At 41.3% G+C, this 144,179-nt stretch overlaps 3 protein-coding genes across 5 annotated transcripts; 1 reads left to right on the forward strand and 2 right to left on the reverse strand.

The window, feature by feature from the left end:
* The first annotated feature begins 1,445 nt into the window (after window positions 1-1,445).
* Window positions 1,446-39,013, forward strand: PDZK1 (PDZ domain containing 1). 2 transcript variants are annotated; one of them, XM_032419985.1, is made up of 9 exons: window positions 1,446-1,525; window positions 17,404-17,615; window positions 18,305-18,554; window positions 20,258-20,394; window positions 21,229-21,424; window positions 23,782-23,978; window positions 28,137-28,361; window positions 36,938-37,228; window positions 38,790-39,013. In XM_032419985.1, exons 2-9 carry the CDS (start codon window positions 17,406-17,408, stop codon window positions 38,841-38,843), a joined length of 1,560 nt encoding a protein of 519 aa, XP_032275876.1. In that variant the 5' UTR covers window positions 1,446-1,525; window positions 17,404-17,405; the 3' UTR covers window positions 38,844-39,013. The 2 variants fall into 2 exon arrangements, with proteins under 2 accessions (XP_032275876.1, XP_032275884.1); XM_032419993.1 differs by lacking the exons at window positions 1,446-1,525; window positions 20,258-20,394; window positions 21,229-21,424 and having other exon boundaries at window positions 17,406-17,615.
* A 17-nt stretch (window positions 39,014-39,030) lies between these two features.
* LOC116641988 (Golgi pH regulator) lies at window positions 39,031-98,397 on the reverse strand. 2 transcript variants are annotated; one of them, XM_032420005.1, is made up of 14 exons: window positions 98,139-98,397; window positions 88,804-88,863; window positions 87,311-87,414; window positions 84,249-84,355; window positions 83,707-83,808; window positions 76,341-76,461; window positions 75,401-75,481; window positions 60,364-60,473; window positions 57,962-58,050; window positions 56,766-56,858; window positions 43,404-43,499; window positions 41,627-41,716; window positions 40,617-40,682; window positions 39,031-40,489 (listed from the first exon to the last, which is right to left on the reverse strand). In XM_032420005.1, the coding sequence occupies exons 1-14, from the start codon at window positions 98,178-98,180 to the stop codon at window positions 40,283-40,285; spliced, it is 1,368 nt and encodes a 455-aa protein (XP_032275896.1). In that variant the 5' UTR covers window positions 98,181-98,397; the 3' UTR covers window positions 39,031-40,282. The 2 variants fall into 2 exon arrangements, with proteins under 2 accessions (XP_032275896.1, XP_032275902.1); XM_032420011.1 differs by lacking the exons at window positions 84,249-84,355; window positions 87,311-87,414; window positions 88,804-88,863; window positions 98,139-98,397 and adding an exon at window positions 83,893-84,234 and having other exon boundaries at window positions 39,033-40,489.
* Window positions 98,398-110,345: 11,948 nt separating this feature from the next.
* Window positions 110,346-116,523, reverse strand: GJA8 (gap junction protein alpha 8). The gene is made up of 2 exons (XM_032415425.1): window positions 116,467-116,523; window positions 110,346-111,706 (listed from the first exon to the last, which is right to left on the reverse strand). The coding sequence occupies exon 2, from the start codon at window positions 111,693-111,695 to the stop codon at window positions 110,367-110,369; it is 1,329 nt and encodes a 442-aa protein (XP_032271316.1). The 5' UTR covers window positions 111,696-111,706; window positions 116,467-116,523; the 3' UTR covers window positions 110,346-110,366.
* Between the last annotated feature and the right edge of the window lie 27,656 nt (window positions 116,524-144,179).

The raw sequence follows: 144,179 nt of genomic DNA on the forward strand, positions 1-144,179 counted from the left end.
GCAGATCACCTTGGGGAATAAAGGGGCGTTCATTGAATCCCAGAGAAAAGAAGCCTCCATAGGAGGCTACAGCAGCCTTCACATACCTGGAGGGCTGCTATGTGGACTGGAGTGGACTTAGAGTAGCTCCAGAGGGAACTATGAGGATTTATGGGCAGAAGTCAGAGACCTTTTGACTCAATATAAAACAACAACAACAACAACCCTCTAAAAACAACATAATAACAACTATTTGCAGATGACGAAGGTAAGTGAGACTCAGAGTTAGAAATGCATTACTCTAGATCAAACACCCAGGAATTGGCAGAGTCAGCATCTGAACACAGGTATTCTAATCCTGAATCAAGATTTTTCCATTCTCCCCGGCCATTTAGGAAGATACACAGCAGGCCCAGGGGGCATGGCAATCCTGGTGGACATGACCTGATTTGAGTTAGCTGCTCAGATGTTTGTCATTTCTGACCACTTCCCCTCTGGCTTGGGCCATGCCTTTCTTGGGAAAAGCCAAAGCCCAGCCAAGATCAGTAGCCATTCCAGCATGGGTGGAGGAGAGTGAGGTCACCCGTCCTCAGCTTGGGGTTTGCTTTGCCTTACTGCCTAGAGCCAATTCTTGATTTCCAGTGTGGGCTGAGGATCCAGTCAGTCAGAAGCCTAGCTCTGGGTCTACCTGTGTGGGTGCTGCTGATAGGGATGAGCTAGTGCTCTGGGGCGGCTGGGGCCCCTCCCCACTGCCCAGGCAGCCATGCTGGGGAGCTTGTGGAAATGCCTGCCACCTTCCCCTGCTGGGCTTGCCTGAGAGGTTCTGAGTGGCTGGAAGGGGAAAACAAGTGTCGATATGTTGGAGAATAGAGACAGAGCACCCTCAGGTGAGAAAAGGGGGCGAGGAGAGAGCATGTAAGAAGAGGAGGGGAGTCTGGGAAATAAGAGCAGGGCTTTTGCAGGTAGGTAAAAACTCCCAGGGGAGGAAGGAGGGTGCCTGAGGGGCTCTGCTCCATTCTACTGTGGCTTGTTGGCCCGCAGGCCTTCTACTAGGTAGGGGGTCGCGGACATTCCTGCTCCCCAGGGAGGCCTCAGTGCACGAGGATGCTCAGGTGGTGACCCGCAGCCCCGACCCTGGGATGGGGCACAGTGGAGGCTCCTCACACATGGAGTGTTGGTTGGTGTGACCAAGGCATTTGCCAAGGGAGAGAAGTGAGGAAGGCAGAGGTGCCTCCTCCCCCTCCCCTCCCGTCCCCTCCCTCCACTGCCCCTTCCCTTCTCTCCCCCCTCTTCTCTGGGAGGGGCGGGCCAGCGGCAGCGTCCCTCCGGGGGGGTTAGGCGGGCGCCAGCACTGGGCTGCTCAGGGCCCACCGGCCGGCAGGAAGCAGGGCAGAGGTCACTTGAACTCAGACCACAGGTCCCTGTTAAATACATCAGCTTTTAAATCAATCTTTGTTCAAAGTCCAGTGAGTTCCAAGACTAGAGCTCACCAGCAGAGAGAGAATTCCCTGGTGAACGGACCAGCTTTTCTTCTTCCCAGATCCAGGTAAGAGCTCACTGGGTCCCCCTGACTGAGGGCACCAGCCGCCCCGGCCTGAAACACCTTCTTTCTTTTCCCTTCTCCTTTTCCAAGCAGTGGCTGCCTGTCCAGGGCAGAAGGGAGGCTTATGGGGAAGGAGCCAGGGCCCTTTTGTGGTGGTGGTGGGGGTGTATTGTCCATACTCTGAGGTTCTCTCTGCTTGGGATGCCTGACTCTTGCAGCTTAGGGTCTGCTTCACAAAGGAATTGGTAAACCTCGGAAAAAACTTTCCCAGGTTTGCCTGGGGGTTTGGTGTGCAGCCAAAAGGGGGCGTGACAACAGACCTCACAGGTCACCAGGGGGATACTCCTCGGAGCTCCCCACTAGGCAAGGGCTTTGTGTATTAGAGATTTTCTTCTGGAAGCAGCCCTTCAAAGATAAAACCTAACTTAACGTTCCCACTGGATAATAAAAACAGGCATCTCCTCTTTTCATCACGTTATAGCACTAAGACATGAGGAAAAACCAGTGAGTTTCTAGGCTGGCTGAGTTTTAAAGCAACTGCCCCAGGCTCTACCCTTTGGAGTGTATAATTCTTTGGGTCTTGTGTGGGTCTGAAAATCTTTGTTTCTTTAACATTCCAGAGGATTCTGGTGTGCAGCCAGGTTTGGGAACCACTGGCCACTTCCTAAGCAGAAGAGTCTAAGGGACTTAAATGTGACTTCATATACGGGCTCTCCAGCCAAGGAGACCTCTGGGCTGGGCTGCTTCCTTCCTCCTCAGCTGTCCCTGCAGTGTTGCACCGAGGGGCTTGCTCTCAGTCCCATATGCAGAAGTCACAGGAGCTGGGTGTCTAGTCACCTGTAGTCACATGTTTTTCCTGCAGCAAATAACTCAGGGACTTTGAGTTTGTGTGTTATGACTAAGTAAATTGTTCTTATCTTGGACTCTTTTGTATGTTCTCTGCACCATAAACTATGAAGTTGCTGGTAATGATGTCTTGTGTTCATAGACCGCTAGCTAGACATCTGCTCCTCCAGGGGAAAGGACACGGGACTGGGGTGCACAGAGCCCGCGGCACGCTGTGGTTTGCTTGTTAATGACCCACCATTAGACAAGTCAGCCAACTGGAGCTCCAATTCCACCATCTATCAGCGAGGGCCTCTCTTTCCCCAGGGCTGTACTGAAAATAAAATTATAAATAGGACGTGTTTGAGGGGATTAAAAGCACAAATGTAAGGTACGTACATTTCCAGTGTGTGTGTCCAAAGGCTCTGTGGGAAGAAACAGGCTTGCAGTCAGTTGGGGCACCTTGTCCTGGTGTTTTCATCTCAATGAGCCTCTCTAGACTCACCTATAAATCAGGAGTTGGGACTAGATCACGGCTAACGTCCTCTTCAGCCCACCAAGTCTAAGGTGGAGCTCTAAGTATGAGGAACTTACTATCCTGCAGCTTGGAAGGCTGGCTCCTTCTCATCATTTGGGTATGAATCCAAATGTTACCCTCCCAGGAAGGGCTTTCCAAGCCAGCCTCCCCCTCCATCCCACCACCGTGTCTCCTTGTTCATAGCCTTTGTCACCAGAAGTCCTCTCGTGTACTTTGTACTTGTCATCCTTGCCAGACGTCAGGCTTCAGGAGAGCAGGGATCATGTCTTTCGTGTTACCTGCTATAATCCCACCTCTTAGGACGGCACTTGGCATAGAGTAGACGCTTAGATATTTAGCTAAGTGGAAGTTAGTGTGGCAGGGAGTGAGCTGCAAGAATAGAATCAGGGTGTTTTGATAAACTATTCTTAAGGAGCAGGTGCTTAAGAACTCATATTCTCAGATCATCTGAGGTCCTGGGTTGGATCATGTAGGGATGCACATCTCTGGTCACATCTTGGTTAAATGATTTTCATATTTGTTGCATAGGCGTTTGATGAGAGTAGCAAGTTCAACTAGACATGTTTCTTCAGGATCTCAGCAACTCCTGTCCTTGGCATTTTGTGAGGGACTGCCTCACGATTTCTTAATCTCATTGCTAAGTGATGAAGAGCATGGACATTGACACTGGGAAGCTGCACTGCAAGCAGACACATTCTTCTTCTCTGAGACTCTGTGTCCTCCTCCATCAGACGGGCACAATAGCACCTCATTGTAGTGTCCGGAGGACTAGGTGGGAGAATGCACGGAGGGCCTCGCACACTGTCGGTGCTACTGTTATGATGATCTTTTTTTTTTTTTTTAAAGATTTTATTCATTTGAGAGAGACAGAGAGAGCACAAGCAGGGGCAGAGGCAGGGGCAGGGGCAGAGGGAGAGGCAGGGGCAGGGGTAGAGGGAGAGGGAGAGGGAGAAGCAGACACCCCCTGAGCAGGGAGCCCGACCTGGGACTCATCCCAGGACCTGGAGTTCATGACGTGAACCGAAGGCAGACACTTAACCATCTGAGCCACCCAGGCGTCCTTGTTTGATGATCTTCAGACAGCTTTGCAATGGGCATGACCCCGGGGAAGGAAGGGGCCCAGGCAGTGGCAAGGAGTTTTGATAAATAGGAAGGATAGCCGCTAGGCAACTGGATGGCAGCTCTGCAGGGTTTGCTCTTGGTCTGAGGTGGCCTCCAGCTTCTGAGGCTCTAAGCCTCACGTGACATAAACACCGGAGCTCTCCTGTGATCTGTAGGACTGAGCCTAAGGTACTTCCCAGTCTCACCTGAACAGCTTCTCCCTTTCCACATATACCTCTTCTCCGGGCTTTCAGAACCATTCACCATTCCTGAACACACCTGTGCTCTTCCTTTTTCCTGGGCTGCCTTCCTCCTTCCAGTCTAACTACTTGTGCCCCTCACACAGCATACACCTCACGGTTGGGAGGCTGGGGAGATGGTGAAAAGAGCCTAGACTCAAGTGGGTTTGAATCCAGGCTCTGTGGCTTATCCAAATAGCCATGGGAAACCAACTTAACTTTTCAGAATCTTTTTTTTTTTTTTTCCACTTGTGGAATGGACCATTAAGATTAAATGTGAACTCCTGAAAGGTACCTAGGCTGGTGCTTGGCACTTAGTAGAAGCTCAATAAATATGTTTAACAATAGCAAGACATTTTCTTTTAAATATTCCAGCACCTATGCCATTGTTGGGTAATTATGTTTACAACTTTCCCCGATGCTCTACTGGGCTCTGCGAGGGCAGGACAGTGTCTAATCTGGGTAGGGCCTTGGGATCTGTCTGCCCCATGTAGGAACTAAATATAACTTGTAGATTATATAAATGACACTTGAAATTCAGACAATGGAGTGATGCCTTCAAACTGTGGTGGTCAGGAAAGGATTTGTGTTTAACTTAAAATTTGAACTGAGCTTTGAAAATGGGTAGGTTTTAAATTCATTCACTTGGAAGAATGGTTACTTAGGAGCTACTATGAATAAGTAATCAGAGAGGGGAAGGTACTCCAGGCAGAGAAGGTGGCATGAGCAAAGGGCAGGCTGGGTGTGGGTGACCACGCGTAGGCCAGTTGGGTATCTGCTGAGGAGCCTAGAGGAATGAGGTAGGGCTGGATTATGCTGAGCCTCACAGCCTGAGCAAGGAGTCTGGATTCTGCTTCTTGAATGATTCTTTTGTTTTTATTTATTTTTATTATTATTTTTTTTAGAGAGAGAGCAAGCGAGCAGGGGAGGGGCAGAAGGAGAGAGAGAATCTTAAGCAGGCTCCATGCTCAGTGTGGAGCCTGACACGGGGTTCAGTCCCACAACCCTGAGATCATGACTTGAGCCGAAATCAAGAATCACATGCTTAACTGACTGAGCTACCCAAGTGCCCCTTGAATGATTCTTTTAGAACCTGACATGATGAGGGCAAGATCTAAGGCAGTGAGTGGGAGAGCCTGGGGGCAGGAGGACTCTGGAACACACAAAAACAATGAGGGGATAGAAATGCAAGGTCAAAAGATCTTGTAGAACAAGATGCCAGTTTGAAGGGATAGCCCCTGTTCCATCCAACCCTCAGAATGGTTTGGCTATTTTCAGGTTTTATCAGCTTTACCAGCAGCAAAGGTATCCTCTCTGAGGGCGTCTTTGTTCCCACACAATATTGACTCCATCCTTCTCCCAGCTTGCAGAACTCTCAGGTAAGCAAGTCAAGTGTGAAAGACCTTGACCTCCAGCTGAGAGTCCTGCCCTATAGGACAAAGTATCATTCATGGTGCCTGGGGGCTGGGGGTAGTATTGAGCACCAGCGGGCCAAATGAACTTTAAGATAAGCAGATTCATTCCTTATCATCATAAATGAGAAATAAGAATTACTCACTGGGCCTGGGGTCACTCTTTTCCACATAATGCTCGGTGGAATGCACTTCATTAATTTCCCACATGTGAAATCTCTTGCTGGTTAAGACCAAATGGTAACTGTGACAATGGGAAAGTAAAGTTAGCAAATACATATCTTAGGGTCCCGCTTATCCTTCTGTTTTTGACACTAATTCTTTAAAATGAATACACTTGAGTGTTTGAATTTCCACAGGTCTTGCTTTTCCAATGAGGAATCCAGGTGGCCTTAAGTGTATTATCTGCAGCAGAGACATAGGATCTGCTCTAGGTGAAATGTTTCTGAAGAAAGATGAAATTGAATTGCCTTTACCTCCTCCTTGCTGGAGACATCTGGCAATACCAGCTGGGACATGATAGAGTTCCTCTGATGCTGTTGGAAGAACTGCGTGTCTGAGGCTCTGAGGCCGGCCTTGAAGGAAGGCGGACGTGCCAGGGCAGGCGGAGGCCTGGTCAGGGCCGATGGCTGTCGGCGATGCTTGGCCTGTCCACATGCTGACTTAATATCGCACCGTCTCCACCAACGGTGTTTTTCTGACAGAAGTCTGGTGTTCTGTCTGTCTCACTCATTACACAGACGCACGCCAGTGGTGAAGGAACATTCTCCGTGAGGGCGCGACGTGCCGATACGCCTGGCCAGGCTTCCTGGGAATGTTTCCTTCTCCTTGCTGAAGTTCCAGGGGTTTTATAGACCAGCAAGGAGTTCGGTGCAAAGTGAATGCCATTCAGGTTGAATGTTACCCTGGGCTCCCACCCTCTCTTCCCCTCAAGCCTTGATGAAACAGAAATAATTTCTTTATGGTACATCCTAGTTACACAAATAGCCGTCCACAGTCACAATTACCAGGGTTAAACATTATTCACCTGCTGTCTTGCTAAGTTATTGCTGTGTAGTTTTTCATGGCTCGGGTGTTGGTTACATAAGTGCCTTTTGAGGAGCGACTAAATGTTTTCTTTGTGGTCTGGTACTTACTTACTTTGGTTCCCGAGTATTAGGTAAGATAGTGCCGGGTCCATCGTGACTAGCGGTTGTAGGGGACCGTGTTTGAAGAATAATCCTGCTGCATCCTAGACAGAAGACAGTCCCCGGGGCCCCTTCTTTCCTGATGAAGTCATTGCACCTGGCTATCTGTCACGGGTGATAGCACCCTTCTGTTTCTCTGCCTCCAAACAGAACGCAGTTTCTCCTATACCCTTTCTTTAATCTTTTGGAAATTCAGTGATGGATGCTGCCTGGTAGGTGAGCCTGTTCACTTGTTCCTCCCTGGCTACCATGGTCCGTACCTGGAGCAGCTTTCCGTATAGAAGGTCATGCTTCCCTCATTCATCTCCACCCTTGTCTGTTGCTTGGTGCCGGCCCTGCTTACCTCGCGCGCACACCTGTTAGAGCTCGTCTGCTTCCGGCGGTGGCAGCCCCTGGCCCACTTAGTCTGCAAGTTTTGTAAAAGCTCCCTGGAAACTTACACTTCCCTGATATATGGTATTTGGTTCTATTTTTGTAATTCCTTGGCTTTCAGACTTACATGCTACTTCTGGGGTCCAAGAAATCGGAGTTCGTTACGTGAGTTTTATTTCATGAGGAACAAAATCTTCAGGACTGTCTTTCTGACGACGAACCCCCAGCTTTGGGCTGCCATGCAGCAGCTGATGCAGAATCACGGGCCTGATGATCAAGGTGCCCGCTTATCCCCGGCCCATCCCTTCTTGTCTGCTTCAGAGAGAAAGCCCGGAACGCTGCCAGAGTGTTCTCACAGAAAAGGGGTTCGCGTGGCATCGGGGCTCCCACTGGACAGGGAAGACGATGTGCGTGGCTCGCCTTCTGTGCCCCAGATACTGTGCTTAGATGCTTTACATGGTCTAACTTAGGTCCCCTTCACGGTGTCCATATGCATTTCCTATTCCAGAGGTATCTCTGTCTTCAGCTCAAAATTAACGACGTCACCCATGTTCTCACAGCTAGAAAGTGGTGACGCTGGGGTTAAAAACTGGGTTATCCCTAAAACTCTTGTTCTTACTGATATCCTTTACCCAGACTTGAATGATGTGGGAAGAAGGAAATAAAGATACCAATTCCGCTTCACATTAGCTACATACCTAGACATTTCTTTCAGACTTTTCTTGACTAGAAATTACTCTGTTCTACAGATCTTTTAAGATGACTTTTCCCGTGTCGACCCCTTAATTTTTGAAACGACTCCTTCCGCCCCTTCCTCCTTCTCCCCATTCATCCTGCTCAGCCAGCGCCCGACACTCTTCATCTCTCCAGCCCTACCCTCGGGCTCCTCTTACCCGCCAACTCACGTTGGTCTAACATTCCAGCTCTGCGCTCATTGTAAGTATAGCAATCCTCATCTCCGAGCCTTCTGTTTTTTGAACATGTCAAACCCCGACTTAGGATAAAAGTTACCACTTTCTCCTTCTAATCTTGATGGACACTGTGGTGAGAAAAAGCCACAAGAAGCCATCCTGACTGGTCTGCTATCAGTTAATGAGATTGGCCTATCTATCTAATGGGAAAAGAAAAATTAACCTAAGTTGTTTCTTAGAAAATTGTATTCAGTTTGTTGACTCATTGTAGTGAAACAATGCTGTGGCTATTGGAAGTCCTTTTTGGCCAGTGGTTATAAACTGCCAGCCCAGGAGCTCAATTCTGTTGAGTTTACACAGAGTTTCTTAAATATTTGAAATAGCTGTCAGCTTTTTACAGTGGGGACATCTTGCATAAATCTGGGTTTCCAGAGTCTCTTGAGAAATCGGCAGATCCGGCATTCCGGGTTCCTGTCCCCTCCCAGCAGCTGTCTTGGTGCCACACAGCAGGAACTCCACAGGCCTCTCCTGAGCAGCCCCAGCGATTTGTCAGTTTGAGCCCACCGGACATTTTGGTGCATAGCCTCAGAGTTCCCGATTTGTCTTACTCTGCAGGAGAGATCGGAGCTGAGGTAAGTGACCTCCTTTTCCTCTTTTTCTCATTTTTTATTTAACTTCTGCCCTAGTGGAAATATTCCATCCCATCGAGGTGAAATCCATTTCCTGTGCTCCCCGTATCCTCCCTTGATACGCCAACATGCTGCTCATTTTCTTCACAGTCAGAATAAAACCATCAGCCCTGCTTTCCCCTCAAGCTGCTATCCCAGTTCTCTCTGTCATCTGTTTCGAGATGTGTCTATATTCATTGCCTCTGTTCCCGTTCACTATCTTCTCAGGCCCTTCTCCGTCCTTGACTCCCATGTTCTAAGCTTAGTGACATGTTCGGTTTTCATTCGCTTTACCTCTTAACGTCATTTTGCATTGTTAATTACAATCTTGAAATGCTTCTTTTCGTTTTGACTACGCTGTAAAATCTTGGCCTTCTGATTATTCCTTCTCTGCTTCCTCTTCTGATTGCCTGGATATAGGATTACCCCAGGCCTTATCCTGGGCCCTCGTCCCTCCATGTTCCTACTCGGGTGCCTCCCCCAGTCCCTTGTCCCTGAGCTCCAGGCCCACGCTCCCATCTACCTGCAGGATGTTCTGCAAGTCCTCTGATTTAAGCCCATCTCAAACTTTGCCGTCACGTTTGTCACGATGACATCATCTTTTAATGGTATCACTTTTCTGTTAGTCACCAAGGCATGAGCTTGGTTTTCTCTGACGCCTTCCCTTGGCAACAGCCAGTCCAAGTGGAAGGTGCATTCGTCTCCCTGCTGCTATAATCAGAATACCACAGACTGGGCGGTGGAATGTGTGTGGGCCTAAGCAGCAGCAATTTATTTCTTCCCAGTTCTAGAGGCTGGAAGTCCAAGATTAAGATGCCGGCAGGGTTGGTTTCTTTTGAGGCCTCTCTCCTTGGCTTGCGGATGGCCACCTTCTTGCTGTGTGCTCACATGGCCTTTCTCTGGGTGCACGCACTCCTGGTGTCTCTTCATCATCTTACAAGGATTCCTGGATTGCTTCCCCTCCCTGTGACCTTATTTAACCTTCATTATCTCTTTGTAAAGCCCAATCTCCAAATATAGTCACCTTGAGGGTTAAGACTTCAACACAGGAATTTTGGGAGGGACCCTTCAGTCCACACAGAAGGGGAGTCTAGGGCTTAAAGGAGGAGAGCTATCAGAGTTGGGCGGCAGGAAAAACTGAGCTAAGGTCATAAATCCAAGTAACCATGGCCTTTATGGAGCAGCAGAGAGAATGGGAAGACGACTGCAGAAGGAGAGTATACTCGTTGCTCAGAACGGAGAGGAGCCTAAAGCACAGCCGAGTTCAGACTGAGCGGTGGCTTCAGGAGACCGTACCGCGCATGGGCCGCTCAGTGCGGCGGAGGCCCCTCCCCACAGCGCAGGGCCCGCAGCAAGCCGCCTGGGGGCGAGGCCAGCGGAGGCTGGGGACGGGGACAGGGGCCCCTGACAGCGGCCGTACCTCCTGCTCACTGGTCACAGCGAGTGTAAGTAAGTGTTTTGGACATCTGTGTTATGGAAACTGCCCCGTCTGTGGCCACCTCCGCATGGAGAAATCGGAGGGGACGGGATCGAAGAGTCGATAGCATCTGTCCTCGCGGTAGTTGCTCGCCACCGGCCCGTCGGCCCTGTTCTCGCAGCCTCCATCCTAGGGCAGGGCCTTACTGCTTGTGAGGAGGGTTATGACGGCAGCCTCTCACCTGGCCTTCCCACGGGGCATCTTTGCTCCGGTTCATCCCACCTGCGATTCTTGGAGCCCAGCTCCGATCCTGTCATCCCTCTGCTTGTAAGCGTCGAGCTCCTTGGGCTGGCCTTTACAGCCTAATGTGTCACCATGACAGAAGGACATGTTGGCTGTCCCTCAGTCACGTTGAGTTCTTAACTCTTCTTTGACCATACCCGGGAACATTCCCACTTCCACACCTGATGTTTACGTTATTCTCTGTTTAGAATGTTCTCTTCCTACTTCCATACCTGCTGAAATCCTACCTGTCTGTTGTCAAGGTCTACATCAAGTGCTACCTAATCCATGGAGCTTTCCTGAGCTTGTCCCCTGTTGTAGGTCTTATGGCATTTATACTCTGTTCGTAGTGGGAGCTATTTTTGTATTAAAACTTTTCCTTCACCCCTATTCAACTATGCCTTTGAGAATAGAGCTGGTTTTTAACTTTATCCCATCGACCACTTAAGAGTGTTTTGCATTTAAGTGTGAGGCAAACATTGGTGGCATGGACTAATGAAATCAGGTTTGGGGTCCTAGGTCTTTTTGATGTTCAGGAGAAAGTTGAAGGACCTTTGTTCATGATCCTAAATAGACTTCACCCACTCCAATATGCTAACTGAAGAAACTAAGGAGGGGAAGAGGTTGGTAGGGAGCAAGAAACTGTGAGGTAGAGTGGGCAAGCACCACTCTTCCTCAGGGGCTCACGGGATGACTGGTAGCATCACAAGATGACTGGTAGGGCCTCAGACAAGAATGGAACTTGAGACTCCACCTACAGGGTGATGGGGGAGGAGGCATGGCCTCTGCTTTTAAGATGGTTAGATTTAGGGGCCGGGGAGTGGCCCCACACGCTTAATTCATAGAACAAAGAGCACATGGGAACTGTTCAAGGTTGTTTTCATCTGCTTGATTCTGTTTGTCTGGCTCGGACCTGGGACTTGCAGAGGGAGGCACAAGGCCCAGACTAAAGGTGGCCCCACACTCCTATACTGTTGGCCAGGGCATTGGCTATAGTCAGAGCTGGATCCCAAAGACCGCAGAGTGTGGCAAGGGCCTCCCCTAACCTAGCTGCCCCCTTGGTTTCTCATGTTGAGTAAAGGTGAGCTTAAGGGGGCTGTTAATAGTTCACCCAACCTTGACATTCTCTCTGACCCATGAAGGTGTTATCCCAAGACTGAGGAGAGGAAACAGGAGTTAGAAGCAGCAAGGGGTGGTTTTAAGCACTAGTTTCTTAAGCTAGTGGGGATGGTTTTCAAAATGTGCATGTTCAGGTTTCAAGCTGGGAGATTGAGTCAGTAGATCTGAGGTGAGGCGTAAGCATCTGTTTTTATTTTTTATTAGAGAGAGACACAGCGAGAGAGGGAACACAAACAGGGGGAGTGAGAGAGGGAGAAGCAGGCTTCCCGCTGAGCAGGGAGCCCGATGCGGGGCTCGATCCCAGGACCCCGGGATCGTGACCTGAGCCGAAGGCAGACGCCTAACGACTGAGCCACCCAGGCGCCCCTATTTTTACAAATCTCTATAGGTAATTCTGGGGGCCGGTGGGGGCCAAAAAATCAAATCTGTAAGGTGATGGTGAGGGTTCAGTGAGGTTCTCTATCAGGCCTGACACGTAGTGAGTTTTCAAATGGCAGCGTGATTTATTATTGCTGGCGTCACCTGAAGGTCTGTCGATTTCTGCTGTTTCAGTTAAGTATATCTGTTCACTCAGATGAAACCAGATGGCGCCTTTGGGCATAAGTGGACAACTCCCAGGATTGAGGAGATGAATGAAAATCCTACAATTCTTGCTTTATTTACTTTTCTAGGAGCTGTCCTTTCTTTTTCCTCAGAATTTGATCTCTCCTGACTGTGTTTTATCTGATCTTTAGTAACTTCAGGATTCTTTTACCAAATAATACCTGGAAGCTCACAGGTGTTAGACAAACTCTGTTTTGGAATAGGGGATGTTTCAGTGACTTTTGTATTGAGAAATGCTTTGTGTTTTTATCGGGCTCCCACTGACCTTCAGACTTTCAAATATTTTTAGATCATGGATTTTTGATGAGCTGAATGGCTTTAAGATCCCTTCACTCCCACCCCTGTTTCCTATACTGGGTAGGCTTATGAGCATTCGTGCCTATGATAGTTTTTTTGTTTTGTTTTGTTTTTTTTAAGTAGGCTCCATGCCCAGTGTGGAGCCCAGCACAGGGCTTGAACTCACGACCCTGAGATCAAGACCTGAGCTGGGATCAAGAATCAGATGCTCAACCGACTGAGCCACCCCGGCACCCCTTTATGATAGTTTTTAATTAGAAATTTCCACATATGTGGGGTGCCTGGGTTGCTCAGTCGGTTGAGCATCTGACTTCGGCTCAGGTCACGGGATCCCAGGGCCCTGCAATCTCGGGATCGAGCCCCGCCCCGCATCTGGCTCCCTGCTCAGCGGGAGGTCTGCTTCTCCCTCTGCCCCTCATACCACTCATGCTCTCTCTCTCGCACTCTCTCTCTCTCAAATAAATAAATAAAATCTTTTTTTTAAAAAGAAATTTCCACATATAACTATTATCTTAGAACAGAGAATGGTCTATTTTTTTATTTTTATTTTTTCTTGAAGTATAGTTATTGACGCAGTGTTTTTTTGTTTTAAAGATTTTATTTATTTATTTGACAGAGAGAGACACAGCGAGAGAGGGAACACAAGCAGGGGGGGTGGGAGAGGGAGAAGCACGCTTCCCGCCAAGCAGGGAGTCTGACGCGGGACTCGATCCCAGGACCCTGGGATCATGACCTGAGCCGAAGGCAGACACTTAACGACTGAGCCACCCAGGCGCCCCTGTTGACACAGTGTTACATTAGTTCAGGTGTACAACTTAGCGAGTGGACAACTGTGTTGTGCTATGCTCAAGTGTAGCCACCGTCTGTCACCGTACAGTACCATCGACTGTATTCTCTGCGCTGTACCTTTCATCCCCATGACTGCAAGCCTGTCTCTCCCACTCTCTTTCACCCCTTTTGCCCATCCCCCACCCCCTTCATTCTGGCAACTATCGGTTTGTTCTCTGTATTTATGGGTCTGTGTCTGCTTTATTCGTTCCTTTTTTAGATTTCACATACAACTGAAATCATACAGTATTTGTCTTTCTCTGATTTATTTCACTTAGCATTATACCCTCTGGGCCCATTCATGTTATTGCTAATGGCAAGATCTCATTCTTTTTTATGGCTGAGTAATATATATATATATTTATATTTGCTACTGGCCATTCTGACAGGTGTAATATGATACACCTTGTGGTTTTGATTTGCATTTCCCTGATGATTAGTGATGTTGAGCAGCTTTTCATGTATCCCTTTGGGAAATGTTTATTGAGGTCCTCTGCCCAGTTTTAACAATCAGATTGGTTTTTTTTGGCAGAACAGAGAACTTTTTGATGTGCAAGGTGACAGGGCAGGCACACTTCCCTATAAGTCCCACAGGCACCGGGATCAGCTGAATGGAGTCTCACTGCTTCCTTGGCTAGCCCTGCTGAGGAAAGTCCTGCAGCTTCCAGCCCCAAACGCACAAATGGAGGGGAAAATGAGATGACTTCTTAGCCTCAGCCAACAGCTGAACTTTCCTGGCTTTTTGGGTCTTGTTGATGTAGGTCATGCTCCTCTCTGGAATAGCTCCCGGTTCAGACTTCTGCTCTGTGTGCAGGCTGCTGGTGAGGGGTTTGACTAGGGATCAGAGATGGGCCCGTGTCGATGGCTGCCTGGGAGCTGAGAAGCCTTGACCTGCCTTGGGCTCAAAAGAGTCTCTGGGTGCCCCCAGCTATTTCTATCCTGTGGAAAATAGCCCAGTGGCTTCAATTCTTTCTTCTCTGGCCCCATGCAGAAGTCCTAGCCACTCTCCTCTGTCGTCATTGCCTCACCTTCCCGACTTCTAAAGTGTGCCAGACGTTCCTTCTTGACCATGGGCATATTATTCTCTTTCCTGGTAGCAATAATCTAATTCTTTTGGAAGAAGGTAGTCTCTGAAGGTATGATTAATAATTAAGATTGATTAAAAAAAAATCTCTGGCTCTCCGCCCTGACCGCCAGCCAGCACTTTGTTCTCTTTCCCACAGGCAAGCAACTTTGTTGCCAAGAGTTGACTTTCTTGCCAGAACTCAGCAGGGGTTATAGCTTTCTTTCATTTCCAGTATTTTACTTTGGCTATCTGAACTGGGGAATAAAGCCTGCTGAAGATTTAACGGACTCCAGCACTGGATGACTGCTGGTACCGTGTTATAGAAATCCATATGCCTTCTCTAGTTAAATACCTGCCCACCATAGGGGTCTGATCTGGATTTTCTCAGGAAGCAGAAGATGGGGATGGGGGTGAAGAAACCGGAATGAGCGTCCTTAAATACAAAGATCCTTCCTCTTAGGCCCTGTGTTCCAGAGTCCCAGGCATCCTCATCACGGAGCAGTGATAATCTTGCTAAAGTCATGGATCCCAACCCTGACTTAGGGGCCAGAGTAACACCAGATGAACCCAGGTCTGGAGCTAGACCAGAGCCCAGCCCTTTGGCTCCTAGTTGAATTGTCACTTGGCAAAATGGCAAAGGAAACGGTTTTAGGGCTCCAAGGGTCCCATGGAAGTCCCGGCTTTTGGGGCATCGATCTGCTTTTCTCTGTTGCTATGGTTGAAGGTGTTCAGTATTTCATCAGTGTGGCATGGGCACCAGCGTCAGTGGCTGCTTTGTGGGGAGGGGCTGACGTGGGGGCAGGAGGCCGGAGGGGGCTCAGAGCCATTTCTCAGCCAGTGCCTGAGGCTTCAAAGACACAAGTGCAGATCTGAGTGATTGCCGTCTGGTTGGTTGAGAACTTTCACCAAATAAAAAAACAACTTGGGATTTTGCCAAGAAATAGAGCTTTGTCTTTCCTTGTGTGTCTCTTGAGACCTAGGAAGGTGATGCCTCTTACCCCTTCCCTAAACATGGGACTGGTCTGGCTGGCAAGGAGGTTTCACTTTCTATCTTTGCAGACCTTCAGAGAAAGCGATTATGATCCCGTGGCTGACACCCAGGGTGTGAGATGGCTGAATTTTGGGGGTGGGTGCCTTAGAAATGAGCATGCATATGTTGACCACAGACCGTCTCATCTTTTGACGAAAACACAGCATTGAATGGCCTTTATTTTGATTATTAGGACATGTTGCGGATTTTGTGGGCTTTGGTTGAAGTTTCTCTATAATTACCTCCAAATTTCAGAGGGCTTTGGTTTTTTCCAGTTTTTAGTCCTACGAAATTGAAAGTTGAGAGGGATCTAGAGGTGAGTTTGGATATAGATGTGGGTTTGAGCTGGAAAATGGAACTGATACATGCAGGCCAGATGCTCAGCAGAAAGGAAAATAAAGGTTCAGGCAGCCCAGGTGCCTGAATGTGAGGAAGCCCCCCTCTGGTGGTGCCCAGTTCCCCCCAGTACCCTTCTTCCCCGTCTCCTCCCAAAGTGGTGTCTTTCTGGCAGCAGGTCATGCTCCGAGAGCTGCTAATTTCCCCCAGGGGTGGCCGCTGACCACACGATTGTGGCTCCACTTTTCTCTTCTCTGGGGACGCAGTGGGGAGGGCTCAGGCCCTGGGCCCTTGGCGAGAGATCACTTGAAACGGTGTCTATTTGTTTGTTTCCTCGACTGCTTAGTCATTCGTGCCGCTGGGGGCGTGGCTGCCGACTGCTGAGTGGCCAAGCTGTCGGGCAGTGGGAGCCTTTCTGCCCTGTTTGTACTGGGTGTCTCTGTGGGCGTGAAGGCCAGAGATGGCTATCTGGAATCGCTACGTTGTGGCTGCTAGGGGGCCTGGAGGACTTCGCTGTCTCTCCTCCACCGCACCCTCCACGCCCTCGGCGCTCCTCTGTTCCTGTCCCGCCAGGAGGGAAGGGACAGAAGGTTTAGTCTCTGATTTACTGGTAGGGAACTCAGGCCTCTGCCTTGCACCAGCCATTCTGGCTTCCATTCTGATTCTCCTGTGAAAGAAAATGCTTCAGCCAAGAGGGATGGATGACACTGGCAGGAGCCTTCCCCGTAGGAACTGGGTGCCCAAGCCCCAGCCGGTGCTTTTCGCACTTGTCCTTTCTTCTGTGGCCCAGGACCTCGCTCCTGGCAGTGGGGCAAAAGGAAGGGCAGGATGGATGGAAGCAGAAGCTGCTTCAGGCGGGAGAAGTGGGACCCGGCCCCAGGAGTCCTTTCTCTGGGGGGCATCCCTACTCTGCTCTGACGAGAACTTCAGGGTCCTGGTCAACCACTTTTCTATCTCCTCTCCAATAGATCAGGCCAGCTCTGAGGGCTGGTGTCTCAGTTTCCACTTGTTTGACATCTTCCTGATCCGGTCCTACCTCACCTGACTCCCACTAGTCCTTCAGGTCATATAGGAAAGTCATTTTCCCAGGAAGCCATTCTTAACTCTGTCCGTCCCATTCCCTACTCCCAACGCCCTTTGTTATATTCTGCCTTATCACTCTGTTCTTGCCTAGCATATCACTCACTATGTGTTGTTGTAAAAATACATTCTCCCCGATATGAGAGGCAAAGGATAGGTCACAGATTTATCCTCAAGGCCTAGTCCTTGAGGACTAAGGAGGCTCTTCAAATATTTGAATGAAGGTGGGCTTAGATTTTCTTAAAATTTTTAGGTCAGGTATTTAAACCTACTTTCTTTAGATCAGGGGACAAAGAGGAATTTAGTTTTGGAGCTATTGAAACTGAAAAATCTGTGTCCAGGACCCAGCCAAATACATGGGTCTGAAACTCAAGTAAAAAGATCATCCTTGGGAAATAGACTTGGAAATTATTAGCAAGTCCTGGAAGGTGGCCTCCTACACCCCCAGTGTTGCTACAGTCTAGATTTGGCATGGTTAGAAGAACAGGATCATGGGAGAGGGAGGACAAGGGTTCTCTCTCCAAGCAGATTTTCTTTCCCATGGGTTTATCCATTTGTTTTTCATCACAGAAATGGCTTCCACCTTCCATCCACGAGAATGTGAGCTGTCCAAACAAGAAGGGCAAAGCTATGGCTTCTTCCTGCGAATCGAGAAGGACACTGCTGGCCACCTGGTCCGGGTAGTTGAGAAGGGTAGCCCAGCGGAGAAGGCGGGCCTCCAGGATGGAGACCGAGTTCTTAGGATCAATGGTGTCTTTGTGGACAAGGAAGAGCATATGCAGGTGAATGGGACATCTGGGGTTCTTCTTCTAGGATCTCTTTGGCCTCCACATCTCTGCTGATAAGTTTTTGGGGTCAGCGGAGATTTCCCAGCTGCCACTGGCAAGGCAGACCCCTTTATGGCTATACCTTCTGCCCACTAATCAAGTCCCCTCCAATTAACTGGGAACTGTAAAATTATTCCTAGATTGAATAGTGTCAGAGCCAATAGGCATCAGGTTTGCTATATGCCAGGAACTATGCTAGGCAATTTCATATTCATTATTTTGTTGAACCCTCATCACAACCCATGAGGTCACATATCACCATTTCACAGAAGAGGGCTCAAAGGCTCAGAGAACTTCGCTTGCTGATGTGTTCATGCAGTGAACACATGGGAGGGCCTGACCTTACCCCAATTCTGCCTACCTCCTGGTGGATGCTCCTTTCACTACGCCATGCTATTTCCATTAGCCCAGCTAGGATTCGGCCACACTCTGGGTTCCAACACTGCTAGAGCCCCGCCCCCTCCATTCTGTACCTGGATCTTAGGAGGGATGGGGTCTAGATGGCTGGAGCACCACCTGCTGACTTTTTGGGCTTCAGGGGTCAGCATTCAAGAATCTCTAGATCCAGTGAATGAGCCAGATGGTGAGCATCCCCTATGGTGGCTGATAAGGTTCTTGGTTAGTTATCTTTTTTTTCCTCCTAGGTTGTAGATCTGGTCAGAAAGAGTGGGAATTCAGTGACTTTACTAGTCTTGGATGGAGATTCCTATGAGAAAGCAATGAAAAAGCAGGTAGACTTGAAAGAGTTGGGTCAAAGTCAGAAAGAGCCGAGTGTGAATGATAAGAAACTGCCTGCTGTGGTGAACGAAGGAGCACAGACTCGGACTCAGCCACGGCTCTGCTACCTGGTGAAGGAGGGGAACAGTTATGGCTTCTCTCTGAAAACTGTCCAAGGTGAGTCGAGGGTGGAATTTCCAGAAGAAAGATATTGTTATTGGTTACTGACTTCTTTGACAAACTTTTCAGATGCTATGGCTATCCAATTGCAGCTTCTCCCTCCATCCCTCCTTCCCTCCCTGGCCCTTCCCTTGCTTTGACAGTTGTGCAATGAAGGATCAAAACACTGGACCCAGCACAGGGTGGGGAGGGCCACTGGTCACTCTTGTCCCCCAGTGTTTGTTAGGCTGAGCCTTGGAGGCCAGAGGGTTAGAGGGCTGATGCTTCTTTGTTATTCTTTCCTAGCTGCCTTAGGGTGAGGGTGGAAGGGAGAAGGGGGAATAAAAGGCAAGAAAAAAGAGATTCTTTATAAGAGCTACTTTTGAAGAAGGATGATATCTTTACACTTCTGAGTGCCCAGGTGATCATTTATTCAACAAATTCTTGAGCACCTGTTGATGGGCCAGACCCTGTTACAGTTGCCGCAGATGCTACTCTACTAATCATCCCCCCCCAACCCCGTGACATTGAAATAGGACCTTCAGCTGTGGCCTAGCCTCCATGGCTCTAAGGTGCGTCCATCAGCAAGTACTAGAAGCTCTGTTTCTAGAATTTCAGAGATGCAGGCTGGCTTTTGCTCAGTTGGTCATGGTTCTGTGATGGTGTCTCTGGGATTTAGGTTAGAGCCATAGAGGCTATATAAGCCTTTTGGTTCTACCTTGAATGTTGCTCCTCCCATGTTCTTCCTGCTACTGGAGGAGGGCTGGTCATAATTGGGTAAGTAATAAATAGCAGACCAATAGTAAACATAAAATTGTTTCCAAGGCTTATTTAACCTATAGTAAGTGACATAAAGTAGCTGTAAGAGGTATTTCTCAAGTTTGTCCATTATTAAACATAATGGCGCAGGTGGTCAAGGGAAGCTTGGCATTTCTTAGAAGTCCATTATCAGCAAAATGGTGAAAAAATTATCATAATTCAGATTTTATTCATTTGACTCTTGTGCTAATGTACATAATAAATGGTTTAAATTAGCTTTATGAAGAAGATGTTTTCTTGATGACAAATATATAACAAGGTAATGGGAGAAATTTTAAGGCAGCAGTTTATACTGTTATTCCTTACAAATGATTTATTTTGTCATTGTGAAGCTACCCTTTGCCTAGGTTGAAATATTAATATCTTGAAAGAATTGACAGCATTTCTATAAGAAGCACCTAAATCGCATCATCTACTAATCTAGACTGACTGTACATGTGTATACATCCCTGCCCTTCTGTGCCTCTGTCCTCTTAAGCCTGCATGAGCGAGATTTAGTGACTTCATTGGTATGTGATGGTTGGTGATGGTACTAATTAAAGAAGACAGAATGGAACAGATGCCTTCTAATTCCACAAAGGCGAAGAACAGGAGTAAGATACAATGATGCAGCATGGGCATGGCTTGGTGCTTTCTGGTTCAAGAGGCCACTGCCCTCTGAGATTCCTTCCTTGCATTCAGTTGGGCTCAGAAATTCTATTCAGATCAATAGAAACCAACCGAATAATGTCTGTGTCAAGCTTTGTGCTAGGAGCTATAACTTTAATTCTGGGATCAGAAGCCCAAGTCTATTTGAGTTAGCTTTAAAACTGGAAGTTGTAATTTTACGTTATTGGGAGAAAACCCTTTATAGTTGGACTTTCTGTGTAATGGAGTTGTAATGCTTGTCCACACCCTTGCAGGTAAAAAGGGAGTGTACATGACAGATATAACGCCTCAAGGTGTGGCTATGAAAGCTGGTGTCCTGGCTGGTGATCACTTGATTGAAGTGAACGGAGAGAATGTCGAAGATGCCAGCCATGAGGAAGTGGTTGCCAAGGTATAGCCCAGAGGGCTACTTTTCTTACCTTTCACTCTGTTCTTATTGGAAGTGACAGGAAGACACGAATAGTAGTTTATGATGGGAGGAATATAATGATGAGAAGTTAACGAACCCTTTGTATTAAGAGGGAACAGACTCACTAGTGGTGTCAGCAGTGTTAACATAGGGTTTTGGAATAAGGCCTTTGCTAGTTTCAGGTTTTCGGAGAAAAGCATTCTAAAGAATCATTAACTTTAGTTTTTGGATCTTATTTGTACCTGATTGGGAGCCCCCTCTGAATTTATAACAAAGTCGGTTTTACTAAAATGTTTTAATACAAGCTGGCAGATAACCAATGTGGTGAGGGATACAAAGCTACACATGGGGAGTGTTGGAAGACCCGTTACCCCAAATCTTACATCCCAGCACAGTTCCATGACACATGGATAACACTCTGAGGTTTTCCTTTGAGGTCATATGGAACCTTGAAAACTGACCAACTTTATCTTTTCTTGGTAGAATAATTTTTCAAAATAGACCTTAACTTGATTTTCCAAACTCCTTTTCTAGACTTAAGTACCTCACTTAAGTACGCTTCTGGGTTTTCTGAATTCTAGCTCTCACGTGGGTTCAGTTAGCATCTGTGTGGGTGAGGGCATACACAACTGTGGACGTGGAGATAGTGTTAACTCTTATTGATGGTAGGTGGGAGTATCATAGTTTAAACTTGGGCCTTACATTCCATCTTTTCTATCGAATCTAGAGACTGTGTGCCTCTAGGAAGAAACTTCCCTGCTTCCCAGCATTGTTCTTGGAGATGGCTGTCAGTCTTACCTGTGTGTGCTGTTGCAGGTGAAGAAATCCGGAAGCCGAGTCGTGTTCCTGCTGGTGGACAAGGAGACTGACAAGCTCCATGCTGAGCAGAAGATAAAATTCAAGAGAGAAACAGCCAGTTTGAAATTGCTACCCCACCAGCCCCGGGTTGTGGAGATGAAGAAGGGAAGCAATGGCTATGGTTTCTATCTAAGGGCAGGCCCAGAACAGAAAGGTAAGGCATTGGAAGAACAGACCTGGTGGTGTAACCATCTAATTCTTCACCCACTCTGACTCCAGAGTTCTGTTAGGCCCCCGAGTCCCTACCAGCTGCATGAGGGGACAGTGAGAGACTAGAGAGCATGGCTGGGTCATTTTCCATGGGGGCCATCATGGGCATCTCAAGGTTTCCTTAGCAGAATGATAAGGCAGAATTTTGGATCTGGGCAGTAGTATGCTGTAAATTTGCTCTCTGGAAAAAAAAAATGCCCTAATTTGTAGCATTTGTTGATTTTTTTTGTTTATTTTTTTGTGGTGTAAATACTCCAAATATACCTGATTTCAAGCCACGAATGTGCTGTCACAGAATGCAAAGTTGAGAAGTCTTGAACAGAAATGGTTCTCACAAGCTGTTGTGAGCCAACTCCAATACACCACTGGATCTGAGTCAGGGGTGTGGGTCGGGATCTGGGAAACAAATAGAATCCGGAATCTTTCTGATTCCTTATAACTCAACAAGGAAAGAACTAAGGTCCTTATAGGGAAGCTGAATATATAAAGGAATGCAGACTCAGGCAAACTGTTGTTCTAGACATTGCTATTTTCTTTTCATTATGTATATTTATGTTAATTCATCAAATATTAATTTGATTCATATTATATAAAAACATCCTCAGGGCCTTATAGAATATCAAGTGAATCAAACAGGAATTCTTCAGTCAAGGAGCCCACTATTTAGTAGAGGAAATACACACATATGTCCATAACTGAAGGTGGATGGTGAGGGGCACCTTAATGTGGGGTAGAGTAGTATTGGAATTCAAGATTGGAGCAGTTTTTTTTTTTACTAAAAAAGTACTGGAAGGCCTCATGGTAGAGATAGCAGCTGAGCTCAGGCTTTGTAGTGTGAATAAAATTTGGACAAGTAGACGGTATGGGGACAACGAAGGCCATTCCATGAGGATAGGATTGTGTGAACAAAGCAGGGAAACATGGGTGCCATTTGATTGGCATCTAATGCGTGGCACAGAAAACGACGTTAGAAAGGTAGGTTGGAAAGAGATGATGAGGGCCTTCAATGCCAAGTTGAAGAGTTTGGACTTGGCTCTGTAGTTGATGGGGAGTGAAAAATTTTTTCAACAGTGTGAGAGGAAAAAATTAAGCCTACAGCATCTTGGGGCTTTATATATCTCAATTACTCCTAATAATTCTGCAAGAAGAATTTCTGAAATTGAGGGCAGGGAGAAGATACAGTAATTATTATAAGGACAAATAGTTGTGGCTTAACTAGGATCAAATTCAGGTCTTGTTCAGTTCTAAAGCCCTCACTTGTGCCGTTGTACCCAGGAATGACTTGGTCAGACCTTGCATCAAGATGAATCTGAAGGCAGATCTGTAGTGGAGAAGGTAAGGATTAGGGGCAGGGAGAGCAGTTGGTGAGGTGTTGTAGTCGTTAGGTAGAATTTAAGGCAGGAACTAATACCACATGCACTTTGGGTAGAAGAAGTGGGGCCAGAGAAGAGATGTGTCAAATATTAAGGTAGCATCAAATGACCTAGCAGTTGATTAGAATATGGGGAGTGGATACTGAGGAAGAATTGATGCTAAATATCAGTGACTGGGGTGATGGTGCTGCCATGGTCAGGTGACAAGGGGAGGAGCTTTGGGATGTGGGAGATGGGCAGAGATGACTTTTGGTTTGAATGTGTTACATTTGAGGGACCTATGGGCTATCTAGTTGGAGATGCCCAGCAGCTAGCTGGAAAAGTGAAACTGGAGCTTGTTAAAATAGTGGGAGGGACAAAAAAAAGTGTGAGAGATCTAAAGGCATCTGGTGAAGACAGTTCAAGTCAGGAGAGGAAGGGTAAAGGCGCATCCTTGAGGCAAGCACACACAAACACGTTCACAGTTGAATACACCCAATTGCTACTAAAATGCCAGCATGTGTTTCCTAGGCTCTGAGTTCTTTGGTTTTGTTCTTCTTTCTTCTTCCTGACCCATTTTAATGGCTTAGCTTCTTCATAAGATGTATGGGTACATGGATGCTCACTGACTTCCTGGGAACTTGCTGACTCTTAATGCTTAGCATGCTATTTTGTCAAGATTGAGTCTCAGACACTTTGGTAACAACCGGATTCTTTTCTTTAAGATCCTTTCATCAGTAATGGCTGAATTTGTTCCTGGAGTAAGTTGTGGGCAGGGAATGAGGCTGGATAGGGTGCTTATCGTCTTCCTTGGGTGCCAGTGGGAGGGGCAGTCGTATGCAGCGTGCCTTTTAAATTTATGTTATCAGAGCCTTTGGCTTCAGCAGAAATTCGACAGCTTAATTTAGGGGCCTTTCTGATAATTTTATTTAATTTTGGGGGAGGGTAGGTCAAGTCATCAAGGACATAGATTCCGGAAGTCCAGCAGAGGAGGCTGGCTTGAAGAACAATGACCTGTTAGTCGCTGTCAACGGCGAGTCTGTGGAATCCCTGGATCATGACAGTGTGGTAGAAATGATTAGAAAGGGCGGAGATCAGACTTCGCTGCTGGTGGTGGACAAAGAGACGGACAACATGTATAGACTGGTAAATAATTTAAGGCCGCATATTCATGCATTAAGGTTGGGTCCATTCACTCAAGTCCTCACACTGTGGCTAAGTTACCACTTTGATTTTCAAACTGGAAGGGCATAACAATCATCATTAAGGCTGCGCTGAAGTTCAAACTGGTAGTGATAAGAGAATGCCAAGTGATTGGTACATGAGTTTTAAGTCCTTAGATTCAAAATTTTGAAAGAATTTGCAAATGTAACTATAGAATTACTTTTGGTAATCTGAGAAAAATCTATGAACAGTAGCCTAGAAATAGGCAGATGTAGCCCTACCTTTCCCAAATAGGAAACAACCAGATTTTAAAACTATAGACCAATTAATTCCATTAACCCCACATAAAAGCCTAGAAAGGATTATTAAACAGCTTCTAAGCCCTTAGCAAGGAATTAGAAACACAAATTCACCAAGACTAACCTTAGTGTCAAACTAACCATATTTGCTCTCAGCTTTTAATCACAACAGGCGTTATCTGCATGTTTTGTTTTTAAATAATCTTTTAATTTTATCACAAGAACTGAGGTGTTCAGTCTAGCTTAACAGACATTTGGGGGCCTTCTGCCGATACCATCTGCCTCACTACGTGATAGTCACAAAGATGAACAAAGATGGACTTGTTCCAGGTGATATACAATAATGGAAGCATCCAAAGGTGCATAAATAATACAGAGGGAGGAATATGGTAGGGGGTGGTATTAGCCCCTTTTTATAGATTAGCAATTTCTTAGTCTCTCTAAACTTCATTTTTTAAAAAGTCACCCAACTCAGCCTGTATTTGAACCCAAGTTCTTAATTCATTATACCATATACCCTCTCAGCACATTTTGATTAGCAATTTTAAGGTACTGTGTAAAGAAAATTAAAGAGTGAACTGGATGATAGAACAATTAATGGGTTTTTAGCTAGTTGTACAACCATACCTGAAGAATAATCGATACTGGAACAATGTCAGTCTGAATAGATGTCTCCAGTGGTATGCTTCTTATCCTAAGCTAGTTTATTACCACATTTGGATGGAGACATGGAAAACATTTAATATACTTAAGTCATACAGATGGCTTAATGTGTTGATGGGTAATTAATTTACTAGAGATTATAATATTCAAAATATCCAGTCAGGATAGAAAGAAGAATAAAAACTAGTAAGTTTAAGTTTAAACAGGAATAAATTTCAGGTACTAAACTAACTTAAAATGAAATTGTATGAATACCAAATGGTGAGACCTGATTTGAGGACTACAAAAAAAGACCAGAAACCTGATGATACTCTAAGTAGCTGCCCCCACCCCCAAAAAGGCAATTTAAAGTTACCTTAACTGACACTTGGCCTTCGGAGATGACAGTACTACTGTACTGAGTTGTTCAGACCATACTTGAAATGACCAGTAATGTAATCTTGGGCAAGTCACCCTCCCTGTGCTTGCCTTCTTAGTTGTAAGATGGGGATAGCTACTGTGAAGGGTTATATGAGGTAATATTTAGAACATTCAGAATAATGCCTGGCACATAGAAATGTTGTTTGTTAAGTCAACACCGTGTGCAGTTCTGAGAACATGACTATAAGAAGGCCAGTGTCAAGAAAGGTAATCAGGGCAGAGGTTTGGGAAATCACCATGTGAATATTTAGTTTGAATAAGCATAGGCTTTGGGGAAGAAAGGAGAACATCTTCAAGAATTTGAAAGGCTAAATGGTAACTATGTAAGGTGATAGATATGTTAATTACCTTGATTGTGGTGATCACTTCACAATGTGTCTGTGTATCAAATAATACTATGCACCTTGAATATATACAATTTGTCACTTACACTTTAATAAAGCTGGAAAAAACATGAAGGAAACATTGACAAACTTGAAAGTAGAAATAGACAGTTCTACCATAATAGTTGGGAGATTTCAATATCCCATTCTCTATCATGGATAGAGCCACCAGTCAGAAGATAAGGAACCCAAGGACTTGAACAAAAGAAACCAACTAGATCTAACAGAAATACAGAGCACTCTACCCAACAACAGAACACATTCTTCTCAAGGGCACATAGGACATTCTCCAGGATAGACCATATGTTAGACCACAGATTAAGTCACAAGAGCCAAAAGATGGAATCAACCCAAGTGTCCACTGTCAAATGAATGGATTTAAAGATGTAAATATAGTGTGTGTATGTGTGTGTGTGTGTATGTTCTTCATATGTATATATATATGTATATATATATAATATAAACATACATATATATAAAATATACACACATATATAAATATACACATATATACACACATATATATAAAAGAATTCAGAAGGCTATTACATGCAAGAAGTCCTTATTTTTGAGGTGTTCTATGGGGCATAGCTTAATCAAATAGAGAATGTCTAGGGAGCTAGCTTTTGGCTTAAGGACAGCTGAAGCTGCCAGAAACAGGGGGAGCCATTTTTGCCAAGTTGGTGGGAAAGTTTAGGCAGAAGTCAGGAGGTCACTGCTCTGGCTGCTGTAAAGGGGATTCTGGCATCAGTGCTTTTCCAATCCCTCCTGATTTTATGACAATGATTTAACTATAATGTTCTGGTTTAATATGAGAGAACTTTGATCTAAAAAGATGCCTGTCCCCATCTTCTCCCTCCCTCCCCCCAAACCCCCTCTAAAGTAGGTTACATACAGGGGCGGGTGGCTCAGTGGGGGATCTTTGAGATATATCGTTGAATAAAACAAACACCTAAAGCAGTTCCTGGCACATATTAGGCACGCAAATAACTGAAAGTGAATAAAAACTCATTGACTGTTTAATGTTACTGTACTTACCTTCAAGATCAGCTGCTACTATCACATACAGTTGATGTGCCTGTTGGGTAGTGATGTCAGAGGTATTTTTGTATGTAATGAGTCACTGATACTTTCCACATTTTTTTAAAAGATTTTATTTATTTATTTGTCAGAGAGAGAGGGCACAAGCAGGGGGAGTGGCAGGCAGAGGGAGAAGCAGGCTCCCTGCTGAGCAAGGAGCCCGATGCAAGACTCGATCCCAGGACCCTGGGATCACGATCTGAGCCAAAGGCAGATGCTTAACTGACTGAGCCACCCAGGCGTCCCAACTTTCCACATTTTAAAGGCAGAGAGAAATGTGGGACATTTGCAAGTATATCACTGAAAGTTCTGAAATTTAGTTGAACCGGGTAAGTAGGAGTTCTTAGCTGGTGTTACTCTTATTTAGAAAGGAAGATGTGGTCTTGTGGTTAGTGAGAGAGATGATAACCAGAGGACCCCAATCTAATTTTAACCAGGCTGCTGAATAGTACAATTTGGGGCAGAGTGCACACTGTACTCACTTTCAATTGCTTGATTTTCTACTCATGGCCTAACAAATGTCCTGGATACTTGTGGGCAGCAATTTAACTGCTGATCCAGGATCTTACCATACCCAAATCTACCCTTTTAATTCTCAATTAAAACCCACAGTCTACTAAGCTTTTAATTCTTTTAAAAAATCAGTCATATGTTTCCTGTTCTATGTCTCTTTTGTATTCAAGACCATCACTCCCTTCTTCGCATGGATGGTCTGAGAGTGGAGATGGATTAGAAGTATTTAAAGATGGTGAGGAGTTTGGCATAACAGGAGTGTCAGCTAATGATTACAACAAACAATAGTAAAATGAGTACAACAAATTACTCTGTGTACTTCAGATGGTAATAAAAATAGTGTTTTGTTTCACTTTCTCTGATGTGTTTAGGGAGCTCTGAAGACCATCTCACTGAGGAGGAAGGGCTAGATGAACCTATTATGCATGAGCTATAGGGCACGTCACTCGATGTGTGTCATCTCCCACAGGGACACTGCCTACAGTTGGTCAGTGACAGTCAAAAGAAACTAGCATTTTTGTTAGTTATTTTTGCATCTTTGTACAACATCCTATACTGCTTTTATTTTATGTATATGCACATTTGTTTACTCCATAGCCAAGCTCAATCTTTCTTTATAACTTTTCTGGTTGCGGTAGTATAGAAATTTTACTGCCCGCAACCAGATGTGTCTGCCAGGCTTGTGGAACATGCATGACCCCTTGTAAATTAAGCTAGCACATTTAATAACGTGTAACTACTCATACTTACAATTAATGGTTTTTTCCCTTTATTTTCAAAAGGCTCATTTTTCTCCATTTCTCTACTATCAAAGTCAAGAACTGCCTAATGGTTCTGTCAAGGAGACTCCAGCTCCTACACCTGCTCCTCTAGAGGTTTCGAGTCCAGATACTACAGAGGAAGTAGGAGATCATAAGCCTAAGCTCTGCCGGCTGGTTAAAGGGGAAAACGGCTATGGCTTTCACTTAAATGCGATTCAGGGTCGGCCAGGCTCCTTCATCAAAGAGGTATGGTCATCTGGTTCTAGCAGCCCCATGAACACAGCCAGAGTGTCTCCCACTCATTGATGGCTTAGTAAAAAGGTTACATTGAAAAGCCTGCACTGAGGGTCTCACTTGGGTTTAAATAAATGCTGTCATGGTCCTGTACCCTTTAAGAGAGTGACTAGTACATCCTAAGCTCACATCTTTTGTTTTTCTTAAACACCTAATTGTCTTTAGAGACTTTCAAATCAAATAGAGCGATTCGACATGACTGTAGTGGACAGTCACTGTCAGCTCTGACTGGGAGTGATACCTGTTTACCTTGACACATTTGGCATAATGTCCCTAGCCTGTAGGGACTGACACTGAGAAGACTGTCCCTATGGCTCTCAAGTTAGGAATGCAGAAAGGGAACCTACGAAAGCGAATTAGTGCCTTCAACCCAGAAGACCTACAATATGATATTCAACCACTGTAATGCTACATATTTTTCTTCTGATGATCTTAATGATTTTTTTTAAAAATTGAAGTATAGTTGACATAGAATGTGATATCAGGTGTACAACATAGTGTTTTAACAATTCTATACATTACAAATGCTCTTCATTGGTAAGTGTAGTTACCACTGTCACATACAGTTATTAAATATTATTGACTATATTCCCTAAGCTGTACTTTTAATTCCTGTGATTTACTTATTTTATAACTGGAAGTTTGTACTTCTTATCCCCTTTGCCTATTTTGCCCATATCCCCCATCTACCTCTGTTTTGGCAACCACCAGTTTTTTCTCTGGATTTGAGTCTATTTCTGTTTGTTTTGTTTCTTGGATTCTATATATAAGTGAAATCATAAGGTATGTGTCTTTTACAGTCCGACTTATTTCACTTAGCATAATACTATCTAAGCCCATCCATGTTGTTGTGAATGGTAAGATTTCATTCTTTTTTATGGTTGAGTAATATTCCATTGTGTGACACACGCACACACATTTCTTTATCCATTCATCTATCCGTGGGCACTTAGGTGGCTTCCATAATCTTGGCTATTATAAATAATGCTGCTGTAAACATAGGGGTGCACAGATCTTCTCAAATTGGTGTTTTTGTTTTCTTTGGGAAAATACTCAAAAGTGGAATCAATGGGTCTCATGGTTTTTCTATCTTAAATTTTTTGAGGAATCTCTATACTGTTTTCCATGGTGGCTGCACTGATTTACAGTCCCACCCTCAGCACACTGGGGCTTATTCCCTTTTCTCCACATCCTTGCCAGTACTTGTTATTTCCTATCTTTTTGGTACTAGCCATTCTGACAGGTGTGAGGTGGTTTTGATTTACATTTTCCTGATTAATAATGTTGAGCGTCTTGGGGCGCCTGGGTGGCTCAGTTGGTTAAGTGTCTGCCTTTGGCTCAGGTCATGATCCTGGAGTCCTAGGATCGGGCCCTGCATCAGGCTCCCAGCTCAGCAGGGAGTCTGCTTCTCCCTCTGCCCCTTACCCTGCTTGTGTTCTCGCTCTCTCTCTCTCGGTCTCTCTCAAATAAATAAATGAAAATCTTAAAAAAAAATGTTTAGCATCTTTTCTCATGTGTCTCTTGGCCATGTGTATGTCTTTTTTGGGAAAATGCCTATTCAGGTCTTCTGCCCATTTCTTAATTGGATATTTTGTTGTTATTTGTTGTACGAGTTTTTATATATTTTGGATATCAACCCCTCATCAGATATATCATTTGCAAATATCTTCTCCATTCAGTAGGTTGCCCTTTCATTTTGTTGATGCTTTCCTCTGCTGTGCAAGAGCTTTTTAGTTTGACATAGTCTGAACAGTTTTTTTTGCTTTTATTTCCCTTGCCTGAGGAGACAGATCTAGAAAAATGTTGCTAAAGCCGATGGCAGAGTAATTATTGCCTGTGTTTTCTTCTAGGAGTTTTATGGTTTCAGGTCTCATATTTAGGTCTTTAATCCATTTTGAGTTTATTTTTGTATGTGGTGTTAAGAAAGTGGTCCAGTTTCATTCTTTTGCATGTAGCTTTCCAGTTTTCCCAGCACAATGTATTGAAGACACTGTCTTTTCCCCACTCTATATTCTTACCTCCTTTGTTGTAGATTAATTGACCGTATAAGTGTGGGTTTATTTCTGGGCTCTCTATTCTGTTCCATTGATCTATGTGTCTACTTTTATGCCAGTACTACACAGTTTTGATTACTGTAGATTTGTGGTATACCTTGAAATCTAGGAATGTGAGACCCCAGCTTTGTTCTTCTTAAGATTGCTTTACCTATGCGGGATCTTTGTGGTTCCATACACATTTTTAAGATCTTTTGTTCAGTTTTGTGAAAACCACTATTGGAATTTTGATAGGAATTGCATGGAATCTGTAGATTGCTTTGGGTAGTATGGACATTTTAACACTATTAATTCTTCCAACCTATGAGCATGGACTATCTTTCCATTTGTGTGTGCCATCTTCAATTTCTTTCATTAACATACAGTTTTCAGAGTACAGGCCTTTCAAACCTCCTTCTTAACCTTCATTAAGTTTATTCCTAGATATTTATTCTCTTTGAAGCAATTGTAAATGGGATTTCTTTCCTTCCTTCCTTCCTTCCTCCCTCCCTCTCTCTCCTCTTTCTCTCTCTCTTTTCTCCCTTCCTTCCTTTCTCTCTCTGTCTTTCTTTCTTTTTCTTTCTTTCCCAGTGTGGGGCTCAAACTCACAACCCAGAGATCAATAGTTGAATGCTCTTCTGAGCCAGCCAGGTGCCCCAAAGTGGAATTGTTTTCTAAATTTCTCTGCTACTTTGTTATTAGTGTACACCAACACAACAGATTTCTATATATTACATTTGTATCCTGCAACTTTATTGAATTCATTTACTCTAATAGTTTTTGGTGGAGTCTTCAGGGTTTTCTATATGTAGTATCATGTCAAATAGTGACAGTTTTCCTTTTCCTTACCAATTTAGATGTCCTTTATTTCTTTTCCAATTTTTTAAAAAAGATTTACTTATTTGCGAGAGAGGGAGAGAGAGAGAGAGATGGTGGGAAGGGGCAGAGGAAGAGAGAATCCCAAGCAGACTCTCCACTAGCGTGGAGCCCGATGTGGGCCTCAATCCCATAACCCCGAGATCACGACCTGAGCGGAAACCAAGAGGCAGATGCTTGACCGAATGAGCCACCCAGGTGCCCCTCCTTTTCCAATTTTTGTAGCTAGAACGTCCAGTACCACATCAAATAAAGGTGGTAAGAATGGACATCCTTGTCTTCCTCCTGATCTTAGAGGAAAAGCTTTCAGCTTCTCACCATCGAGTATGATGTTAACTGAAGGCTTGTCATATAGGGTCTTAATTATGTTGAGGTATGTTCCCTCTAAACTCACTTTGTTGAGTTTTTATCATGTTGAATTTTGTCTAATGTTTTTTCTGCATTTATTGAGGTGGTCATTAGATTTTTAACTCTCATTTTGTTAATGTGGTGTATCATATCGATTTGTGGATATTGAACCATTCTTGCATCCCTGGGATAAATCCCACTTGAATATGGTTAATGATCCTTTTACTATGTTGTAGAATTTGGTTAGTTAGTATTTTGAGGAATTTTGCATCTATGTTCATTAGGCATATTGATGCGTAATTTTTTTTTTTTTTGGTGGTGTGTTTGTCTGGTTTTGTTATCAAAAACTGGCCTTGTAGAATGTTGGCTCTGTAGAATGAATTTGGAAGCTTTCCTTCCTCTTCTATTTTTTGGAATACTTTGAGAAGGATAGGTATTAACTCTTCTTTAAATGTTTGGTAGAATTCACCTGTGAAGCCATCTGGTCCTAGACTTCTGTTTGTTGAGAGTTTTTGATTCCTGATTCAATTTGGTTACCAGTCTGCTCAGATTTTCTATTTTTTCCTGACTGAGAAGATTCTGTTTCCAGGAATGTATGTATTTCTTCTGGGTTGTCCAATCTATTTTTATTGAAGTATAGTTGACACGTTACATTAGTTTTAGGTGTACAACATAGTGATTTGACAACTCTATATGTTATGCTGTGCTCAACCACAAGCGTAGGTACCATCTGTCAGCATACATTATTATAGTATCATTGACCATATTCCCTATGCCGTACCTTTTACCTCATGATTTATTCACTCCATATTCCAGCATTTTTGTGTATGGTGTGAGAAAGTGGTCATTCTCTTGCATGTAGCTGTCCAGTTTTCATAGCACCATTTATTGAAGGGACTGTCTGTTCCCCACTGTATATTCTTGCCTCCTTTGTTGATTAATTGACCATATAAGTGTGGGATCATTTCTGGGTTCTCTATTCTGTTCTATTGATCTATGTGTCTATTTTTTGTGCCAGTACTACACTGTTTTGATTACTGTAGCTTTGTAGTATATCTTGAAATCTGGGATTGTGATATACCAAATTTTCTTCTCCTGTCTCAAGATTGCTTTGGCTATTTGGCATTCTTCTGTGGTTTCATACGAATTAGTATTATTTGTTCTAGTTCTGTGAAAAATGTTGTTGGTATTTTGATAGGAATTGCATTGAATCTATAGATTGCTTTGGGTAGTATGAACATTTTAACAATGTTTGTTCTTCCAATCTATGAGCATGAAATGTCTTTCCATTTGTTTGTGTCATCTTCGGTTTCTTTCATCAATGTCTTTTAAGTTTTCTGAGTACAGGCCTTATACCTTCTTTGTTAAGTTTATTCCTAGGTATTTTATTCTTTTTGGTGCAATTGTATATAGAATTGTTTCCTAAATTCTTTTTCTGCTACTTTATTAGTGTATAGCAACACAACTGATTTCTGTGTATTAATTTTATATCTTGCAACTTTACTGAATTCATTTATTCTAATAGTTTTTTGGTGGAGTCTGTTGGGTTTTCTATGTATGGTATGCCATCTGCAAATAATAACAATTTTACTTTTTCCTTATCAATTTGGATGCCTTTTATTTATTGTCTGATTCTTGCAGCTAGGTCTTCCAGTGTTATGCTGGATAAAAATGGCAAGAGGGAAGGCTGTCCAATTTATTGGCTTCTAATTTTTCATAATCATTTCTTATAATCCTTTGTATTTCTATAGTGTTGGTTGTAACTTCTTTCATTTCTCATTTTGAGTCCTCTTTTTTTCTTGATGAATCTGCCTAAAGGTATATACTTTTGTTTATATTTCAGAGAACCAGCTCTTGATTTCATTGATCTTTTCTATTTTTTTTTTATCTGTTTCCACTCAGATATTTCCTTTCTTCTACTAACTTTGGGCTTTGTTCTTTTTCTAGCTCTTTTAGGTATAAGGTTAAATTGAAATGTTCTTGTTTCTTGAGGTAGGGCAGTATATCTATAAGCTTCTTAGAACTGCTTTTACTGCATCCCAAAGACTGAATTGTGTTTTCATTTGTCTCCATGTATTTTTTGATTTCCTTCTTGATTTCTTGGTTGACCCATTCATTGTTTAGTAGTATGTTATTTGTGTTCTTTTTAGATTTTTTCTTGTGATTTCTAGTTTCATACTGTTGTGGTTGGAAAAGATACAGGATATGATTTCAATCATAAATTTATTGAGACCCGTTTTGTGGCCTGAAGCAAGATCCTGGGGAATGTTCAATGTGTACTTGAAAACAATGTATATTTAGCTATTTATTTTTATTTTGTATTTATCTATTTTTGGATGGAATGTTCTGTATGTACTTGTGAAGTCTATCTGATCTAATGTGTTGTTCAAAGTCACCATTTCCTCATTAATTTCTGTCTGGATGATATATCCATTGATGTAAGTGGAGTGTTAAAGCCACCTGTGATTATTGTATTACTGTCAGTTTCTCCCTTTTGTCTATTAATAATTCATGTATTCTGGTGCTCCTATGTTGGGTGCATAGATATTTACGATTGTTATGTTGGATTGTTCCCTTTATCATTAGGTAGTGCCTTCGTCTCTAGCTAGTGTCTTTGTTTTAAAGTCTATTTTATCTAATGTAAGCATTGCTACCTTGGCTTTACTTTTGGCTTCCATTTGCATGGTATGTTTTCTAGCCCATCCCTTTTAGCCTGTGTCTTTAGGCCTGAGGTGAGTCTCTTATAGGCAGCATATAAATGGGTCTTGTTTTTATATCCATTCAGTTACCCACTGTCTTTTGATTGGAGCATTTAGACCATTTACATTTAAAGTAATTATTGATAGGTATGTACCTATGACATTTTGTTAATTGTTTTCTGGCTGTTTTTGTAGTTCTATTCCTTTCTTCTTTTGCTCTCTTCCCTTGTGACTCCTTTCTTTAGTGTTATGCCTGGATTCCTTTCTAATTTTTTTGGTATCTATTACAGGTTTTTGTTTATGGTTACCATGAAGTTCCCATAGAACATCCGAAATATATACAGTGTATATTAAGTTGATGATCACTTAAATTCAAATCCTTTTTTTTTTTTTTTTTAAAGAGAGAGAGTGAGGGCACGAATGAGTGTTGGGGAGGGAGGGCAGAGGGAAAGAGAGAATCTTAAGCAGGATCCACGCCCTGTGTGGAACCCGATGGAGGGGGCTTGATCTCACAACCCTGAGATCATGACCTAAGCTGAAATCAAGAGTCAGATGCTTAACTGCCTGAGACACCCAGGCATCCCAAATTTAAATACATTCTAAAGCACTACATTTTTATTCCTTCCCCTCCACACTTAGTGCATGTCTTATTTTATATCTTTTTATTTTGTAAATCTTTTTTTTAAAGATATAATTGGTTTTACTACTTTTGTGTTTCAACCTTAAGTGACTAAGCTACTACCTTTATTATATGTTTGCTTTTATTGGTGAAATTTTTCCTTTCATAATTTTCTTCTAGTTATGGCCTTTTCTTTCCAGCCTGGAGAGGCCCTTCAACATTTCTTATAAGGCTGATTTAGGGGTTGTGACTTCTCTCTCCTTCAATTCTGAAAATAATCTTGCTGGGTAGAACATTCTTGCATATAGGTTTTTTTCCTTTCAGCCCTTTGCAGGCCAGAGGGAGAGTGGGATTATATATATAATTTCAAAGTTTCTACTGAAAAATCAGCTGATAGCCTTTATGAGATTTCCCTCGTATGTAGCTAGTTGCATTTCTCTTGCTGCTTTTTATCTTTAATCTTTGACATTTTAATTATTATGGGTCTTGTTGTTCCTCCTTGGGTTCATCTTGCTTGGGGTTCTCCTGGACGTCTGTCTCCTTCTCCAGGTTAGGGAAGTTTTCAGTTATTTCAGTTATTATTTCTTCAAATAAGCTTTCCGTCCTTTTCTCTCTTCTCCTTCTGGGATCCTTATATCACAAATGTTACCACACTCTGATGTTGTCCCAGAGACTCTTTAACCTTATTTCAATTAAAATTTTTTTTCTTCTTGTTATTCAGCTTGGGTGCTTACCTGTCTTTCCAGATCACTGATCTGTTCTATATCATCTGTTGATTCCCTCTAGGGTATTTTAAAATTTCAGTTACTATAAAAACCAATTAGAGATAAAGAATATATTTTCTATTTCTTTAAGTTCTCACTGAATTCATTTAATTTTCTCTCATCTGGTGAGCATCTTTAGGACCATTACTCTGAACTCTTTCTCAGGTTGATTGCTTATCTCCATTTTGTTCAGTTCTTAAGTTTTATCTTATTCTTTCATTTGGAGCATATTCCTGTCTCATTTTGTTTCACTTTTGGTGTTTGTCTCTATGAATTAGACAAAACAGCTACCTCTCCCTGTCTTAAAGGAGTGATCTTGTGTAGAAATGTCCCCAGTGTAGACTGCATGTACCTAGTGGCTTTGGGTGGAGCCAGCTCTGGTGGCATGGCTGAAGCAGGCATTGGCTGGGGTGATCTTGGGGTGCCTATGCCATGACTACTTTGGTGAGACAGCTGAGGGGGTCCTGGTGTGTGCCAGACAGTGCCCACCTGGAGCTGGTGTGGGCTAGGGTCCCTGGGTTTGCTGAGGTGGCAGGATGGCTAGAACACCTGGACCCTGGGCCTGTCTTGCACTATCAAGCTGGAGAGGGAATGTCAACAGTGGTACTTGCTAGATGCAGGACCCTGAGAGTTTCAGCAGTTTCCCTACCATTTGCTGGATGCTCTATGGTTAGTAAATTGGTTCCCTTCAAAGTCTAGCTGCTCTTTAAACTGCTATTTTTTTCCTGTGCCCCAGGTCTGGGGAATCTGTGCAGACTCCTCAGTGCTATCCCTCCCTACTGCAGTTTGTAGTGGCAAGGGTGGGGGGTCTCATCATTACTGTGTCTCCATCTCCTGCTGTTCTCTATGTGGTCTCTCCTTTTTTTGTGCAGACGCTGCTCAATCAGCCCTCAGGTCTTCAGGAGGAATTGCTCTTTATGTAGGTGTAGATTTGGTGTCTGTGGGAGGAGGTGAGTTCAGAGTCTTCTTGTGCTGTCATCTTGGAGCCCTCTTCCCATGGTACTCATTTGAGTACGGTTGTTGGAACTTTCTGAAGCAGAAAAGCATTAGAGCACCTTTCTTCTGTACCTCAGGGAGAAAGAATATGATTAAGAACACATTTTCAGACTCCTCTCTCCTCCGAAGGGAAGCTAATCTAACATTCCTTTATCCGTGTCTGGAAGTGATAATTCAGACCTTCTTTTTATAGGTACTGAAGGGCAGCCCTGCCGAGCTGGCAGGGCTGGAGGATGAAGATATCATCATCGAAGTGAATGGAGTGAACGTGGTGGATGAACCCTATGAGAAGGTGGTAGACAGAATCCAGAGCAGTGGGGAGAATGTCACACTCTTAGTCTGTGGAAAGAAGGCCTATGATTATTTCCAGGCTAAGAAAATCCCTATTGTTTCCTCCATGGCTGATCCACTGGATGCCCCCACTGATTCCAAAGAAGAGACACTGGCAGAACCAGAGCACGACTCACACACGGCAAAAGAACGAGTGAGTGGTGATAGACTTCTTTTAGTGATCTAACCTATCAGGGTATGATAAAGTCCTTAATAAGCACACTTCAGGTCTCTGTTTACCGCAGATTTCCTAGAATACTAGAAAATTACAAAGGTAACAAGCAAGTCAAATTATTTTGGTGGAGAAGTGGTAGGAGGACAAGCTGCTTTTTCATGGCATGGAGTTGACGGTAACTGTCAAATCAAGAAATAAAAGTTTATCAAAATTATAATGGAACCACCAGAAGAACCTGAATCAGACTACGTACAAATTCTGGTTCTGCCACTTAACAGCCTTGGGCAAATGGATTTATTCGCTCTCTGCTTCACTTTCCCCACCTGTAAACCAAGGATAATTTGTAGGATTATTATTAACTAAGACTATTTTTAAAAATTACTGATTCTTTTATTTAAAATCAATTAACATATAGTATATTATTAGTTTCAGAGGTAGAGTTTAGTGATTCATCAGTTGCATATAACACCCAGTGCTCATTACATTGAGTGCCTTCCCTAATGTGCATCACCCAGTTACCCCATCCCCCTACCCACCTCCCCTCCAGCAACCCGCAGTTTGTTTCCTATTAACTAAAACTATCAAAGTGCTTCAAACAGTGCCTGGTTAATAATGCTAAGCATAAAATGAATGGTGGTGGTTAGAGACATTGTTTTTAAGATAATTGGCAGGTATTTGTGTTTTATTAATAGGGAGGAATAAGCATTACTCTATATTTGGATTAAAATCCTCAATAAGTCTTTTATATTTTTGTCCAAGTTCACAGAGGAAATGTATGGCAAAGCCAAGACTCTAAAAGTTTTATATCATTCTTCTTTCCATTACATTTAATTCTACTCCATTTACATTAATTTTACAGATTGGTCATATAAATTAAATACTGTTTGTTAATGAAGACACACGTAGTTTGGGGTGCTATAATAAAAGACCATAGACTGGGCGGCTTATAAACAACACACATTTATTTCTCACAATTCTGAAGGACAGATTTGGTGTCTGGGGAAGGCCCTCTTATAGGCTGTAGTCGGCCAATTTCCTGCTATGTCCTCACATGGTAGAAGGGGATAGGGAGCTCGGGGTGGGGATGGGGGGCTCTTTCATAAGGCCTTAATCCCAATCACGAGGGCTCTGCCCTCATGACCTAATCACCTCCCAAAGGTTCCTACCTCCTAATATCACCTGACCTTAGGATTAGTATTTCAGTATATGAATTTTGGGGAAATACAAACATTCAGACCACAGCACACACAATAGCCACTGACCTTGCATTCTTGATTGCTTAGCAAAGAAAGCATCTACTTGTCTTTAAAAAATTTTATATTTCTATAGCAAGTCAATTATAGGCGTATGCTAGCTTTATAGAAAAGATCTACAGATATTAAGAAATTTGTTAGTGTCAAACGGCAGGCTGGAAACAAAGCCAACTGTACAATTCAGGTTACCTGGCTTCTAGTGAGTGACTCTACTCCCTGCCTGAAGTCATGCAGCTGCTGACATTCACACTCTCGCACTTACGGACCTTTTGTTCTCTTTTGCGCAGGCGTACAGTACAGCCTCACATTCTTCTTCCAATTCTGAAGATACAGAGATGTGATGAGAGCAACTAACGGCGTTGGCTGACAGCTGTTTCTGGGTGTTGAGTAGGGATCCTTTCCCGAAGAATGAGCTGCTACCCATTCACTGTCTCTGGTAGAGAGGAATTCCTCTGGCAACCAGTTCATCATGGGGGACTGTCTTCTGTTGTCATTTGCCTTGGGGGTGACTACTGCAATAGATGGCTTCTTTATGGTCAACTTAAGGCAGGAACCACATTCTTTTCACGTGATTTCTTTCAAGCTTCAACTTCACTACATTTCTCTATGACGATATCTCTTAATTTTATAGGCTCCTTGAGCATTAAAGATGATTCGTAAATCTGTATATGTGAGAGCTGCTATAAAGTATCTGAGCAGATGAGCCTATTAAAATTATGCTTTTGTAAGAATGTTGTGGTTGCTAAAATAGATGCCATTAAGAATGCCTTTAGAGTATACTTGAATCTTCCCGGCTAGCTGATAAAACCTCAAGAGTGCTTTTGTTTTTGGTAAACTTGCTTTTATGCTGTAACCTTCATTTTGCCTCTAGAAACCCAAAACAATAAAATTCAGAATAAGATCTTAGAGACTTACTGGTGATAAAACTCAGGATTTCCTTAAATTGCATTTCTCAATGTTCTATAACCTTTCCAGCATTTTCCTTTCACAGATGGAGAAAGTAGGGGCTAGCATAGGAAAAGGACTTATTCTAGTTAACAGTTATTCATTGTTTTACCACACAGCATGAGGGGCAGATGGAAAGAAAAAAATGAGACATCATCACCAAATTGAATGTACAGTAATTCACTCTCAAATAATACTAACTTAAAAGGAAATCAATAAAGATGATATACCTGAACGCTCTTGGCAGAATCTATTTCAGTAGCACACCGTCCTGTCCCCAGACAAGAAGAGAGAACCTGTTGGTTATTTTAATGGGGCAGGGGTTGGCAGGAGGATGCCAACTCGTGTTAGATTGCACAAGCACACTACACCAAGCTGTCCTTGAGAAAATGAAGCTAAGGCCAAAGGGTTGCAATCTGATTTTAATGACAGTCAATCTTAAGGGAAAGCCATAACCTCCTCCATGTGAGCCTTGAGCAGAAATTCCGGGTGTTCGGCCCAGCTCCCTGAGACTTCCCCTTACCTGCAGAGTTCCAGTGTATTCCCCCCACCTAGTTTCTTGGCTCTTTTCCACCCCCTTTCCCACCAGCCTCAAACCCACATGGGATGCTCTCAGCTGAGTGTTAGCTTAAGTTTACTTCACGCTCCCATGTTCTAGCTAATGCTACTCATGATCACAGTATCCACAGAGGAGGGAGGCATACGCTGAAGGCAGAATATGCTACCTCAGCATTTTGATTGTTTAAAAAACATGAGGCCCTGGTCCCCTCCATTTTTTCTCTTATATCCAAATTCTGACACCACTGGCCTGCAGCAGTCTGTAACAGGCGTGAGTTCAAGGTGCCATATGCTTCTCTGGTGCCTGTTTGTGAGCCAAATAGAGGAACAGGATGCTGGAGAGAGCACTGACCAGGAAGATCACGTCAAACCAACGGTGATAGAAGTTGAACTGTAGCTCTCCAAGCACTTCGGTGATTATGGTGCGGTATTCTAGAGGCATGCTCATTCGAATCAGTAGCACGGAGGAGACAAAGTACATGCCCTGTAAGTTAATCCAGAAGTCACTTGGAATGTGGTGAAGGACCAAAGGGAATTGTTACAATATTTAGAAGTATAAACACTTCTGGCAGTTTACAGTTGTAAGCATAAAACTAGGTCATTACACTTACCATTATCTGTGCTAATAGCAGGACAATGACGTTGGAGGACTTACTGCTGGAGATGGCATAAAAGAACTGTCAAGAAAGGGAGAAGAACTTATGCAGTGCTGCTGGATTCTTGTGTCAAGAACATTAAGGAGCCTACTTAACATTTAGTGAAAAGTGTTTCTTCCCCATAGCAATCCAGCAGAGAACAACAGATATGATTAACGCTGTGAAGAAGAGAAACAGACTGATAGCAAAGGATCCAGCTATGGTGTCCCCAGAGGGAGAGCTGGTGGTTTTAAGAACTAATTACATTAGGACATGAAAGGATTCCAATCGCTAGCAAATTTTTCAGAAACTATGTGATACACAGGACTTTCATATATCACTGTAAAACGTTAGACCAGATTACTCCAGGCCACCCCAAGCCCTTGTAATTACTACTAGCCTCCTGAGCTCTTTCCAAAATTGTGCTAGATGCCTGGAGTGCCCTTCTCTTCTTCTCTCCTCCTAACCTCTTCACTCCTTTCATTCAAACAACTCTTGGATCTTGGGCTCCCCACACCTCTTCTCCAAGAGAAAACCTACCTTCTGCCTCCATAAAGCCTTCCGACGTTGATCAGAAAATAGTAAAACATTCTACTTGTCCTACTTACATGTCCTCCTTATAAGTGACTCTCAAAGTTACTCTAACCTCAAATACCTATCTTGTTCATCCATTCCAAGTATCTCTGGAGCTCCTACCATGTGCCAGTTTCTACTCCTAGATGCTGGTGCCACATCAGCGAACAAAACAGACTGTGAACTCATTCTATGACCTTTGTTAAATGTACTCATCTGATTGGCGTATGATGTAAACCCATCATCATCAGTTTATTGAGCAGTTTCAATTTTAAAAAATTTTATTGTAGGTCTTTTAAATATTTGTGACTGTTTAAGTTCTCCGAAGGCAGAAATCTTAATTAGGTAAAATTATCTCATGGTGCCACGTGAAATGCCGCAAATCATAATTTAAACTCAGTGCTACAACATACCTTTGTAAGAGTGATCAGTAATCCTCTGATAGATGTGACGATGATTATTCCAACCAGAATGAAGGAAATGTGCTGAGACCAGAACTTTACCTGCCACCATAAAAGGAAGGAAAAGTATGTGTGAAATCTCTGTTGAGAGACATGTGAAGGCTATTCTTCTGATGCATTCTGATCTCTTATGTGACTGAGAGGGAACTTCATTAGGCCCTACCTGATTTAGAAAAATTTTTAGGGAGGGAGGAAAATGAGTAAGGGGCAACTACACCTAGGAAGACTGCAGTGGATAGCTTAATAAGCAGACTTAATCAAAACTTAGGACGGAAGCAAGCAAGTGCAGTGGTGATGAAAATAACAGTAGTCAGAGAAACACAGATGGAACCAATGACGCAGCTTTGGTGTGTTAAGTGAAAAGCACAAATTGAAATTAAATAGCAGCTAAATTATTTTTAACATCTGTGAATGATAGTCCCCTGATCACCCAAAACTTAAAGAAATTTTTCTTTTTATAATAAAAGAATATGTAAATATTCTCAGCTATGGTCTAGGAAATAGTTGCCCTTCACTTGAATTACATGATGTTCCTTTTTTCTCCTCTTGGTTTGCTTCATAGTGGAAGGCAGCTTTGGGACCCTGTGCTTGATTCAGGTCTGAAAAGTATCTGTGGGGGAACTGCTATTACTAACATCTAAAAGATGTTATTCAGAATTCTGAAACGTGGAGTATACAGATGGATTAGAGATGAAATACAGAGACACCACAGCAACTAGCCTCAGAAAGCACTGAGAAGGAAGAACACTTCTAATAATTGAGCCTAGTAAAAATTTTAAAAGAGGAAAAGAGAACACATATCAGCAACAGTGAAGCCTATTTTGTGGTATAATTTATAAACTACTTGGAGGAAAGATACCATGCTCCCTCACATGAAAAAGTTTACACTATTGATCTATCATCAAAAACCGTGTGCTTTGAGTTGTTCATCAAGGACTGGAGCTCAATTTGCTCTGGTTTGCTTTCATTTTATCTAGCTACTAGGAGCACGTCCAGCTAAGGCAGATGGCTGCAGGGAGCATGCAGTCTGTCACTAGAATCACAGCACAGCTAAATAGCCCTCAGAGGGACTAAAAACGTGAGTCTTACTATCATATCAAAGTGCTAATCAGCTGGAATCAATGGCCATTTATAAATATATATATATACACATATATATATATATACATACATTTGGAAAATATATTCTTCTATAAATAAAGACATTAAACTTAAATTGGGACAAGAGTGTGTTTAATGATAGTGGTATTATAAAACAGGTAGAAAGAAGATTAAAACTGCACAGGTTACAGTTACCATCTTTAGCTCAAAGTCCACATTAATTAATTGGTAGCTTTTTACGGCAGACATAATTTCACTTCTAACATGGAACACTAATTAGTAGTTAATTTTCTACTAGAGGAACCAAAGGTGAGTTTTGGATTTGACGATCTCATGTATCACAGAGAGAAGTATCCAGTATTTGGTGGGGAGAAACTGGGGAGGGGGAGCTGGCTACAGAAAAGCAGCGGAGGAACTACAGAAATAATCAGCATCTAAGACAGTAATAAGTACCAGCCATCACTTCTGGTTTTATGTCCTTTACAAATCTGCCATATGAGTATGTCAAAACAGAGGAGAGTGGGAAGAACAAAGGCAGAATTAAGTAAGGAATTAAAATCTTAACAATTGTAATTTATAGCAGATAAAATAGAAATGTATGAAACCAGGATCTTGATACAACTCTTACATCAAATTGGATCCCCAGATAATTCACAGTGATCTCGATGCCTCTTGTGACAGGATCAGTTTTCCCAACTCGGTCAAAAACGATATTGATGGTTGCCTGCAAAGACATGGAACTTTATATTACAGCATCTCAATAATCACTATTTCAAAAAGTGACTCAAAATAATGAATCAGTGTAACATATCTTACAGGTGGATGTTCCTAAAAATGCAATTCTACTCTCAATCTAAATCATATATAAGACATTTATTTTGGCTATTCACATACAGGCAAACAAAAGTCCTTATCTACCCTATCTTTCTTTTCTGTAAAGAATAGAAGGAAAAAAGGCTATGGCATATACACCTTAATTTCACAGCAGTTAGAAAGGTAACATTCTGGTGGATAAAGTTTGAGTAAGAGAATCAAGAATTCCAGGGTTATTCACTCTATTTTCTGAATGCTTGAAGAGCAATCACTAAAATAATGAAAAGAGTTACAGCTAACAAGTCAACAAGAGATCAGACAGAATTATGAAAAATACCCAATTAATCCAAAAGAAGGCAGAAAAAAAGGAAAAATGGAAAAAAAGAACAGATGGGACAAATAAAAAAACATGTAACAACACTGCTGTTTAAAATCCAACCATATTAATAATTACATTAAATGTAAACAGTCTGACAACAGTCTGGCAAACTCTGACACTGTGATGATAGAGCCACAGATGATATGCAGATGAATGCGCTTGGCTGTGTTCAAATAAAACTTTATTTACAATGGTAGGTGGTGGCTGGATTTGGCCTACGAGCTGCAGATGGCTGAATCCTGGTCTAAACATGCCAATTAAATGGCAGAGACTTAAGACTGGATAAAAAAGCAAGACCCAACTATACGTTGCTTACAAAAAAACCCACTTTAAATATAAAGATACAAATCGGTTAAAAGTAAAAGAATGGAAAAAGATACATCATGCTAACACTAATCAAGAGAAAACTGGAAGGTCTATATTAATATCAAAGTAGATTTCATAGTAAAAAATATTGCCAGGGATTAAAGGGTCATTTCAGAATGATAAAAGGATCATTTCAACAAGGGGTACACAATGACCCTGAAGATGTATGGACCAAATAATAGAGCTTTAAAATACATGAAGCAGGGGTGTCAGGAAGATGGTAGAGTAGGAGGATCCTGAGCTCATCCTGTCTCACAAACACACCAAGATAATAGCTACCTCTGTGTAACTCTGAAAACAACATGAAAACTGGCAGAACAGACCTTCCACAGTTAACTGTTGAGAGGAGGCCACATTGAAAAGGGTAGGAGGGGCTGAGACACACCTGGGAACCAAACCTCCTGTGAGACTAACCACAAACAGGAGGGACACCACAAGCACAGAGAAGCAGAGAGGATCAGACCCCACACAAGGCACCCCAGGCAGTGGGACGATGAGTTCCCAGTAACATCTGGCTTTGAAAACCAGTGGGGATAAACTTTGGGAGCTTTTAAAATCAGCAGGGCTTAAGTCCAGGTACTTTAAAAATTAGCAGGCCTTAACTCTGGGAGAGCCAGAGGGCAATCAGAAACTAAGTCCCAGCCCTTAAAGAGCTAGAATAAATAACTTGGCCTGAGAGCACAGAAACAGCAGTTTGAAAAGTGCTTGGGTATATGTGAAGGATATTCATTACCAATCTCAACATGTGCTGGAGGGTCAGGGAGACTTCTCTTCAGGAGACTTCCAGAACAAAAGTGCTGGTGGGCACCATTTCTCTTCTCCTCCCCCACCTAGATAGCCAGACACTTGTGGGAACTACCACTAATACTCTCTACCTATCTTGCTAGCGCCCTGCCCCGACTTTCACCTGGGGACCTGCCTGCCTCAGCAGGTGGTCCTTCAAAACAACTCCTGCCCCACCACACCCTGCAAGCAGCCTGAGCAGGGACCCACGCCACTCCAAAAGCAGCCCTGGAGAGAGAGAGATAACCCTACACATCAGTGTGCCCACAGTTCCAACAGCTGAGCCTCTTAGTTGGCTGCGCAGGGACTAAACCTTGCCCAGTGTGCCCACAGCAAGCAAAGCAGGTCATTGCAGCCAACTAAGGCAAATGCAACTCAGCCACAACAGTAGGGTGCATGTTGCCCACATAGGAGACACCCTTGGAGCACCTGGTTCTGGTGCCTGGAGGCACTGCACTACAGGGCACCACAGAACCTTTTCTTTCAAGACCACCACAGAACCCCATTACTTTCAAGACCAGGAGTCATAGCTGATCCCAATACAGAGAAACAAACGGAGAGCTAGACAGAATAAGGAGATAGAGGAATATGTCCCAAATGAAAGAAGAGGACAAAATCACAGCAGCAGATCTAATGAAATGGAGATAAGCAATATGCCTGGATAAAGAATTCAAAGTAATGGTCATAAAGATACTCACTGGACTTGAGAAAACAATGGATGAATTCAATGAGAACTTCAACAACGATATAAAAAGGAACCAGTCAGAGATGAAGAATTCAATAACTGAAATTAAAAAAAAAAAAAAACAAACAAACACACTAGAGGCAGTCAACAGTAGACTGGAGGATGCAGAATGGATCAGCAATCTGGAAGACAGGGTAATGGAAAGCAACCAAGCTGAACAGCAAAAAGAAAATAATAATAATAATAAAGGAGAACATGTTAAGGGAACTCAGCAACACCATCAAGTGTAATAACATTCACATTATAGGCATCCCAGAAGGAGAAGAGAGAGAGAAGGGGGCAGAAAATTTATTTGAAGAAAGAATAACTGAAAACTTCTCTAATCTGGGGAAGGAAACAGGTATCCAAATCCAGGAAGCACAGAGAGCCCCGAACAAGATTAACCCAAAGAGGTCCACACCAAGATATGTAAAATTAAAATGGCAGAAAGTAATGATAAAGAATTTTAAAGATTTATTTTGAGAGAGAGAGAGCACGTGTGCACACAAGTCGGGGGGGCAAAGGGAGAGGGAGAGAAAACTCAAGCAGACTCCCCAATGAGTTGGGGAGCTCAATGTGGGGCTCGATCTCATGACCCTGAGATCATGACCTGAGCTGAAATCAAGAGTTGGATGCTTAGCTGACTAAGCCACCCAGGTGCCTCTAAGGAGAGAATTTTAAAAGCAGCAAGAGAAAAAAAAGTTACTACGAGGGAAACCCTATAAAGTTTTTAGCTGAGTTTTCACCAGAAACTTCATAGGCCAGAAGAGAGTGGCATTATATATTCAAAGTATTGAAAGGAAGACCTGCAACCAAGCATACTTTACAAGGCAAAGTTATCATTCAGAATAAAAAAAGAGACAAAAAGTTTCCCAGACAAAAGTTCAAGGATTTAATCACCACTAAACCAGCCCTACAAGAAATGTAAAAGGAAATTATTTGAGTGGAAAGAAAAGGCCATAATCATAAGAAAGTTATGAAAGGAAAAATTTTCACAGGTAAAAGCAAACACATAATACATGTAGTAGAATCACGTATAAAGCCAGTCTGGAGCAAAAGTAGTAAAATCATTTATATCTACAAAAACCAGCCAAGAAATACACAAAATAAAAAGACGTAAAATACAATATCATATACATAAAATGTGGAGGGGGAGTAAAAATGGAGTACTTTTAAAATGTTTTTGAATTTAAGCTTGAACCTAAGTTCAGCCATCAACTTAATACAGACTGTTATACACCTAAGATAAAATATATAAGCCTAATGGCAACCACAAATCAGAAACCTATAATAGGTACACAAAAAATAAAGAGAAAGGAATCCAAACATAAGACTACCACATGGGAAGAGAGAAACAGAAGGAAAAGAGAAAAACCACAAAAACAACCAGAAAATAATGAACAAAATGGCAGTAAGTACATAACTATCAATAATTACTTTAAATGTAAATCGTCTAAATGCACCAATTGAAAGACAAAAGGTGATTGAATGGATAAAAAAAACAAGACCCATCTATATGCTCCTTTAAGAGACTAACTGCAGACCTAAAGACACATACAGACTGAAAATGAAGGGCTATAAAAAAATACACCATGCAAAAGGCAGGAGAAAAGCCGGGATAGCAATACTTAATATCAGATAAAGTAGACTTTAAACTTAATATCAGATAAAGTAGACTTTAAAACAAAGGCTAGAGACAAAGGAGGGCACTACATAATGATAAAGGGATCAATCTAACAAGAGGATGTAACAACTATAAATATCCTAACAAGAGGATGTAACAACTATAAATATCTATGCCCTCAACATAGGAGCACCTAAATACATAAAGCAATAATTAACAGACATAAAGGGAGAAGTTGACAGTAATACAATAATAATAGGTGACTGTAACATTCCACTTGTATCAGTGTAGATCATTCAGACAGAAATCAATAACGAAACAGTGGATTTGAACAACACATTAGACCAGATGGACTTAACAGATATATACTGAACATTCCATCCAAAAACCACTGAATACATTCTTTTCAAGTACATGTTGAACATTCCCCAGAATAGATCACAACTTAGGCCACAAAACAAGTCTCAATAAATTTAAGAAGACTGAAATCATATCATGCATCTTTTCCAACCACAATGGTATGACACTAAAAATCAATCACAAGAAAAAAATCTAAAAAGAATACCAATGCATGGAAGCTAAATAACATGCTACTAAACAATGAATGGGTCAACCAAGAAATCAAGGAGGAAATAAAAAAATACATGGAGACAAATGAAAATACAATGGTTCAGTTTTTGAGATGCAGTAAAAGCCATTCTAAAAGGGAATTTCATAGCAACAAAGGCCTAACTCAAGAAACAAGAAAAATCTCAAGTAAACAACCTAACCGTACACCTAAAAGAGCTAAGAAAGACCAAAGCCCAAAGCTAGCAAAGGGAAGGAAGTAATAAAGATTAGAGCCAAAATAAATGAAAGAGAGAGAGAAAAAATGAAAAGATCAATGAAACCAGAATCTGTTTCTTTGAAAAAATTAACAAAATTGGTATATCTGTGGCCAGACTCATCAAGAAAAAGACTCAAATACAATCAGAAATAAAGGAGGAGAAATAACAATTGACAGCACAGAAATACAAAGGATTATAAGAGACTATTATGAAAAATTGTATGCCAACAAATTGGACAACCTAGAAGAAACAGATTCTTAGAAACATAATCTTCTAAAACTGAATCAGGAAGAAATTGAAAATCTGACCAGAGCAATTACTAGTAATGAAATGGAATCAGTAATAAAAAAAACTCCCCCAAAACAGAAGTCCAGATTCAGATGGCTTCACAGGTAAATTCTACCAAATATTTAACAAAGAGTTAATACCAAAGAGGTGAAAGACCTATACTCTGAAAACTGTAAAACAGTGATGAAAGAAACTGAAGATGAATCAAACAAATGGAAAGATATTCCATGCTTGTACACCTTAAACTAATGTAACATTGTGTGTCAAGTCTACCAAAATAAAGATAGAAGAGTTAATACCTATTCTTCTCAAACGATTTTTAAAAAAAGATTTACTGAGAATCATGGAACACATCAAAAACTAATGAAGTACTGTATGGTGACTAACATAAAAAAAAAAGAGAAAAAAGATACACTGATTTTTTTTAGAGAGAGGGGGATGGGGAGGGATGGAAGGAGAGGAAGAGGGAAAGAATCCCAAGCAGACTCCACAGTGAGCACGGAGCCTGATGCAGGGCTCGATCTCACGACCCATGAGATCACGACCTGAGCCAAAACCAAGTCGGATGCTCAACCAACTGAGCCACCCAGGCACCCCTTTTCTCAGATGATTAAAAAAAAAAAAAATAGAAGAAGGAAACTTCCAAATTCATTCTACAAGGCCAACATTTCCCTGATACCAAAACCAGAGACACTACAAAAAAAGAAAACTATAAGCCAATATTTCTGATGTACATGGATGCAAAATTCCTTAACAAAATTTAGCAAACTGAAAAAAAAATTTTGCAAACTCAATTCAACAATACATTAAAAAAATTATTCACCATGATCAAGTAGAATTTATTCCAGGAATACCAGGGTGATTCAATATTCTCAAACCAAACATGATAAACCACATCAACAAAATAAAGTATAAAAACCATATGCTTGTTTCAAAAGATGCAGAAAAAGCATTTGACAAAGTACAACATCCATTCACGATAAAGTGGATTTAGAGGGAACAAAGTGGGTTTAGAGGAACACATGTCAGCATAATAAAGGCCATATATGAAAAATGTTCATTGGTGAAAATGAGCATCATACTCATTGGTGAAAAACTGAGAGCTTTTCCTCTAAGATCAGGAAGAAGACAAGGATGTCCACTCTCACCACTTTTATTCAACATAATACTGGAAGTCCTAGTTGCAGCAGTCAGACAAGAAAAAAAAGGCATTCAGAATGATAAGGAAGTTAAACTGGCTATTTGCAGATAAAATGATAATATAGAAAAACCTAGAAACTCCACCAAAACATTAGAACTGATAAATGAATTCAGTAAAGTTGTAGGATACAAAACTAGTATACAGAAATCAGTTGCATTTCTATATACTAATAACTAAGTACCAGAAATTAAGAAAACAATCCCATTTACAACTGCACCAAAAAGATTATCTAAGAATAAACTTAACCTAGGAGGTGAATGACCTATTACCCTGAAAACTATTAAAATATTGATGAAAGAAATTGAAGGCAACACAAACACATGGAAAGATAATCTGTGCTCATGGATTAGAAGAATTAATATTGTTAAAATGTCCATACCACCCAAAGCAGTCTACAGATTCCATGCAATCCCCATCTAAATATGAACAGCATTTTTCACAGAACTAGAATGAATAATCCTAAAATTTGTATGGAACCACAAAAGACCCCAAATAGCCAAAACAATCTTGAAAAGAACAAAGCTGGAGGTCTCACAGTCCTGGGGTTCAAGATATACCACAAAGCTGTAGTAACCAAAACAGTACGGTACTGGTACAAAAACAGACATATAGATCAATGGAACAGAATAGAACAATATCATATGATCCAGTAATCCCACTACTGGGTACTTACTGAAAGAATATGAAAACACTAATTTGAAAAGCTATATGCACCCCTATGTTTACAGCAGCATTATTTACAATAGCTGAGATACAGAGGCAACCCAAGTGTCCACTGATAGTTGAATGGATAAAAAGATGTGGAGCATATATGCAATGAAACATTATTCAGCCATAAAAAGAATGTGATCTTGCCATTTCCAACAATCCTACAGGGTACTATGCTAAGTGAAATAAGTCAGACAAGGAAAGACAAATGACACATGATTGCACTTATAAGCAGAATCTTAAAAACAAATGAACAAAGAAACAACCAATCAGACTCTTAAATACAGAGAACAAACCGGTGGTTGCCAAAAGGGAGGTGAGTGAAGGGATGGGTGAAATGGATAAAGGGGATTAAGAGGCACAAACTTTCAGTCATGGAGATGAAATGTACAGCACAGAGAATAGTCAATATTACAACATTGTATGGTGACAGATGGTGACTACACTTATAGTGAGCACTCTGTAATCTATAGAATTGTTGAATCACTATGTTGTACATCCAAAATTAATATTCTGTGTTAATTATAATTGGGTAAAAAAAATACAGAAGCAAAAACTGATAGAACTAAAAAAAGACAAATCCACAACAATGGTTTGAAATTTCATCAAATCCCGCCCCCCCCCCAAAGAAACTGATAAGATAGTCAGAAAATTAGCAAGGATATAGAAAACTTTAACAATACTATCAACTAACTTGACCTAATCGACATTTATACAACACTCCAGCCAACAGGAGCAGAAAACAAGTCTCAATAAATTTGAAGAGATTTAAGTCATACTAACTATGTTTTCAGATCACATGGAATTAAATTAGAAATCAATTACAGAAGGATATTCACAAGATCCCCCAAATATTTAATAACATACTTCTGAATAACCCATGAGTCAAAGAAGAAAAATTAGAAATATTTTGAACTGAATGAAGTAAAAATACAACACATCAGAAATGTATTTTGTGAGATGCTTAGCAAGAAATTTATAGCACTAAAACACATATTAAAAGTTTTGAATCAATGATCTTAGCTTGCACTTTACAAAATTAGAAAAAGAACCAAAATAAGCAGAAGAGAAATTATAAGAATCAGAGCAGAAATTGATAAAATAGAACACAGAGAAACAATACAGATAATTAATCCAAAAGCTGGTTCTTTGAAAAGTTCAATAAAATTGATGAACCTTGATCCAGACTGATCAGAAAAAAGACACAAATTACCAATATCAAGAATTAGATATCACTTCATAGCCACTAGAATGACTCTAATAAAAAGATAAATAAGTGTTGGTGAGGATGTGGAGAAATGACAACTGTTACACCGCTGGTGCAAATGTAAACTGGTGCAGCTGCTTGGGAAAACAGCCCGGCGTATTGGCAGTTCACCAAAAGGTTCAACATAGAGGTAGCATATGACCCAGCAATTTTACTTTCACAGGCATGTACCTAAGGGAAATGAAAACATATACCCACATCAAAATTTATCCATAAATGCTCACAACGGCATCATTTATAATGGCCAAAAAGTTGAAACAACCCAATGTTTCTCAACTGATGGATAGATAAATAAAATGTGGCATATCCATATCGTGGAATGAATATTATTCATCCATAAAAAGGAATGAAGTATTGATAGAGGCTACAATATAGATGAACCTTAAAAACTTTTACTAAGAAGCTAATCACAAAAGACCACACGTTGTATGATTCAATGTACATGAAATATCCAGAATAGAAAATCTATAGAGACATAAAATAGATTAGTGCCTGCCTAAGTCTAGAGAAGAAATAAGGAATGACTGCTAATGGGTATGGAATTTCTTCTGGGGTGATTGTATTGATGTGTGCACAACTCTGTGAATATATTAAAAACCATCAAACTGTACATGAAATGGGTGAATTTTTCGGTATGTGAATATCTCAATAAAGGTGTTATATAAAGAGGAGAGGGGTGACATCATTACAGATTTTATAGATAGTAAAAGGATAATAAGGGAATATTAAGAGCAATTTTATGCTAATAAATCTGACAACTTTAATAAAAATGGACGAATTCCTTTAAAGACAGAAACTATAAAAGCTCACTCAAGAAATATACAACCTGAACAAACCTTATTATCTATTAAAGAAATTAAATCTGTGTAGCTAAACGATTTTCCTGCAAAGAAGACTCTAGATGCCTTCACTGGTGAATTCCATCAAATGTTTAAGAAAGAAATGATAATAACTCCATATAAACTCTTCCACTAATTGGAAGAGGAAGGAATTCTTCTCAACCTCTAAGGTCAGCATTACTCTGACACCAAAGCCAAAGACATTACAAGAAAACTATACTCTGATATTTCTCATAAACATCGATGCAAAAACTCTTAGGAAAATGTTAGCAAATTAAATCCAACAACATACACCATGGCCAAGTAAGGTTTATTACAGGAATTCAAGGCCAGTTTAATATTAAAAAATTAATCAATGTAACTCACTATACCAGTCGACTAAAAAGGAAAAGTCATATGCTCCTCTCAATAGATGCAGAAACAGCATTTGACAAAATCAAACACACTTTCATGATCAAAAACATTCAATAAACTATGAGTAGAAGTAACTTCCTCAACCTGCTAAAGGGCATCTAGGAAAAGCCAACAGCTAATACCATATTTAACAAGATCAGGATGACTGCTCTTACCACTTCTGTTTAATTTTGTACAGGAGGTTTTGATCAGTGCAATAAGGCTAAAGAGGAGAAGAAAGAAGAAAGATGGGATAGGACAGAAAAGGAAGGGAAAGGAAGGGAAGAAATAAAAGGCATCCAGATAGGAAACAAAGAAGCAAAACTGTCTTCATTTGCAGAGATCTGATTGTCTATGTAGAAAAAAATCCTATGAAATCTATAAAAATAGAATATGGGGATTTAGCAAGGTTGTGAAAATAGATCAACAGACAAGAACCAGTTGTGTATCTATATACTAGAAACAGAAACTGAAATTATAAAAACAGTCCCATTTATAATAGCACCGAAAATATTAAATACTTGAGATAAAGCTGATGAAAGATGTAAAAGATCTGTACACTAAAACCTAAACATTGCTGAGTGAAACTAAAGAAGATCTAAATAAATGAAGAGTTACACTGTGTTTATCAATTGGAAGACTCAATATTAAGATGTCATTTCTCTTCAAATTGATCTGAAGATTCAGACATTCTAATACATATTTCAGCAGATATTTTTGTATTCAGCAGCATTAAAAAGCTGATTCTAAAATTCATATGGAAATGTAAAGGACACAGGATAGCCAAAACAAGTTTAAAGAAAGAACAAAGAGTACTTAAACGATTTGATTTCAAGACTTATTTCAAGACAGAGTGCTATTGGCATAAATAAAGGCAGACATACATATCAATTGGAAAGAACAGAGTACAGGCACAGACCCAACCGTATGTGGTCAATTAGGTTTTGACAAAATTGCAAAGTCAATTGAATGAGAAAGGATAATCTTTTCAACAAACAGTGCTAGAACAAGTGGATATCTACATGAAAAAAATGAACTTGGATCCACATTCCAACATCGTCTGAGAAAATTAACTCCAGATGGATCATATACCTAAATGTAAAAATCTCAAACTATAAAATTTATAGAATAAAAGATGAAAAAAATCTTTGTGACCTTGGGTTAGGCAAAGATTTCTTAGGTACAACACCAAAAGCATAACCTATAGTAGAAAACAAAAGATAAAGTGGACTTCATCAAAATTAAAAAATTCAATTCTTTGAAAGACACTATGCAGAGAATGACAAGCTAAGCTAGTGACTGGGAGAGAATATTTGAAAATCACATATTTGATAAAGGGTTTCCAGAATATAGTGAAAAACTTGCAAAACCCAATAAAAAGAAATCCTAATTTAAAAATTGGGCAACAAATTTCAATAGCTGTATCTCCCCTCTCCCCCAAAATATACAGGTGGCAAATCAGCACATGAAAAGTTGTTTAGCACCATTAGGCATTAGAGAAATGCAAATTAAACAATCAATATCACCTCATACCTATTAGAATGTCTAAAATTTAAAAGACTGACTATAAAATGTGAGCAAGGATGTGGAGTAAATGAAACTCTCAAATAATGCAGGTGGGGATGTAAAATAGTACAACCTCTTTGGAAAAGTTTGGCCATTTCTTCAAAAGTTTAACATCCATCTGCCATGTGACCTAGCCATGCTATACCTAAGTGTTTTCTCCCAAGAAGAAAGAGAGTATATGTCCACATACAAACTTGTACACAAATGTTCATAGCAGCTTTATTTGTAATATCCCCAAAACGGAAACAAATACCCATCAGCAGGTGAAAAGATAAACAAATTCTGGTATAATCACACAAAGGAATACTGCTCAGCAATGAGAAGGAATAAACTATTGATCACACGATAACATGAAAGAAACATAATTATGCTGCGTAGAAGCTGTCAGACAGAAAAAGGGTACTTACTCTAAGATTTCATTTATATAAAGTCCTAGAAAATATAAACTAATGTATAATGACAGCAGATTGGTGGTTGACTGGGGATGTATGAGACAGACATTACAAGGGGACACAAGAAAGTTTTTGGAAGCGATGGATGGATATGGTCACTATCTTAAGTGTGGTGATAGTTGTTGTAACAGGTGTATACATCTGTCAAAACTTACCCAACTATATACCCTTTAAATATGTGCAGTTTATTAAATGTCACTTACACCTCAATAAAGCTGTTAAAAAAGGATATGCTCCCCTAAAGTCTACAACTCAGGAAAAACTTTTTAGTAGCTTAGCTAATTGAACATACTATCTTCATTTATCTTCTTCCACTAAATGAATCAAGGTTTAAAAATTGTTCTCTGAATAGGTATTGACATCAATTTATTATAATATTAGATCTACTAAAATCCAGAATCTTCCATTCATCTATATCGACCAAAATTAACAAGCTGATAAAGCTCCTCTTTGTGCAAACACAGCCCCAGTAGGAAAGTCACAGAACCAGAAAGTCCATCAGCCTTTTCTGTAATCACACTGAAATCCATGAATATCTACAGATGAGTCACAAGAAGAATGTACATAAAATGCATATAAATGATGAAGTTTTAGAATATAACTGAGGTTCAGTGGGATGGAGTCCAGAGCTGACGACTAAGAAAGAACTCTTGAGATGTCTTTGGTGCAAAATGGTGGTGTATTAAAGCACAGGGACAGGACCCATGGGCAGAAAGAGCTGCTGCCCTGGGGTTGTGAGGGGTGGGAGTTGGGGGACGTAAGGAAAAGGGAGGTTTCAAAAGGATTTTTGTATGCTAAAGAAGACTCACAGGATACCACAGGCTTTGTCATTGTCAAGTTAAGGTTGTTTTTCCTTCTAGTAAGGCATTAACAGTAAGATAGTTGGGAGCTTCCTGGAGACATTATACTTTGCCCGCTTCAAGTATCTGTCAATGGGCTGCAGATTATAAGGACATTTAATTGTATCTACATTCCCTTCTGGAAGCTAGGCCATTGATAGAAATGCTTTGTTCTTGTAGATTGCTAAGACATTTGTAAACTGAGGGAGACTCCTGTCTTGTAGGATTGTGATCTCTATAAATTTTCCTTTAGGGCAGTCAGGAGTGCCTGAGGACTGTCACATAGATCCCATGGAGGGGGGGTTGTGGGGTGTCAGCTTCTGCTTTGTCTTCAGCTTGCCTTCTGTTCCCTCATCATAAAGAATAGAGCATTAAGAGAGAGCCACAAAAGAATGAGAGCTATAAGCACATAAAATGAATTTATCTCTAGAAATATGTTTTACTTGTAGCACTTACTTTGGATTGAACTTTTTTAGGTAAATACAGATTACTCAAAAGGAGAAGTGGTTTCTGTTCTGAGCTGAAGGTAGGGATTGTGTCACATAGATATACTCAAGGGTAATACAGAAAGCAGTACAAAAATAAGAAACTTTTGTACTCCCTTCTTATAGTTTATAAACTATTATCTTATTAATGATTTCTGAATGAAGAAAAATGCAACCTCTAGGTGACCTAAAAAAGAGAGGGGGAGGAGTCAGGCTCAGGGATGTGAAAGACAGCATTCTCTGTTGACTCAATTGGATTTGGAATTTAGTTCAGTGCCTCAGTCAAACCCACTTTTCTCTCTCTGCCATTAGCGGGGAAAATAACCTAAACCCTGACAGTTAAAACTAATATACTTACCATGAAAATTTTCCAAACACAGTAAATAGAGAAAAGGAAAATAACCTAAACCCTGACAGTTAAAACTAATATACTTACCATGAAAATTTTCCAAACACAGTAAATAGAGAAAAAGTAACCCAGAAAATTAAAGTATTTCCCCTTGAAAGTTTTTGAGTATTCTATTCTCTCCTGAGGGAAAACAAACAACAAAACATGGTTAGTCTCAGCAAAATGTAAACTTATACTCAACCAAAACATTCCAGCCTCTATGAAATTACTGTTATGCCGGAGTGAAAAACCCACACGTGATATTAATCTTAAAATAATACTAGTGGGCAACATTTATTGAATGCTTACTTTAAGCCTGAAATTGGGATAAACACCTTACATACATTATCTATTTTAATTCTTATAACAACTCTTACATGTTCTATTATCTTAATTGTACACATGAGAAAACTGAGACTTAACAGGGGTTAGATAACTTGCCCAAGGTCACACAGCTAGTGAGTAGGGGAATTTCGACTCAGGTCTGTCTTCAAAGCCTATGTTAACCTCTACCCTATATGGCTACTCCTATGAAGTGATCCTTGAAAAGGATAAAAATAGTTTGAATGAGCTTAACTAATAGATTTTGCATATTTAAATTATATTGTATTTTAGGTGTAAATAGGAAAGTTACTTCTCATAGTTAGGTCACTTCTTGATCTGGATCCTTTCTTTTTTTTTTAAGAGAGAGAAAGAGACCTGGGGGAGGGGGCCTTGCAGGGGGAGGGGCAGGGGGACAGGGAGAGAGAGAGAATCTTGAGCAGGCTCTACACCCAGTGCAGAGCCTGACACAGTGCTGAATCTCATGACCCTGAGATCATGACCTGAGCCAAAATCAAGAGTCGGACACTCAACCAACTGAGCCACACAGGTGCCCCTTGATCTGGATCTTTTAAAACATGGCTAGATCATGGCACTGCTCTCACAATATTACTAATTTATAAGGGAATAAAAAACAATCAGAGGAGCTACCATCTTGACCCTGAATCAGAAGTGGTGTGTGCCACCTTCCAAAGTTGAAAAACCTCTCAAATATCCCACTAATTTGTTATTGAGTAAGAATTTTGCTGGGGGTAGGAGCAATGTCATGAAGAATGCAGACTCCTAAAGCTTCATGGCTGATACTGGAGCTATGAGGTCTTTCTTGCACTGCTTGGCCAGAGAGGACACTAAAAAGCTATTTAGTCTTGTTCTTTCTTCAATCATACTGGTAAAAACCACACTTCCGTTTCCTTGCCTTGTACCTTGGTAGCATATAGATCAGCTGTTTCCAGAAAAAGCTGCCTGCTTAGTTCTTCCAAAGCATCCACTTCCTGTTGAATAAGAGTAAGATCTGGCACAAAATGGGCATCAAGGCTTAAATCACAAAGAAGTTTCAAGAAATAGCAATGAAGAAAGCATATGCTTTTGGTTTTTCCTATGGTAGATCCTAGGAACTGCCTATATATTCAATTTCCTGCTTTATGGACAACAGTACTCCTTTAGAGCAATTTTCCCAACCTCCCACACAGGTGTGTAAAAGCTTCTCCATTATCAAACACCTACCACTCAAGTTTCTCACTAGTTCAAGTGGCTCAGACAGATGGTTGTGTTCGTTGTTGCTTTTCTTTGATCTAGTTAAAGTCAAATATAATTTTGAAATCTCAAATAGTTACATAGTAAAACACCTATAATACAGCATAATTTTCCCCTAAATTATCTGAATAAATGTAACATTAGGAAAGGGAACTAACACTACGGAGTTCCAATACAGGCTGGGATTTATAAACATGACTTTTTAGTTCTTTATAGACATTATCTTCTATTATTCTCCTAACAGTCCCATGAGATAGGTATTATTACCCATTTTGCAGATAAGGAAAGCAAAGCTCAGAGAGTCAAGTAAATTACTCAAAATCATGCAGCTAACAGGTGAGGATGCCAAGTCAGATCTGCCTTCCTCCAAGGCCTGTTCTTTCCATTACACTATGCTACTTTCCAAGAACTTACTGAGGTCCTATTATTTTCTCCATTTAGGAGACAGGGGCTCAGAGAAGTGAAATAATCCTGATACTTTTACTGACTTGACTTATTGTCACTAAGATAGCTTAAACCTAAACTTTGGCTTTTATGGACTTTTAAGTAATAAAAATAGTGAAGACAGCCCAAGTTGGAAGATTCACTTTGATCCAAATCCTCCCTACTCTGATTTTTCTCACTACAGGCATACCTCACTCTGTTGTACTCTGCAGATTTTTTTTTTTTTTTTTAAACAAATTGGAGGTTGTGGCAATCCTGTTGGGCAAGTCTACTGGTGCCATTTGCGTCTCTGTGTCACATTTTGGTAATTCTCACCTTATTTCAAACTTTTTCATCATCATTACTATTATTATTATTATTATTATATTTGTTATGGGGATTTGTGATCAGTAAAATTACCACTCACTGAAAGTTCAGATGATGGTTAGCACTTTTTATACTGTTTTTTTTAAAGAATGCTCTTGCACACTCAATAGGATACAGTACAAACATAACTTTTATATGTACTGGGAAACCAAAATATCCATCTGACTCGCTTCGTTGTGATATCTGCTTTTGTGTGATGTTCTGGAGCCAAACCTGTAACAGCTCTGGGGTATGCCTGTAGACTCAAGTTACTGAGTGCCCTTCAGCTCCTTCCTCCAAGTGGCTGCTACTCTCATGGTCCAGGCAGTCAAACAACAGGGTTTAACTAGTTCCATGTCTGCCTCTCCCATGATTAGATAGTCAGCTTCTTGAGGAGAGAGAGTACACTCTGTTCATCATTTTATCCCTTAGGACTCTGCCTGGAAATAGGAGACATGAAATAAATGCTTCTGGATTAAATGAATTCAATGTAATCCTGTTTTTCCTCTCTCGTGGTCATGTCATCCTGCCTTTCTTTGACCTAATTTTTACCTACATTTAACACCAGAAAGATTGCCCCAATTTATAGCAAGCACAGATTACATCCTTTTCCTCGAGTTGAAGCAAAAGGGAATTTGTACTTCCTCAGGCCAGAGAAGGAAGCAGGAATATGCCATCTCACTTCAGGCCCCCCAAGTTTTGACTTAATAGTCTGGTAGCACAAAAAGATTTTGTTACTCAATGTGGGCATCAGTTTAACACTGCAAGGCTGGGCCAAGAACAATCCATTAACCCAATCATCTTGATTCTTTAAACCAAAAGTCACTAAAGATACAGTGCTGCTTAAAATTTGTTTAGAAATACTGATTGCTTTAGAAATAGGCCCTTACCATCCCCTACATATACAAACCATCCATTTTAGGGAGCCACTGTATTTCATGCTGCTTGGTCAGACCCAGGAAATAGAAGAGTGTAGTGGAAAGAACTAAGAGGAGTGCCTATCTTTGCCACAAGCCACAGTGTGACTTAACCGCTCTGGGTCTATTTTCTCATCTGTAAAATGGAAAGAGTGATTTTTAGGACTTCTTCAGCTCAAGGACAATGGTTTTATAATCTTTTAGGGGTGTTGGAAAGATTGACTCTGTATTTCCTAAGCCTAGCCCTGGCCAGCTGGACTCTGATGCAGTCAGGTGCCTTAGGAGAGACCATCCCAATACTACTTTTGTCTTCTGGCCTTGGTCCAGAGTTGAAAAAAAGAATCAAGCAGAGTGATAAAGGATACTTTCACTTCCTGGTGCTGAAGTGGTAACACTTTTTATCATTCCCCAGAATCCTGACGGTTTGTTATGCACCTCCCCCTTCTGGAACATAGTTCTCCGTGTCATCGCCATCCTGAAATGAAAGAAAAGATAAAACCTCAGCAAGGGAGCTTGGACCCTCATGGTCTGTTCTCATCCACCTTCTAGTCTCATAACTACCCCTTTCCTTTGCTGAGCTGTTCAGGAAAGAATGCAAATGCTGGAATCCTGCTTTTCTACTGCTTACAACCGAAGGGAAACTATACACTCCCAAGAAGCAATGTGGCCTAGGCAAAGGAACACAGAATTTGGAGAAGACAGTAAATGTGGAGACTGGCTCTGAGAAGCTGTGAAACTTCAGAGTTTCTATTTACTCATGTCCGATGGGTGTGAAGATCACTGAAATCATATATAAGAACTCTTGTTACCAACTATAAAGCACTACACATATATTAATTATTATTACCATTATCATTTAAGGACAAAATAGTTAACACACCTAAAGGGCCAGGGTCAGGGTAGGAACTAAAAAAATGTTTTTCCTTCCTTTTCAAAAGCAGACAAAAGAACAAAAAATAAACCCAGCAAGATCACAGAAACCTAGCCTCTTCTAAAACATCATTCTCTAACTCCAGCCCCCCCCAACTACTGAGTAAGTCAACAAGAAACTGACTACTATTCCTTCTGCTTGTCCTCTCAGTCTATGGAGAACTCACTGCCTCAGCAACAGATGCTGGCATGTTCCAGCCTACCACAGTGGTGTTAAGAACAGGGCCCTTGGAAGGAAAAGGAAGATCACTTGTACATAAATGGTTACTTGAAGGGTATAATGGGCCAAGGCCTACCAGTCTAAAATAAACCAGGTTAAGTGTAACAGAGATAGAGTAGTAGGACTAAAGAAAATTTGAAAAGAAGATGGAGACTTCTGGGTGACAAGAGATAGAAGTGGTAAGGAGGAAGAAGCGGCATTAATATTTACGGTTGGAACCAACACAAAATGGTACCAGTGGTGCCAAACAGTATTTCTATGGGCTAATTCTTTAAGCCACTGGTTAAAATGATATTAACACTAAGAATATTAGGTGTATGGGGCCATGCTGACTTAACTGTTTCCTCCCTAAATGACCTCTGCCTGGATACTGAGTGAATGAAATATAGCTCCAAGCTTTAGCTGTCTTTTTCTTTAATTACATACGTTCACTGTAACTCAGCGTTGTTGGAAGATGTAATTGACAACCAAGAAGAGGCTCAGACCTAGGGAGATTTTGACTTGGCAAGACTCCTAACCCTTAGTTTTCCCATTTTCATAGGTGGTCATAGGTGGAAAAGCTGGCACAAGTGTATGAAGAAGGAAGAGGTTCTATCTCACTCATTGAAAAGTTCACTTCAGTTTACCATGCTGGATTAAAGGACAGGCCTTGGGGAGAGAGAATACACAGACAGCCATTTCTATTATCCTTAGTTTTCATGTCTCAGTACAACAAACACGATGACTGGCTGTGGAGTGGAACTGGTTGACTGTGTAAAGGTGAGTGACACTGTATCATGGCCCCGTAACAGGCAGAGAGGTGTAACCACTAGAAGAAGTGAAGGTTGTCTGCACACAGCAAGCATGACCTTGTTTTAAACAACTTACTTTCACTTTTACTGATCACTTAGCTCTAAATCAATTTTGCTCTTATCAAGTAAGTTGCAGATGAAAAATAAATGTATATTTTCAAAAGAAACGGTAACAATATCAAACTTCCTGAGATGTGGTAAAAAAGAAAAAAATAGTATGAGGTACTAGAGAAGTCAGTAACTTTTATCTTGAACTTCTTTTTGTCACTATCATCACCACCCCCACTGTGATCATCATCCCTACTGCCTCTTTATAACAACGGTAGTCCAGATCAAGAAATTATCTATTATCAGCTGAATGCCATTAAAAAGCCCACAGTCTGGAAAAACATATGCACGCGGCTGAGGTTTGGTGGTAGCTTACAAGTCAAGAGGCTGGAAAAGGTCTACTGTGGTTTAAATATGCCATTCTACGGTTTTCTGATGGAAACCAGAAAGGTGGGAATTCAGCAATCACTTTTCTTTTTTAATTAAACATTTTGAGGTAATTGTAGATTCACACGTGGTTATAAAAAAATAGAGAGATCCTATGTACCCTTCACCCAGCTCTTTCCAATGGAAACATCTTGCAAATTTATAGTACAGTATCACAACCAGGGTATTGACACTGATAAGAGTCAAGATACAGACATTTCCATCACTACAAGAATCCCTCACGTTGCCCTTGTATAGCCCACTTCCCTCCTCTCACCTCCAACTCCTCTTTAACCACCCAGCAACCACAAATTTGTTTTCCATTTCCATTTTGTCATTTCAAAAATGTTACATAAATAGAATCATATAGTATGTACCCTTTGTGGATTGGCTTTTTTCACTCAGCATAATTTTCTGGAGTGTCTTCCAGGCTGTTTTATTGACAGTTCATTCCTTTTGGTTACTCAGTAGTATTCCGTGGTATGGATGTGCCACACTTTAACCATTCATTCATTAAAGGATATCTGGCTTATTTCCATTTTTGGCTACTATGAATAACACTGCTATAAACATTAGTGTACAAGTTTTGTGTGAACATAAGTCTTCATTCCTTTGGTATAAATGCCCAGGAATGCAATTCACTGGGTAGTGTAGTAGTTGCATGTTTAATTTTTAAAGCAACTGCTAAATGGGATCCAGAATTACTATTACTACATTTTAACCAGCAGTGTGTAAGTGATCCAGTGTCTCTGCATCCTTACTAGAATTTGGTGTCACTTATTTTAGCCATTCTAATACATGGTTATCTTGTGGTTTTAATTGCATTTCTCTAATGGCTTATGATGTTAAAACATCTTTTCATGTACTCAATTGCCATCTGTATATGCTCTACAATGAAACACCTGCATGTCTTTTGGCCATTTTCTTTCTTTTTTTAAAGATTTTTTAAGATTTTTAAGATTTTATTTATTTATTTGACACATAGAGAGAGAAAGGGAGAGAGCAAGCACAAGCAGGGAGAGCTGCAGGCAGGGGAGAAGCAGGCTCCCCGCTGAGCAGGGAGCCCTATGCGGAACTTGATCCCAGGACCCTGGGATCATGACCTGAGCCAAAGGCAGACGCTTAACTGACTGAGCCACCCAGGCATCCCTCTTGCCCACTTTCTTTTCTTTCCTTTTCTTTCTCCTTTCCTTCCTTCCTTCCTCTCTCTCTCTCTCTAGAGAGAGAGAGCACAAGAGGTGGGAGGGTCAGAGGGAGAAGCAGACACCCTGCTGAGCAGGGAGCCCGATGTGGGGCTCCATCCCTGGACTCCAGGATCATGACCTGAGCTACAGCCGCTGAACTGACTGAGCCACCCAGGTGTCCCTTTTGCCCATTTTCTAATTGGACTTTTTTTTTTTTAATTCTAAGTTTTGAAAGTTTATGTATTTTAGTAGTTTTTTTTTTTTTCCAGATACGTAGTTTGCAAATTTTTTCCCAGTCTGTAATTTGTCTTTTCATCCCCTGAGCAATGTCTTTCCCAGAGCAGAAGTTTTGACTTTGGATGAAGTCCAATTTATTAATTTTCCCTTTTATAAAGTACGCTTTTGGTGTCAAGTCTAAGAACTCTGCCTAGCCCTAGATCCCTCCTATGATTTCCTGTTTTTTCCCCCTAAGTTGTAGAGTTTTACGGTTTGAGTTAATTTTTGTGTAAGATGTGAGCTTTATATTGAGATTCATTTTTTAAAAAATCTATGGATGTCAAATTGCTCCAGCATCATTTGTTGAAAAAGCTCCCTTTTCTCCATTGAAGTGTTCTTGCATCTTTGTAAAAAATTAGTGGGCATACTTGTGTTGGTCTGAGTTCTCTACTTTGTTCCATTGATATGTCTATACCTCTGCCAATATCACACAGTCTTGATTAGTATAGCTGTATAATGTTTTGAACAGACTGATTCTTTCCATTTTATTCTTTTTCAAAACTGTTTTAGTTATTCTAGTACTTTTGTCTTTCTATATATCAGAATCATTTTGTGTAGATCTACAAAAAATCTTGTTGGGATATATGTTAAACCTGTGTATCAATGTGGAGAGAATTAACATCTCTACTATTTTGAGCCTTCCAATCTATAAACATGTTATGCCTATTTAGATACTTGGTTTCTTTCATCAGCATTTTATAGTTTTCAGCATGTAAGTCCTGTACACGTTTTGTTAGACTTATATCTTTCATTTTTCTAGTGATTGTAATTGGTATTGTATTGTAATTGATATTGTATCTAATTGCCAGTATAAAGAAATACAATTTATCTCTGTATGTTTATTTTGTACCCTGCAACCTTGTTAAGCAACCATTGGTTTGCATGGTTCCCCTGTATGTAGCATTCTTCTCTTGCTGCTTTCAAGATTTTTTCTTTACCTTCATCTTTTAGCAGTTTGACTATATGAACCTTGGTGTAGTTTTGTGTTTATCGAGTTGGGGTTCTTTAGGCTTTTTGGATCTGTAAATTAACGTTTTCCACCAAATTTGGGAAGTTTCTGGCCATTATTTCTTTAAATACTTTTTTGCTCCTTTCTCACTCTTTAGGACTCCAACTCCATGTGGAACTGTTTGATACTGTTTTATACTGAGACACTGTGCATTTTTTCCAGTCTTTTCTCTCTCTATTCTTCAAACTGAATAATTTCTATTGATCTATCTTCAACTTGATTTTTTTCCACCATCTCAATATCTGCTAAACCGAACTAGTAAAATTTTCATTTCAGTTACTGTACTTTTTAACTTTTGAATTTCTTTTTGTTTTCTTTTAAAAATAAAGTTTCCATTTTATCTGTTCACTAATATTATGCTTACCTTCATTTCTTAGAATATATAATAGCTGCTTTTAAGTCTGTTTGCTAAATCTATTATTTGGGCCCACTTGAAGTTGTGTCCATTGACTGTTTTTTATCTTGAATATGGATTGCATGGCCCCATTTCTTTGTATGTCTAGTAAGTTTTGGCTGAAAACTTAACATTGTATATATTATGTTGCAGTACTTTGAAATCTGTTTTGTTTTTCTGAGGACTTTTGTTGTTGTTGTTCTATTAAGCAGGTAACTTCCCTGGGCTCAAACTGTGAAACTGTCGTACCTAACTATATGCAGCAGCTAACGCCTTCGCTTAGTTTTTCAGCATCCAGAGGCTCTCTTTTTAGCCTGATTCTGATGGTCTCTGCTGAGCCTGAGCAGGTCCGTGGTCAACAAAGAACCTGAACAGATTTTATAGTCAGATTTTAAGGCTTATCCTTTCTCTGGTCCCTTTGTTTCTAGTGATCTCTCAAAATTTCTAAATGCTTTGCCACTCCTCAGTTCTACCTTGTGACACCTCAAGCCAGTAAGAATTTCACTTTCTCTCATTTGAGCTCTGTGCCCATCTTACACATAGTTCAGGCAATGCACTCAACCAAAGGCACAACACACTTGCAAATCACAATAAGAGGTAATTATGTCTTTCAAGGGTAGACCCCCTTCTAGTTTCTCCCTACTTTTCCTCAGGCTCTCTGGTATTTACTCTGCAAATGCATTGTTTAGTGATGAGGCAGGGATTCAGACAGTTTATACTTAGACTCTATTATCTTCGTACTTCTGCATCTCTTTTGCCTCCAAAATTTCACTTCTAAGTTCGAATCAGAATAACTGGAAATTTATCAGTCTGAGTGGGTGCTAGGAGAGCAGGCAGTGGTAAAAGAGCAACTCCAGGCAAGAAAGCCACAAACATGAAGCCATCTGATACTCTGCTCAAAATTTTATGTCTCTGTTCATTTTCCAGTACCTTTGTTCAGTGCCTGAATTTTTTTTTTTTTTATAATTTTTCTAGTTTTTATGGTTTTCTGTAGAAGGAATTAGTTAAATTCTTGGCAGTACCATAGTTTGAGGGCACTTGTGGCTGGTGCTAAAAGTTTACCAGTGAATGTATTTTTTTTCTTTATCCCTACAAATTTTCAAAAGAGAACCTAAAAAAACAAAAACAAAACAAAAAAACCCCCCAAAAACCCAACTGTAGAGTACAGGTTAAGATTTTTTTCTTCATAGTAATAGCTTGCATTAAACTTCTCCATGTTATAATACCCTAGTTTTTGTGTAAGTCACAAACTGAAAAATTATAAATTCAGAATTTATGGGCTGAAAGGAATCCTAGAGACCCTTTAGTCAACCCCATCATTTTATAAGGAAACTAAGACAGTCTAGTATTTGCTCAAGATCACTTAACATGCTTATTATAAAGTGATTGTCTTGTTGAAGTTCTTTTCATTATACCATGGTGTAGTTGCATAGCTGTATTTTCTATCTTCCACAAAACCACAACTTCAAAATTGTATTGTTTGTGAATACAGACTATGTTCCAGCTATATCATAGATTACCAAAATAAAAGCTTTAATATCTAAGTCAACACAAAAACAAAACAATGTAACAGATGACTTAATTCTCTCAACCTGAGAAAAGCTGAAGGCTTTGACCACTAAACCAGCATGTTCATACTAACTAAACTAGGTTTTTGAGGAATGTTTGTCAAATACTATAAACCTCATCTTCTCTTAGTGTTTCAAGTGAGAACACAGTGTGCCTCTTTCCTACAATTTTCAACCATTAACTCTTGTACATAACAAATGTTATTTTTCTTGTATGCCATCTCAATACGGCCCTCTGCTGTTAAATTAAAAAATGGTTTTCTAGCCACTACTCCCCAACTATGAGTGTTTGTGAAAATAGTTTTTCTAGTCTGAATCCCAAGGGTCCCAGTGTTGTCATGTTAGCTGTCTATCTGCCCTGTTAGCTCCACTGCTGTGCTAATCAGGCCAAGTTGGGAGGCTGACTCAGATTCTGAGAGCCGCTCAGACTAATAAGATCTACTGCAGGACCACAAACCATCCCAGATTCTGACTAGACAAAACCTACAGGGATACATGTATGGATCAAGGCCAATTCCTAACCATGGGAAAGGAATTCCTAACCATTATGACAAAATGGCGTAAAAGCACATATCCAAGGAAAAGGTCAACGATGGTGATGTAGGAAGACCCTGAACTTACCTCCTCCATAGACACACCAAATCTACACCTATTTATAGAGCAATTCCTCCTGAAGAATAACTGACGGCTGACTGAACAGCTTCTGCACAACAAAAGATAGACAGACCACATAGAGGACAACAAAACAGATGGAGACTTGGTATTAAAGGGAACTCCCCACCCCCAATGCTGTGAAATGCAGGGTTGGGGAGGGCGGGCAGGGGGAAGGAATAATACCGAAGGATCATGAGCAGATTTGTCTGCCCTGAGGCACAGAAAAGCTGTGGTTTAGGAGAGCAAGTAGAATATAAAGGAACCCGCTCTAGAACCCTACCAGACAGCACAGGAACTGCTGGCACTCCCTTCAGGTGGGCGGGGCTAGCGGGCACCACAGTTTATGTTCCCCCTCCACCTTGCTAGTGTAAACAGGAGCAGGGTCTGGGCACCCTAGTCAGATTACCATCCCAGTGAGCCCCAAGCCCCTAGACCACATCAGCCCCAGCTGTCCCACTAAGGAAGCCCCAAAACCATGCACATTGGGACACCCCGGTCACTACAGCTCCAGCCATCTCACCAGGTGACACAGGTGCAAAGCACCCTGGAACGCTCCAGGCCCACACCAGTTCAGCTCCAGATGGCGTGCTGGGGCCCCCCTGGCTCATGGATGCTTTAGCTCCAGCTCCAGCCACCCTGCCAGGGTACTCACTGTGTGGAGCACCTCAGGAACCCCTGGCCTGTGCCCACTTCAACTCCAGTCGTCCTGCCAGGGCACTCCCTGAGTGAAGCATCCTGGCCTGTGTTAGCCTTGGCTCCAGCCACCCCATCAGGGTGCTTCCTTCATGGAATGCCCTGGGAAACCCTGGCTTGCACTCATTGCAGCTTCAGCTATCTTGCCAGGGTGCCCTCTGCAGAGAGAGGCCCAGGACACCTCCCCCACCACCCCACATGCACTCACTTTAGCTTCAGCTGTCCTGCCAAGGCACTCTCTGTGCAGACAGCCCCAGGACCATCCTGGACCACACGCACTTCAGCTCCAAACATCCCACCAGGGCAGACCCAGAATGGAGTGCTCCAGGACCCCCAGGCCATGCCAGCCACAGCTCCAGCCAGTCAACCAAAATTACCAGTCACACACAGTCTACACAGAGGATGACCATACACAGGAGCATTCCCTCAAGTTTAGGAGAAGCAGCTGTTCCACCAAATTCATAGAACAAGCACAGAAAGCCAGGCAAAATGAGGAGTCAGAGGAACATGCTCCAAACTAAAGAACAAGACAAAATCTCATAAAAAGAATGGATGGAGATAAATGAAATGGAGATAAGCAATATGCCTGATAAAGAGTTTAAGGTAATGATCATAAAGATGCTCACCAGACTGGAAAGAAGGCTAAAAGAATTGAGTGAGAACTTCAACAAAGAGACAGAAAATATAAAAAGAACCAGAGTTGAGGAATACAATAACTGAAATGAAAAATATACTAGAGGGAATTAACCCAGATTAGTGGATGCAGAAGAATGGATTAGTGATCTAGAAGACAGGGTAATGGGAGCCACCTAAGCTGAACAGCAAAATGAAAAAAATTAAAAAATAAGGGCAGGTTAAGGGATTTCTTGGACAACATCAAGCAAATACTCACATTATAGGGGTCCCAGAAGAAGAGAGAGAGAAAGGGGCAGAAAACTTATTTAAAGAAATAGCAGAAAACTTCCCTAACCTGGGGAAGGAAACACATCCTGGCCCAGGAATCAAAGAATTCCAAACAAGATGAACCCAAGGAGGTCCACACCATGACACATTGTAATTAAAATGTCAACTATTAAAGAGACTCTTAAAAGCAGCAAGAAGCAAATAGTTATATACAAGGGACACCCCAAAAGGCTATCACCTGATATTTTTCAGCAGGAACTCTGCAGAACAAAAAGGAATGGTATAATATATTCAAAGTGCTGAAAGGAAAAAAACCTCTACCTGGCAAGGTTATCATTCAGAATAGAAGGAGAGAGTTTCCCAGACATATAAAAATTAAAGGAATTCATTATCACTAAATTGGCCTTAGAAGAAATATTAAAGGGATTTCATTAAGTGAAAAGAAAACCCTAAGTAGAAGAAAAGGATGATATAAAGACATATATATACCTATATAAATCTTTATATCTATATATCTTTAAATCTATATAAAGATGTAAAACATGACAACATACACATAATGGGGGGGAGTAAAAAAAGTTCTTTTAGAATGTGTTTGAACTTAAGTGATCATCAACTTAATATAGACTGCTACATACTTGGGATGTTATATATCAACTTCATGGTAACCACAAAACGAAAATGTATAATAGATGACCAAAAAGTAAAGAGAAATGAAGCCAAACATACACTAAAGAAAGTCATCAATCACAAGAGAAAACAGCAAGGGAACGAACAGAAGAACTATAAAAAACAGCCAGAAAACAATGAACAAAATGGCAATAAGTACATACTTATCAATAATTACTTTAAAATGTAAATGGTCTAAATGCTCCAATCAAAAGACACAGAAGGACTAAATGGGTAAAAAAAAACAAGACCCATCTATGTATGCTACCTACAAGAGGCTCACTTCTGACCCAAAGACACAAACAGACTGAAAGTGAAGGGCTGGAAAACATATACCATGCAAATGAAAGTGGGGACCGGGGGGAAGCCAGGGTAGCAGTACTTATCAAAGCAGACTCTATAACAGAGACTTTAACAAGACACACAGAAGGGCATTATATAATTATAAAGAAATCAATCCAACAAGAGGATATAACAACTGTAAATATCTTTGCACACAACATTGAAGCATCTAAATACATAACACAAATGTTAACAGACATAAATGGGAAAACTGTCAGTAATACAATAACAGTAGAGAACTTTAACACCCCACTTACATCAATGAATAGGATATCCGGGCCAAAATAATCAATAATGAAACAGCATCTCTGAACTAGACCAGATGGACTTAATAGATACATACAGAACATTCCACCCCAAAAGAGCTGAATACACATTCTTTTCAAGTGGACATGGAACATTCTCCAGCACAGATCACATGTGGGCCACAAAACAAGTCTCAATAAATTTAAAAAAGACTGAAATTATATCATGCATCTTTTCTGACTGCAGTGGTATAAACAAGATATCATCACGAGAAAGCAACTGGAAAAAACACAAACACATGGAGGCTAAATATGCTCCTAACCAACCAATAGGTATCAGGGTAATGCTGGTTTCAGAGAATGAATTTCTTTCTCTTCTATTTTTTGGACAGTTTGAGGAGAATAGGTATTAACTCTTCTTGGAATGTTTGGTAGAATTCACCTGTGATTCCATCTGGTCTTAGACTTTTGCTTATTGGGAGTTTACTGATTTACTGACCAATAGGTCAATGAAAAAATCAGAGAGGAAATAAAAAATAGAGACAAATGAAAGCGGAAAAACAATCATCCAAAATCTTTTGGATGCAACAAAAGCAGTTCTAAGAGGGAAATTTATAGCAATACAGGCCTATCTCAAGAAATAAGAAAAATCTCAAACACTTTAACCTTATACCTAAATGAACTAGAAAAAGAACAAAGCCCAAGCTCAGTAGAAGGAAGGAAATAATAAAGACCAGGCAGAAATAAATGAAATAGATTCTAAAAAAAGAAAATAGAAAGATCAATGAACCAAGAGTTGGTTCTTTGAAAAGGTAACAAAACTGATAAACCTTTAGTCAGATTCATCACAGAAAAAAAAAAAGAGAGAGAGACAGGACCCAAATTAATAAAACCGGAAATAAAAGAGAAGAAACAACAACTGACACCACAGAAATACAAAGAATTATAAGAGACTACTACAAAAAAATACATGCCAACAAACTGAACAACCTAGAAGAAATGGATAAATTCCTAGAAACATACAGTCTTCTGAAACCAAATCAGGAAGAAGTAGAAAATGTGAACAGACCAACTACTAGCAACAAAAGTGAATCAGTAAACTCCTAATAAGCAAAAGTCTAAGACCAGATGGAATCACAGGTGAATTCTACCAAACATTCCAAGAAGAGTTAATACCTATTCTCCTCAAACTGTCCAAAAAATAGAAGAGGAAGAAATTCATTCTCTGAAACCAGCATTACCCTGATACCAAAATCAACCAAAGACACTACAAAAAAAGAAAACTACAGGTCAATACCCCTGATGAACATAGATGCAAAAATACTCAACAAAATATTAGCAAACTCAATTCAACACTCTATTAAAAGGATCATTTACCACAATCAAATGGGATTCACTCCAGGGATGCAAGGGCGGTTTAGTATAAATGAAAACAACATGATACATCTCATCAATAAAACAAAGGATAAAAACCATATATTCATCCCAATAGAAAAGCATTTGACAAAATTCAACATTTGATCATAAGAACGCTCAACAAAGTGGGTTCAGAAGGCACATATCTCAACATAAAAAAGGACCTATATGAAAAACCCACAGCTAACCTCATACTCAATGGTGAGAGAGCTTTTCCTCTAAGATCAGGAAGAAAACAAGGATGCCCACTCTTACTACTTTTACTCAACATAGTACTGTAAGTCCTAGCTGCAACAATCTGACAAGAAAAATAAAAGGCATCCAAATCATAGGAGAGAAGTAAAAGTATTTGCAGAAAGAAAAAACAGTCCCATTTACAACTGCACCAAAAATAATAAAATACCTAGGCAGTAAAAGACCTGTACTCTGAAACCTATAAAATACTGATAAAAGACATTGAAGAAGACAAACAAATGGAAAGATATTCCATGTTCATTGATTGGAAGAATTTATAGTATTAAAATGTCCATACCACCCAAAGCAATCTACAGATTCAATGCAATCCCTGTCAAAATACCAACAGCCTTTTTTCACGGAACTAGAACAAATTATACTAAAATCTGTATGGAACCATAAAAGACCCCAAATCAATCTTGAGAAAGAAGAATAAAACTGGAGGTATCACAATCCTGGAGTTCAAGATATACTACAAAGCTATAGTAATCAAAAACAACATGGATCGGGGCGCCTGGGTGGCTCAGTCGTTAAGCGTCTGCCTTCGGCTCAGGTCATGATCCCAGGGTCCTGGGATCGAGCCCCGCATCGGGCTCCCTGCTCCGCGGGAAGCCTGCTCCTCCCTCTCCTACTCCCCCTGCTTGTGTTCCCTCTCTCGCTGTGTCTCTCTCTGTCAAATAAGTAAATAAAATCTTTAAAAAAAAAAAAAAAAAAAAAACATGGATCAACGGAACAGAATAAAAGCACAGAAACAAACTCACACTTATATACTCAATCTGTAACAAAGGAAGAAAGAATATACAAAGGGAAAAGACAGTCTCTTCAATAAACAGTGTTGGGAAAACTTGACAGCTACATGCAAAGAATGCAGCTGGATGACTTTTTCACACTATATGTAAAAATAAACTCAAAATGGATTAAGACCTAAATGTGAGACCTGAAACCATAAAACTCCTAGAAGAAAACACCAGTGGTAATCTCTCGGACATTAACTTTAGAAATATTTTTCTGGATATGTCTCCTCTGTTGAGGGAAACAAAAGCAAGAATAAACTACTGGGACAACATCAAAATAGAAAGCCTTTGCACAGCGAAGGAAACCAATAAAACAAAAAGACAACCTACTGAATGGCAGAAGATATTTGTAATAATATAAAAATATATTATTCAACTCAATATCAAAAAGACAATTTGATTAAAAGTGGGCAGAGGACCTGAACAGACATTTTTCTAAAAAAGACATACAGATGGCTAACAGATACATGAGATGATGCTCAACATCACTAATCAGGTAAATGCAAATCAAAACCACAATGAGGTATCACCTCATGCCAGTCAGAATAGATACAATAAAAAAAGACAAGAATAACAAGTATTGGCAAGGATGTGGAAGAAAAGGAAACCCTCATGTACTGTGGGTGGGAATGTAAACTGGTGTGTTGACTGTGGAAAACAGTATGGAGGGCGCCTGGGTGGCTCAGTTGGTTAAGCGTGCCTTCAGTTCAGGTTATGATCTCAGGGTCCTGAGATCGAGCCACATGGGGCTCTCTGCTCAGCAGGGAGCCTGCTTCTCCCTCTCCTCTGCCCCTCCCCCCTGCTTGTGCACACGCACACGCTCTCTCTCTCAAACAAATAAAATCTTAAAAAAAATGTACATCCACACTTGACATGGGTCCTAACTTTACATTCATCTCTCCATATGAATGAAAGAAATATAGTAAATGGGAGAATAATCACGGGACCCAAAATAGTATTATTCCTTTATAATTATCTTTCAATATTGAATAATGTTGCTTTTACTGTTGTTTTTTAAATCTATGTTCACATTTTCATGTAAAATAAACTGTACAGAATGAATGTGAACAAAATGCAAAGAATAAATGTATATACAACATGTGTATCTACTATCAATACCCTAGTACAGATGTACAGAAAAGGAGACAAATAATGATCTGGTAAATCTGGCCCTCTTTATCATTCTAAAGTCTATTGTTATCTCTTATATTAAGCCTTCTTTGACGTGACTATGGGTCTTACTATAGAAAAATGTTGAAAGACAAAATATGAAATGCAGAAACCTTCATGCAATTTAAAACCTCTATGTCACTGTTTTTATTTGGGTAATAGAACTTTAAAAAAGACAGTAGACTAATGAACTTCATGAAGACAGTAACTTACTATCTTTTTTTAAGATTTTATTTATTTGATACAGAGAGAGAGAGAGAGGGAGCCTGCACAAGACAGAACACAAGGCGGGGGGGGGGGTGCAGAGGGAGAAGCAGGCTCCCTGCCAAGTAGGGGAGCCTGAAGATTCAGGGCTCGATCCCAGAACCCTGGAATCATGACCTGAACCGAAGACAGACGCTTAACCAACTGAGCCACTCAGGCACCCCAGTAACTTGTCTTGTTCCTCATTCTATCTCTATGAGTTCAGCATTTAGTGCAGTACCTAGCATAAACTAGGCTTCCTATAATTATTAAGAGAATGAAAATATATGAATGAATAAATGAAGACAAAGCACTAAAACCTATTGACTGTCCTCCAGAGACTATTAGTAAGTTCAGTAGTATTCCTTAGCTCTGTATGGTTCACCGTTCTAAGAGTTCTACATGTCAACTCATTATTTCCATTTTACAGATGAGGAAATCAAGACATTAATGCCTCTAGCCACACTGTGAATTATGAACCAAGGATTCAAATTCAGACAGTCTGAGTTTACAACCTAGGCTGTAACCCACTGTGATATAGATTTCTAGAAATGCCACTTTATTTATTTATTTATTTTTTAAAGATTTTATTTATTCATTTGACAGAGAGAGTCACAGCGAGAGAGGGAACACAAGCAGGGGGAGGGGGAGAGGGAGAAGCAGGCTTCCTGCTGAGCAGGGAGCCCGATGCGGGGCTTGATCCCAGGACCCTGGGATCATGACCTGAGCCGAAGGCAGATGCTTAATGACTGAGCCACCCAGGCGCCCCTAGAAATGCCACTTTAAAAGCATACATTGTATAACTATGTCTTAAATGATAAAAATGACAACTGCTAGAAGACTTGAAGGATTTTTCAAACTAGTTGGAGAAAAGGAAGTTGAAAAGATTGAAATCAGGCATGCGAAAGTTTATAAAAATGTAGGACAATAGACTTTTAAAGCAACCAATGCAGAATATCTTCTAATGTAAATGTTACACTAACAGTTTATCTCAAGAGAATTTATCTAAAGTCAGGAAATAAGTGGAATTTGAAAATTTCTTTCACGCAAGACTAGATACTAAGTCTTTGATGGTACCTTAATTTATAATAAAAATGAATAAGATGAAATTCCCTGTTAGCCCCAATTCATAGTCACGTTTTCTTGTCGAGAAATTCTAAGAGTACAAGCTTTTTAATGTGGTGATATCTTACCTTTTCTTTTTGCTGATGATCATATCCATGGTTTGAAGCAGTCGCCGTTCCAGGGCTAGGATATCTGCATCAGTCACATTTCTATAATAAGCACAAACTGTTAGCAATGTTTCGGGATCCCATCCTTGGGCATAATAAATATAAGGCAGCTGTAGAAACCCATAAACCTTAGTTGTTACCCAGTAATTCAAGGACCTTTTCCTAGAGAATATTAAAATGACTATAAAAAGCAAAAATGCTTTTGCTGTCATTTTTTATAGCTAAAAGTTTTGCAGTCTCAGGGCAGTGGAAGGTAATTGGCTCTCTTTTAGTCTTTCTTAGCTTTGATACAGTGACATTTATGTTGTACATGTAAGCACTCTTCCAACTTGGCATTGTCTTCTACCATTCTACTTCTAGGAGGAACTGATTTACTCAAGTGGGGATTAGCTCACATTGCTATCCACGAGTAGTGTGCCTTTAAAAAGTATAAGAGGAGTAAAGAGAATTTGACTGAAATAATAATTTTTTAAAAAGATTTATTTATTTTAGGGAGAGAGAGTGAGTGTGTGCATGCCTGTGAGTGGGGGGAGCAGAAGAGGAAGAGGGAGAGGGATGATCTCAATCAAGCAGACTCCCCGCTAAACGCAGAGCTCAATCTCATGACCCTGAGATCATGACCTGAGCCGAAATTAAGAGCTGGATGCTCAACGAACTGAGCCACTCAGGCGCCCCAAAATAACCATTTTAAAAATAAGTGAATGTAGGACAAACAAAGGGCAAACAATATAAGTGATAAGACTTATTATTTGGAGAGATTCCTAGGACAATGCCCATAAGGACAGATGGAAAGAATAAAAAGGCAGTGTCACAGATCTAATATTTAAGTATTGATGATGGCATGATAGGACATACGTATTCATGAAGTAATAGGAAAAAAAAGAGACAAAGTTCTTTTTACCTGAGGAAGTAGGACATGTAAGTGTATGGGCAGTTGACAGCACCAAATCCAGAAAGAAGAGCCATGAGAGTCACACCAATCACACCTACCCGGCTGATGAGCTGTTCTATGGACAAAATCCCTAAAAACATCAAAGCACCTTAATGTCAGGTGATAAAGATAAAATAGCACTGCAAGAGGAAATATAACAGAAAACATCAACCATTACATACAACTTAAATAAGCCAAATTTTAATTATCAATATTAAATTTAAAATTAAATTATCAATATGTAGGTCTTCCATAATAAATGTATAAAAGTCTACTGATTTTCCTCCTATCCCATATGCTTCCAGAATCATCTCTATGGCTGGGCGACGGTAATATTAAAATAATATTTGCAAATAATACTTTTCGACTATTTACTCAAGGTAGTGTGAACTCTAACAAAGCAAAGTACTTTTAGTAAAAGCTTTGGCAAAAAAATATTAGGAAAGTGTGTGAGGGGGTGGGAGGATGGGTTAGCCTGGTGATGGGTATTAGAGAGGGCATGCTCTGCATGGAGCACTGGGTGTTATACACAAACAATGAATCATGGAACACTACATCAAAAACTAATGATGTAATGTATGGTGATCAACATAACAATAAAAAATTTAAAAAAAAGAAATGAAAAATATTAGGAAAGTAAATCTGCTGGAAAAGTATAAATACAAGGTAACACTTTCCACTATATACATCAATATATACAGTTATATATATACATTTCCCCCTTAGGTCATAATAAGCTCTTTAGGTCTTATGAGCTTATGTCTTATTAATTTTTGCCAATAAACACATAAGGCATCTAATAAATGAGCTGAATTTATAACGAATGAGTATTTTAAAGGCAGATATGTGAGTTTTAGATTATCAGTTGTATTCTAATTATCAACTGTTTTCAATTATTTTAGAATGTTGAAAATGAGTATTTAAAATAAATGCTGTTGATATTTGGGATAAATGAGAGAACGCAATGCTGAAGAATAAGCCAGGAAGTCTGGAATCGCAGGATAAAACTAGTTTTGTTTTCACTTCCTATTTCTAGGATGGAATCCACTTCAGCATTATCCACTCTGGCCTAACACCAAAGCTGCCATTCAAGAATTTTGTTAGCTTTGAAACTGAAATTTCCAATATTCCGGCTCTCCTGCTCCTGTGTTTCCCCTACACCATTTTAGAGCTCTTTGTGACCTCTGTTTCTATAGTCTTTCGCTTTCTCCCACCTTCCATTTCCTTCTTCACTGAGCCTGAACTCCAAGCTTGCTTGCTTCAACTTCTCTCATTAGGACTCTGTCCCGACTCTCCTCCTTCTTTAGCGCTGATCCTGAAAACTCCCAATCTTGGATCAGTCTAACACTCCATCTTCCCTGTGCCCATGCCTGAGCTCCTAAAACAGCTAGAATGCATTGGGATATTGGTGCCATTACAGATTTATGGTCTCTAGTCTTAACAGAGCTTACGACACTACTGAGGAATCCTTTTCTTGCCCTTGGTCAGCCATCTCTTCCCACTCCCCTCCGTAGATAAATCTTAAAAAAAAAAAAAAAAGATTATTTATTTTAGGGGTGCCTGGGTGACTCAGTTAAGCATCTGACTTCAGCTCAGGTCATGAACCTGGGGTCCTGGGATTGAGCCCCACTTTGGGTTCCCTGCTCAGTAGGGAGCCTGCTTCTCCCTCGCCCTCTGCAGCTCTCCCTGCTTGTGTGCTCTCTCTCAGGTTGTGATCTTGGGGTCCTGGATCCAGCCCCATGTTGGGTTCCCTGCTCAGCGGGGAGTCTGCTTCTCCTTCCCCCCTCTGCTCTTCTTCCCCCACCCCTGCTCGTGCTCTATCTTTCTCTCAAATAAATAAATTAAATCTTTAAAAATTTTTTTATTTGAGAGAGAGAGAATATGAGTGCAGGGTGGGGAGGGGCAGAAGGAGAGGGAGAGACAGAACCTCAAGCAGACTCCCCGCTGATCTCACAACCCTGAGATCATGACCTGAGCTGAAATCAAGAGTTGGACACTTACCCAACTGAGCCACCAGGTGCCGCCCCATCCCCACCCAGCAGAAAATCTTTAATTCATTTTCCCAATCCTGTTCTCCTTAGCTAATGCCCTAATTACAGAAGTTATTAGACATATACTCCCTTCTACTATATTAACATCTGCAATCATCCTCCCAACTTGTCCCCCTCGAACAAGACAGTATCTAAAGCTAAGACTTCTCTACTTGTGCTTTGATCTTACTTCCTTTCTACTTCCTTCAGAATCTTGTTCCATCACCTGTCCTCTCTTTTACCTTCAATCTTTCCTTCTTTGCTCGTTCTTTTCCTTCAGTTTCAAGTCTCCTTCCTAAGAAAGTCTGTCCTTAGCCTTGAGTTTACCTCTAGTTGCCAATCCTCTATTTCCCCCTTAATAGCCAAACTTTTTGAAAGGAACTTACACTTACTATCACCTCTTCTTCACCTCTACTTATTCTTCAACTGGCTGCAATTCAGCTTTCATCCCATTCTCCTACCTGAAGAAAACTGCTTTCACTAATAATCGTAACGGCAACAGTACAGCAACATTCATCAAGCACCTGTTCTGTACCAGGCACTGTTTGAAGCAGTATTAACTCATTTACCGCTCATGACAGCCCTATGAGGCAGATATTGAAAACCTCATTTTACAGATGAGGAAATAGAAGCACTGAGAGGGTAAGTAACTTAGTCAAGAGTGGCAGAGTTAGGATTCAAACACACGAAGTGCAGCTCCACAGCCTACACTCTAAACCATTACTATAATACGGTCACGAATTTTCTTCTGGTTGCACAATTCAATGACATTTTCCAATCCATGCTTTATTTGATCTTTTAGGACACTGAATCATTGCTATTTAAGAGTCTCATGCTCTACCGACTGAGCTAGCTAGGTGCCTGAATCATTGCTATTTAAAATTATTTATCTCTTTTACTTCTCTAGTTGTTCTTTTCTTGGTCTTTCTCTGCTCAGAATGGCCCAGAATCCCCTTTCATTTCACTCTATATACATTTTCAGTGGGTGATCTTGGCCTATTTCCCCAGGTTCATCTAATGGCGTTTAGCTGATGGTACCTAATTTTTTAGATTCCTGGAGTTATTTCCATAAGGACTAATAAATCCATACCTCTCTCCTAAGTTGCCAACTTGTGTATGCAACTGCTTGCTGAACTTGGATGTGCACAGGCAACTCAAATTCAACACATCCCAAGTTCGAATTATCTTCCTTCTTCTGCATTACCTAGCCTAGAAAATGATATCATCAACTATCTGGTCACCAAAATAGAAAAATCTATACCACTAGTCTCCCTTCTGCCTCTTGCTCCCCCTTGAATATACCAGTCTTTTTTACCTCAGGGCTTTACATGATGTCTCTTCTGCCTTCTTGCTGGGTCTACCTTTGGTCTTGTCCTTTAAATCTCAGCTTAAATACTTCCTCATAAAGGCTGACTCTAACCACTCGCATCTAATTTGACATCCTTATCTGCATTGTCGTCTACCACAGTAACCTGTTTGCTCCTTGATAATGATCATAATTGGCAATTATTTGTTTATATTTTTACTGTTCAGTCCTTCCTGCCAGAGGGTAAGTTTCAGGAGGGCAGAAACCAAGTTTCTTTTGTTCATGGTTGTATCTCCAGCACTTAAAATAAAACTAGGTGTTCAAAAAATATTTGTGGAATGTTATACGAATGACTAAATCCTCATCCAAATTCTGTTGATTCTACTTCCCACATACCTCTTCACATCCTCTTTATAGGAAGGAATCATGTCTTATTGCTCTTTGTTTTTCTTACTGCCTGGCACATGGAAGGTGTTCAGCAAATGTTTATTGACTGTAGGTATACAATTACCCAGTAACAAAAAAAAAAATCGAAGGGATTAATATAGGTTATTAAATATAAAAAACTAGAAAAATGTCCCCTCTATACTTTTATTCCCTTTAAGGTGGTGTCCCTTTATTAAATATCTTTTCCCGGTCTAAAGTACTTTGAAGATACTATCTACGTAATCCTAGCATTTCCATGAAGTAAGGTCAATTGTTCCTTGTTTTCTAGTAATAAGTGGAAAGTCCGATGGATGAAGTGGCATGCAGGAGACCATCTCACTGTTGCCATTTGCTCACACAAATTCCTGTATTTTTATTATTTTTTTGTGTGCTTCACAGACTTTCTTAGCCTCCCTTACTCTTTCCCAAACTAGGGAATGCCTTCCAACCTTCCTCGGTTCAAGCACTGCACAAGGAGTACTTTCACAGACATCTTTTTGTTATAGGTAAGGATTGGGTCTTACAGTCTTTTTGTGGTCTCCACAGTAATTAATCATACTGGTCGTTGGGACAGTCCTAGAAAAGCTCTAAGATGGCAGGGTAAGCCTGGCTGCTTCTCATCCATTGCCTAAACTTTTCTTCCTACTTACTTCTCTTAGTCAAATGAATTAGACACCGGACATAAAACCAAAATGCTTATTTCCTGGAGCACAAAGGAAAGACTAAAACTGAAACTATTTCCTAGGTCTTCCCCCTCAGTGTCTTCTTTAGGATATCTCTACAGAATTTTGAAAAAAGGATGAAGATACAAAAGATGTGATGGTCTTCATCTTCCCTCAGGCCCGGTCTGGCTCCACTGGTCATGTGAACTGACTGCTCACAAGGAGCAAGCGGGAGACAGACACCAGTCTTGTCTTTGGGCTGCATGTGAGCTTGTGCTAGCATTATAAGCAGCCTTGGGGTCCTTTTATAATTCTTGTCCCTCGTTTCTGATACCACAAATTTGTCTCTCTTGGGCTTATTTGAAATAGTTTATGAGAGCTATATTGTCAGGGCCTCTGTAGTCCATATCTTTCCCTATATGGACATGTGCTTGCTAATCATATTAGCAAATTCTAAATTCCTATTCAGAGTGTTACATTTTTAAACTCATCTACTACCTTCGAGAGACTGAAATTGTTTTTTTATTCACTGATTCAATAAACATGCATTAAACATTTATGTGCTAGGTTCCACGCTATAGACACTGGGAATAGACAAGTAAGATGTAGTTTTTGACCCCAGGGTCCTCAGGGAGCTGGCGAGTTAATGAGGAAGTCAGAAAAGGTAGCAAGTAATTATAATCATTATAGGTGACATAAGTACACTGATGTGGGAGCAATTAATATCTTCTAATGATGGGGTGCCTGGGTGGCTCAGTTGGTTAAGCGACTGCCTTCAGTTCGGGTTGTGATCCTAGAGTCCCGGGATCGAGTCCCATATCGGGCTCCCTGCTCAGCGGGGGGTCTGCTTCTCCCTCTGACTCTCTTCTCTCTCGTGCTCTCTGTCTCTCATTCTCTCTCTCTAATAAATAAATAAAATCTTAAAAAAAAAAAAAAATCTTCTAATGATGGCCAGAAAAATCTGGAATTGGCAAGAGCTGAATATCGCAAGAATAGGCATTTTCTAGATAAACAAGAGGTGAAGGAATGTCCTGACTGACAGAATAGCTCTAGAAACTTTAGGTAATTCAGTAGTACTGGACGAGAGACACAGAGAAAGACAGCAGTAGTCAGGCCACGGAAGGTCTTGTACACCATGCTGAGTTTGAATGTTTTTGGTAGCCTAGTGTTTTAACTTTTTTGACCTTCTTAAATGTTATCTGAAATTTCAAAGTAGCTATTTCTAATTTAAAAATAGTTAGGATATTGCATATGTGATTTATTTATTTTTTAAAAGATTTTATTTATTTATATGAGAGAGAGAGAGAGTGCACATGTGAACAAGCAGGAGAGGGAGTGAGGGGCAGTGGGAGAAGTAGACTCCCCGCTGAGCAGGGAGCCCGATGCAGGGCTTGATCCCAGGACCCTGACATCATGACCTGAGCTGAAGGCAGACACTTAACTGACTGAGCCACCCAGGTGACCCTGCATATGCTTTTTAAAATTGTGCATTTTCTCTGATCCTCCTGCAGCATAATCTCATAACCTCCTTCCTCCAGATCCCTGCTACAGGCAAGGAATAGACACAGATGGATTCATGGTAGATTCTAGACACTGGTTTACTCAACATTCATTCCAATGCCTTTCTAGCATGTCTTCTTGTATTACAGAATCTGGAAAGCCAAATATTCTTTCCCAGATTTCCTTGAAACTAAGGTTCTGAATGTACCTAGGTTGTATCAAATTCACATGCCCACGTGAGACCTCAAATGCAGAAGTGAATAACATGGGAGTGTGGACAGCACTTGGGACTGTGGCCACTGAAGCAGTCCTACTATCTGATCCCTGATGTCACAGGTCCCCCGTGGCAGTGACAACTTCAGTGGGGTTTTCTCCAGTTGACTACTGTGTTATGATTGAATGTTACTCTTCACTACACAGCATTTAAGTTTAACAGCCTGCTTTTCTAAAAATTCTATAAACTCCCTGATACCCTGGAATAAATCACTTTCTGCTTTAAATTAGTTAGAGCAGATTCTGTTTTCTGCTATAAGAATCCTGATACAGCAGGAGAGTGAAATGAATGGATGTGTATTTTTTTTAAAACCTCCAGTATCAAAGTGCCAATATATTCATTACAGGTGGCATATATATCTATGTTCATATATATATTTCTGAAGGAGTTCTGAAGGACTTTTAGCTGACAGATTATTGTTCATGGTTTTTATAGCACAGAAATTAGGGCTCTATGATCTGCTCTTGTATTTAAAGATTTTTTTAAAGTTTTTATTTATTTACGTAATCTCTACACCCAACACAGGGCTCGAACTCATGACCCCAAGATTAAGAGCTGCATGCTCTACCAACTGAGCTGGCCAGGTGCCCCTGCTCTTGTATTTAAAATGAACTTTTTTGTGTAAGGAGAGACACTGATTCCTAGAAAGCTTTTCTTTATCTACTAATTTTGAATGTTTTATGTCACTGCTCTTTCCTAAAATACGTATAGTCCCTAAAGACAATATTTATCATTACTTGAGCAGTGGTTATTTATCTTTTCAGTCATTTGACCCCTTTGGGAATCTAATGAAAGCTTGTGGATACTTTTAGCTCCAAATACACATACAAATATTTTCCCATAATTCTACATACAATATCAGGAATTTTAAATTTAAAGACAACTTTCCCCACCCCTTACTCTCTTGAAGTTCATTCACTAACCTAAGGTCAAAAACTCCTGCTCTAAAACCACAGAAGTAGTTTTCAAAGCCAGTATTTGATATTTCCTAGGATGAAGGGAAATTCAGTTTAAAACCAGACTGTTTTTAGAGAAATAACTTGCTATATTTCCCATGATCACAAGTTTTAAAATAGTTGTTTTTCAAAATTAGAAAATGATACAATTATTTCCCCCTCCCCACCACATATACACTCACCATGTTTTGGGCTGAGAATGGGAAATGGATCTCCTAGTTTCCAGAAGAAGTACATGAAGGTCAACCATAGGAGACAGGAGAAGAGCAGACGCTGTTTATGCACTAGGAAGGAGGAGAAAGACTGTAAGGTTAAATAGTTCTATACTAAAGAGCTTGCTCTACTTACAGATATGGAATCACACTGACTAATATTTGGCTGGCTTGTTCACTTGGCAAATGAGTGATGGAATAATACAGTTTTGAAAGAAAGCATCCTAATCACTGTAAGAGGAATTTGGCTGAAATTAAGATGTGGGTTGAGTTAAGGGAGATATTATAGTAGAAACAGAAATACAGCTGTAGCAGCACAAATTACCTAATCATTCAACGTTGATTTTGTGCCGAACTTTTTAAGATGCTGTGTGTGAGGCATCCCCAAACAACAGTCGCTACTGAAAGTAACGTAGAAATGAAGCTCTCCACAGCCTCAATCCCCACAAATCCTCATCTCAATCTATGTGCTGACGCGAGAGGGTAAAATACTCACGTTTACAAATACTCACATAGTCGGATGTTGCTTACAATAAAATAGCCAATGTAAAAAGGCACCATGAAAACCAGGATCAGAAGGATTACACACAGGTTCATTTTCCAGTGAAAATAACGGGAACTGAAATAAATATCAAAGAATATCACTAGGAGGGGATAAAGGCAGCAACTTTCATTCTCTTCAGTCTTCTAAAAGATCTCTTACTCTTTGAACTCAATACCGAATATATCCCACCCAGTAAGTCAAGTAGGCTGTTACTGTCTGGTTCTTTATAGAGATTAAAGAATATATTATAGAGTTCTGAAAAGTATATATGAACATCCTAACTTCCTAAGAATTTTACTTATTCAAATGAGAATGTTAATGCTCTAGTTATATTCATAGGCAGTGTATAATAACATATCAACATATACTATTACTGGTAGAAAATGACTGTTGTTTCATGTACCACTGGGAGTCTCGTAATTAAAAGAAAATAAATGTTAATAGGAATTGCTAAAAATAGTAATGTGCTAGAAAGACTTAAATATTTCTTTTGCATCTTCAATATAAACATTTGATCTGCATGACTACTTTTATTACTGCTTATAAACAATTATATTTTATGAATTGATTAAAATATTTTTAGGACTTTTTTTTTGATGCTTTGCCTTTTATTCCCACGACTTATGCATTCCATAACTAGAAGCCTGTATCTCCCACTCCCCTTCACTCATTTTGCCCAACCCCTAACCGTGGACTTCTTTAAATAACAATTTTATTGAGATATAATTCACCCATTTAAGGTGTACAATTCAATGGTTTTAGTATATTCATAAAGTTGTGCAACTATCACCACAATACATTTTAAACATTTCATCACTCCACAGTGAAACTGTTCCATTAGCTCTCCTTTTCTCTTAACTGCCCCAGCCCTAGGAAACCACCAATCTGCTTTCTGTCTCTATGGATTTGCCTATTCTGGACATTACATGTCATCTTACATCTGGTTTCTTTCACTTAGCATAACGTTTTCAAGGTACTTCATTCCTATTTATGGCTAAATAATATTCATTCAATTGTATGGATATGTCACATTTTGTTTATCCATTCATTAGTTGCTGGACATTTGGACTGTTTCACTTTTAAGCTATTATAAACAGTGGTGCTATGAACATTTGGGGAAAACTTTTGCGTGGACATGTTTCATTTCTCTTTAGGTATGTACCCAGGAGTGGAATTGCTGGGTCATATGATAACTATTTAATTTTTTGAGGACTGCCACTATTTCCCAGAGTGGCTGCACCATTTTACATTCTCCCCAGTAGTACAGGAGGGTTCCTAATTCTCCACAGCCTTGCCCACACTTGTTACTGTCTTTTTGATTATAGCCATCCTGATGGGTGTCAAGTGGTATCTCATCATGGTTTTGATTGCCATTTCCCTGCAAATGGTGATGATGCTGAGCATCTTTTCATGTGCTTATTGGCCATCTGTGACTTATTTGGAGGAATGCCTAGTCAGATACTTTATCCAGTTTTCAATGTGTTGTCTTTTTATTATTGAACTATTAAGAGTTCTTTATATATACTAGATCAACGTCTCTTATCAGGTAAGTAATTTACAAAAATTTTTTCCCATCCTTGGGGAATCTGTTCACTTTCTTGATAGTGTCTTTTGAATTTGCTGATTTTAAACTTACACTTGGGCCTTGTTTCAAAAAGTTAAGTGGTTAAGTGGCTTATGAGGATATATAAAATATAGGATGATGAAATAAACTGTAAGAAAGTAGGAAAAGAAAGGAAAAACATGGGAAAAGATAGGTATAAAAGTAGGCCATGCCTGATGACTATTATGAAAATGCACACCACAGAGTTCTAGAAACTTTGTATCAGTGTATCATAAATTTAGCTTGAAGTTTCTTTTATAAGTGACATTTTATTGGAACACAGCCACACCCATTTGTTTATACATCGCCTATGGCTGCTTTCACTCTCTAACAGCTGAGTAGTTGTGATAGAAACCGTATAAACTACAAAGGCTAAAATGTCTATTATCTGGCCCTTTACAGAATGACTTGCTGACCTCTGGTTAGAGAGCAGTGAAAGTTCCTGGTTGTGATTTATTATTTGTAATTAGCAAGTAAAAGGACACTTGTTTATTCTTGATAGTCATAGGATATGTATCCTGCTCATCCAAAAAAGGTTTGGATTATTAAAGAACTAGTTAAAATAAGAATCAGGACATACTTTGTTTTATCACACTACAAATTATTAATTTATCAAGAGACATTATCAACTCCGATTCTCAAAGGAATCTGAGAATAACGTCTCTCTGTAAGTCTCAAGTATCAGGAGTCTGAAACAAGTTATATATAGCTTAGCTCAGCATTGATTCCTGATTACAGAGTCAAATGCCACTTTACTAAAAGATTTTTCCATGCAGTGATAAAAAACTACAAAAGTCAACATAGAATAGCTGATGTACTCTAAACACAAACAATGGTCTAAAAGAACTCAAGCTTGCAGTTTAACAAGCAAGAAATATTTTGGACAGGCTGTCTAGTAAACAACATGTCTGTTATTTGGAGGGGAATAGGAGTTGCTTTTAAAAAATGCTTTAAACAAGACTAAGTTCAATCTGAATTGACCATACCTGTGAAATCAACAAAGGTAACCTAAATTAGTGAGAGCTGGAGTTCAGACTTCGGAGAAGCCCATACATAACTAACTCTGAGGAATTCTGATCTTTTCAGGTAGAGATTTTTTTTCATTAGCACAACAATGTGAAGGGCCATTAGCAGGATTCAAAGAGTAGCCTGAGAAGAATAAAACTTCTAGGAGTGAAGCCTGGGACCTAGGCTCTCGCAGCCTCATTCCCAATTAGCTCTTCAGAGCTAATGGTCACTTCTTTTTTTTCCTTATTTCACAATCTGTGTCAAACCAGTTACTAGGTGATTGGGACCCATATTTGCTATGATTTTTAGTTACTGAGACTAAACTAACCACATGGTGGATTTTTTCAGCTATGGAATTCAGGTAAGTCTTTCACCTGATCACACAATTCTCTTCATGAGAAGAGCTAATTAGTACTCACCTGCTGTTCAATACTTTTAAGATTTCAAAGATGATGAGCTCAAACATGGTGCAAGAGAACGCAAAAGTCACAGAGAAGATCACCTGTACCACGTACTGACGTACCTATTAAAAGTCAAATAGAGAATACAAGTCATTTCCTTGAGTGAAATATTGGATGAATAATCTGGTCACAAGTCAGAAAACTTAATGAAAAAATTCTCAAGTCACTGGAAACAGGGCTATAATAGCAACTTGCCCGGAGCTTAACAATAGTTGGAAGTAGGTAGTATTTCTAAATCATGGGGCACTATTATCATCATCCTCTTGTGGATGGAGAATTTAAAGCACAAGATGAAGTGACAGGGTGAGAAGTAGCACTTAGAATTCCTGATGCACAGTGACATAAAAAGGATAGATTTATACATATATATAGGTTAGTGCTAAAAGGGTTTCTTCAACACTCTGCAGACCTTTGGACCAGTTCTGGAACTTCCCCTGGGAAGCCTTAAAGTATCAAGCAGAGCAGAATCTCTAGAATCCTGGGCTCTTTCAGACAACAAACCAAACTCCTTGGAGAGGTTTAATGGTGAATATCCTAGAAATGATCTAAAAGTAGTCCACAACCATTGAGCTTATCACTAAATGAGGATTAATTAGGAAATGTCCAGTCTAGGCTGGTGTTTCTATGAACTCATGGCTTAAGAACCAGATCAATCTTAAGATTTTGGTATTAACTTAGGATGACTTAGGTCATTAACACTGAAGGTCAGACACCCAAATGAATGGGAACATTTATGAGACACTGTAAATTAAATTATCTTCCAAAAAATAACTGTCTGCTGTTGTTCTATACACTGATATTACTAAGGCATGTCAGTTTTGCTCCTGGGCTACATAGGACTTGTTTTTTTTTTTTTTAAATCAACTAAGCCTAATCATATTCTCCAATTTAATAATTATATAGTACTCATTTGGCTAAAACTTCCTATCTTGGAAGTGAACATGACCTTTCTTGAACAGAGGCATTTTCCTTGTCCATTTTATTTTTAAAGATCTATTTATTTTAGGGGCGCCTCGGTGGCTCAGTCGTTATGCATCTGCCTTTGGCTCAGGTCATGATCCCAGGGTCCTGGGATTGAGCCCCACATTGGGCTCCCTGCTCAGCAGGAAGCCTGCTTCTCCCTCTCCCACTCCCCCTGCTTGTGTTCCCTCTCTCACTGTCTCTCTGTCAAATAAATAAAATCTTAAAAAAAAAAGATCTATTTATTTTAGAGAGAGAGAGAGCACACTTACACAAGAGGGGAGAAGGGCAGAGGGAGAGGGAGAAACAGAATCTCAAGCAGACTCCACGCTGAGTGCGAAGCCCAACAGGGGGCTTGATTTCCTGACCCTGAGATCATGACTTGAGCTTAAACCAAGAGTCGGATGCTCAATGGACTGGGCCACCCCCTTCTTGCCCATTTTAAAACAATCTAGATACATAGCAGTATAACCAAAATAATCTCTTCTTACCTCATAGTCCTTAAACAGTTGGCGCATGAAGAAAAGCCACCCAAATCCAAAGAAAAGTATCTGGAGGAGAACGATCAAATGTCAATATATATAATCTTTTGAGAAATGCCCAGTACAGACTATTTTAAGATAAAAGGTCTGTTAACCAGACAATTAACTTATTTCAGAGATTAAAGACAAGATCTACTTATTAAAGTCCATAACAATGGGAAAAGATGTTAAAATGCTCTTCAATTTTTGAAATTATCCATGTTTTAGAACATTGTTTATGTTAGGCAAAAATGAAAGTATATATTTTTTCCTGCAGTCTTATGACTATCATTTTAGCTAGAGAAGCTAGCAAACAAAAAAGGAGCCAGTGAAACTTGCTTCTTATATTAGATCCCTGTTTGCAAGTATTTAAAAAAACAAAACTTTATGGGAAAGGAGTTAAAATTTAAAAAAAAAAAAAAAGGAAAGTGGTAGAAAAACTGTTTGTTTTTTTTTTTTTTTTAACGTATTTTCTTTCATGGAGCTTTCTGAGCTTCTCCACAATCCTGCCTAATTTATATAAAGTGGTTTCCATCTCAGTGTAAAGCCAAGAGACTGCAGGATCCCACTTTGTCAGTTTTGGTTCAAGCCGGCATCAGACGGTAGCCACATGACAGCACTGTTCAGTGTTCTAAAAGCTGGTTGTTTGTTTTTTACTGGTGAGCAGAACCTTCTCTATACACACACACGCACACACTCTGACACAACTCCTCTTTTCTTCTTTTTTGTTTTAAACAGTTCTGTTTTGTTTTTAAAGTAATCTCTATATCCTATGCGGGTCTCCAACTCACCACCTGGAGATCAAGAGTCAGATGCTCTACCAAGTTAGCCAACTAGGTGCCCCATAACTCCTCTTTTCTTCTGTTAAGAACTTTAAGAATAAAGTTCTTTTATGCCTTCCCAGGAACTTTAGGAGGAAGCGTAAACTCTTGAGCATGGTTTAGAAGACTCCTTCAGCCTCTTGTTGTGTCCTTCCTGCCCACCAAACTCATATTTTCAGCCACATGGAACTGTCTATGGTTCTTTAGACACAGTATTCTTTCTTTCATACCAAGACCTCTACGGACATTGTCCTCTGATAGGAACTTCTCTCTAATCCCTACAGGTCTTAATTATTACTACCTCTGAAAGGCCTTCTCTGACCTCTCAAAGATATGTTGCTCTTTTTATATAATCCTATTCTATCCTGTATTTCCAAAGTACTTGCCACACAGTTTTGTAATGTCTAATTTAAACACACTTTCATAGATATTAGATTGTAAGCTCTGTGAGGACAAGGATGTCTGAATGTTAATCTGTATTCTCAGCACCCTGCACGATGCCTGGCACATGGCAGGCGTTCCATTAATGTTTGCTGAATAGGTAAATGGTCCACAGTGAAAGAAGGTTTGTTCTTAAGGAACACTCAACCTCAATTTTTACTGATAACTTCTATGTGCTGTGCTAAGTGCTGGGGATACAAAGATGAGTAAGACAGTTGCCACCCTCAAGGAACTTGAAGTATAGTGGTGAAGACACTAAATAATTATACTGTCACATGGGACATGCAATAATAGAAATATATACATAATGTAAAAGAATATGGGAAAAGGGAGATCAAACAGATATGTAGAGAGTTAGGATGGATTTTCTGGAGAATACAGTGCCTTAGCTGAAGGAGATTTTAATTTGGGGTTACAATCTTATATCATGTGCAAATTTGGGGGTTATATGTATTTTTCTAGAGAGAGGTTCTAAGGTATTTATCACACACTCAAAGGTTTCCACCACCCCTAAAATATTAAAGAACTACTCTCTTCAAGGATAAAAGAGCAGCAGGTTGGTAAAAGACAGGTGATGGGGGTAGGAAGACCTGGCTTTCTTTCCAGGTAGCAAAGAACGTGAGTATAGGCACAGAACTAAGAAACTGCATGGTATCTACATGGGAGTATATTAGGAACATACATGGATATATACAACACATGGTTGGGTCTGCTGGAAGCTAAAATTTCGAGAAGGAAGTGGTTAAAAATGAGGCTTAGAGAGGAGGAGCAGGAGACCAACAACTCAGAGGCCCGAAGGCCACCCTACGGAGCTTGCAGTCTGTAGGTGATGAGTCATATTTTAGTAGGGAAAAGACATGGCCAGGTTTGTTCTATATGGAGAATATGGTGGCCATGTAGAAGATGCATCTGAAGGAAACAACACTGCAGAAAGAGAAACTGTACAGGAGGTTGCTGCGGCAGTCCAGATGATAGATGATAAAGGCCTCAATTAAGACACTGGTGGCTGGAGAGGAGGCAAAAGATTTGAGTACTTAGAAGGTTAAATCAGCAGGGAGGAATCAAGTCCTGACTCGTCTGGAATACAAGACGAACAGCGAGGCCACCCAATTTACATAAAGAATATTGGATAAAGATAAAGGTCTGGGAACTAGGCTGGGAGATTAAAAGAGGAGTTCACTTTTAGATGTGCTAAGTGCCTGAGGGCCATCCAGGTCAACACAAGACATTATGAAGGCAGAGCTCAGATACACTCAAGAGTTGAAACCACCAAAGTACGTGAGATCACCCAGGAGTAGTATGTACAGTGAGAAGAGCAATATGGCAAGAAGAAAACAGTAGAGGGTAGGAATGGGAAGAACAGAGCAGGAAGGAGACAGAGAAGGAGAGGACAGAGAATAGACCCAGGAGAGGGTGGTATCCTGAAACCAAGGGAATAGTTTGAAGGAGTGTTAATTGAAGCAGAGGGGCAATAAAACCAGGACTGAAAAATGTTTAAAGGATTTAGTAACTTGGAGGTCAATGCTAACCTTAAGGAAAACAGTGAATACTGAAATGGAGGCAGGAACCAGACCACAGGTGGGCTGAAGGTGAAAAGGGTAAGTCAATAGAGACAATAAACACAAATTAACCTAGGGAGAGCCAAGAATTAGAAATACCAACAGCATTTTTCAACAAAACTAGAATATTACTAAAATTTGTATGGAATCACAAAAGACACTGAATAGCCAAAGCAATCTTGAGAAAGAAAAACAAAGCTAGAGGTATCACACTGCTGGATTTCAAGATATACTACAAAGCTGTAGTAATCTAAACAGTATGGTACTGGTACAAAAACAGACATATAGATCAATGGAACAGAATAGAGAGCCCCGAAATAATCCCTAGTTTACATGGTCAATTAATCTATGACACAGGAGGCAAGAATATACAGTGGGGAAAAGCCAGTCTCTTCAATAAATGGTGCTGGGAAAACTGGGCAACCACATGCCAAAGAATGAAACCGGACCATTTTCTTACACCCTGCACAAAAATAAACTCAAAATGGATTAAAGACCTAAATTGGAGACCTGAGACTATAAAACTAGAAGAAAACACAGGCAGTAATCTCTTTGACATTGGCCTTAGCAACATTTATCTAGATAGGTCTCTTCAGGCAAGGGAAATAAAAGCAAAAATAAACTATTGGGGGGATGCCTGGGTGGGTCAGTTGGTTGAGCATCTGAATCTTGGTTTCCGCTTAGGTCATGATCTCAGGGTCATGGGATCAAGCCCTGTGTTGGGCTCTGTGCTCAGCATGGAGTCAGCTTGAGATTCTTTCTCTCTTCCTCTGCCCCTCCCCTCACTCTCACTCACTCGCTCTCTAAAAATAAATAAATAAAATCTTAAAGAAAAAACAAACAACAAAAACTATTGGGACCATACCAAAAAAAGCTTTTGCACAGCAAAGGAAACCCTCAACAAAACAAAAAGACAACTTACTGAACGGGAGCAGATATTTGCAAATGATATATCCAATAAGGGGCTAATATCCAAAATATATAAGGAATTTATACAACTCAACAACCAAAAGACAAATATTCCAATTGAAAATGGGCAGAAGACCTGAATGAACATTTTTCCAAAGAAGTCATACAGATGGCCAACAGGCTCATGAAAAGATGCTCAACATCACTAATCACCAGGGAAATGCAAATTAAAATCACAATGAGATATCACCTTATACCTGTAAGAATGGCTACTATTAAAAAGACAAGAAATAAAAAGTGATGGCAAAGATGTGGAGGAAAAGGAACCCTTGGGCACTGTTGGTGGGAATGCAAACTGGTGTAGCCACTGTGGAAAACAGTATGGAGGTTCCTCAAAATATTAAAAACAAAAACACTAATTCGCAAAGATATATGCACCCTTATGTTTATTGCAGCATATTTGCAAGAGCCAAGATATAGAAGCAACCCAAGGATCCATAGATAGATGAATGGATGAGGAAGATATGGTGTGTGTGCGTACACACACACAAACGTGCACGTGCACATGATGGAATATTATACAGCCATAAAAAGGATGTGATCTTGACATTTGAGACAACATGGATGGACCTAGGGGGTATTATGCTAAGTGAAATTACATCAGACGAGAAAGACAAATAACATGATTTCACTTATATGTGGAATCTAAAAAACAAAACAAATAAACAAAAACCGGAAACAGACACATAAATGCAGAGAACTGATGGTTGCCAGAGAGGAGGGAGTGGAGGGATGGACAGAATGGGTGAAGGGGAGTGGGAGATACAGGCTTCCAGTTATGGAATGAACGTCACAGGGATAAAGATACAAGCTAGGGAATATAGCCAGTGGTATTGTAATAGCACTGTATGGTGACAGATGGTAGTTACACTAGTGGTGAGCACAGGGTAACTCACAAGACTGGTGGATGACCATGTACTATTTTGTATACCTCAAACTAATGTAACTTTGTGTATCAACTATACTTCAATTAAAAAACAAAACAAAAAAAATTGTTTAAAAAAGAATGAAAAAGAGAAAACATTAGAGAGTAGCCTAGAGAAGGATGTGGGGAAAAGGGAAAGTTTATAGGCCAAGGGGAAGAAAGTAGTAGAGTAAGGGGGTGGTGAACACATATGAGAAGGAACCGATGGGAGACTAGAAGAGGAGCTGTCGTGTCTGGTATTTTTGCTGTGTAACTAATTTGCCATAAGGCAATTTTGCTGTAAAAGAAAAAAATAACTAGTTGACAGTTTGGTTTCATTTCTCCATCCACACAGTACCTCCATTTTTATATTATATAGATCTTAGCCCTCATAATGGTCTATACCGTGGCACAGTTTTGTACCCACATTGACCACAGAACTTTGATCAATCGATCAACGGGCATGTGACAATGCACCAAGAACAAACAACATTGTAGAAGGCTTTCACAGTGCAATGCAAATATCAGTTACAAATATACATCCCAGTATTTGGGAAATGATACTTCTCTTAATGAAGAAGAAATTTTAGGGAAAAAAGAAAAAAATGTGATACCAAATGAGGAGCAATTCAACAAGCAAACAAACAAAAAAATGTATAATGCTATGAATGAAGGACTGAAGACAAGTGCTTAGGTACAATCCACAAAATGAAATCATTTTATTTGCATAGTATTGCCATGAATCTACACTACATATTTTGAATGTATTCAAATGTTTTGTATTTCACAATAAAGTCTTTTTAATTTTGTTATTCATTTTCACATTTCATTGTGTCCTTTTAAATGAAATGTCCCATTTTATTTTTGGTGAGTTTATCTTTTACATAAAGTTGCCTTATGGCCAATTAGTTATGTGGCAAAAATACTTGTGGCAAAGATGCTTACAGGGAAACCAAATTGACAATGTTAAAAATTTACTATGATCAGCAGCAACTAACCTTTATTGACCATTTACTATATTCCAGGAACTCTAAGTACTTAGAACTGTAATCTCATTAAATCATAAAAACCTAAAGTATGTGTGATTATCCTCACTGCAGAGAAAGCTGAGGTTTAGAGAAGTTGATTCATTTATAGTAATTGTCAAAATCAGGATCAAATCTGAAGTCTGTATGGCTGATTCCAAAGCTTGTGCTTTTAAGCACTCTATAATAAGCTGCACTAAGATCAAAGGCACAGGTAGAGAGGATGACCTTAAGAAGGGGTAAAGGGCACTTTATTTGCTGACATGGGAGGAAGGCGGCTGGGAATGGTTGTAGACACACATAACTGCTTAGATTAAGACCCAGGATGTGGAAGGAGATTGTATCTTTTGTCTTCACTTTTATTGATACAGCAGGAGGCAAGGTTATCTGCTAAGAGTTTAAGTGATGAGGATGGGAAAGGGGCCCTTGAGGACAGTGATAAAGATTCAGAGAAATTATGAGGGGAATGGAACAAACAGCTGATCATTTCAAGAAAAATAAATAAAATGAAGTCTGAAATAGTTATTTATTTAATTAATTTTATTTCTTTAAGTAGGCTCCATGCCTAACATGGGGCTCAAACTCACGACCCCAAGATCAAGAGATGCATGCTCTACCGACTGAGCCAGCCAGGCGCCCCACAGACTTCATTTAAAACCTTTCAGTTCATATAAAACAGGAAAAATGAGGAAGAGGGGTTTCTAACATAATTATATCTCTATTTACTTAATATTTACTAGGCTTCCCTGTTATCAGCAGCTGATTTAGATGCTGGGGAATACAGCAGAGAATAAGAATAATCTGGACCTCATGAAGTTTACATCTAACAGACACAAATAATAGTGATGGAGGTTAAGAAGAAAATAAAACAGGAAAATGGGATTGAAGGTGGCTGAAATGGGTGCTACTGTGATAGGGGTAGGGAGTCAGGACAAACCTCTCTAAAGTGACATTTTTACTGATACCAAAATAATGATGAAGTAGCCACATAAATATATGGTCAGAGAACAGTCCACACAAGTGATTCTTTGGGTCTTAGTTCCTCATTTGTAAAGAGCATTAAATATTTAATATTGCATGTGAATGCCTGTGTGAAAGTTAAAGTATTATATAATGTAAAAAAAATCAGAAAGCTACTTTCTTGCTTCAACTTATTATATCAGTGTTAAAAATCTTAGAGGCTACAATGCAAGTTCCTCACCCACATTCTTTTTTAAAAATTGGGTAAAAAAAAAAATGCTACTGAAATATTGTCATTTTTCTTGAGTTGGTAGTAGGGCTAAAAACAAACCTGAATTGTCACAAAAGGCAATTAGCCTTAGAAAAATTAGAAAAGCTTAAGAAAAGTTAGAAAAACAAGAGAATTACGTGTCCAGATTTTTTTGTGTTAATACATTTGAATATTATGCAGCCAATAAAAACAATTATGAAAACTATATAAAGGATGGTAAATTTTAAAAGTTATCTTATTAGAGTATTCCTTGTTTCATATTTTCATATTTTCTAAAATGTTGTAATTAAAGTTTTTCAAGAGACAATGGACAGTGCTCTGTTCCAAAGACAGAAGCATTAGGATGAAGGAATATGAAAACGGGATCAAAGATTTAGTTTCATTTAAACCCTCAAAAGGAACTGTTTCTGTCATTTGCCACTTGAAATATACTCTAAACTACTGGGTAAATGAGGGGGGGGGAATCAATAATTAGATAGTCTGAGCTTCTACAAATAGTAACAGTCGGCCAGCAAATAATTGTGTTTAGTACTTGTACTTAAAGGCGGGGGTGATAAGGCCTGGACAAAACAGGACCTCAGTGCTATGGTGAGCGCTGTGAATTGTGCAAGACTGTTGAATCACAGATCTGTACCTCTGAAACAAATAATACATTATATGTTAAAAAAAAAAAAGAAGAAGAAGAAGATAGCAGGAGGGGAAGAATGAAGGGGGGGAAATCGGAGGGGGAGATGAACCATGAGAGACAATGGACTCTGAAAAACAAACTGAGGGTTCTAGAGGGGAGGGAGTGGGAGGATGGGTTAGCCTGGTGATGGGTATTAAAAAGGGCACGTTCTGCATGGAGCACTGGGTGTTATATGCAAACAATGAATCATGGAACACTACATCAAAAACTAATGATGTAATGTATGGTGATTAACATAACATAATAAAAAAAACAGGACCTCAAAAAATAAATTCATAAATACATAAATATCAGTGCTACAATAAATGCTATGAGGAAAACAGAGTAGCTGAACGAATGAAAGCTGGTAAAAGCAAGTGGCTTCCACCCTACCACCCAGCAATGGCACTACTAGGTATTTATCCAAAGGATAAACACATAGTAATCTGAAGGGGCACATGCACCCAGTGTTTATAGCAGCAATGTCTGCAATAGCCAAACTATGGAAAGAGCCCAGATGTCCATCCACAGATGAATGGATAAAGATGTGGTGTGTGTGTACGTACAGGAATATTACTCAGCCATCAAAAAAATGAAATCTTACCATTTGCAATGACCTGGACGGAATTAGAGGGTATTACGGTAAGCAAAATAAGTCAATCAGAGAAAGACAATTACATGATTTCACTCATATGTGGAATTTAAGAAACAAAATAGAGGATCATAGGGGAAGGGTAGTAAAAATAAAATAAGACGAAATCAGAGAGGGAAACAAACCACAAGAGACTCTTAACTATAGGAAACAAACTGAGGGTTCCTGGAGGGAAGTAACTGGGTGATGGGCATTAAGGAGGGCACTGGTGATGAGCACTGGGTGTTATATGCAACTGATGAATCACTAAACTCTACCTCTGAAACTAATAATACACTATATGTTAATTAATTGAATTTAAATTAAAAAAAGCAAGAGGCTTCCTCGACATAGCTTGCACAGAATAAGGAATTAGTGTTTATTTAGGTTTGTATCCTCAGCGTTTTTATAAAATGGTCGATAAAAGTCCGCGGACTGTGCGAATGAATGAATGTGCCCAATGGGTAAAGGAGGGTCAAGAAAAAGATCCGAAGAGCGTGGGCAGCAGAAAGAGGATTAAAGGATGAGGTGTTGGTACACAAACCAAACCTTAGACTACTTTTAAGGTCTCTGAACTGACCACGACTGATTCCTGCGAACGGGGATTCAGGATTTGACAACTAACCAGAAAGGTCCCCACGTGTCCCCAGGAGCCAGCTCCCATTGGCGAGCTGCGTATTCCGCGCCCGGAACCACTCTCTTCCCCGAGCCATGGGTCAGAGGCGCAGTCCAGAAGCTTCGGGACGCTTTGGAGACCGCTCTTTTCTCGTGGCTCGGGATCTGAGCATTGAGGCCGCGTGATTCCCTCCAAAAGTGGACGAGAGAGTGGGTAGATAGAGGCTGGGTGGGGGCGCGGACGGCCGCAGGACGCCTTCCCACAATGAGGGCTGAGGGAACCGGACTCAGCAAATCTTACCCTCTCCCCGAGCTCTGGGAGGCAGGTCCAGGCGGCGGACGAGGACAGCGAGATCCTGGCCAGCCGGCATCACTGAAACCCCGAGAAGACAATTCACGAAAGAGTGGCTGAGGGGTCCCGGGGTGGGAGGCAATAGCTCACCTGAGAGGTAATCATGATGCTGGAGTCGATCAGGAAACTCATGGCGAAGTGTAAGGAAGGCTCCTGCCTCCAATTTCCACTCCCTGTTGCCACAGCAAGCTCGGGCCACAGGCCCTTTCACACAGGCGGCCTTCGCCCAGGGGCCACCGCCGGGACCGCGGCTAGCCAGCCCGACGCCATTAAGCTGCGCCCCAGTCAGCCAATCCGCGGCAATATCTAGTGCTTCCCGCCCCGGGCTAGGAGTGGGCGGGGCGGACGCGAGGCTCCTGGGAGCAGAGGCCCCGGAGGCGGGGCCAAGGAGAGGACGCTCTGGGGGCGTGGCTTAACTAGAGATGACCTGGCTAAAAGGGGCGAGGTGCAATTAGGTGGTCTGAAAATCCCAAAGCTGATGTAATGCAAGGTAGCATTTCATTTCTGAGGCCGAAGATGGTGGTGCCTGACCATCTTATTTGGTATCTTATTTTAAGTGGTAATTCCATTTTGTAATGGTCATGGCTAATAAGATGAAGTTAATGATTATAATGAGCTAGACTATAATTGAGGCATTGTCTTTTAAATGTTACTACTTATACTTGGCTACACAAACAACTACTTAATTACAGGTGAGGAAGAGTGGAAAGGCAGATGATATTTTTAGCAAATGTAGCTAAACAAGTAAATTTATGATGTGATAACAACAACAACAAAAAGCACACCATCACAAGAGAGTGATAATCTCATTGAACTTGGTGCCCATCAGCCCACACCTGGAGTACTGCACTTTTTGTATCACACTTTAAGAGGCACAGAGATGTATTGTAGCATGCTCGGAGGTGAGCCACTAGATGAGGACCGATGGGAGGAACTGAAGTAAGGAGACTCAGGAACATGATAGCTATCTTTGTGTGAAAGAATGGGTGGAATTGATATGGCCCCTGGAAATATATGTAAGACAAAGGACTGGAAGTTAGATGAAGCTAGATTTAATTCAAAACATGGAATAATTCTTTAAGGGTCTGAAGATGAATTATTTTAGGAAGCAGTCCCTCTCCCTTGGACTCAAATATAGACTGAATCACTACTTCATCCATTCAATACTCATTTCATGAAGGCTTAATGCACTGCTGTGAGGCTTCCTTTTGCACTAGGGCTCTAGCTAGTCCTGTAGTTCCTGTAGTCTCATAGCACTAGAAGCTGGCTCCATCTGAGTGCAATGACCCACTATGGGAGCCACTGTAGTCCATACCGGAAGCACAGCCTTGAGTGCACCTGGCATTGAGGACCTGATTGTTTAGACCACTGCAATCTGAGTAACTGAGACTCACAAATTTATTACACACAAGAGAAGGTGTCTCTCTTTCTTGGAATTAAACTCTGCCATACTAAGCATCCCAAACCACCTGTCAGATATCCAGAAGGCTAGGAAGCCATAGAGGTAGCCCTACTATGGGAGGAATCAAACCAGAGAACTGGCTACCTCTATCAGGGATGCAGGTAGATGCCCACACAGATGCTACATGATGAATTAGAATTTCATCTAACTGAGATTCAAGGCTGTGTGATAGTGCAGAATTCTGGGAGAGCATATCAAGGCAAATAGTTTACCTTGGTGGCTTACTGGGATGCATGGTGGGGATCAGGGTCTCAGTGAACTTGGCATAGCAGAGAAAGGCATGCAGTCCAATGGGCCCAGCCCTGTGCAAATCTTTGAATGGCACCATTCAGGATTTTCCCTACTGTAACACCTGTGTCCAGGTCAAGGACAGGTCTTGGTGACCCAAAGAACTATTACCCCTTGCTTCTGATTGCAGAATTTATCTAGAAACCTTCAGACTAGATTTATGTCCAGTTGACTCACCTCTCAAATCACTGGGAGGGATGGCTGAAGCTGAGAGCCATGAGTTCTTGCTCTTTTGTCCTCACCTTCACTTCTCTTTCCTATTAGAGCTATTACCAATCCCCATGACCAACAATGGCCTCTGAGAGGAAAGGAGGTCTCTCCTCTTAACCCCTCCAGACCAAGTGCACAAACCCTTCCCTTAAATCTCTGTACTCAGGCTGAGTCTAAGGTACAGCATTTAATAATAAAACTTTGCTAGTCATATGTTGTAAGACTATGGCAGTTATTATATCACATAGAATAATATTTATGATGGTGATAATAGCTAATACTTACCAAGTGCTTACTATGTGCCAGATACTATTCTTAGATCTTGACATGTACTAATGCATTAACTCCCTAACTTAGTCCCTGACTTGCCTCTATATGGCAGACACAATTGTTCTGTTTCTTTTGGAAGCATATTGAGCACATTGGTACTCATTGGATTCCAGGACTAGGAGAATGAAGCTTAGACAGAGAAAGGAGTTCCCTCTTCTTCCTATTTCTTTTTTCATCCTAGAATCTTTTTCTTTTCAGGATTTGACATTGAAATATCCATTTTCTTCACAGAAAGCCTCACCCCCTATGGGCAGCATAGGATCTTACTCTATGTTCACAACTGGACAAGAAGGTGAAAACATAACTGTGCATTAGCAGTACACAAACAATATCATGGGCTGTTTTCTTATATTTGTAAATTTGTAGGATTATGTCTTTCTACTTGCAAATCAAAATTTCTATAGATTTTTTTCCCCTGGGACATGATGAATTCCTTCCAATTTATGATTTCAGGTCTTTTTTTTTTTTAATTTTATTTGTTTATTTATTTGAGAGAGAGAGAAACAGCATGAGAAGGGAGAGGGTAAGAGGGAGAAGCAGGCTCCCCGCTGAGCTGGGAGCCCAATGTGGGACTCGATCCCAGGAATCTGGGATCATGACCTGAGCCGAAGGTAGTGGCTCAACCAACTGAGCCACCCAGGCACCCCTGATTTCAGGTCTTTTATCAGACTTTCTAAGGAAGCTTTCTCCCATTAGATCTTTGATGCTTATGGTTCTCTTGTCCTGACTGTCTTTCAGGAGGATCCATATTTATGTGTTGGATTTCTATGGCCTTCTCTCCATGTCTGTTATCTCCTCTGTGATAATTTTCATGCTTTGTTCCTCCTCTTGGCATTCTGGGAGACTTCCTGCAGTCGTGATTCTTTACAGTGCTGATTTGGCTTTATGTGTTGCTAATTTTGTTCTTTATTCTTAAATTCTGCTGTGGCTTTGCTTACTAACTCTGCCAGCTCCTTCTCCAACTCAGTCTACTATCTTATTATCTTCTGTTTCATTTATTGCTTTACAAAGTCCATGTTTTCTTTAAAATTTTTGAGCACACAAAACAGATTTTAAGCTTACTTTTGTTCTTTAAGTAAATATCTTTTGAAATTATGCTATTCTTTTACTTTTGGTGTCCACTGTTTGTTTTCTCCAAGTTGTCAGCTATCTCTTTCTTGTTATTTTCCTTGCCTCTTACTCATCTGTCTCCAGTATATGTGTGGAACCTAACTAGACACAGTAATTAGCTCAACAGGATTTTTAAAAAGTCAAGAAGAAGGGTCTTTGATTACTGGATAAGTGAGTAACTAAAAAATATTTAAAGGGAAGACAATTAGTATGCAATTCAAGAATAATACAGTTTCCTAGAAATTATGGCTTCGGTCTGATACCACCATGAAAAAAAAAGTTGGAGAAAGTTGAAGTTCTGATCTGAGCTACATTAGAGTTGTTCATATTTGTTGTAATGCTGTAAGAATACCCCTTGTCATTGTGTCTGCCTTAAAGACGTGATTGAGGATTTTTGGGTCACATTATATTCTGTGGGTTCAGCTCACTTACGTTTGCTTGATCTCATCCATTTTCTGTTGGTTTTATTAATCTAATTCAATTCTGGAGATGCCTTGATCTTTCTTCCATCTCTAGGTCCAGCCAGCATAGAGATGATAACTGTAGCAAGTGAGAAAGGTAGAAAAATAGACCTGGAAAACCTGGATGAATTAGAAAACCTGAACATTTTTCAGGAAAGCTGAGTGTTAGAGAAAGAGAAGCTGGGGGGGCGAGGCGTGAAAGCCCCTCAAAACTCTGTCCTGGCCCAAGGAGTCATGACCAGGCATTGTCCTTGGCTAAGGGCTTCCCTCATGGTGGCAATTGCACAGCCATCTGGAATTAGCATTATAGTTACCATCTATTCAAATCCTGCTTAATGAAATCATTAAAACAAAGAAAAAGGAGCCATAGTTGATGTCTTTACCTCAAACCCTCCTCCTTGCTAGTTCATTCTTTCCACAGGAGTTGGAACAGTCTGAGGGAAAGTCACCAATAAAATATGATGGAAGTAATGGTATGTGACTTCTAAGGTTCGGTCATAAAAGACCTGGAAGCTTTTGCCTTGATCTCTTGGATAACTTGCTCTAGGGGAAAGCAGCCACCAGCTCAAGAGACCCTCAAGCAGACCCAAGAGCAACTGGACCTGGCAGGGCTAACTTGCGAGTCATGTAACCATGTGAGTGAGTCGGTCCTACCACCCCAACTGCAGGCCCTGTCAATAGCTGACTGCAACCTCATGAGAGATCCCAAGCTACCCCAGAATTCCTGACCCACAGAAACTGTGAGAGATGATAAATGCTCATTGTTGTTTTAAGCCACAAAGTTCTGGAATGATTTGTTACTCAGCAATAGATAGCTAATACATCGATCATCAGAGGTGACATTTTTACTAAATATTTGCATGGCATAGCCTGGAGCTCTAGCTTTGTAGCCTTTGATTTTCATTTCTTCACCATTCACTGTTCAACTGGTAGGCCAAAGAAACAGATTTTAGGTTTTTGTTATAACCACATCTAACCTCAGTTTTTATCAATAGGTAAGGTATTGCTAGATCCTATAACAGATAAATCTTAAGATCTCAGACGACTAACACTATAAAGTTTATTTTTTTATTTAATTCAAAGTTCAAAAGTCCAATTAGAAATTGATAGGGATGGGAAGGCCCTCTGATCTACAATCATTCAAAGACTCTGACTGCCATCTTCAACATATGGCTTCCAGGTTTGCTCTGGGTGATGACATCTAGCAATTCATGTGAAAATCTCCCCACCCCCACCTTCTTTTATTTATGACAAAGCAAGCCTGCTTGCTTCCCAAGCCTGGAACCAATCTCTTCCTCAGAAATATTCCTATGTAGAGTCAGCCTAGAGTACATCCCTTTGGTGATGGGGAGTGCTTGGCCAATTATCTCCTTCCTGCCTTGGGAGATGTCTCAGTACTCATTCATGCATTCACCAAACATTACTATGTTCCAGGCACTCTGCTAAGTACTGAATATTCAGAGTTACATAGGATGAAATCTCTATCCTAAACTTGCCTGCAGTCAGATGAGAGAAAAGGAGGAGATAAAACAATTTGATAGATGCTGTGGTAGAAGTGTACACAAGTATTGAGGGATCACAAAGGAGGGAGCAACTAACTCTGTCTTGAGAAGTTCGTGGAGTTTCACAAAAGAGGAGACAAGTGAGCTGAACGTTTAAGGGTGAGAAGGAGCTGACCATGGAGAAAAAGGCAGTCCAGGGCAGAGTCCTGAAACATCATGGAATTCATTTGTCACCATGGGCCAGGCCTGTCTATACTAGGGACAAGCCAATGGCCCCAGAAGGTTGGGGCACATATAGGTGTGGGTAGATGTCGGAGATGAGGCTGCAAAGATGATACAGCAGTCAAGCCCTTGCAAACAACAGAGATAATTTTGGCTAAGTTAAATGAAACAAACAAGCAAAACTCTGGGATAGTTCAGCAAACTGAAGGAAGGCTAATGACCAGGATCTGGAAAAAGAGGAACCAAGCCTGGCCCAGAAATCTAGATAAGCAGGAACTCATTGTGGGTCTGTTGAGGGGCTTCTGTCAAGATGAAGGTATTCCAACCAAGTTGCAGTCTCTCTGTTACTCCACTCAAGATCTGCATTCCATGGAGAGAAGGTATGATTGGCCCATTTGGGTAAAAAAAAAAAAACCAAAACCAAAAAAATCCCTGACCCTTGACCAGGAGAAGTTGGATAAACATTACTTAGAGTTCTACCAAGCCTATCTCTTAACTGAGGAAGTGTATTTCCCCTAGATAAAATTGAGATGTTATTATAGGAAAAGGGAGAATAGATTCTGGACAAGTAAAAACAGATGTCCTATCTGAGTGGGTTGAAGTCAGTTATAAAGGCTCTGTATGCTGTGTTGAGGAATTTATAATTTATTGGGTATGTAATGAGGAGCTGTTGAGATTCTTCTTTATCGCAGCCATTTGGCTGAGATTCAAGGGCCATTTACATGGTAAATCCCAGGCAGAATTTTTTGGCCAATTTTATTTTGAGTTATCTATTTATTTTGATCTGTAATGAATAACTTTAACTCTTCCTGTAGTTGTCAGAAACATGGAAGAGAACAAATCCTGTTCTTTTGCCTCTTCCCATAAGGCCAAGCAAGTATACTTTTTGATTTTTCCTGATGTTTGTGTAGAGAAAAGGAGGGAACAAAGTGACCAAATCTAACTGATAAGGAGAGTTTTCATGTTCTTTCTGAATCAGAGTCTCCTCTATTCTACCCAGTGGTGAGCTGGAACTGGTTTATACTGGCCCATAAGAATCATTTCCTGGAATTTTGTGAGCCAGTTGTTAAGTACAGTCATTATTTTTTTTTTTTTTTAAAGATTTTATTTATTTGTTTGACAGAGAGAGACATAGTGAGAGAGGGAACACAAGCAGGGGGAGTGGGAGAGGGAGAAGCAGGCTTCCCGCCGAGCAGGGAGCCCGATGCGGGGCTCAATCCCAGGACCCTGGGACCATGACCTGAGCCGAAGGCAGATGCTTAACGACTGAGCCACCCAGGCGCCCCAAGTACAGTCATTATTAACAAACTGCATAAACTTAAAGAAAATATGAAACACAAGGTAATAAATACCCAAAGCTCATTGCTTTTTAATTATTTTACTATTATCTATGCTAATTGGTTATTTATATGTATTGTAAGGTGGAAATATTTTAGAATGTTGTGCTACTCTACATCTCTCCCCAGCTGTGTGTTCAGTGACATTAGGCTGGGAGCCTGAAATAATTGGGCAACGGTAGGAGAATTTACACCAAGGAAATTGGCAAACACTATAAACCAGGAAGGACCTCTTTACCCTGCAGAGAGCAGGTTGTGGAATATTTACCAGAATACCACTGCCCCCTCCCCATACCCTAGTCCTCTTGTTCCCCAACCCCTTAATTCCAAAGGAAGAATAACCAGAAACTAGGGCAGTCTTTTCACAGTCTAGCTTGGTCGACAAGTCAAAAGAAAAAAACAAAGATGGCAAAAAGTCAAGTTAGTTTTATTTGTTTTGCAACAGTCTAACATGTGACTAGTAGCTCTAACATGAGGATGTGGAGGGTTGGAGAATTCAGGACACAATCTCAATAATGCCTCTCTCCCTTGCCAGAGATCTCCCCAGGAAGTTTGTAATGAATGTGCTTCTTAGCTGAGTCTTTACTAATCTTGTCATAGGTGGAAACTTTTGCAGAAAAAGACAATGAAGCCATCTACTTTTCCCTCCAGGAGACTTCATGTATCTTTCCAGAATTCTCTTTGTCTGCCCTAGAGAAACAACTTCCAGAAGCAAGTGGGGCTGGAGCTTACAGTATATCCCACTGATACCTTGGTAGCTGACTTTGGGAGCTACAGGGTCTAGGGCAGTGGAGAGTGACTTGTCTTTTATAAAAATCTTTCTTTCATCTTATCTAACTGTTGAACCTAGAGTTTTGTTTCCTTTTTCTCCTTCCTTCCCAGTTACATATTTAGTTAAAATATGATAGTTACAAGAAGGGAAAGTCTCCCTGACTATTCAGTATCACTTCTAGGCACACACTTACTTTGTTTTACAGATTGTATTTATGCTTAGAGGAGTTTTCCATCCAACCAGGCAAACCTTTTTCATCTAAATTTTGCTAACTTGGGTTGTGTGGTCGTTTGCACACAGTATGCATAGAGGGATCATTCAGGGTCAGGGGAAGGAGAGAAGAAGAGATATGTGGAGTGCGATGGGATATGCTGTGTGGGTGGTATGCTCCTTTTTCACCCCAAGCATGACCTGATGACCCTCCACAGGAACTCATGAAGAGCAACGGCCCACACTAGCCTTACCCCAGGCCTTCCACCCGGCTTAAACCTGAAGAGTTCCTGCACGCAGCTCTTTTAGTGTCCAGGGGCTCACTTCTGCCATGACTCAGAGACGGTCTCAGGGGCTGGTGCATCTCTGCACATGAGCCCTGGGAAGCTGACTATCCGTAGCACCACCTTGAGCAGTGGATTCTTGCATGGCTAAAAATGTGCTTTTTTCATAGTGCCATTCTTAGGAGTTCAGGACTACAGAAATGTTGACCATTTCTGCCCCTCATTTACTTCCTTCCCTTTACATATTAGCTCACTTTTTGTCAGGATCTTAGTCAACAATCTGTGCAGTATTTGAAAGTGGTGGCTGTAATTGCTTCAGTATATATTTTACAGTAAGGACTTCTCACAAATTTGGATAAGGCCTTCCTCCCTTTCCTTTTGTTTCCAAATTAGTGAATTTTTAAAAACACCCACTGATTTCTTCTAGTACACTCAGTGTTCCCTGGATATCAATTCATTGTTCTGTCTTGTGAAGGAGGGGCAAAATTTGTTACCCCCAATTCACCGAGGGAAAATTGTCATATGGAGCAGGTAAGTGATATCGTGGGGTCCTGAGAGTCAACAAGGGGCAGCCAACGCTTCCGACTTGAACTTCATTGATTTTTTGTGGAAGATCTTATCCCCAGGTCACAGTGACCTTTAGGAGCATTTGTCTAATCCTGTGTTGGATGTGTCACCTGTGTGGCAAGTGACATAGTCATGGTGAAAAGCAGATAGGCCTTTTTATAATGCCCCAAATGCTAGGCCTAGGGATTACAGTGCCAGGTTTGAAGTTTCTAACAACTGTGAGTAACTCTGTCCCTCCTGGTCACAGATCTCCCCTGATGGAGGTGTTATAACTGCTATTAAGTGATTGGCCCTTTTCCTCTGGAGGGAGCTGCACTTTGGATACCCAGCTGTCCATCGCTTCTTTTTATCGGTAGATCTATGTGCCCTAAGGGTGTTCATCTAACAAGGGAAGGACTAGGAGTAGGATTTAAAGCTGGACCTAATGGAGCCCGGGGAGGGGGGGGGAGGGGCGGGTATAATCCTGAGTCAGTCATAATTATTTGCCTCAAAACAGATACTGCGGGATCTAGCTGTATAGGGTAAGGGCCTCAACGGACACACAGCTGCCTGTGAATGGAACCTGGGACATTTTTCCAGAGGATGAAAATAATTGCCAATCTGTCCCCCAGTCATTTCTCAAGGTCAAAGAGCCTCAGGTTCCTACTAAACATATGGGGTCCAGATTCTATTTTGAGTCTTCTCTGAGAAAACTGATCTCCAGAGTGTCTATTCCATATTGAAAAACTCTCACTAGGTAACTGCAAGGCAGGTTGAGAGGGTGGGATGGAAACCACCCACCTCCCTTTCTTCCCAGTCTCCCTGCTGCTAGAGGAATCTTTCAGGGAGTGGCAACACTCGGCAGGCTCCAGACTTGGCAGCCAACTCATTACTCCTTACGATACCCCTGGAGGTAGGTTGGTGGCGAATACCATCTCGAGTTTGTAGACAGAAAACCAAGATACAGAGAGGTTAAGGGATGAAAATAACACAGCTACTAAATGGCAGAAATAGAAAAAAAAGTGTCCTGGTCCCTTGATGCCTGTGTCTATTTATCCCCAGATAGTCTTCCTTTTTTATTGGGAAGACTAAGAGGGAAAATGGCAACTTCCATGGTGGCGGGGTAGGTACAGACAGTGAGGCAGATGCTGCTCCATCCGAGGAGATACACGCACTCACAGGCTTCTGTCCTCGCCGAGACAAGGAGACCAGCAGCCTTCCCCTAGGCCCCTGCAACCACTTCCAAACAGCACCAAGCCACTTTCGTCTAGAGCAGGGTGCCCTTCTCTTTTCTTTTTCTCTTTCGGATTAGGTCCTAGTTGAGACAGACACTCTGTTCTGGTGACGATCAAGCTCTTCTCAGGCTCTGAGTTTATATCTTCTTAAAATGAGTCTTTGGGAGTAAAACTGTAGGAGTAACAGTGTGGCCATTGGGATGAGTGCCGTGACACAGTCTCTCAGGTTCTCAGGCCCGGGACTGTGCTACTCGTCTCCCCAGACGGAAGGTCTGGGTGGAACAGTGTTGCTGTCAAGGGGCAGATTCAAGCCATAGCCAGAAAGTCACATGTCTTTGAGTTAAATATACCTCTTCTATTCAACTATCCACTGCCTGATATGTTCTTTCATTGAAAGTTTGTCACTTTGGATTGACCTAGGTAAAATATATTTTAGGCTGTCTTTTAAAATGTGAAATTTCCCAGAGTAATGATCAAACAGTCATACCTTAGGATGAATTGAATTTTTAGACCACTTTGTTTTAGAATGGGGCGCTAAGGAATGGGAATGTTGTCACATGGGGAGGAATAGTTTTGGAGGAGGCTTTGCTCTGGAAAAGCATATCTAGAATGAATATTGTAAAAGGAAGGTGATAACCAGAGAGGGCAGCACAAGGGATTTGCAGGCTTTGGGATGATGCTGGCTGGGGGAAAGATAGCATTAAGGCAGTTTTCTGGGTACTCCTTTTGGGTTCCCTGGTGGTCCCTTGTCCAGATCTCTGCCATGTCATCTTGGTATCTATCCCTCCTTCTATAGCCTTGGCTCTTCAGCCCATGAAGCATAGCTTTGGTTTAGATCAACCATCTTGGTTATCACTTTGTCCCTCAGCTCTGGGACTTTATTGGCTCCAGGTAAAAATTGCTCCCTGTGTGAAATGTGTACTTGTACTTGAGGATTTCCCTGGACTGGACTCTATGTTTGAGGAGTATTGGTTGTGAGGGTAAAGGGTCGGAGAACTTCGAGTTCCCTCTTGTTCCCTTTAGTCTCTATGTCCCTTCCAGGGATGAGGCCTGGTCTGGGACTAGACTTTGGGATTCTGGCTGTTTGAGCTCCCACTTTATAAGAGGCTCTCCCTAGTACCACTGTGATGGTCCTTTTTGTCCACATCTTGTGTCTCAGCAAGGCCTGAGAGCTGACTCTCCTCAAGACAGGCCAGTGGGCAGGTTATCTGCTGGCTCAGACTGGCTTGCTTCCAGCCCCTGATGAAAAGGGATGTGGATTTCAGGGTGAGCACTGATATTGGAAGAGGAGAGGAAAGAAGGGGATCTTCTTTCTTCAGGGAAGAAAACTGTGACCAGACCTCGAGGCCCTTTCAATTAAGGGAGAGGGTGGGAGTCTTGCTCCCGTTCTCTGATGGTGCCCAGGGCAGAATCCCCACCAATTCAAGGGATATAATTGAATTAGAACCCAGGGGCTACAGTGACCCCAAAGAAAGGTCAGTGAGAATACTGGGTATCTCCTGGACTGATGATTTTAACCAAACACTCCAACATGGTGAAATGAGATTTGGGACCCATAGACACAAGTTGAGACCATAAATAATATGATCAATTCCACAGGAAAGCTGGGCTCACTAGTGTAGGCTGACATTGCCAATCGGTGCCTCATAGGTTAAATTTGGCTTGCACACATTTTGTTTGGCCCACATGGCATCTTTAAAATTTAGTTGGCAATATTAAAAATTTCACTGAAAACTTTGGACTTCTGGCTTCTCTGGAAAAATCAGATGGTCAGGTACCACTGCTGGGTAATCAGGGCCTGGTCCTGAGCAGCAGCTGCCCTTTGCCCCCCAATCTTCACAATCCTAGACGTCCCATGGCATTAGAACAGGCCCACCCCACTGGTTGGAAGCACCTGCCTGCATCCTGTAGGATCTGAGCGTGGGCCCCCTGATATATGGTCATGTGGTGTCTGCTGGGGAAGTGCTGGGGTGATGAAAATCGGGCTGAGCTAGTGAGCTTGAGTCATGACTGGCAAAAAGCTACGAGGCAACCACAGTTCTGATTGGAGGGATTTCTATGGAGAAATGGGGATGAAAGCAGAGCTCCCCATTGTAGTTGGGGTAGAGGGGCAGGGCAGTCATTCGAGACTGGGAACTTCGATGGGACAATGGGTTTATCTTGGCGGCCCTTTCATACGGGAAATGTGGTTTCCTAGTTGTACAGCAAGTACCGTGCCCCTGCAGCACCTGTCCAACCAGGGGTGGGTGTGAGGGGAGGCACAGAAGACTCAAATCATGGTGGCATCTTTACGTTTTGGTCTTGCCCTATGTTAGCTCGGGTGTCTCCTTTTCTTTCTTTGGCCCCACTTCATACGGTTAGATCGTCTGACCTGGCCCGGCTGCTGGCTTTGCTCAGCCTGCTCAGCGGTCTGGTGTCATCCCTGGTCAGGTCTGGACCCAGTGAAGGCGACTTCTCCGCCGGCAGCCCTTGCTTTGGTACCTTCTCAGCCTGCAGCTCTTCCTTCTCACCCTCGTTCCCCACCTCGGGAGTCTCCACTTTCTCCCCCTCCAGCACTGTCATGGTCTCCTGCCCCTCAGTGCTCACTCTCTCGGCCTCCTGCCTCTTGTCTCCCGCCTCTGGTTCCGCCCCCTCGTCCACCGGCGGCTCCTGCCCCCCCCCTTCCTGGGCTCCCACCTGAGCGTAGGAAGGCAGTGTCTCTTGGTAAGCTCGGGACAGGTCCCCTAGGGGCCCCGTGCCCGCCTTCTCCTCGAACTGACTGAAAGGCTTGGCAGAAAGTGGGCTGGTCTCCACCATTCCGACCTCAGTCAAAGGGAAATAGTGCGACACGATTTTCTCTTCTTCCAGCAGCTGGTAGCCCTTGGCCTTCTGGATGGAGGAGACGGCAATGGAGTGGAGGGACTTCTCGGGGATCTCCCCCAGGGGCTGCTCCGCGGGCCTCTTGAAGGCAGACCGGATTCTCTTCAGGCCCAGGTGACTCATCTCCAGAATGTTGAGGAAGAGGGACACAGAGGCCACAGACAACATGAACAGGATGAAGATGGTTTTCTCCGTGGGCCGCGACACGAAGCAGTCCACCACGTTGGGGCAGGGCCACCGGCTGCAGCGGTACAGGGGCAGGATCCGGAAGCCGTACAGGAAGTAGTGGCCCACGATGAAGCCCACCTCGAAGAGGGTCTTGAAGATGATGTGGCAGATGTAGGTCCTCAGCAGGGTCCCCTCCAGCCGGAACTTCTTGGTGCCTTTGTGGCTGTTGCTGCCCTTCTTGATGCTGCCCTGCTCCGCGGCCGGCGTCACCCTGTCCCTGTCGCCGCCGTCGCCCGCCGCCTGCTGGCACAGCTCCTCGGCCATGCGCTCCTTGCGCTTCTCCTCCATGCGGACGTGGTGCACGGCGTGGCCCACGTACACCAGCGACGGCGTGGACACGAAGATGATCTGCAGCACCCAGAGGCGGATGTGCGAGATGGGGAAGGCCTCGTCGTAGCAGACGTTCTCGCAACCAGGCTGCTGGGTGTTGCACACGAAGTCCGACTGCTCGTCTCCCCACACGAACTCCGCCGCCGTGCCCAGGATGAGGATCCGGAAGATGAACAGCACAGTGAGCCACACTCTGCCGATGACCGTGGAGTGCTCATTCACCTCCTCCAAGATGTTCCCCAGGAAGCTCCAGTCGCCCATTTCTCACCCACCTGGAGGAGGGAGAAGGCAAGAGCTGAGCGGCCACGGTGCAATCCCCAGTCAGTCTCTCTCTGCTAACGCTCGGGGTACCTCTCTCCTTTCTGAATTCCTGGAACCGTCAGTATGTAAACAGCACCCATCGAGTGCTTCGTCTGTGCGGGCTAGGATGAGGGGACAAGGGCGGCATGAAGAATCTGCTTCCATTCGTTTCCTCATCTGCAAAAGGGGTTTAATGCTAATACCTGTTCTCAGTCACTGTGCCAGTCGTGGTCGGAAAGTATAAGTGAGGCAATACGTGTATAATTCCTTGAATTCCACCCCAAATCAGGGTTCATTGTTGACCGTAGATGGAAACCCATGGTTACGCGGCTTTAAGTCAAGACCACAAGCTAAACTAAGCTTCAGGAGGCATAATGCTGAAGAAAACCCTCTACTGTGGGTGTCTGGGCCCCCAACAGAATTCTCGGATGTGTGAAACTGCCTGTAGCCGTCTTCCTTTGACTGTGTTGAAATGTATAATGATGTGTTTGGAGGGAAGTGGAAGGAAAGAAACGTTTTTGAACATGTACTTTGTGACAGACTTTTGACATTCCATTATTTCATTTAATTTGATCCTACTAGACTGTAGTCTTCATAAGGCTACGGGCCATGCCTGTTTCGTTTACTGCTGCATACTCAGTGCCTGTCACAGAGCCCCGCACCTAGCGAAAGCTCAAAAAGCGTTTAACCAATTCGGTTTGAACACATGAGAAAACTGAAGTTCAGAGAGGTTAAACAAACTGAGATCAGACAGTTAAATAGCAGCAGTTTTGTCTGCCTGGTCCCAAAGGCTGAGTTCTTTCCACTACACCCTGGAGATACACTGCTTTCGATCAGAACTACACAATTCTGCAACTCTTGGACTCTTAATTTATGTTTTTTCTTCTCTAGGTTGACATCTGGAAACCATTCTTAACAGCTTCACAAATGGAGAGCACTATCTTTTTTATATTATTATTATTGCTCTTTTAAATCCAAAGAATGGGGAGAGTGCTTCAGGGAGGAATCATGTTACCGGGTGAGGAAGGTCCACTGAGACACTTTTAGTGTCCCACAGAATGAAAAGGCTTTAGGGTCTGTAACATGTGGCTACTTTAATAGAGCTAAAAATTTGTCGGAAAAAAAATACCATTAAACACGATAGCATATAATGCCCCTAGCAACAGCAATGACTAATGCACATGGGATCGAACTGACGGGGGTGATGTGTGTAAACTGGGACATTCACCCAGTGCAAACCTGTACTAACCTATGAAGGACTATGATCAAAACTTCCACCTTGGGGCACCTGGCTGGCTCAGTCTGAGAAGCGTGGGACTCTTGATCTTGGGGTTGTGGGTTCAAGTCCAACGTTGGGTGTAGAGATTTCTTAAATAACTAAATAAACTTAAAAAAAGAAAAAAAAAACCCTTCCACCTCAACCTGTGACAGATGCTCCTCCAGCCTGAACATTTCTGGAGTTGCAGTGTTTCTTCATCGTGGCTCTTAGACCAGGGCAAGAGCCCATGCTGGAGATGCCGCTCTGGGCTTCTTTCAGCCATGTCTCACCCTACAGAAGCCCACAGGGGCTAAGGAATATGCCCACCACTTTAATGACAGTGATATTTGTTAAACACTTGAATGAGTGATGAAAAGTGATATCTTAAATTAGGCGTGCTTTTCATCGCTAGGAAAGGATAAACAAAGTGGCATCTTAAAGCCTCCTTCCAACCTGTGGTTTGGAGTCTGGCCAGACAGTACGTGGAAGCAGACAATGACTGCAGGCATGAGCAATGCCCAACCTATGCTCTCAGGGTACGCACAACTACCGTCTGCTTTTTGTTGAAGGGCAGAGGGTGTTGCTCCTCTTGGGGCCCCAGAAACTCCCAATTAGGTAGGGCATCCAACAGCAGTTTCTCTCCTCCTGGGAAGGTGAGAGCGTCCGTGGCTCCCCAGTCATGACTCCAGCATTGGGAAGAGTTCCTTGTAGGAATGGGGGACTGAGAGTGGGAGAGGGTCCTCTACTCAGAACCAGCTGTTCAGAATCCCAACCACATGTGTCTAGTTATACTTCTGCTTTTAACATTCCTCCAAGGGCAGTTAAATCTAGTGCTTGCCCTGTAATGAGAGGCAGCCATTTCCATCACCTTCGGTGGGGGGGGGGGGGGGGGGGGGGGGGGGGAGGGAAGATGGGAAACCTCACAATCAGGTAAGCAGCCCAGGCATAAATCCTAGTGGTGTCAGAGCCAGGAAAACCCCAGTTTCTTATCACATGGTTCAATATAACATTCATGTGAAAACAACAATTTATGTAATTTATTCCCGTAAGATCAAGTCTGGCTTTAATGTATTCTACATCTGGGGTTGCTAATGGCTTATCCCCATTGATATATCAACTCGGTTTTGACACTCTTCCTTGTATTGTACTGTATTAGTCCTTTGGGATTTCTGTGTGTATTTCACTCATGTACCTACGTGGATGTGTGCGGCGAGCACACACTCCCAGGACTGCCTGTCTATCAATCTTGTTTCTCCCTTTGAGAATCAAAAGCTCTTGGAGGGCAGGGATCATTTTGCCTTCATCTTCTGTGAACCATCAGGACATAAAACAAAGACCTTCACCGAGTGGGTTCTCTATAAATACCAGTGCATGGGACTAACAGCAATAATTTGAAATCTGAAATTCTCAATCTCTGAGTGCATATAATACCAGCATTAATTAAAGCCTAGGGAACTCCAGTCTTTGCTGCAGTTAGCAGTGAGGAGACTGAGAACTTGCAAAGAAATACTAAATACCAAAAAAAGGATAGTAAATTGATCCAAAACGAGCTGTTTTGAGGGACTGTTTTGTATAAATAAACCAGAAGGCCAGTGATTCTTGACATGTGACTGTCGTGACACATATTCATAAAACATGAAGACCCTCCTGACCGCCCCATCAGTAATTTCCAAACTAAAGCCAAACAGGGCTGTGTCCTTCCACATCCTACCCTGCAATGCTAGGATTGAGTGTGTGTGTGTGAGTGTGTGTGTGTGTGTGTGTGTGTGTTTTAATGTCTAGTTACAAAGTTTTTCATGATAATGGAAGGAGAGAAATTAACTTAGGACAAAATCTTTCCAATTCCATGCTGTTGAAACAGACCAATTATACTTTTAAGAAGAGAAACTTTAGATGTGCTAAGGGAAGGTGCCTTGGGTCCCTGACTTCTATCAGTGAAAATTATACTTAAGGGAAGTCAGATCAGAGTATATCCGAACAAACTTCCACTGGAACAGGGAGTAATCTAAACCAAAGGAAGACTATTTCTGTTCCTCTTCTTCAAAGAGGAACAGATCTTTTACAGATAGAAAATAAACCGATGGAGTTCAAACCTCCACCACCACATCATCCCCCAGAACGTCCCACCAGAGGATTTGGTTTTAAGTAATGATTAAAATGACACCTTATGTTTGGGTATCCCTTGTCTATTTATAACTGATATACTTTTCCATATCTTATTTCAGTCCTCATAACAACCTGTGAATTAGGCCCGTGGTTCTCGGACTTGGACTTCACAGACTAGTAAAATAACAACAGCAGAATAGGGTGACCAACACAGGGCTACCAACTCCTAATTTTGCCAAGCAAGGACATAAAAATAAGAAACGTATTAAATCACTAATTATGACTGCATCATTTCATAAAAGGGGGATTTTCACCATCATTTCATAAAAGGGGAAGTTTCACACCACAGAAAAGACGTAATTTCAGAATTAAAGGCCTTTAAATTGAATACATTTAAGTTGGTAAAAAATTTACTGCTTTGCTTACTACATTATTATTACAGGCTGCTGGAAATTTCCTCTTGGACCAGAACCGACAGGTCCACAGAATGACTGAGAACAAGTGAAGCAGGCATTTTCAGCCTCCATTAACAGATAGGAAGGCGGACCGGGAGGTTAAATGAGTCAGTCTGCCAATGGGTCTCAGCTAGCGAGGACAGAGCAGGGACGTGAGCCCTGGTCTTCCAACCTTAAGCCCAGGGCCATTTCCAGTATAGCATCGTCTTCTCTTGGCCTTGCGAAGAGGCAGAACTCCACACTTACATCCGGGTTAACCAGTTCCCCAAAGGATTAGATGGCCACTTACCACTCCGGTTGGTGAGGGAGTGTAAACGAGCCTCCTTTCATGTTTCTAGAGCAGCCACTTTAAAGAGCAGCTCTCCTAGAGAGCCAACAAAGGCTGCTCCCAGGAAGACTTTTGTGGTCTTTAGCTAGACCTGTTCTTGTGCGCCATGAAATGCTCCAACATTGAAACTGCAGAGCATGAACCTTCCTCTACACCCACAGCACTCAGTAGTTATTACTGTTACACCTATCACGGGGGTCAAGGGAAAAAGTGCAAAACTCTTTCATAAACACCAAATACTTGTTTTAGGTCCCTCGGGATTCCTGGAGGCATGTTAATTCATTCTGAAAAATGAGAAAACCTTAAAAAGTCAAACTGTAGTTAGAATTTGGGCATCTCTCCTCCCCTCCCCCTCCGCCATTCGTACAGTCTTTTCCCTTCCAAACCTCTGCCAACTCTCAGGCCAATTCCAAGAGGGTTTTCAGAATTGGACTCTAAGTCCAGCCATCCCAGCCCAAGACCGAACCTTGGTGACAACGTTTTTCCTTTTGTAGAAACCTGGATATGGCCCTTGGATTAGGCTGGAAAAGAAGCCGGGTTGCAGGGGGGAAGGCTACAAACCAATATAACCCAAGGAAAACTTGCCAATAGGAGTAGGGTCCCCCGGAGAAATATGTGCTCTCTTTCTCTCTTGATGCTCAGCAGCAAAATGGCAACTTTGGGCTCTTTCCTTTGGCGCCTAAAAGCCCACCTCCCACTTCTCTATCCCGCCCCTACTGTGCTGCACGACTGAGCAGATATGACTGGATTGGCCCTGATGGGTAGGTTTTACTGTCCAGCAATATTTTAAGCTCCCAGCCAGACAGCTTTTATGAAGGGAGGGATGTTTGGAAAACAATAGGAGAGAGAGAGAATGGGAGAGCTGTGTTGGGCACAGAGGGGAGGAGGGTGGGGAAAAGCTGATGTGGGAAAGCTTAGATGGGCTTCTGTAGCCTCCAAAAGTGTCTTTTAGCAGCAGACCTGGCCCTCTGCTGCAGAAAACCTTTGGCTTCTCTCCAGAGGGCCTGAGCCTGGGGGTATTTTCCCAGTGCCTTATCATCAGCTTAGAGAATCCTCGGGATGTAGGGACAGTAAGAGGTCACCTATATGCATCCCCCTGCCCCCAGTCAGACTGTGCCAAACATGCCCCCCCCCAAAAAAAGAGTGGTGGGTCCTTTTCAAGGGTTGATCTATCATCCTCTATTGGGGGTTTGTTCTTGTGTCTCAAAGTTTCTTTCTTTGAAAGGAGCCTTAAGACTCCAAAGAATTCTGGTGCCATTTGTCAATATAATAACATTCCCCACCTTGTTTTACTCATAATTACAAATACTTTTGAGAAGCTGCAGAGTCAAGGGGATTATACAGTGTCAGCTAACAGTTTTAGACTCTCATGCCTCCAACTGCGAAATGGGGGTATGAGGTCTGGGTCACCAAGAAGCTCCGGGATGAAATACGTGTGTGGCCTAATGAGGAATGATGTTTGGGAAGCTAGCTTGGAGGGCATGACCACATGCTCTCTGCCTCCCTGAGGCCCACTCTCTTCCCATTGTCTGGGACTGACTGTTGCACTGGTATGAAAAATGGTTGTATTGACCACTTTTTCCAAACCCCAAACTGGGGCATTTTATTATATAAGTTTATGTGTGGAAACAGGGGAGCAAAAATAGTTGAAACTGGGATTGTTTTAGGAAATCTACACTGTATGATTACTGAATGGAAGACAACTATGAGGGTAAACCAGGAAAAAAGAATCTAAGTGCTTGCCTCTTCTCTACCCTCATTTCCTGTCCTTTCTGGTGTCATGGGCATGTTGCATTTTGATGGTGGTGGTTTGAAGGGGGATGCTACCAAAATTGTATGAGTCTCAAATTCCAGTCGTATTACAATGTTCACTAGCTCAAGCCTTATTTACTTTAGAATTCTGATTTCTTTCAGACTTCAAATTTGAAGGAGTAGTCTAATTGGGATAGAACCTTCTAGAGAATCCCTCAGTTAAAAACAACTGGCCAACGCTGTTCCTGAATATCAACGAGGCAAGAAGTCAGAGGAGAGAGGGAAGGAAACCTAATCAGTGTTTCTTTTGAGAGCATTTGGTAAATGTTGATTCCTGAAGCTTGTGCTTTCTCTGAGATATTCCAGAAACCACAAACTGCTCTTCAGATGAATTTCTCTCCTCCAGCGCTTCCCAGGCTAACTTGACTTATGTGGTAGAACAGTCCCATCTCCTGACATCATAGTGTGAGAGATGGTCGTAGAGGATGTGTTCGAGTCTGGAAAAATAAGGAATGTCATCAGACCAACTATAGTCTCTCAGGTTTGGACGGGTCTAGCTTTGTAATTTAGTACTTTCTTTGCTTATTTACTCCCTGGGTGTTGAAGACACTCTGCTAATAGTACCCAATTGATTGAATTATTTTTGTTGTCACATCTTCTGTTTGCAGTCTTTGAAAACATAAGCACTCAATCCCTTATCTCTTGAGGAACATTTTGAAAGAGGTGGGAGAGAGGCTCATCCCAGCCTCATCTGTCGTTAAGAGATGTCCTAACCAGCAATTAGAGTCAGTTTCTCAGGTCTTTCAGTGGGAAGTCTTCTTGTGGTGGCTCTATTGTTTTATTTGATGTAAATAAAGCTCTAGAACATGGGACATAACTACATTCGAATGCAAATGCCACTTTTATGTTCTGTAGTATGGATTATTAGATCACTGACGTTTTGGATAATTTAACGGTGGCATTCTTTTACCAGGGCGTGTTTTGGAAGCAGTGAAGCAGTTATGTGTGGGACGATCATGGGATTTTCAGTGGGAAGACCTGGCTCTGGGTGTGGCCCTTTCACTTTTTATTTGTGAGCAGTTTGCTCAGCCTCTCTGGGTCTCGGTTTTCTCAACTATGGAAGAGAGTTGAAAATGACTGCCTTTCCTGTTTTGTGAAAAGGCCACTGATATAACCCATGCAATGCTGTGAATCCCTGTCCACTTGTTAGTTATGTTCACTGTGACCTCCTCCCCTTCTGAGTCTGGCTGTGTCCTGTGCCCCAGGGTCATGGGTTGGCTTGTTTCTAAGTGGGCCTTGATTATGGTCATAATATGCTTTCCTTCCATGGGGAAAATGTCAGAATTGGAAAAGACCAGAAGAAATTGGGGGCCTCAGTTCTCTCATTTTATAGGTGGGGAAGCCAGTTCGGGGTGGAAATGACATCCTGAGGTCGTGGTGTAGCTCTGAGGCCCAGGCAATTTCCATGGCTCTGGATGCCTCCATGTAGGGGGTATCGACTCACTCAGCAGCAGGCTCTTTAGGGAGAACCATGAGCCCTAGCATGGGTAGAAGGGCAGGCAGACAGATGTATGGGGCCTGAGGGGACTGTTCTCAGTCAATCTCAATGACTGGAATTAGGAGGCACAGAATCTCTCTCTTCCAGCTGCTTGGGTGTGCAAGGGAGAATGAGTCTATGAGAAACCCAGGACCAGGGGCTGTGGGTGAATTGGGTTATTTCCCTGAATGTCCAGGCCTGGTTCTGACTTCGTGGGTAATGTTTGGAGATTCATTTCACAAGCATTTTCCGAGCTCCCACCCCATGAGGTGTTTGGGACCCATCAGTGAGTAAAACAGAGATCCCCTGCCATAGCAGAGCTTATAGTCTAGTGGGGGAGGCGGCAGATTCTCATTAAACACAATAACTCAGGGAGTAGGTTAGGAGGTGATAAGAGCTACCGCCCAGTGGAAAAGTCTGTCGAGGGGCAGGGATTGGGACAGTCAGTGGAGGAGAGGTGGTGCTCACACAGACCTCACTGAGAAGGGGAGGTTGAGCCCACTTTAAAGAGGGTGAGGGAGGGAGCTGTGCGGGTATAGGGGGAAGAATAAGGCAGGCCAATTCTTGCAACAGCCGGGCTGGAACAGTGGGTGTGGACAAAAACTGCTGGGAAATGTAATTTTTGTCTCCTGATTGCTCATCCATGGATGGTTGGTTCACCTTCACGTCTTTAAAACAGCAACAACACCAAGAAACGAGATACCCAGCCTCCAACGTGCAACTTTGCCCTTCTCTTCTGCCACACACTTTTGCGAAGTGGTCAGTGTGGGCCTGGCATTGGGCTGGGAGCAGGAACTTGGATGAAGCCCAGGCCTGAGGCGATGCCTAGCACGCGGAGTGTGCAGAGACGCCTCACGCCCATCTGCTAGAGGAGAGGGAGGACGTGGAGGGGGCTCTGGTCTCCCAGGCCCCAATTCCCACGTCTGGTCTTAGAACCGGGGCCTCCGTCTTTTAGGAAGCTGAACAGAGAAGCAGTGAAACACCAGGCTTTGGAGTGAGTTTGGTTCAGCATCGCCCCGAGTCAGCTGCCTGACCTCGCTCCTGTGACTTTCCTCATTTCCTCCTCAGTTTCCTCCTGTGCAAAATGGGAACCAGCATCTCCTTATAGAGACAGAGTGATTCAGTAAAACAATGTGCATAAACTGGGTTTAGTACTTGACATTTGGCGAGCACTTGCTAAGTAGTAACTGCCATTAGCACTACTAGGAAGAAGGTTTGGCTACTCCCCGAAGGAGGTCGAGGGTTCTTTGCTTAAGCAGCGGTGGGATCAATGCTTTGCTTTTTCTTGTTTGCGCCACCTGGAGAGGCCCAGAGGTGAGCCACGGCCCTCTCTGTCCCTCCTCCCTGGCCAATTTGGTTGTGAGCCAGAGATTCTTCTTTATCGCAGCCATTTGGCTGAGATTCAAGGGCTCCTGTGCCCTGAGGGGCAAGGGGTGGGCCGGAGCGGGGGACAGGGGTCACTTTCACTGCGGAGAGGATTTCCCGCACAGACGGTTGTCAGGACAAGGCCGGGCACTCTATTGAACGGAGCAGCTCATGCATGAGAGCAGATTGTGCCAATTCTATGGAGCACGACCCCTCGGCCCCGGCTTCTCCTGCTAACAAAGTTATCTTTCCCAATCTGCTTAGGCAGAAGGGGACCCACTTCCTGTCCTTGTGCTGAGCATGCAGAGCAAGCAGGACCCAGGCCAGGCCTAGGGCTGGCTCTCGGCATGCCCCCCCCCCAATTTCTCCCCTCTCCCCGCTAAAAGTCTTGGGTTCTCCTCAGCTGCCTGGAACCTTGGTTAGAGGAGTGCAGGCTGCAGAAAGCGGCCATTGGCTGGATCAGGACTAGGGAGTGTCCTGACATTCTAGCTGCCTGGGGAGGTGCAGAGAGAACATCCCAGAAGAGGGGGAGGGAAAGAGGCTGATGCAGCCTCAGATTTGCTGGGGTGGGAGCAGTGGTTGATGCTGTAAGTCGGTGGGTCTCAAACCGCGGTTCCCCATGTCAGTGGAGGGAGCATTGCCGAGGAACTTGTTAGGGGTGCGGCCCCTACCCCAGACCGACTGAAGCAGAAACCTTGAGGGTGGAGACCAGAAAACAGTTTTAAAAAGCCCTCCAGGTAGTTCTAGTGCATGCTAAAATTTTAGAACCGCTGTTCGAGGTAGCCCAGGCTACTAGGATTGGTCGTGCTGGCCCCCGAGCCCAAAACGTTTGTATCACAGCCCTCTCCTACTCCCCACTGCTCTTCCTGGCACCAGCCTCCACCATGAGGCCCTGGGAACCTGTCTTTGGGTCCATCCAGAAAACAGACCAACTAATATAATATCAGAAGTCAGAAGGGGAGAAAAAGATTTTGTCTATACGTGGTGTGGGCAGCTGTGCTCCTACACGGAGGGGTGGGCCGATTTGTCTCCATTTTACTGAGACTCAGCAAGGTTAAGTAATTTGCCCGCGGTCACAGAAAGAAAGGGGCAGGGCGAGGACTGGAACCAGATCTGCTTGACTCCAAAGCCCATGTTTGCTCTGGCTGTCCATGCTGTCGCCTTTAATTATGAGATTCAGTTCTACAGTGCTGACCTTTCAGAGCATTTGGGGTCTCCGGTCTTTGTGCTAATCAGTTAACATTTGCGTGTTTAAAAAAGGTTTTTTTTGTCCTGAAAAATCCACATAGCTGCAAATATTTTCTAAATAGAGGCATTCACTTTGTACATACCCGTGTATTTTTTAAAAACGTACATACAGCATGAATGCTTGCACAATGAAAAGAATCAAACAATATAGGGACAAACGCAGGATAAAGAGTAAAGATCTCTGCTTACCTTCTTCTTCTCATCTCCTGGTCACTGAAACCACACTTAACAGTTTGGTGTGTGTCCTTCCAGATGCTTTTTGCTTTTTAAAGATACACTTCATATATACATATTAATATATGCCTAATATATCTCGATATCTTTGCTGTATATGTATACATCGTCTGCAATAATATTCCATCATGGGGCGCCTGGGTGGCTCAGTCGTTAGGCGTCTGCCTTCGCCTCAGGTCATGATCCCAGGGTCCTGGGTTCGAGCCCTGCATCGGGCTCCCTGCTCAGCAGGAAGCCTGCTTCTCCCTCTCCCACTCCCCCTGTTTGTGTTCCCTCTCTCACTGTGTCTCTCTCTGTCAAATAAATAAATAAAATCTTAAAAAAAAAATAATATCCCACCATAAGGACATCCTGTAAATTTGTTCAGTCTGTTCTCTGTTGAAGGACATTAGGTTGCTTCCATGTGTTTTGCTACTACAAACTTTCAAAAAATGATAAACATCTATATGTACATATTTTGAGGCAAATGTAGGAATAGTTTTGGAGGATGTATCCCTGGAGGTAGAACGGATTGCTCAAAACAGGCATGACCTGAAAGTCAGTAAGTACCACCAATTACTCTCAAAAGAGACTGCGCCCGACTATACCTACAGGCTCAGTAGAGTGTGGGAGCAGGCGCTTCGTGATCTAGTTTTACCATCGCCGGCTATTGTCCCTCTTTACATTTCTTTTTGACAACAGGATGAGCAGGAGATATTCTTTATTTTAATCAGCAATTTTCTGATTATCGGATGACTCATATATTTACGAGCCATTTGCATTTCTTTTTCTCTGGATCGCGCACTCATATCCTTTGTCCGTTTTAGGGGGGGCAGTTATTTGCCTTTTCCTTGTTGGTTTGTAAACTCTTTTTATAGGCCATGGTTAATATTTCTCTGTCATAAGTATTGTAAAATTTTTTCATACGATGACTGGTATGTTTTGCTGTACAAGAGGATTTATATTTTTATCTAATCAAATCTGTCATTAAAAAATTTGCAGTTTCTCGTCTTTGTACCTGGCTTAGGCTTCTACATTTCATTAAAATTCAGAAGACCAGTTAGGAAAGAAATTTGCCAGGGTAGATTCTGTTTCAGTTCAGCATTTAAGCCTGGATCCCTGAAAAACTGAATTGTCAGAGCAATATGAACCCTGTCTATTCTCCTCCTAGTTTTGGCTATAGTGGCCTTTTAATTTTAATAATAAAGGAATTATGTAAATTGCATTCATTGTCTTGGTACATTTGGCAACAGATTTTCATCATCATCATCATTTTCCAGGGCCTATTTGATTTGCAAATCAGAAAACCAAACCTGGGGATGGGCTGTGTCATTTTGCTTCTTGTAGGTGTTTTTGTTTTGCTTCTTTATGGTTTTGGATGCCTGATCTGTACTTCTATTCAGATAACACATGTGGGTGGAGAGAGAGCATGGAACTATTATTTTCTTTTTCACAGGCATATTTTCTACCCTTTTATGGGGAGGACATTTCTTTCTTTTTCTTTTTGCCTTAACCTTTTCTTTGTGGCAAATAAAATAGCTGCAGTCTGGGCCAGTTACCCCAAATTCCAAAAAAGCCTGCCTCCTTTTTTAATCCTTTACCACTTGGTTTCTTTTTGACTTAAGTAAGTGGCTTGACTCTGATCAGATTTATCAGGAAGAATATGGTTCTGGCAGCTGGAAAACTTCAGTCTATGGTTTAATCTCCATCACCAACCAAGGACTTTGGTTTCTCCATCTTTGAAGTCAATCTCCTGTGTCATCTACCACGGTTCCCAGTCCAAAGAAGACTGAGGGGTGTTTTCTGTCCACTCCTCAGTTTCCTGAATCATAACATGGGTAAACAATGAGACATGCCTGGCTCAGTTGTTTTTTTTTTTTAAAGATTTTATTTATTCATTTGATACACAGAGATAGATAGAGAGAGAGAGAGCATGAGCAGGGAGAGAGGCAGAGGGAGAGGGAGAAGCAGGCTCCCTGCTGAGCCAGGAGCCCCATGTGGGGCTCGATCCCAGGGACCTGAGCCGAAGGCAGACGCTTAACCATCTGAGCCACCCAGGCGCCCCTGGCTGAGTTGTTTTGAGGGTTAAATAAGAGAATACAGAATTTTACAAATGCACACGATGAAAAGTTGTTCTTCAGAAGCAAGTTTGGTTTCTTTTGGGGGTCATGCTGCTCTTGTACCACTAGATGGCGTTATCAACACAGCCAGCTGGCTAAGATGGTTCTGTTTGAAGTCCAAGCAGGGGAAAGGGGATCCCCACTTCCTTTTCTTCCCTATGAATGAAATATATTTAGCAACGATGATTACAGATATAACAAAGAAGCTTTCATTTTTGCTGAACATCATTTGCTACTGCCAAAGCTTTTCTTAGGCAACAGACTGCCCTGAGGAATGGTTGTTAAGTAGGGCCAAGAAGCCAGAGTGGTTTTTTTGAAACACAAATTTGATCATGTCCTTCCCCTTCTTAAAACCCTTCTGTAGCTTGCTATTAAAATACAGAGATACTGTTTAACATTTTTATTTTAAGTTCAACCTTGTTCTGGAATTGAGGGTATAAAATAAGTCATTCATGTCAAGGGCAACGTGCCCCTTGTCCCGCCTCTCAGGCACCACAGGACCCCTGAAACTCCAGGAAACAAGGCTCAAGAATCAGGACAGAATGAAGCTTGGGGCCTTTAACATATCGCATAGGGTCCTCTGCTGTCTGAGGCTTGCCTGTTACTCCAGCCCATATCTTGCCACTCTTCACTTTGCTCTTGTCCTTCAGCTACTGTAATCTACTGAGTTCCCTACACACAGCACCCTGATTCTTGCCTCTGTGCCTCTGTCCCTGCAGTCCCCTCTACTTTGAACCTCCCTCCCCAACTCTGATGCATCCATCAAGGCTCAGCTTGGGCTTTCCTTCCTTCAGGAATTCTTCTCTGACCCCATCTAGGTTAGATTTCCAGAGGTCACTCATGCATCTTTCTTCTCTGCTAGTCTTTGAGATTTGTGAGTGCAGGGAATGTGTCGTTCTCATATCTATTTTAGGAAGGCCAGTACAATGAGAGAACTCAATGGCTTTTTGTGGAATGAATAAATGAATGAGTGATGAACACAGAGAAAGGCATTCCAGATAGACGGGATGGCAGGAGATGAAGATGTAGAAGTAAGTTGGAGAAGGAGGTGAGTGTTTTGGGGAGTGGATGGTTTGAGTCCAGGAGTAAGGGGAGTTCTTCCCACGCTCCAGGCTGAGCCACTCACTAGAAACCAAGGTGATCCCTGTCGTCTCAAAGCTCCAGCATTAGTCCCCATGAAGGTCACGGGGGGTGGGGGTGGGGGTGGGGGTGGCGGAGGGGGAGCGGAGGTGGGATTGTATGGCAGCTGTAAGAGAAGCCCCAGAAGCGGCCTGCTTCTAAGAATAAATTTGACAGTGACCTTCAGTGGCCTGGGATTGAGGGTCTGGAGCTGCTTAGGCTGCACCTAAACGTGAGGTCCCCGACACAAATGACCTTTGCCAGAAATTAAACACACACACACACACACACACACACACACACACACACACACACAATCTCTTTCTCTGTTTTCTTCCTCTTCTGAGACCGGATCGTCTTTTTCTTCTGAGGGTCTCTGAGAAGGGTATACAGGACAGGGCTCCTTGGGTTAATGAAGGTGACCTTTCTCAACTGGGCAAACGCTCAGGGAGCAGCCCACATGGTTCCAGGAGGAAAAGGCTGCAGAGGAAAAGGGCCCGGGAGGTAGGGAGGTAGTTCTTGTTCCTTGTGATTGCAAACACAAGAATCAGTCTCGAGTCAGCACTGTGTGTGGGAACCAAGACATCTGACCACAGAGTTGTCACCCTCTGGCCTCTGGACCTGTAGGGCATGAGGTTTTCAAAAAAACTAGAAGATGTCCCTTCCCCCTAAAAACAGAGATGGAATTGCCGCACTCCCTCACCCCGGCAGCTTCCTAAGCAGCAGACTCACCTGCCGAGGTGCTCCAGGGCATACTTCGGAGGTAGGATGTTGCCTTCCTGTTGCCTCATCCCAAGCCTTTCCCATGGAATGGCACCTCCAGCCCCTGAAACTGGAGTCTTTATTTGCTTACACCTGTGAGGTGATACAGAACTGAAGAAGCTTCGGTCTCTGGCCAGTTTATGCCCCATCCTACCCTCCAGGGTGACACTGGGAAGAGGCTGCCCACTTGCCAAAGACTTGCTGCCCCAGGCCCCTGTACTTCCTTAGGTCTGGTGGCTACTGAGGAAGCTGGGATTTCCCGAAACTTTTGTGCTGCTGATGTGACTTGCTGAGGCCAGCCTCTTCGCTGGCACCAGGCCCCTTTTCTCCAGATAGTCCGCCAAAATAGGTCAAAGCCAGTTTCCAGTCTCACAGGCAGGAAGGGACTCTGGCCATGTAAATGGAGAGTGTGGGAGCCCCAGAGGAGAAACATCTAGCCCTCCTGACATTACCACAGTCACAGGGCTTCACATGTGCCCCCGACACATGTTAGTTTCCCCCTCCAAACCTCACAGGGGGGCATGATGGTGACAAGTCCCATTGAGTGTGAGAGCCAGCAAAGGACAGAGAAGAGTGTTGACAAAGCAGAGAGGGGAACTCTAAAGCCTCCGAATTCCTAGGAGTGGGTAAACGCAGCTCATAGCCTGCTTTGCTCAGCCAGCCCAGGGCTCCAGGGAGGTGGATGCCTTCCTCTCTTAACTCCCAGTGTGAACCTCCCTAGAGGGCAGACGTGGCTCTTGACCTAAAACTGGGAGGAAAACCACTTGGAATTTTTTTTTAAATTTTTTCTTACTTCATTTTCCTTCTGAGCATCCAAACAATGCCTCTCCAGGCAGCCGGGCATGGCTGTCGTAAAATGCAGCTGAAATCCGTATCTATGGAAACAGGCTGGCTCCTTTTGCCTCTCTCCCTCCCTGCGTCTGTGTTGGCCCGGGTGGGTCTAGACTCCAGGCTCCGCGCTCTGAGGTAGGGGCTGCTCTGGCTGAGCCCTGCCCGCCCTGCCGTGCTGCCCTCCTCCCACCAGGGGCAGAGGGAGTGATGGGAGGAGAGTGATGGGGGGTGGGAGGTGGGGGGAGGGGGCGCAAAGCTTCAGATAGTCCCAGAGAGGCAGTGCAGAAGAAAGAGTGTGTCTGTCTAGGGCTCCGGGGAAAGCAGGCGTGCCGCTCCATGGGGACAGCAGTGACCTGGGCACTTGGATCTCCAGGTTACTCTCCTGGCTTTTGAGCTCAAGACGCAGACATTTACTCAGTCAACAAAGTTCTTTCCTGCCTTCTTCATGCACCCTGGGTTTGGCTATGATTCTCTGGGCCTTTCTTCCTTTGCCTAAAAAGGCAGTTCATTACTCCTTAGGGGTACATATGTGATGGTGTTTGGTTTAAGTGGTTTTTTTTTTTTTTTTCTCTTGGATTTAAGACAAATGAAAATCAGTCTGCTTCAACTTGGCAGAATGGACTGAAATGGAAACAAAGACATCAGAGCTCTCTTCTCCTCGGCCCTAATCTGCTGACTTACCAAACCACACGTTTTCTTGCAGGGGCAACCTGTCTTTAAACCAGGCCCTGCAGACAGGTCTGGCTCATGAGTTGGGAAGTTGGCGGGGAGGGTTGGGGGGCAAGGTGATGATGTTGGGGGACCTCACTATCTGACAAAAAGTGTCATGTAACAGAGTTTCTAGGAGATCATTTCCATTCCAACATTGTGCCTTTGCGTGGGCAGTCCAGGAAAGCATCCAGAACGCCACCAACATCGTCCTTGCGTCACTAGTGGGCGATGCTGTCTCTTTTTTGCCCCACGCAGGGTTTTTTTTGTTTGTTTGTTTGTTTGTTTGTTTGTTTTAGGACTTCTTCAGAGACTGTGGGCCAAGAAAGAGGCCACTTTCAGGTGTGCCTTGGAGTGGATGAACTCTATTCATCACACCAGAATAGAAGGGCATAGTTTAAATGTGAGTGGCTGAGAAGATGGGAAGGCAAAGGGACAAAGCCTGGCCTTAACTTGGGGGACTGTTTATCGTGGGATCATATTTGCTTGCCCTCCCTCACTCTGTTTAGTGAGCTGGTGCCCCAGAGGGTATCCCCCACTCTCCTCTTCTTTTCCTACTCACTAGCTCCTTTCATCACTGCAATATTTGCCCTATTTCTCATGGCTCCCCAAACCGCCAAACCTGAGAGTCTCAAGATTCTCTGCTATACCCCCTTCCCTCTCCCAGGCCTGCCCTGTTTCCTCTGCTCCTGCACTATTTGACTGTATGTACCCCGGGAAATATTTGGTCACGAAAGGGCAAAAGTATATTGTGTACTGTTGGTTCATGTGATGGCAAAGCAAAGAACCTCAGCAGGTGGCAGTCTCTGACCTCGGAGATTAGAGGCCCCGGAGACAGCAGCACTCTGGGGCCATTCTGACTGGAGTAGGGAAGAGTCCATTCTAGGAGTTATGGCTGGGATTGTGTGAATTTAGCTCCTCCAGCTGCTTGCTACCATTACTGGAAGCCTCTGTAGCTGGAGGCAGGGTTGGTGGAGTTCCCGGGGCCCTAGAAGGTGTATGGGAAGGGGCCTCCTCTTGGGTGAGCTGCCTACCTTGCACTTGCCCTCCAAAAGCCACTGTGACAGCCTGCACCAACAGAGGCTCCAGGCTCCTACTCTCCAATTCATGCTCTCCTTGGCCTGTCCGCAAACCCAAGAGAGTGGAGACTTCCGAGGAATTTCTCTGCCCACTAGATGCAGTAGGCACATTTTCACGTCCTTTTAAAGGATGAGGGGGCTTTGCATGGAAGACTCTGTAGTTGGAGTTCATCACTGGCTTTCTCAACATGGTGTAGTATTTTCTTTGCTCTCAGACTCTGTAACCAGACAGGCTGGCCCTGAACCTACCACTTACTGGCTATGTGATATTTGGCAAATTAACTCTTTGAAATCTCAGCTTTATCATCTGTAGATGAGGATGAGTGTAATGGGGATTTAATGAGATACTCCATGTAAAGTACTTGGCCCAACGGATGGCACGTAAATGGTCACTGTCATTTATCTTGAAATGCAGTAGAGCGTAGTAGCTAAGCCAGCTGGCTCAAACTGGGACTCTACCACTTACTAGCTGTGTGATAGCGAGCAAATCATTTAATCTCTCTGTGCCTCGGTTGCCTTATATGTAAAATGCAGTTTAATAATAGTACCCATTTGTTAGGATTGGCTAGCTAATGCAAATGGAGCCCTGAAAACAGTTCCTGGCACATAGTAAGGATCCCGAGAAGGCTAGCCCTCGTTGCCTGCAGAGCCGAAGCCTGGATTATCCAAGGGTGATCTGCATTTGGCTCTGGAGTACTGTGATGACTGTTTTAGGAGAATTCTTTGCTCATTTGACTTAGTTTACACTACGATGAATCTGTATTTGTTGCTTGTACAGCTGGGAAATGCTGGGGCTAGGGGCTCAGAACATGGTTGAGGGAAGCCTGTTGGAAATGCAAGATATGAAGCAGGGAGTGCAGACAACAGATCATTTTGAGATACTTGTTTGGCACCTTTTGGCCATGGTCCTGGATAGTTTTTCTTTTACTATATATCAACGTGGAGAGAAAGATTATATTGGCATACTAATTTTGCAAGTGGAGAGATAGGTGATTGAGACAGATGATGTGCTCCTCACAAAGCGTGCAAAGGTGGGTTCCATACTTCACCCACACACCAATTACATTTAAAAATAAAAATTAATCAAAGCAGCTTTTGGCACTGCCAGACAGAACAGGTCATGGACAGTGTGTTTGACACGTCATTCAACCGTGTTGGCAGCCTTAGGCACAGCTACAGTGAATCTGGGGTAACGCCAGGAATAAAGCACAGCTCAGGGCTTCCATCACACCTCCCTGATTGTTCATTTATTTTTAGAGTCTCCAACAAGAAAATTTTAAGGAAAAAAAAGAAAGACAATACTGTGTGTGTGTGTGTGTGGGGGGAATCAGGAAAGAGCCATGCAGAAAAATCTGAAATTTTCCTAAAATTTTCAAAATATATATTGTAAATTTCAGGATGCTTTCTAGGTCCTGGGTCACTGTGATAAGACAATCTCTAAAATGTATCACTATCTTCTCGGAGGAGAATCTTGAAGAACAGAAAGACCAGAATGAGGGCAACGTGCCATCACTCTTTCTAAAAACGTGAAAAGAATTAATCTGGAGAAATAACCTATTAGGGCTGACAACTGTTTAAGTAAAACTGATGGAATGGAATTGGGAAGAAAATCCTCTCCTGGTTTCTTCAACGAGATGATGATTCATTAGCAGCGAGAGTTAGGGGTGTCGGCAGTCCTGTGCTGATTATCGGTGGAGTGGTAGCCTGGGTTATACAAAAAGATCTTTGGGAAATGTCATGGTATTTGTTTTGGCAGTAGATTAATTTTTCAACTTAACCTGTTAGCTCAGTTACAAGTATTTTATTAGAGAGTGATGGGCTTATGCGTGCTCTAACCTCCTTTTATTCAAGAAATATTTATCAAGGACAAACTCTGTGCCAGGCGCTGACCTAGGGGCTGGAAAGACAATGCTGCACTAGATAGACATGGCCCCCATTCTCGTGGAGAGGGGAATCGACCAAATAATATACATAAGTAATTCTTGAATTAATATTGTCTCAGTGAAGCAGACATACAGAGTGGGAAATATGCATACAATGAAGAGTTGGCCTTCCCAGAGGGTTAGAAATTTGAAAGCCCTTGGAGAACTATGACGTGCTAACTAAAAGTTGGAGCAACGCCCTACTCCATGCTTTGTTTGGATTCATGGTCAGTTTCTGAATCGGCACAAGTTTGCTCCTGCCTAAAGCCTAGGCCACTGTTTCTGCTGGAGCTTTCTCTCTTGAAGGAGGCTAACTTCCTTCTCTGAACACTACATGGTAAATGGGAAAGGTCCCCGAGGTGGAAGGGAATAGATTGAGAAATGGTTCTGTCAAGTATTAGAGCAGAGAAATTGGTCCGGCTCTCTTCATCATCCATTTTTGTTGGAAATCGGACAAAAAATAAGAGTACAACAACCCCTTGATCAAAACTGTAAGCAAGAGGGTCTGCTACTGTCCATCACTCATGCTGTAAGGGACTGACATGATGTAGTTCTTAGGTACCAATTATATCCTAAGAGTTAGACATATGTGGATGTGAACATCAATGTTATTACGAGAAATGAAAATGTTATCCCCCTAAAACTGAAGAGCCTCTTTTCTAATAGTTAGCCCTTATTAAATACACATGTAAGAGCTTGTGCTTTTACAAAATACATCATCTCATTTGATCAGCATGTAAGCCCTATAAAGTGGCTCTTTTATTCCCATTTTACAGATGGGGGAATGGAGGTTAAATGCATTAGTTCACTTTTCCAAGGTCACAGTGCTAAGAAGTGGCAGAATCTGAATTTATACCCAGGCCCCCCTGCATTTTAAAGCCTGGGTTTTTTCCCCTTACACTGCGGTACTTGTCCTTTGGAGAATGTAGAGGTAGAGATAGCAGCTGGAGTTTGAGACTCTGGTAACATGATTTGCTTTCTCTTGATAAAGAAACAAGAGTGGGGGTGGGATGGAGAGACTTTACGACTGAGCTTTAAACTGGGGATTAATGGAAGCAGATCTTGCATCATTTTAAGTTCAGCGTGTTTTTTTTGGGTGAGCCCTGGTGTGAAAGGCTAGGAAATAAGACGTCTGCTCCGAGGTGGGGGTAGAAGATCCTGTACCCTCACATGCCCATTAAAATGAGAGATGAAGTATCATCAGTCAGGAGAGGGCTCGGGTAAAAGAAACTGAGACTGTGAATGGCAAATAAAAAAGAGCATTAAAGGGACCAAGACCCAGAGGATCATAGAGAAAAGGGACACATAGCTCCTTGTCAAGCTGGAGTTATTTTTGTTTCAAGAGACACCAAAGTCCTCCTCTAGCCCTTGTCCCTCAGTCTTGGTAACCTGAAGCTCTGTGGGTCATTCATGCTAACTTTGTCCCCTTCATGGCTCCCTGTATAATTAGATCCAACCTTTTAGGGAACAGAGCCCTGGCAGAGATGTCTTATGGTTTATGCATAACCCAGTTCCTTTCATGTTTCCTGCTGTAAATTTTTGCTTGTAAATTGCTTTTTTGAAACCCCATTGTAACCATTCCTGGGGGTGGGACTTTTTATCTTTTATTTTTTTAAGTAACCAGACCATTCGGCTGGTGTTTGGCAGACTGCTAAAGTAGATTGGAAGAAGAGGCAGTAAAAGAACTGTGCAGAGACAGCACTGTAAGAACACTGAGAAGATTAGTGTCCAGGGATTTTTGGTCTCTGATCTTCCTTCTTGTACTGTCCATAAGAAATCAGCCTCGGACTGCCTTCTCCAGCTGCCTTATAAAATGTTAACCTTCCAATTGTGTGATTTTGCCTGTTGCCATTTCTTCTATTCTTGGAAATATAAAATCTTTGGTCCTGAAGGGATCTTTTTTCTCCTTCATGTTAGTTTTATGTTTAATGGTTTTCATAACCTCTTTAAACTGGTCTTTTTTCCACTAGCATAGTCAAATGGAATTCGTGTTTTCCTGCCTAGAAGTTAATTAGCTTAGTTTAAGAATGGACTTAATGTGGCTCTAACTTTAACTTAAGAACAATTGAAATAAGGGCGCCTGGGTGGCTCAGTTGGTTAAGTGGCTGACTCTTGATCTCAGCTCAGGTCTTGATCTCAGGGTCGTGAGTTTGAGCCCCATGTTGGGCTCCACACTGGATGTGGAGCCTACCTAAAAAAAAAAAAAAAAAAAAAAGAATAAAACCCAACTGAAATAATAATCACAATACTCATAACACTGAATATAATCAATGAAAGCAAACCCTAGCCTACTGCAGTAGGGGCTGGTGGTTGATTCATTTGTAGTATTTGTTCGACACACTTATCTGTTGGGCCAACTCAGTTCTAAAACCCATCATTCTTGACAACCTGTTCAAAGTCTGAAAGTGTTTACAGTGAAGATGATCACTCTCATTTCTTGAAAAACATGAAAAAAGAAAAACAGTTAATTATCTTCTTGTTTGGTTGGGATGATCCCATCCTCTTCATACCTCTGTTATGGAATTTATTAAATTTCATGATGATTATTAGTTAACTTGGCTGGCTCCTCCAATAAAATGTAAGTTCCTTGAGGACATATTAATTAAAATTAATTTTGGTAAAATTTTGCTGATCCTTGACTAAATTGTGTCCAGAAATTCACTAATAAAAAATGAGGAGTCAAATTAATTAGGTGAGTGAGATAACTGGGGCCAGCCAGCATAACTAGCCAGCAGGGAGTTTCCATCAAAATTTATCACTACCTGGTTATGTTTTGGCAACTCCTGGTGGCAGCTGTCTGTTCTACCTTACATATTGATGGGGATGCTTCTTCTGGATCCTGTTGTTTATTTCCAGGGCAAGAACAGTGATTCCAGAAATCTCCTGGCTAGTGGTACCCATTTGTAGGCCCAATTTAAGTAGATAGGTGGGGATACTGGGACACTCCACTTCTCTGATTTCAAAGGCAAATTTGCCTACTATTGCACCAATTTTCCTCTGTCCTGCCTTCTCCCTTGCACATCCCCTCTCTTTTCCCCCCAATAATAAGAAATTTAGATGGCTACATTTGAGAATGGGAGATGGAGGATAGGAGACAACCTAAAATTGTCTTAATTATAATTCAATGTCATTGCAGGATTTTACTGTATTGGGTTCTCAAAAAGTATTTGTTGAATGAATGAATCAATATAATTTGTCTCACTCAACATCACCAAACAGTGGGTTGAACTTTTTAGAAAGACAACAAAATGGGTAAATAACCAATGAAAGGGATCACTACTAAATCTTGGGTACCCAGCATATAGACTAGCCAATGATGTATTAATGATCTACTAGCAACTCTAGATTTGAAAAATGGAAAGAGCATATGCAACAGACTAGCCTGAATTCCATAATCAAAACTGTGCCTAATTCTAGCCTGAAGAAAGGCTAGCATTTGGGTGAAACCAAAAATGGCTGTGGCTGTTACTCAGGATTGGACAACTCAGCTGGTGCTGAAGTAGAGCAGACTGTACTAGAGCACCCAACAGAGTTGATGGCAGGAGCAGAAAACAAATGGTGATGAAGGAGACAGAAGACTTTTCATTTTTAAATATATATCATTAGATTCTGGGACCACAAATTTCTTTGAATTATGCTAGAAAAGATTGTATGGCCTTTTACATATAGTGTGTTGGAGAAAGAACGTTCAGATGTACTGGAAGAGAGTCATCATAACAGATCAACAAATCTTAGTCAAAGACAAACTAATCTAACAAATAATAATAAAACTTAGTATTGATGGTTAGAGGGTAAACCCATCTGTGGCTTAAGAAGAGAAGACAGCACAGGACGCCTGGGTGTCTCAGTCAGTTAAGGGCTTGCCTTTGGCTCAAGTCATGATCTCAGGGTCCTGGGATCAAGCCCCATGTCTAGCTCCCTACTCAGTGGGGAGTCTGCTTCTCCTGCTTCCTCTGCCCCTCCCCCCAGCATATGCTCTCTCTCTCTCTCAACTAAATAAATAAAATCTTTTTTTTTTTTTTAAAAGAAGAGAAGACAGCTCATATGTGATGGTTGAGAAATGTAGAAGTGTTTCCAATTATCCCCTGGGTGATTATAGTGGTTTTGCCTCCATTAGGCAAGCAGTTTTGGGAATTAGGGTTTCTTTACATGATACTATCAATTTATACACTATTTCTTTAGAATCATCAACATATTTACCATTTCTGTTGCCTTTTTTTCCTTTCTGTGTCTCCAACCTACCATCTGGGATGATTTTGTTTCTTCCTAAGGAAGTAACTTCAGTGTTTCTCTTAGTGCTAGCCTACTTTTGATGAATTTCCTATTTTTGTTTAAAAATGGATTAAATTAAACTTTATTTTTGATGCTAGATTTTTTTTTTGATGGGTTATAGAATTCTAGACTAGCAGTTATTTTCTTTCAGCAGTTTAAATATGTCATGGCCTTCTGGTTTCCACAGCTTCTGTTGGAAAGTCATCTGCCCATCTTGTTTTGTTCCTTTGTGGGTAATGTGATTGCACTCCCCTTCCCTCACCCATGACCCCAGATGCTTTTATACTTTTTGTCTTGGTCTTTGTTTTCAGCAGTTTTGCTATAATGTGCCTAGTTGTGGGTTGGTTATGTATGTATGCGTGCTGCTTGTGTTCATTGAGATTCCAATATGTGGCTTGATGCCTTTAATCAGTTTTGGAAAATTCTCACCTGTTGTCTCTTCTAATATTGCTTCTTTATTGCTTCTTCCCCATTCACTCTCTTGCTTCCTTCAGGACTTAAATTACATATCTTTTAGACCTTTCACCATGTCCTGTATGTCTCTTATGCTCTTCTATTTCTCCCTCTCTTATCCTCTTGATACTTTCTATTGACCTATTTTTTCCAGTTCACTAATACACTTTTCAGCTGTGTCTAATCTGCTTTCAAACCTCTCCACTGAATTCCTAATTTAAATTATTGTATTTCTTTCAGTTTTAGAATTTCCATCTGATTCTTTTTAAAATAGATTCCAGTTCTCTGGATGGAGAAAGTTTCTCATCTATTTTTGAATACATTATTCACAGTTACTACAATTTGATACCTTCAAGATCTGAATCTCTCGTGGGTCTGCTTCTATTTTCTTTTTTTCCCCCTTGTTGTTCAGACATTTGGTCTTGTCTTTCTGATGCACCTGTAACTTTTGTGTGAATCTTAGACATTGTGTATAAAACATTGTAGAGATGTTTTGAGATTCTTAATGATGTTATTTTACTTCAGAGGATATATACTTTTGCTTCTAGCAAGCAATCAGTCTAGGGGCAATTTATCTCAATCCAATCTAAACTGAATTCATTGAACACTGAGATTTATTCTTTTTGAGGGGTGGTCTATTTCTAATTCATATTTACACTTAAAGTGTAGCCTTTTAGAGGTCCTAACTGAAAGCCTAGGGTGTTATCAGAGCTATTCCTCTTTGCTGGAATCTGACCTCAATTTCTGTAAGGCTGCCAACAGCTCTGCTCAGTTTCCCAGCCTCACAGAATTTATGAAGCTCAGTTTCCCAGCTTCACCATTTATGAATCAACGCATGTCTGTGTAAGAGTGAAGCTGAATGCTGTGCTCACCTCTCTGTGGCAAAGATCTTTGTCCTCAAGTCCTTGCTGCCTTGGTAGCTCACTGAACCTTCCAATTGATGTTTTTCTTTCAAATAGTTTATCTAGATTTTATAGGTGTTCTTGGAATGAGGATTGGTCTGTACAAGTTGGTCTGCCACAGCTGAAGGTTCAATGATGTTCATTTCAAAGATGAATTTTCCAGATAATTCTCATGTGGTCAGTCTGTATTGAGCTTGGCAATAAAAGGTTCGTCTGTATAGTACCTGGCTTAGGATGTTCATATCATGTTAAAAATATAAATAATAACAACAACAATAACAGTTTAAAGTTAGGTACTCAAGGTAGCATGAGGATGGTTTGTCATGACCCAGTGATCTGTCTAACCCCGGCCCCAGGCCCAAGGCAATACTGCAAGGAAAGTGAAGTCAAAATCCTACTCCCTCCTTTTCTTCTTCTCAGGAAATTTGTAATCTTTCCATCAAAGTGGAATCCCTATTTGATTTATCCCTGCCACCACAGCACTTATCATAGTATCTTGCATAAGGGTTGTGCATGTGTTGAATGACTGAGTCTTACCTCTTCCTTGCTTCTGTCACTTAGTAGCTTGAGGAAAATGCCATTATCCAGTGCCACAATAGCAGTCTGAGGGTAGACTTGTGTTCTTGCCACTATGAGACACCGGGAAAATCACTTCCTCTCTCTGGGTCTGTTTCCTTATCTACAAAATGAGAGGTTTGGACCAGATGATTTTAAAGAGTTCTTCCAGCTTAAATTGTAAATATTTATAAATGTAACCATCCTAGCAGCATTTCTATTTTAAATATAATAAATACTGAATTTTTAAGTGATAGGACTGTGTGAAATGAATTAGGAATAGGGACTCCTGTCTTCCCCCTAGGAAATTGCCCTTACCATCATCTGGATGGTATACCTTCTATCTGAAAGGACAAACAGTTATTGGGTGCTTGCAGTGTGTCAGGCATTGTGCTAGACTAGTGATTCTCAGCCTTCTGGGAATGTATATACTGCCTAGACCTCATCCCCAGAGATTTTTTTTATGACCTAGGTAAAGCAGGAAATCAATATTTTTCAAAAGCTCCCACATTCTAATTCTAATGTATAAATGAGGTGTAGAGCCACTGTCCTTGGCACAGTTATGCTTACTGAATCTTCAGCCAGATGAGGTATTACCAACTCTATATTACAAGTAAGGAAATTGAGGTCCATCAATGGGAAGCACCTCAGGTCTTCTGATTCCAAGTTCAGAGCAGTTTCCTCATTCAGCAAATAGTAACTAAATATCTTGCAAGTTCAAGATGCTAAGTTAGACACTTGGAGGGATGCAAAGATGACAAGGATATGGTCCCTGCTCTACAGGTGGAAAGAAACCTGGGTGAAGTGCCTATTAACTGTCAAGTGCTCTTAGGACTTTGAGTCCTAAGAATTACCCTCTAGTGGGGGATATTATTAACTAAATTCTAATATGGGAAAATGGAGATTCAGAGAAATTCAGCAATTTAGCAACTTGCCCAGTTCCAACCAGAAGTAGTAACTGATAGAACCTAGATTTGAATCCAGGTCCATCTGTCTCCAAAGCCTGCTTCAACAAGCTGCACTTTAGTATAGTAGGTGAGAAATATACATTAATGACTATATTATAAAACAGTATGCTGTTCAGTGTAATACAGAGCACAGCTTGGATTAGGAAAGGCTTCCTGAGGGACATAGCAGTGCTTTAGTATCTGACTTCTGAGGGATTTCTCCTCTGCCTTCTCCAGTCGGATGTATTTTCCAAGGTATTTTTTTTTTTTAAAGATTTTATTTATTTATTTGACAGAGAGAGACACAGCAAGAGAGGGAACACAAGCAGGGGCAGAGAGAGAGGGAGAAGCAGGCTTCCCACCGAGCAGGGAGCCCAATGTGGGGCTCGATCCCAGGACCCCGGGATCATGACCTGAGCCGAAGGCAGACGCTTAACGACTGAGCCACCCAGGCGCCCTCTTCCAAGATATTTTGAAGCGTGTTATAAATGTAATCATGTCAGTTGTTTCCTATAGAATTGGTCAGACAGATAACCCTTTAATATCCAATCAGCAAATGGAAAAACATCTTCCCCAGCAAACCACAGGGTGATCTTGGCATCAGAAGGCAAGATGGCTTCACCCTAGTCAGGGGTTAACCTTCTGCTTTATAGCCCTGGGACGAGGCTAGATCCAGCCAGAATGAATACTACTATTGGCAGTAGTATCCATCTCCTCATCAGGAGCACTGCAGCTATCATTGGGAGACATGCTGCTTGGCCTTGGAGGCCCAAGGTCCTGCCATTACCTTCTTTAGCCTGCATAACTAGGATCCTTCATCTTCTGGAGCAAGATGAGTCTTTACTGAGAGAGCATGCCGTGGATGTTTCTTGTCTAGCAGAGCCTAGGGAATTATTTACAAACTCAGTCATTTTATATATATTTTGTATGATCATACTACAGTATAGTGGTTAAGAGCAGAGGCTTTAGAATCAGACAGATCTGGGTTTGAATACAGATCTTGCTGCTTACCGCCAAGATATTTTTACTCTCTGGGTTTCAGTTTTCTAATTTCAAAGTATGAATAATAATATGTATTCCTAGTGTTGCTGGAAGGAATAAATAATATACTTAAGGTACCTAGGTCAGTGCATACATAGCACATAGTAGATATTTAATCAATATCAATGGTAAGAAAGTATACTCTTTTCTAAGTTTAGCTTTGGTTCTGGGCAATCATTTCATCGTGTTTGCCTCAGTTTTCCTTCTAATTAGAGGGGGAAAGAGACCCATTCATCTCCTAAATTTTGCTTAATTAACATTAGGAAATGCACATGAAGACTTTGAATGAAATGGTCTAAGTATTGACATAACATATTCCCAGATGTGTTCAGACAATAATTGGCTCATCAGACTAGAAAAGATTTCTAGACTATCAAGTTCATTCCTCTGTCTGCAAACATTACCTGATTATATTTTAAACCATTCCAGATAGACATGGATCTTTCTATTTTAAAAGATTTATAAGAAAGAAACACAAATCACAAAACTCCTGTGTTTAACAACTAAGCAAGCCCTTCCTTAGAGTTAATCTAAATCCTTTGTGCTGGATTCATTTCTTTTCATACCTTTGTTAGATGGGTAAATTCCTCCAGGATGGGTTAATTGCTCCTGCTCACTATGGTATCCCCAGCACTTGACACATAATAGGCTTTCGGTATTTGTTGAATGAATGAATGAGTGAATCAAAGAGAACCCCAAAGTTCTGAATCTGAGCTATAGAACACTAGAGTTTGCTGAAAACATAGATGTTGGCTAGCCCATCCTTATGCCAAATCAGGCTCATCTTCTCCAGCTTCCTGATAGGGAGTCTTACTGATCCTATTTGAATACGTTAGCAACAGGTAACTCACTTCTTTGAGACAGCCTGTTTCATTATTGAACAACTTTGGTTACTAAAATGAATTTTATTTAGGTAGAGCTAAAAGATTGATTAAAAAATTTTTTTATTGCAGGGTTTTATGTGTCAGGCCTGAGAACAGCATGTGTGGTTTCCACTCACATGCATGTGGCTCCAATCTAACAAGGGGGTCAGTTTAGCTAATTATGAAGGAGAAAAATGAAATGGTCTTGGTGAACACATAGCACTGCCTATCACACAAGTCAGGAAGGTAATTTTTATTTTTTCCCCCCTAGAAGCAATATATAGACATATTTTAAATTCACTTTGTACTTTAGGATTAGACTGAAAAACAGATATCCCATCTCTAAGTTGCATTTTCCAGGGGCAACTAGGCATTTCTTCTGGTATTTATCTCACTGTTTCATAATAGAAGATAAGCATAGAGCTTTCTTTCTTTTTTTTTTTTTAAGATTTTATTTATCTATTTGACAGAGAGAGTGAGAAAGCACAAGCAGGGGGAGCAGCAGAGAGAGAGGGAGAAGCAGGCTCCCTCCTGAGCAGGGAGCCCGATGCAGGACTCGATCCCAGGACCCTGGGATCATGACCCGAGCAGAAGGCAGACACTTAACCGACTGAGCCACCCAGGTGTCCCAGCATATAGCTTTCTTAATGTCATCCCTTTTCACACACAATTTCCCCCTTTCCTCACAATTTTGATTGTGTGTATTACATTTTTCCAGACAACATCTTTAGGAGATTCCCAGACACCAGGAGACTGGCATGTACAAATAAGTCTTTTCCTATCTAATGCTCAATCAACTTGGAAATGCAATTCTAGGTTAGAATCATTTCCCTTCAGAATTTTGAGGACATTGGTCTTTTATCCCCTGACCTCTAATTTTGTTTTTGAGAAGTCCAACAATATTCCAGTTTCTGAACTTTAAAAAAGTATTTTGCATTTTTTTCTTTTTTTCTCTTTCTTCCAGGGCAATCCTGGGATTTTGTCTTTATCACCACCATTCTTAAACTGCACAGTGATGTGCTTGATGTAAGTCCATTCATTGCACAGATTTTTGGTGGGTCCTTTCAATCTGGAACTTTATGTCCTTCAATTTTGGGAACTTTTCTGGTATTATTTCTTTGGTGATTTCTTCCTCCATGTTTTTTCTTTCCAAACTTTAATTTATCAGGAGTTGGACATCCTGAATTTATCTTCCAATTTTGTCTTCTATTTTTATGTCTGTTTCCTTGTTCTACTTTCTGAGAGATTTCTTCGATTATATCTTTAAATATTGAATTACTTTGTTCCTGCTTTTATATTTTAATTTCTAAGAACTCTTTTTCTTCCTCTTCCTCCTTCTTTTTTGAGTCCCTGCTTTCAAATCATTTGGTTACATAGTTAGGAATGGACTTACTCAATCATAAGGTAATTTTTAAAAATCTTTTAAATGTTTTAAAAATTTTTTATTCAATTTGCTTAAACTAAAAAAAAGTTCACTTTCTCCCACCACCCACCCCCTGCCTCTGGCAACTACCAACCTGTTCTATAGATCTATGAGCTTGTGTTTGCTTGTTTTTTTATTTCCAGATCCCACATGTAAGAGAGGTCATAGGAATTTTTCTTTCTCTCTCTGACTTATTTCACTTAGCAAAATGTCCTCAAGTTCTAACCATAATGTTGTAAATGGCAAGATTTCATTCTTTTTTATGGCTGAATAACATTCCATTGCATATATACCACAATTTATTTATTTATTTATTTATTTATTTATTTATTCATCCATCAATGGACACCTAGGTTGTTTGTATATCTTGCTTATTATAAACAATGCTGTAATGAACATGGGGGTGCATGTATCTTTTTGAAGATCGATTTAATTATTGTTATGTATCTGTGCATTTCTCTTCATGATTCCTCCCAGATTTCTTATATTATATAATATTTCTTTAATCTTTTCTCATGGCTTTATTTTTTCACCTCTTTATTCTAGATATTTAATCTCAGCACTTGCCAAGGCCTTCCTTGACTTCTTTATCTGGGAAAATGTGAGGTCAAACAGAGTATAAAAAAAGAAATGATTCAAGAGATTTAATCTGCAATCTGAACATACTGGTCCAATTTTCAACGTTTATCAATTCAATTCTATTCAGGAAATTATAGTAAACTGCTGAAAATCAAAAATAAAGAGAAAATCTGGAAATAAACCTGTACTTGTATGGTCACTTAATCTATAACAAAGGAGGCAAGAATATATAATGGGGAAAAGGCAGTTTTTTCAATACATGGCATTGGGAAAACTGGAGGGCTACGTGCAAAAAAATGAAACTGGACCACTTTTTACACCATACACAAAAATAAACTCAAAATGGATTAAAGACCTAAATTTGAGACCTGAAACCATAAATCTCTTAAAATAAAACATAGGCAGTAATAGACATTGGTTTTAGCAACACATTTATGGGCATGTCTCCTCAGGCAAGGGGAAAAAAAGCAAAAATAAACTATTGGCACCACACCAAATAAAAAGCTTTTGCATAGCAAAAGAAACCATCAACAAAATGAAAAGGTAACCTACTGAATGGGAAAAGATGTTTGTAAATCATATATCCAATAAGGGGTTAATATCCAAAAAATATAAAGAACTTACGCAACTCAACACCAAAAAGACAAACAATCTGATTTAAAAATGGGTAAAACTGACCTGAATAGACATTCTATCAAAGAAGACATACAGATGGCCAACAGACACATGAAAAGATTCTCAATGTCACTAATCATCAGGAAAATGCAATGAGCTATCACCTAAGACCAGTCAGAATGGCTAGTATCAAAAAGACAAGTAATAACAAATGTTGGCAAGGATGTGAAGAAAAGGGAACCCTATGCACAGTTGGTTGAGAATGCAAATTGATGCAACCACTCTGGAAAGCAGTATGGAGGTTCCTCAAAAAACTGAAAATAGAAATACCATAGGATCCAGTAATTCCCCTGGGTATTTACCCAAAGCAAATGAAAACACAAATTCAAAAACTATATGCATCCCTATGTTTATTGCAGCATTATTTGCACTAACCAAAATATGGAAGCAGCCCACGTGTCCATCAGTAGATGAATGGATAAAGAAGATATGGTATAGTGGGATACACACACACACATGAATATTATGCATCCATAAAAAAGGATGAGATCTTGCCATTTGTGACAACATGGATGGATCTAGAGGGTATTATACTAAGTGAAATAAGTCAGACAGAGCAACACAAATACCATATGATTTCACTTATATGTGGAATCTAAAAAAACAACAAATGGACAAACAAAAAATAGACTTTTAAATACAGGTGGTTGCCAGAGGGGTGGTGGATGGGGGCATGGGCAAAATAGGTGAAGGGGATTAAGAGGTACAAATTTCCTGTTATAAAGTAAATAAGTCATGGAGATGAAAGGTACAGCATAGGAAATCAATAATATAATTGTGTTGTATGGTGACAGATGTTGACTACACTTATTTTAGTGAGCATTGAGTAATGTATAGAATTGTTGGATCATTTTGTTGTACACCTGAAGCTAATGTAATATTATATGTCAACTATATTTTAATAACCAATTAAAAAGTAAAGAAAAAAAGGGAAAAACTTAAAAGTAGCTGGAGCTGGGAGGGGGGCACAACATACTGGGATACACAACTAACCTATTAGAGCTGACTTCTTACAGGAAATAATGAAGGCTAGAAGAAATAGAATGATATATTTCATAGGTGGAAAGAAAAACAAGCCCCATCAACCCAGAATTCAATATGTTGTGACAATATCCTTAAAATATGAGGTAGAATAGAGCATTTTCGGATAAATAAAAGCTAAGAGACTTTGTTGCCAGCAGAACTACATTACAAGAAATGCTAAAGAGTAGTTATTAGGCTGAAGGAAAATGATACCAGATGAAAATTCAGATCTACAGGAAAGAAAGCAGAACATAAATATGTAGGAAAGTATAGAACGCTACCTTATTTTTTCCTCTTAATTTCTTTAAAGGTAAGTGACTGCTTAAGACAAAACTAGCAAGAATATCTTGCAGGGTATATGATATAGTAGAAGTATAATATATGGCAATCATAGCACAAAGGATGGAGGAGTAGATGGAAGTATAGTGTTGCAAGAGTCTCACATTCCATGTAAAGTGGCACAATATTAATTATCAGTAGATTATGACAAAACCTAAGGTAATGTCTAGAGCAACCACTAAGAAAAAAAATCTCCAGAGATACAGCTTAAAAGCCAATAGAGGAAATAAAATGGAATAGCAAAAATGTTCAATTAATCAAAAAACCCTAAAAGGCAGGAAAGGAGAAATAGAGGGGGAAAAATCCAGATGGGACAAGTAGAAAAGAAATAGCAAGGTGGTAGACATACCCAATGATCTCAATAATTACACTAAATAAATATGGATTTTCAGATGGGATGAAAAAAATCAAGACTCAAGTATATGATATCCAGAGGAGACACAGCTTAAATACAAAGAACACATATATAGGTTCACAGTCAAAGATGGAAAAAGATATACAATTAAACAGTAGATAGAATCAACTTGGTGTGGCTATATTAGTATCAGTAGACTTAAAGTCAAGGAATAT

Source organism: Phoca vitulina, unplaced genomic scaffold, assembly GCF_004348235.1.
Source record: "Phoca vitulina isolate PV1807 unplaced genomic scaffold, GSC_HSeal_1.0 scaffold2, whole genome shotgun sequence".
Lineage (NCBI taxonomy): Eukaryota > Metazoa > Chordata > Mammalia > Carnivora > Phocidae > Phoca > Phoca vitulina.

Bases quoted from the DNA above. Each gene is read 5' to 3' on its own strand.
- PDZK1 (XM_032419985.1), top strand. From the start codon at position 17,406: ATGGCTTCCACCTTCCATCCACGAGAATGTGAGCTGTCCAAACAAGAA. The intron at 18,555-20,257 runs GTGAGTCGAGGG...ACACCCTTGCAG, and splicing joins CTCTCTGAAAACTGTCCAAG to GTAAAAAGGGAGTGTACATG. The intron at 28,362-36,937 runs GTATGGTCATCT...TTCTTTTTATAG, and splicing joins CAGGCTCCTTCATCAAAGAG to GTACTGAAGGGCAGCCCTGC.
- GJA8 (XM_032415425.1), bottom strand. From the start codon at position 111,695: ATGGGCGACTGGAGCTTCCTGGGGAACATCTTGGAGGAGGTGAATGAG.
- LOC116641988 (XM_032420005.1), bottom strand. From the start codon at position 98,180: ATGAGTTTCCTGATCGACTCCAGCATCATGATTACCTCTCAG. The intron at 75,482-76,340 runs GTAAAAAGAACT...TGCTTATTATAG, and splicing joins TACATGTCCTACTTCCTCAG to AAATGTGACTGATGCAGATA. The intron at 60,474-75,400 runs GTAAGATATCAC...CTTTCATTTCAG, and splicing joins ATCATCAGCAAAAAGAAAAG to GATGGCGATGACACGGAGAA.